Below are 144,179 nucleotides of genomic sequence, written 5' to 3'. Positions count from 1 at the left end.
TAGTTTGAGGACAGGATCTTCAGCAACTCAAGCACCCCCCTCACGGTGTCCAAAGCCTGCCTGAGGGTGGTGGTGGTTTCACCTGACCTCAGCACATCCCAGGGTGGAGCAGGCAGCTTTTCCTCATCCTGTTAAACCATTAGTATGTAGGGCTTCTGTATTATTTTTTAAAGAAAATGATGTTTTTACTTGAACGTGGTTGATCTCTGCGGCGCTTTTTGGAGCAGCCATCCCACCTTCCCCCCATTCCCACCACATTTATCTCATCTCCCTCTCACAGGATCCTGTTCTATCTGCTCTCCTCTTCCGGTTTATGCTCTGCTCCTGTGAATAAAGCTCTCCTTGTGTCCTGCTCCCACACGCTCATATGCCCACAGCAGCTCTGTCCTGTTGGGCTGCTCCCCCATCACCACACCGTCCTTGGGACAATGGCAGCTTCCTCTGGGACAGGGTTATGCCCAAGGCAGAGATTTCTCTACCCCTCCACCATTTTTGTAAGGAAGCTACAGGTCCTTGTGCCTATTCCCATCTAATGAAAAAATCACATTGTCCTCAGTTACTTTTCAAGAAAACCTTCCCAGTTATCCATGGACACCCCCAGCCTGTAATAGAAAAACCTGGTAGGTAGTAGAAAAACCTGATGGCATTTTCCAGTGGAAATGAAAGCCTTTTGTAAGCCCAGCTATGGGGTCAGATCCTGATGGGAACCTGTCCAAGCCTCTAGAGGAACAGATAGGTTCATTTCACCTTCTGGCAACACTGGTAAGTGGCATCCAGAACATCACCCTGGGGCCACACTGCTGTTGGTGCTCCAGCTAATGCAGCTGGAGGCTGCTGGGGTGCCTCAACCTCCCACTCTGTCTGCTGGAGAGAGATCTGCATTTCTTGGGAGGAGGAGGGATGGGAAGGAGAAAAAGGGAGACAAACAGGCACTGGGTTTGTGGTGAGCAGCGGGGAGGGGGATTTGGCAGCTCTTTGGAGCAGAGCAGGAAGTCTTAATCCTTGGAGCCGGCGGAGTAACCTCAGTGGTGACCTTCCATCGTAGGCGCCAGTGCTCTCACACAGGGGAAAAACAGTGGGAGAGAAGAAACAGAAGCTGAGAGAAGTTAGCACAAACAACCCCTGCAACGTAGGGATGATGGGACAGCATCCTAGGAGGGGACAGACTCACTGCCCTGAACATCTCCTATTCTTCCCTTTCTGCTCTTAGGGGTTGTGTTTCTATTTATGCACCAAAAAGAGAAGTTGGACTTTCTCAAGAGCTTGGCACGTTGAGAAGATGTGGCTTTGAGTGTCCCAGGAGCTCCATGCAGATCACAGGGTAGGTGTGCTGTGCTGTCTCAGTCATGAATCATCCCACTGGTGACACGGCCAGGACGTGCTATGGCTCTCTGACTCACATGCCCAGGATTCCTTCCTATGAAAGCAGAGCGTGGGAGGGGGGGACACAGAAGGGGTGCACAGCCACATCTCACAGCTGGGAAGAGAGGAGACGGTCCTTGACACGAGAATTGGGAAATTCTGAGTATCCCACAGTTCAGCTAAAGCCTCAGGGAGCTGCTGGGTAAGAATTTCCCTAAGAATTCAAATTCTTATAGATTTTATCCTGACATCCCAGGCAACTACAGGACAGGGATTCCCCATTTCACCATGGCCACGAATGAGGCAGTCTCTGTGCATACACTTTCTACGTTCTGTTGCTAGAACTCAAACAACTCAAAATATAACTTATCACTGAAATGTTTTAGTTATCTCTTGTTCCTACTTTGTCCTGTGCACAGATTAATACTTATTGTTAAATTTATACAAAGACTTTAGCGAGGCTTAGCAAATAATTTCCTTCCATCACAGAAACTTCCTCTGAGGAGAAATAAAGTAACCACTTAGCAACACAACTTCTTCAGGAAATATATAGGTGCTGGTGATGCCCGTTAATGTTCTGAGACCATCTGTGCAAGCAGATGAGAAAGACAGCCCAACTTCTCCTCTCACTGCCCCCAATACCCCTGTACCTCACAGCAGGGTGAGCAGAGCAGGACGTGCCTCCACACACACCCCAGAGCCTGGGAACGAGGGGGAGAGTGGGCAGCACAGTGGTTTATGGGTAGGAATTCCATGTTTAGGACAATGCTTGGAGTCAGCTGAAAATCATTAAGTTCGGTCACTTGTGTGCTTTTGAAATCCATGCCCCAGCCAGGAGTGACTCATGTGGGGAACACACAAGGATCCAACATGCACAGGGACCCACACAACACAGCTGAGAGAGGTGTGAAAATAAGGAGAATTCCTCCTTAAGGACACCCTGAAATATGTCACGCATAGCCCTGGCACTGTTATGTCCCACATCATGTCTCCTTGCACGATAGCCAGGATGGCAAAACATACCCTCCAAAGTCAACACAGGCTTTTTGGACAATGCCCAGAATCCGTGTGCTGGGCTGCCTCCAGCAAAGCAAGGCAGGCAGGACCACATCACAGCCAGAGGCTGGATTGCCACAGGAGTGGATAAGCTTGGAGCCAGCCTGGGCAAGCTGGAGTGGAAGCACTGATCCACCCCTGCCAATACAGGTGCTGGGAGACCCGCTGGATTTCCTCTGCCTGGTGGATTAGACTGTATAGGGAAAGAAGAGCCAAAATGGGAGCAGGGATAAGAGAATGAGGAGGAAATCACACCCCATAATTTTAAGCCTCTTAAAGGTAGGGATTTAGTCCAAACTAATTGTTTAAGTTCACTTTATATTCAATGAGAAAGTCCTTGCCAGAATGGGATTTCTCTCAAATTAGGTGGGATACGGGTTCCTCCTTCTTATTATCCATTAACAGGAAGGGAAACTTGACAATTAGTTTAGTCTGGATACTTTGTTTAAGAAGATGAAAAATAGGTGAGATGAATCCTACCCTAAATGTCGTATCCAGCTGAGTGTGGCTCATGTCTGACAAAGTCCAGCTTCACTCCCTCATGCCCTGACACAGCATCTGCTGTTTTCACCCCCTTTTCTTCCACTGATCACCACCCAGCCCCTGGAGAAATCCAGGCAGCTCCTGCCACCAGGACGCTAGAAAGTGGCAAATTCTAGCTGGCAGGAATAAAAGCAGGAATTTGGGGAACACATTGATGAGAGGTGATTGGCATCACACATAGTTCAAACTTCTTGTGCCAGTTGCATGGGGGGACAACTTCTCTGGAAGCTGCCTATTTGTCCTATTTCTAAGCTGGATGAATTAGGGGGCCCTGGATTTCTCCCAGAGCAGCTGAGCTCTCTTCCAGCTTCCTTTCACTAACAGCCACAAGAGCTGAAGCCGGTGAACTCTTTGTCTCCTTCACCTCCCTTTGCTCTCTCCTCCCCCAGCACACAGAGCCCCAGCTGAGCCGAGCTCAGCCATCCTGGGATGGAAAACGAAGGCAGCTGCCAACACACAGAGCTGCCATCAGTCCCTGAGTGCAAAGGAGGTGCAATCCACCTCCTCCGTGCCAGGTTACACCAACTCCATGATCCATGACATCCCTGGCCTCACTCAACAGCTCCAAGCAAACTGCACAGGCTTGAGCTGATACAATTAGTCTGCCTCAGCCCTGGAAAAGGAGAACCCATGAAAAACTACTCTGAATCCTGCCTCTTCCAAATCCTCACAGCTTCCTTCCTTCTTCATTTTTATTTCTGTAGTTATTTCTCCCCTTCCTTTTTTTCTCCTTCTTCCCCCATTAACAGTGGAAAAAACCCAAGAGAGAAAACACAGGCAGCCAAAAGCTCATTAACATACTTGACCTTTCTGAAGAAAATTAATTCCAAATTCGCACATACCGGCTGTGTTGCTTGGTTTTGTCAAAACGGTGGCATCATTAGAGAGGAGACGAGATGGCTTAAGGGGACGGGGTGTCTGCCACCTCAATGGAACTTGCGCCGAGTTACTGAGTGCTGGCACAAATAAAGCAATGACATGGGCCATTCTGTCAGCTTTTCACATGAAATTAATCTTCGTTTCGTTGGCTGTGTAAATTTTTATCACCATGGAGTGGGGCGTGATGAATATACCAAAGCATCCTGACAGCTATGGCCTGAAAACTCGAGATTGTCTCAGCATCTTAACCGCAGTGGTGCTGGAACAATCCCCCTTCCCTGGCGCTGTCTCCGTACGTGTGCGCGCGCGTGCGTGCGCTCCTGTCGGGATGTGTGAGCCATTCCCTGACGCTCCCCCTCCACTCCAGTGTGCTGTGGCCTGGGAAATGCTTGAGGTTTGGATTTCCTGGCTTGAGGGCAATGGCAAACAAATTACTGCTTCTCTCTCACTCTCCGAGTCCCAGTCCAAAAGCCAGTTCGGGTCCCGGCATGCTTTGCTGGGCCTGGCAGGGTTTCCTAATGGATGAGCAAAAAGAGCAGCTCTGCCTTCTCCTGTGGCTCCAGAGCTTGCTGTTGCTGCTGTTTTTAAGGTGAATGTCACGTTGTAGTCCAGATAAGGACATGACATTATTTGCAGCCAGCAGGGATGCGAGAATAACACACACCTCGGCAGTGCCACACTCACCTTCCTGCCCCAGACAGCTTCGACACAAACAAAAGCGCTCCCCAACAGCTGCACCCACACAGACGTGTGAGCAGCCTCAGCTCTCCCAGATTTTCCCCCTGCCAACAACAGCATAACCCATCCTCACCCTACACCAGGATCCACAGCACAAACAGCAACCTGGGAACCTGAAGACGTCCCCAGGGTCACGGTTTATTTTGTGCTCTGTATCTGAGACAGATGAGGGGCTTAAAACTTAAATTCCTATAAAGCAGCAACACAAATTTCCTATGGATGCTTGTCTCCAAAGCAGTCTGGCTTCTGCTGGCCAGACCCAAGCCCACAGGGGCTGGCTGAGAGGAGTGACCAGGCCTCTGGCTGTTATCACTCATGTGGCACTTGCTAGTCAAGGGCAGGGACTGCTCTTTTCAGAGCAGCAGAGAGCTCAGCCAAACCCAGTCACTCGCCTGCACTCAAACTGTCACTCAGAGGAAACATGCTCAGTGGGAATTGCGTTGCTTACATTTTTGGCTTCAGCAGGAAAATCCAGATTTTCCCCCTGAAAGTAATGCATGCATCACTTCCCAAATTAGTGAGTGCTCATTCCAAAATACACTTGTGTGGCAGTTTGGACAAACTGGACAACAACAGAGGCACATCCTGGCACAGCCTGCAACCCTATCCATGAACTTGGACAGTATTTCCAGCTTGGAGAACAGAAGGCTCTGGGAAGGCCTTATAGCCCCTTCCAGTACCAGAAAGGTCTCCAAGAGAGCTGGAGAGGGATTTGGGACAATGGATGGAGTGACAGCACAAGGAGGATTGGCTTTTCACTGCCAGAGAGCAGGGATAGATGGGATATTGGGAAGGAATTGTTCCCTGGGGGGTGGGGAGGCCCTGGCACAGGGTGTCCAGAGAAGCTGTGGCTGTCCCTGGATCCCTGGAAGTGTCCAAGGCCAGGCTGGATGGGGCTTGGAACACCCTGGGATAGTGGAATGTGTTCCTGCTCATGAAGTTGGAAGAAATGAGCTTTAAGGTCTCTTCCAACAAAAACTATTCCATGATTCTTAAAAAATATACCCTTTCCCTTTGGTTCCTGGCTTGCAAAGCAATAGGTAGGTAGGAGTCTCTACAGATTTGAAGTTCTTTCCCAAATTAAGTACTGCAATATCTGCAAGTTATGGATGTGGCTAGTGTGGACACTGGCCACTGGAAGAGAAGGAAATTTCAAATGGCAGAATCCCTCCAAATAAAGGAAAGGTAAAATGTTCATTGGATCTTCAAGGCCAAAAAGAGAGCAAAGATGAAACACATGTAGGAAGTCTGGTAGCTCATCTGATCCATCCAGTTCTGCCAAAGCTGGATCAACTACTGTGATCCCCTGAAGAGAGTCATGGAATTGCTTGAGATCTCAGATGCATTAAATCTGAGCTCAGGCTGGTAAGAAGCAACGCTCAGTGATTAGTTTTCTTATTTACTATTTTGTTATCAGTCCAGTTCCAGCCAAGAACATCTGACAGGCACCTGGCAGCAAGGAAAGCTCACAGCAAACTCACCTGTACCAGCAGGTCAAGGGACACAATTATCCCTCTGTGAGTCGTTAGATGCCAGCTGGTCCATACCCAGGTGAGCTCACAAATACAAGGAAAATGCTGATAAACCTGAACAAATCCAGCAGAGAGCCACCAAGAGGCCTGGAGTACAGACCTGTGGAGGTACCCTGAGGGAAGGGAGTTTGTCCACCCTGTGCAAGTTTTAGGGACAGCCACAGCAGCTTTCTTGATACCATGGCAGGTGTAGGGAAACACACCCGGGCTCTTTGCTCAGGTGTTGTGGCAGGGGAGTAAAAGACAAATTAAAGGTCAAAAGGGAGGACAAACCCTGAAGGAGTGAAGGTTCTGTCTGAACATAAGGAAAAAAACTGGACTATCACACCTCTGCCTCAGGAGGTTTTAAACATCTGACTGCACACAGCTCTGAGCAACCTTTTCTGAACTCAGGGTGAGCCTGCCTGGGACAGTGCTTGGACTAAACCTCCAGAGGTCCCTACAGGCTCCATCTACTCAACTCTCCCACCAGCCTCTGCAACACCTTGGCAGGGTGTGTCAATGTACCTGTACCATACATCCCAGGAGAGAAGCCCCACTCTGGGACACTGCTGCAGCTGTGTGCCAGAGCAGGCTGGAGTCCGCAGGGAGCGATGATCGTGTGCAACCAGGGAATTCCTGTCTCTACACTTGTGCAGGAGGACAACAAAGGGAAGGCATTTGTGCATCAGTGAAATGCTGCATGAGGGAACGTGTGCCTGTGCACACACGGGATTCAGGAGCAGCAGGGTCTGTTTCCAGCTGCATGGAGTCAGTAGAAGAGATCCCAGGGGAAAGCCGCACTAACACGAGCGTCCTTTTCCCTCATGCCAGCCCTTTGTGGCTTGTTGAAGTAATGTAGTTTCTGAGGGGGAAATCTTATATCTTGAGACAAACCACATACCTCCAGGGTGTGCATCCAGCCTGGAAGAGAGTGGAAGTGAGACAAGAGAACAGTCCAAGTCTCTCTGAGGTGTCATTGTGCGCACACGGAGTGCAATGACTCGGCCCCATCGGAAGCGATGGGGTGAGAAGAGAGAGCGAGCTTCCTTGAGAGGGCTTCAGAAATAGAAATAGGACAATCCAAACATGCTTCCACTTGAAGTCATTCCCCATGTACATTCCCAAAGCGTCAGGGATCCTCTAACGTGACTGTAGTTGGAAAAGGTGTCCAAACCCACGCATACAGAGGAATGGGAGGTACAGTAGTGAAGTCTGGTGTCAGAATGCACACGTAAAATAACATTTGGCATAAATGTTCTTAGCCTAAATAGTCACCAGAAGAGGTTCTGGTTAAGCTCTGATGTTTTAATAACCCTTTTGCCAGTCTGAGTAGGAGCAGAGAAGCAGCACTCCCAAATTCCACAGAGATGAATCACTGGGTAACCTGGGGGAACCTGGCCATGCTGGAGTGAAGGGGAATTGAAACAGATTGTCAAGGAGCAGCAAGGCACACCGTGGGAGGAGGGATGGCAGTGTGTCCTGACTGCAGCCTGCAACCTGAGAGGGAAAAAAATCTCATCCAAAATCTTCAGCTCCAGACACCGTTTGTCAGAGGAATTTGAATTTCTGCCTTGACTGAGGCTGCTCTCAAGTGAGGAGCTTTGCCAGGTGCTCTGGGGGCCCAGCTGAAGTTCACCTGCTGGAGCTCCAGGAGCTGTATGCCCAGCTCATTCTATCCCACAGGATCAGTGAGGAGGAATTTGTAAGCAGGTGATCAGAATAAATGATTTACCAGGGCACTAAAAGATCAAGGCAGTTGTTTCTAAAATATATCAGAGCATCTAAAGCCTAACATGTTACAGTGCTTTCAGGTCTGCCCCCAGGCTGTCAGCCTGGCTCCAGCTTCTTGGAATAAGTAATTGCCCCACTCCCCATTAGCCAAAAAGCAGAAAACTATTCCAAAAGCTCCTTGCACACTCCCCCAAGGACACAGGCATGTGATAAGTATCTGCTTCTCCAGAATATGAGCCATAAGAAGTATAAAGTTTCTCATTCATATTTTAAATGAGATTCCCTTTTGTGGTTCCAGTAGTATGAAAAGAATAAGAAAAAGAAAGGCTTTGAAAAATTCCTTTTAAGTACCAATTCCAAGAGTCACTCCAGGTTTCACTGTAACTCAGTAGAAAGTCATAAATCCCAGACCATGGAGGAGCAGCTGAGGGAGCTGGGAAAGGGGCTCAGCCTGGAGAAAAGGAGGCTCAGGAGGGACCTTGTGGCTCTGCACAGCTCCCTGACAGGAGGGGACAGCCAGGGGGTCAGGCTCTGCTCCCAGGGAACGGGGACAAGAGGAGAGGGAATGGCCTCGAGTTGTTCCAGAGGAGGTTTGGGTTAAATACTGAGAAAAGTTTCTTCCTTGAAAGGGTGGTCAGAGGCTGAGTGGGCTGATGAGAGCAGTGGTCAAATCACCATCCCTGGAAGTGTTCAAAAAACACATGGATGTGGCACCTGGGGACACGGGTTAGTGGTGGGCCTGCAGTGGTTGGACTCGATGATCTCAGTGGGTTTTTCCAGCCTGGATGATTCTGTGATCCAACCCATGGGCTGTTCCTTAGGTCATGCAGCTGTAACACCAAAACCCTCCTGTTTCCCCAAAGAAGGTGAACCTTTGGGCTGTGGGAGTATAACCATGGCCACGCCACCACATCAACAGCTGTGTGGCTTGACTCTCCTTCAACCACTGTGAACACTTTCCAACACTGCAAGAGCCCCACCAAGCTGGAAATGGGATGTTCCTGAGAATGTTGTCGGCAAAGGGGAACAAAATTGGTACATCAGGATCTAAAATGCCACTTCTAAAACTGAAGCCATTTACAGTTGGGGTAGAAATGGCTGTTTCTGATCACAGAAGGGTTGGATCCCACTCATAAATCCATGTAGGCAGTCTCTAGAGAGGGCCAAAAAACCACCTCAACGACAGGGGCAGGAAAACCAAAGTTGAGACCAAGGACTTGACTTTTACTCTCTGAGTAGTCCAGTTAGAGCAGTAAACCAGGCCCTAGAGCCTCTGCTTACAATGGGTGCCATTTACTCTGGGTGTAGTTCCATTGAAGTGAATGGACATCTTCAGGAGGAAGAGCCACCACTCCCGGGAGTAAATGTGACACAATTTGATCTTTAAATAGCACTACCCTTTTGATGACCTTCCACAACCATAAAATTAAGCCTAGAAAGACCTCAAGGGCAAAATCAAACTGAATTTGTCAAAATGTGTCAGAAAGGACGCAGTGTGTAGCCAACCTACGTTGAAAATGTTTCCATACAGGAGAAAGTTGGAGGTCATGGAGGAAACACAAGGATGACAGAAGCCATTTGAAGCCCATGGTGATGTGGGATTTATACTATGCAGGTTTCTCATCGCTCCCTCAGTCTCCAAGAAACGTCCTGGGTTTGTTTCAGGAGCACTGCAAAGCTCCAGCCTGGCACAGGATCTCGGCACACCCAGAGCACGGCAGGTCAAAGCACACAAAGGTGGGGGAGTTAACAAGTGCCCCAGTGAAGAGTGGCCATGCCAGGAAAAGGGATGAGCTTTCAGAAAGCCACATTAGTGCTGATGGGAAGTGGCCACGAAGATGCACTGCAGGATCCTGCCAGTATCCAATTACACAGAGAGCATCTCCCTATTAACTCTGCCGGGCACCACCTCAGCAGCCCTGGCAGTGCCTCCTCCTGCCCCCGCTCAGGGGATCAGCACTAAACTCCTGCTTTGTGATTCCTGAGTGCACAGCCACGGGCTCTGCTGAAGGACGATGACCCTTGAAATCAGCTCTCTTGGCAAGATGATGCCAAACCAGCGATTTCCTCAGAGAATTTTCTTTTCTGACCAATAGCACAGAATCCAAAGCAAACAGGATCATAAAATAGAAAAGAATCACAGAATAACTTGAGTGGGAAGGGGCTCACAGGGATCACCCAGTCCAAACCCTGGCCCTGCAAAGATACCCCAACAACCCCACCCTGTGCCCACTGTCCAAATGCTCCAGGAGCTCTGGCAGCCTTGGGGCTGTTCCTGGGGACCCCCAGGCCCCTGACTGATCACACAGAGGTGTCACCAGGCTCACTGCAGGGAAGCAGTGACTTTCTGGCTACATTCAAGTCCATGAGGGCTTTTGCCATCAACTTTTTCACCCTTTTGTTCAGGGATTTCCCTAGAGAATGCCTAAGGGCCTTCTGACAGGTGACCAAGAAAATCAAGTCTCCTACCAGGAAACACAAGTTTCCTTATGGATGCTCCACAGACAATGTTTAGGAATCCACAAGGTGAAAAATTGCTCACTAATTACAGAGAGCTCTGAAACTGCTGTTTTAAGGCCTGTCTTGTGCTAGGCAGGAAAAGGCTCTGTGCTCTCCTTCTGGGCAGCCCTTGGGTCCAGCCCTTCCTTTGCATCTTACCCTCACTGCACGGCTGTGCCATAAAAAAGTCTGATCTGGTATGAGAAGCTGTCGGTGATGAGAAAGGTAAGATTTGCTTTTCAATTCTTTTCTCCTCAACTGTCATTAAAAATGATTCACGATAAAGCCAAAGTCTACACAACTACATGATTAGAACTGAGAGCTACCATAAATTAAAAGGCTTTTCTTTCTGTTCTTCCCTAGCTGGGCTGTATCAGGTTACCAGAACAGAATAAATGCAGGAATCAAGAGACAGCCCAGCCTGGTGACCAAAACTCAACTGCTACTAAAGGTAAGTGATATCTCAAGAAACACATGTTGGTTCCATAGCTTAAAACAATGAATCCTTGTAGAAAATCATAAGGTTTGAGGTAAAAAAAAAAAAAAAAAAAAAAAGTTACATTGTAAAATGACATTTCCCATAAGCAGCAGACTGTCAGGGCACTGATACCACGTGCTGGGGTACTTCTCTAGGGCTCCTCAGCTGAGGAAATGAGAAAAAAAGAGCTGAGCACTGCAAGCATTGCCAAGGTGTTGAAAGAGGATGGACAGAGAAGGCTTTTACTTATTTTTTTTCCCATGGAGAGAAATGAATGAATTAAGGAAGTGGGGAGGAATAAAGGAGAGGAAAGAAATTCAAGCGTCTTGCCTTTTTATTAAAATCAGAAAACAGAGACATTTTAGTTAAAGCTTTGATTTTACTTTTTGGGGGGAGAAAGAAAGAAAGAAATCCAGAAAACCTGGGGCTTGAATAGAAACTTAAGATATAGAAAGCAAAACCATCTCATAAATATCCCTTCACTAAGAAACAATAAATAATAATAATGTTGTAATAAGGTTTCATTATGATACAACATCCCAGCTCTACATTTATTCCAATGCCAACTGCATATCCACAACCATCAAGCATCAAATATGTTGGCAAACGTATTTTGCCAAAAAGAAGGAACTTTATGTACTATCAAGGAACATTATGCCCCACCACCACTAAAGTCCAGGATCTTACCAGTCATTTTAAGGTGAGAGATACAAGGTCATAAGGCAAAAAGAATTAAGATAATGCAGATAAGTCTCCTCTTCCTGTTGTCTACACTGAAACCGAACACAAACCTTAATTATAGGAAGTTCTGAACCATTTGGTCCAAGTATCCTCAGTCCTTTTTTTTTCTACCAGAACTGGAAAGGGATAAAAAACAAACAGACAAACAAGCTTAAATAAAACAAAACTATTTAGGAAAGATAGTTTTTCTTTCCATCTCTACAGGGTAGTTGGGAGATTTTCCTAAAAACCTCTCTGCATGAAATCTGTGCCACAGGTCTGTCAAGGCTGGCAAAGTCAAGATCTGCATCCCAGTTTTCCAGATGTGATATCCAGTAGCAATGAATGGATTTTTCCCATGGGGGTGTGTCTGGCCCTGTCCCCCAGGTTCCCCTCTCTGAGGCTGGAGCTCACTCCTGTCCCCCTGGGCGCTCCTGGTTCCCTCGCTGATGGAATGGCTGTTGCCATGGAAACCACTACAGTAACATCACAATTTCCACCAAGATGCTTCAGCAATTTACTCTGGTGATTAAACTGCAGCCATTTGTTGCACAGAATAAATAACAGGGCAATGGTGAATAATGGGGCTACGACTCCATCGATGGGTCCCGGTGACATCATAAACCACAAGAACCAAGCTCGAGTCATCACAACTCCCGAGATGGAATTATAAACTCCATCATTCAAACTGTGCTCTTTAAAGACATTTGATCTAACTTATGGAGCCAAGAAAGCCAAAAGGAGAGAGGCAGAGACAGACTGTGAGGATCTCAGGCCAACCACAGACTGTCCTGGCCAAGAGTGGGGACAGGCATCAGCACAGCCAGGGACACACCAAGAGTGGGACAGACAGACTGCCAGCATCACCACAGCCAGGGACACACCAGGAGTGGGACAGACAGACTGCCAGCATCACCACAGCCAGGGACACACCAGGAGTGGGACAGACAGACTGCCAGCATCACCACAGCCAGGGACACACCAGGAGTGGGACAGACAGACTGCCAGCACCACCACAGCCAGGGACACACCAGGAGTGGGACAGACAGACTGCCAGCATCAACACAGGTACCAGTCTGGCTCTGGGTGCCATTCAGGATCGATGCTGCCCGTGGGATCTCAGCCAGCCAGCCAGGCTCAGAAGTTCCTGCCAGGAGGAGCTGTGTTCCCACCAACGAGCCCTGGGAGTACTGCCACTGCAAACTGTGCAGGCATGAAGAACAGGCTTCATTTCCCCTGCTAGCTCCTTTTTGCTCTCGTGGAGTGTGATCACCTCTCTCCTGAGCTCTGAGCAGGCTCAGGTTTAGGAGCAGTCTCTCCTCCAAACACTGAAGCAGCACAGTGGCTCTGAGTCCCAATGGGATCAACCAAGGAGCTTTGATTTTAGTGCAGACCAAGATAATTTGCTGGCCAAGGCTTTTCTCTGGGGCCAGGTCCTGAGCAAGCTGTAAAGTGCTGACAGAAATTGAAAGGAGCTGAGGCTCTGGCTTCAAGCCCCCAGTGCTGGGACAGCCCACACCTGCAGCAAGGGCTGTAGAGCTTGAATAACATCGATTGCTTTGGACATCCTGGCCCATTAGATGTCATTTAAAATACTGAAGGATCATGGAACAGGAAGATCTATAAGATCAGTGACAGCAGATGGATCCTCTCGCTCATAAAAGTTGTTTGTTTGACTCCAGTGCTTACTCAAAGTTGTATTTAGCAACTAGCAAATGGGAGGCTTTTTTTAAATCCTGTTCTTCTGAGAGCTTCACACAGCCAGATCTTTGTCTCTTGATGCATTTGATAACACAGAAGATGCAAACAAATCATTCCAGGCTCGCTTTCTTCCCTGAGCTCTTCAGATTGCAAAAAATAAACCCCCGGTGGGAAATCTCAATGGAAATGCTAAACCAGTATTAGACTGGGAAGACCCAAACAGGGAGCTCTGCCCAGCCAGAGCTCCCTCTCATCACCATTTCTCAAACAGAACTTCAGGATCAGGGAAGTCAGACTCACTCTCTTCCTCTGGTGATTTCTCTTTAAATATATATACTTAATGGTAGCATTTTAGAAATCACTCATCACTGCCCTAAAATGTTATGCTGTTTGAGGTCAGTGTTGTATTTTCCATTGGGGACAGTTTGACCAACATTGAGTACTTTAAAATTTCCACCCCTATGCACATATATGGAGAGGAAAAGAGACTGTAGGATGATACATGTGTCTTAATGCACCATACTAGACAGAGACAAAACCCACATTTTTAATAGCTTTCTCTATTGATTTCAGAACTATTTATCATGTGACTGCAATAACACACATTTGCAGACTTTAAAAACTCAAGCGCTGCTTCAAGAATGCTGGGCTTGACTCTAATCTCACTGTAAAATGGGAACATCTCCAATGAGGATAATTACCCCCATGTCAATGGGATCAGAAATGGGAAATTTTGCCTCATTGTGCTTCATTTTTAACCCTCATTCAGACAGGAAAGAGGAGATTCAGTTTAGAACTATTCATGCCTTTTGAAAGTTGGTCAGAAAAGCACTTTGGAGCTGATTGTGCCCATCTCAGGTCTGAATTTACTCCTCTTTCTGTACCTTCACCTTCACTATTGCTATCATACATCCTCACTCAGGTTTTGTCTCTCCTGCTTAGCCTTCACCCTGTATTTTGTATTGTTACAAAAGGAACGATTCAGCTCAGATGAACTCAAGATTATCATGAGCAAACTCCCCTTTTGCTGCAGAACCCACCTGAGGGTGGTGGAAGCCTTCTCTCAGTCACCCTCTCCAGGAGCAGAAATGTCCCACTCAGGTGCTCAGGCTGATCTGGAGCAAAGGCTGCTGGCTCCTATTCCCTGGAAGTTTATTTTCCAAAGGATGGGCCCTTTACCTATATTGTCTTAGAGAACAGACTTGGTTACATAAAAAACTGCACAGCAGCAGGATGATGAATTGCTATGGTTAATTAGTAATTGACTAATTGCATATTCTAGCAACCAACCAGGATCTACACTCTACCAAAGCAAACAATTACAGGAAAAAGAGAAAAGTGTAAAGAGAATGAATGGAGCAAAATATTCCAAACTCCAAGACCCTGGGCTTGTGCAAGATCCTACAAACACCATGGAAAGTATAATTTTCTAATGCTATAAATGACGGGGTGATGATGACAAGATTTCCAGCAGATACTTCTCTTTATGTAAGGAAAAAAATGGCCACATGTGTTAGGTGAGACTGTTTTCTCATGCCATCACAGAGCACAGGCTCTGGGACCACTTCCAAAGGGACCAAAACTGATAGCAGAAAACAAAGCAAAAAGCAGAACCACAACCCTGGAGTTAGGACAGCAGACTTTGGCTTTTTCAAGGATCTACTCAGAGGAATTGCATGGGGTACAGAGCTGGAGAAAAGAGAGGCCCAGAAATGCTGGTTGATTTGCACCCTTTTGAAAGCACTGTGTGTTCTATTGCTGGGGAGGAAATCAGGCCTGAAAAAAGGAGGTGCCTCCACAGAGAAAGGTGCAGGGTTTGGGAGATGTGAATCTCCTTTTCCTTAGTTCACACAGAAGCAGACAAAAGCCAAGAACGGCTCTGATTAGACACTCCCAAGGTAGTCTCATCTCCCGGTGTGTGGATGTTGTGTTTGTGGAATGCCAAGGGAAGCTGGAGGAACTGAAACACAAAAAGCCCTTTAAAACACAGGGTCCATTGTCTCCCCTGGCCAAATTTGCTTTAATCAGGTGCTGGCTCCATTTCACCTCTCAAACATGAGCTCCCAGATCCGCAAGGCACGCTGAGCCAGTGAGCAGGCACAGCAGGAGGGGAAAACAACCAAAGCTAAACTTCACCTGGCCTGGGATCACTCTTTCCCTTTAGTCTATTTGCCCAGGTGATGAGACGCTCTCACCTGGCCAGAAAGTAAAAGAACAGAAATAGAAAAATCAAAAGCTACCAGGAGGAAGAGGGAGCAATGTAAACTGCCTGTTGTTCTGTGCATGATTTCTCCCCGCTTCTTTAATTTCAATTTGCAAAGACAGTGAAATGGAAAATGTGCCTCTAATTATTACCCCTCTGTTCTTCCTAAAAGCCTCTCTCTGAACTTTTAAGTCTCCTCAAGTTTCAGGTCCTCTTTTTCTCCCTCTCTCTTTCTCTCTCCCCCTTTTTTATTTAAACTAATCTAAAAAAGCTATAAAAAGCCTCTGACACTATAAATTCCCTTGTAAACCCTGGTTTTATAGGTTTAATTGCCTCATTTTACTGCCTTGCATGCTTTGTTCCTTCAGTATTTTAGAGAGCTGCCCCAGTATTTAGTACAAGCTGGCAACCTGGGGAAAGAGAGACCAGCTCGGAGCCCTGGACTAGAACTGGGCTGTGGTCAGAGCTCTGGCATGGTCGGCACCCTACAGAGACTGAGCCTGGAAGTGGCTCCACTCAGGCTCTCACGTGTGGGACGCTGACCCAGACAAAACCAGAGAAAAACCTCAGCACTGGGGAGTTCAACTCCCCTTGATGGGATAAAGTCAGGCTCAAGAGGCCCGGAGGGAATGAGAAAACCCACACAAGGAACCTCTCAGAGGGGAAGGGGTGCTGGGGAGGATTCTTTCCTTTTCTGTTACAGGAGTAGATTCTTCCCTGAGCATCAGCAAAGCACAGTGCAAGAATCCCAAAGATTCCCAAGCAAGCAGCAAGGGCTCTCCTGTTTACAAACAGGGACAAACAAGTGAGATCCCAGTCCTGGGAGCACCCAAAAAACAAAACAGAACAAAAACAAAAAACAAAACAAACAAAAACCCAAAAACAAACAAACAAACACAAGACAAAAACACAACAAAAAAAAATTTATCCTCTTCAGATAAAGGCAGGGGGATGAGTGTGAAAATCTACCAAGATTCCTCCTGGATCCTTCACAATCTCTCAGTCACACTTTTGATCCCAAAGCCTTAATGCTCAAGCAATCAGCAAAATCCTCCTTTGCTTCAGACACACACATCTCCTAATTATGCCACTATCTGCTGAATGGCCTCCAGAGACCTTAACCAGAGACTGCAGCTGTACCTCACCCTGAGGGGTGCAGGAGGAGAAAAGATACACAGGGACTTCAAATGGGGAGCTAAAAGGAGCCTCTGTTTTCATTTCAGGGTTAGAACTGCCAAATGGACTTGGAGAAACGACCCACTTTCACAACACGAGAATTTTTTTCTCATTAAAGAACGTACACAACGTGTTTCTGTGCAGGTATTGCCTCCACTGCCATCCTCACCAATGGCATGGAAGTCTCACTCCCTGTCTTGAGCGTTGGATCCAAGAGCCTGATGTCCAGCAAAGGGCACAGCACAGACACTGCAGACCTTTCACCAAAAGGCTGGGGAGCTTTTCCCCTCAGTGTTTCCAGAATCCATTTCCTGGCTCCCAGAGAACGTGAACTGACACCCTCGGTTCTGTCTGAGCCTAGAGATGTTTTTGCCTATCACATCCAGGTGATGTATTAAGAGGAACAGACTGCAGGATTTTATTCTTGAACTCCTTCTTTTACCAGTTCTGATTCAAGCATGGGAAATAAAAAATACTAGAAAGAAGGGAGAAATAAATGAAAGCCTAAAAGCTTTCAAACAGTTTGGTTTTGGCTTAACTGAGGAAATGATAAAGGCATCCGAATGTGGGCTTTGTTGGCAAATTAAGGGGTTTATTTTTTTCTCTGTTCTCCTAAAGAGGCAAGGCTCCTGAATCCTGATGTGTGTGCAGCTTGCACTAAATTCTGGGTTATGGCAACTTCAGAAAATGTTGAGCATTCTTCACCACGTATGTCAGAGAGAAAGAAGTTTCAAGATTATTAAGTGTCTGTAAGTTTTATAAATACAAGTCAGCCAGTAAGGGAACAAGATACAAATTTGTTTCCCCATCCTTAATCTAAACCATACATTAGATTTCTTTATGCTCTTCATCAAGTTGCCATTCTCTGGAATGCTTCCCCCAGCTCAGGGAAAGGGACATTCATGTTATGTGAGGAACTGAATCTGCTTTCTGTACTAACCAAGGTAAAAGAGTAACAATCTCTTCATTTTTCCAGACCACTTATGATTTTATAGACCTGTATTGTATCTCTCCTCAGCTACCTCACAGATCCCTCCTCTATTTAACTGCTCTTCATAATTACTGTTTTCCCTCTCTTGCCTCTGCATTTCTTTTCTTAGCTGGGTCCTGTGAAGAAGAAAGAAGAAACATTCCCTATTTGTGAAAAGGGAATTTAAAAGTATGTGTTCGCACACAGGTTACTCCCTGTGAACAACCAGATCCTGAAAGAAATACCCTGCTTGTTTTAGCCATTAAACTGTTGGCAGCAGGGCAGGCAAGAGGGATGGCCATGGAAGGGGAGAGGCACTCAGAGGATCAAAATCTACAAGAAAAGGAGGTTTGAAACAAATGAACTGAAGAAAGAACTTGTTGTTGGTGAAGTTGATCCTTCATGCTGCTCTGCTATCTTGTAAAAGGAGTTTTATTTGCCTTTTTGTGGGAGTCCTGGGAGGAAACTATTAAAGCCCCAGGCTTTAGGCAGTTTGTGGGATGTGGATGCAGGCACAGGGGTGGGTGGGTGTGTTTGGGCGTGCATGGCTGGGTTTTCTCCCTCCCTTTTACAAGGGCCAGTCAGGTCACAAGGTTAAAGCCAGGGGGGACTTATTTTGTGTCGTAAGAATTTTTACAAAGTGTAAAGGATCAAAGTAATTAGCTGAGGGTGAGAGCCCAGGACTGTCAGAGAAGCAATGCAGCCCCTGCCCGGGAGTCCTGATGGCAGCAGCCGGCCGGCCTCACTCTCCAGATCCTGGGAATAACCTTCCCCAACAGGTCTGCACAGCACAGGGGGTGCTGCTCCATACAAAACTTGTAAGGAAGAAGAAAGGGAAAATTTTGGATGGAGCAACTGGAAAATGTTCCAGCAATGTGTCTGAATGAAACCCAGGAGCTTTTAGGTGTGAACATTTTAAAGCCAGCTGTCTGTGCTGCTGTGAGAGCTGCCAAACCTCGCTGGCACTCTTTGGAGAGCAGGTCATTGCTTCCTGCTCCCAGCTGGCTAGCCAAGATCATCCCAAAGCGAGTCAGGACTCTCAGTCCCTCAGTTTGGTCCTTCAAAGCAAACAAACAAGAAGGGAAGAGGCACACGGAGTGATAAAGCATCAGCATCACAACAGTGGATCCCAGGGGTGGATCAAAGCCACCTCCAAGTATTAGCCAAGAACTTCCTACTGGAGATAACTGTTCTCTGTGCTGGCTCTCCTGCTGTTCTTGGGATGCTCCTGATGCAATTCAAGCCCATCCAGAATCACTCTCACTAAAACAAGACAGGCCACAGCACATCTGCAGTGTCTGGGCAAGGAAACCCCCATTGCACCACTGGCCTGGGCTTCCAAAGTGGCTAGGCTGAGAAGCATCCGAGTCACTCCCTTCCAGATGTTTTGCCTCTAAGCCCACATTGCTCATCTTGGGAAAGAACGGTTGATGACATCAATCTCCTGTGTCCCTTGAAGTAACTCAGGGTTTTATTCCTAGAATGACAGGGGTACACAAGCCCAGCATCCACAGCACAGCAAGAAAATCAATTGCTCCTGACATTGCACAATCCATCCAGGGCTCCAGGATCCCTTTTTTCCTGTTGTACAGACAAATATCCAATATTGGGAAACGTATGCTTTTTTAGAAGTTTTTAGGATAAGGACTGGGCTGAGATGTCTAGCCAAAGAGACTGCCGTACTTCTGCATGACTGCCATAGCTCCAGAGGTGGCTCACGTGTGTAAAATGCCAAACATGTACATGAACACGGAGTGCAGCCCTGGAGAGCCTCCAAGGCTCTGGAGTCACCCATGGTTTGGACTGGCACTGGTAACTGAGAAGAATTAGTTATTTTTTAAATACAGACCAAGCTCTTCCAGATGGCCACTGAAGAACTTTCTGGGCACTGGCCAAGGCCACCAGATCCATCCTCTCTCCCAGACTCATTCAGCAAGAAGCCAGTTAGCTGCCACTCTTAGAAATCAAGGGGATAGGAAGGAATTACAGAGAGAGACTAGAAATCCCAGTTATCCTGTATCCCATCTGGAAATAAACAGTGCATCCTCCTTCCCTGGAGCGCTGGGATGACAGAAGGAGGCGGCACTTCTACACCCTACCTGCAGCTGCTGTGTGGAAGGAGGATATTGACTTACACAAAAGCTTCTTTTTTAAACTACTGCATTAGTTTTATTAAATGTTTGCAATCTATGTTTCACCTTTCCTGCCCAAATTACACTCATCTTTGTGAAAGGATAAAAATTAGCTGCCTAACCACAGCTTTGGCTGTGAGCCGCCTTCAGCCCCAGTGAGGATGAGTTAGTGCTCGCGGTGTTATTGATCTCCAGGCACAGATTGTCTGGCTCGTGAGCCTCATGTCTCCTATCCCACACTGAGACCTGCCTCCCCTTGGCATCCCCCTGCTCTGAGTCTACTTGAGATGCAAAATGCAGAGCTGGCAGGTGTGGCTGCACCATGGCCCACAGCCATTTATCACACACTTCTCAATAAGCTAATAGCCCTAATGTGTGAAAATTGATTTCTGGGGTGAATGCAAAAGTCCCAGTGATTTACACTCTATTTCCAATTGATGAGGCTCAATAGATTTCAACGAGTACTAAAATATTTACCACAGTGGGAGGCAGAGGGAGGGAGTATGGGGAAGGCTGGGAACACTCATGGAAAGCATCCCAGCAGTGCTGGTGAACAGCACCGTCAGCCTCTGGAGGGGCCCAGCAGAACATGAAGCATTTGACGGAGCAGGAAACCTACTTGGTCAACCAGAAGGAAAGCAATGATGAAAGAAGGAAAAACTGATGTTTCATAAACACAGCATTGAAGCATTGGGGTGAGCCTAAGACTCATAAAACTCCCCTTGGAGTTTTGGTTTCTTGGAGGAATAACTCTGGGAAAGCACCTTTGATGCTGTGTCCTGCCGAGGGCAGTTTGAACTCAGCTGCCTTTGCTCTCTGACTCTCAGGGGCTCTGTGGACTGCAGGACAGCACAGCTACACTCAAGGTTAACCAGAAAAGGTCCAGTAACTTTCCCACAGCCACTATCTGCCCTGGCAGCAAAACCTCTCCAGCCACAGCTGCCCATGACACACGCTTTGTACTCCACAGTTTAATGGCTGGGACAGCCCAGGCTGAGTGGGACAAGTCCAGCACTGACCTCAAGTGCCAGCGTCCTCCCCAGTCACTCTGGCAACACAAACCAGTACTTCCAGGGGAAGGCAGGCAAAGGCATGGGGGAAGAATGGAAGTTGAAGTATTCTCACAGTCTACAGTATTTTCCTGAGCCCCCTCATCATCTCCTTTCACCTGACCTTGATGCAACAAACTCAGCTCTCAGGTCTCACTGACCTTTCCTAAGTCATCCTCCCTCTCCCCTATTTATTAATCCTCCCTTCTCCTCCCCTCCATAGGGTAAAGATCTCATTTACCAGATCAGAGGTCAGCACTTGTCGGACCAAAAGCTTTGAAATACATCTCAGCAATGAATAGTTTCCAAGTTCAGAGCTGCCCCCATCTCTCTCTTTGTCACTCAAGAGCAGTTCAGGGTAGAGGCTTGCAAGCATTTCACACAGAATGGCAAACCCCACTCTTAGCAGTGGGATCAAGAAACAACATTCAGATCCAGGTCTAGGTGTAAAACCACCAACAGGTGGTAACTCCTCTGTGAGGTAAGAGAACTTGCACTCATCACACGCTTCCCCCCAAACCTTACCACGGCAAAGGGGAGGTGCTGCCCCATCACAGTTCTCATAGTCCTGCCTGTGCCTGGAAAGCCAACAGCATTTCAGTCCATTTCCCCAGGTCTGGGCCAGCACATGGAACCAGTATCTCCACAGCCCTTGAGTTTATCTGGCATGTTCTATTTTCTTAGCAAATGCTGGTGAATTTCCCATATAGATCTGACTCCTCTGAACTCCTGAATGTGCTGCCACATCAGAATTTCTCTATTTCTTATCTCTCAACTCATGCTGCTATGCAGTCATGATGACAAAATGCCCCAGGGACTATGAAACAGCAATAAATAAACAAACACATTCAGCTAAAATTAAAAACGCCTATGTTTACCAATTTCCCAATAGGACAATGGCAGATGAGGAGTGCGACTCAAACTTCATGTACAGAAGTCTGGTCCCTCAGAGCCCACTTGCAGGTGCAGTGCCAGGAGCTCAAGACAACTTTGTTCAACCCCCCCAAACAAGAATCAGCTTTCAAAACAGTTGTTAAAGCATCAGAGGGAAAAGCCAGATGATGCCTGAGCCTGAGGACAACATTCAGCTGATGAACAGCACGGGAAGCCAATGGAGCCAAATCAGTTTAGAGCAGGCAACTCACTGAAGCTTTAAACTCCCTTTCAAACACTCTTAGCAACCCCTCAATCTGCCAGCTGCAAAGGAATTCGCTGACCACTATTTACATGATTCATGTCCGTTTTCTTGGAAACTGCAAATGAAAAGCCCAGCTCTGCTCTTCAGCAGTTTTGGTTTCCTGCCTCAAAGCACTGCCCAACCTGACAGCTAAGGAATGCTCAGAGTGTCCAGCTGCACACAGGTCTGTGCTAACACCGAAACCCAGCCCTTCATTCATCAACAGACCGAGTGCAAACAGATTCTCCCGTGGCTGTTTTCTTCTCATCCTGGCACACTAAGGCAGATCCTTCAGCAAGAAGAAGTTATTTACCCAAATGAAAATACTTCTTGCTGCTAGAAAAGGCGTCCTGCTGGCAGGTTTGCTCTGCTCATTTCACTGCACTTGAAACAGCAGAGAAGGAGGAAAGGAGAGAGAAGCTGTCACCAAGAGCTTTTTGTTAGTGATGAACTGAGTGCAGCAGCTCATTCCACTCATCCTCTGATTTTCCAGTTCTCTGTTTTAGATAATTCCTTACTCTTCCTCTTAGCTTACACGATTCAGATCAGTCCTTCCAGAGAAACTGGGATGTGTAAAAAAGGAAGAAAACAAGTCCACAGTTAAACCACATGCCAAGTGGGCAAACCCAAAGCAATTCTGCTTCCACAGTTCCTTTTTCTCTGCCACTGTCCTACTCCATCAGCCTCTGCTTTTTCTCACCTCGCTGAGAAGCTTAAAAGGTGTTGCACTTGGAAAACCTGGTGCAGGAAGCTCTCACAGCATAAAGCAGCATTAATTGTTATTCACCTTCACAAGAAGATGATGCAGTGTTTAATCAGCAAATGACCCCATCTGAGCTCTGCAGGTGAAAAATGATATGCAAGTGCAAAGTATTTCTTAAAAATATTGGAAATAGATTTTATAAATAATAAAAGAGGAGAAACTTCCATTTTAGCCTGTGTCTGTTCCTCTGGCCATCCCCATTCCCCTCTCTCCTGCTCACTCTGCAGAGCTGTATAGAAAATCAGAATCCAATCTCAGCAAATCCTATTGACTGTCTCCTGTCACTCACCTGATTAAAGGTTCCACTTACATCCAAATGCTTCAAGCTCACTCTGAGCCATTCATAAAACTCCTATTGAAGGATTAGCTTTCACAAACTTTGCCTTAATGATTATGCATTCTATTGATCAGTGGGGGAAACTATAAAAATTGACACCAGAATAAACTTTGAAGGACTGCTCTCGCTCAGCAGAACTCAGATCAATTGGAATCGACCAGGATGATAGGGAAGGGGGGAAAGCAGCCTCTCTCCATTAGCTGGGTGTAATCCTGATTAGCTAAATGGTGAAGTTTTTCTTCTGTCTCTATTTGACTGCTGAAATCCAACAGCATCTCAGTGTGGTGCAGATTATCAGACCTTGAGGATAACAACAAATGCATTGGTGTGCGTTCATTCCACCTTTGCTCCACAGATAAGCCCTCCTTCAGCACTGCTTTGATGTTCAGATTTCCTTATCCCTGCTCCCCCGTTTAAAACGATCCAACATACTACAGAGATTATTTTGTTCATGGAGGGAATAGGTATTAGTCACTGATAACAAAAGGAAACAGAGCGTTAATGTGACATTCCTAAGGTCAGTCAGGAATTCTTTGGGTTTTACCCTCGAAATTCTCTTCCAAACCTTTTTGGGCTAACACATGCATACATGCAGGTATCCAGCTGTGGTGAGTCTGCCCGAAGTAGGAAACAACTCAAGAGAGATGAGACCAGAACTTCGATTGCTTTTCTAAATATTCCACTGGGTTTAATAACAGGAAAAAAAAAAATCATCTTCTGCCCATAAAATCTGCCCCTCACATCCTTAGGCCATCATGGCTCCAGAGCAATGATTCCTTGTGTTCACTCTGCTGAGCAGCATTATCCAGCTTCCAGCTGGGATGCACAGATATGGATATGAACACTGCTCAAAAGGCAACTGCAAGTTACCTGAGGATAGCCAGTTCCTCATGTTCTCTGTATTTTACTGCCTAATCCCAACCACTGAGGTGTCATTTTAACACAGTCCTCCTCAGTTCCTCCCACCTGAGCATTCAGCATTGCCAGACACCAGCAGGAGCTTCCTGAGAGGGTTTACAAGCAGAACTTGGCTAACATCTCCCATGAGTAGCTGTCCTATTCCAAGAGGTATGGACAACATCCAGCCCAGGAAAGCAGATGTTTTTAGTCCCAGAACTGACCTTATCTAGAGCCCAGCCTTAAAATCACTGGAGTCCATCTTAAGTTCACATTATGCTGAGATATTTTCCCAGATGCAGTTCCAGGTGGTCACTAAAATCCAGGTTTCCTTTTTAATGTGAGATTACTCACAGGATGAGCTGTCCACTTTCTGTTTGACAACCATGTACCCTTTCTTATATGGAATCCCAGAAAGCTGGCACCATCTTAGAAGGGGTAATTGAAAAAGAGAATTGACAATAGTGGCCAATTTGAAGAAGATTCTTTCAATAAAATCATATAGCCAAGATATACTTTTCCATTAAAACACAGAGCTATAGAAACTTGAAACTATGAGCAGCATACACCTCAGTTAATTTTAGCAGTCAGGAAATGAGGTCTAGCCTAGATAATCCTCCAGGCTCTTGGCTGAGTCAATGGCACAGGCACGTCCCAAGGTAATATATCCCACCTGTCCCAGAGAACTTTTGGGGATGAAATGGCTCACCCTGGCAGGCCAAACACCACCTCAGAGTGCCAGGTACAGCCACCTGCAAGGGCCCAGACAGGAGCAAAAGTGTGGCCAAGGCAAGCTGCCAAAGCCCCTGCAATGAACTCAGACAATATTCCAAACTGACTCTTGGATATGCTCAAGGACACAGGAACAGAAACCCAAGATGATTTACTCAGTTAAAAAATGTGATCTGCTCCAAAGATAAAGTCAGAAGCAAAGCTGATCCTTAAAGGAAAACCCTGAGTGGATTAACTTTGTCAGAAGCCACGCCCAGACAAACTCAAATTAGCAGTTAATTGCTCCAAAGCCATGGTAATTAACTGCCACCACTTTTCTGGAAGTCATAAAGAAACAGATTCAAAGGGCTTGGCTTCCTTTGCAGAAGAATTCAGGCTACACAGCACATCCCACTGACCTCACGTTTTTTTAATCTACGAGAAGAGGGCTATTTCCATGATTGGAAGAGAATGGCCAAGTAAGAAATGGTATCCTCTAATAAATGCAATTTCAATAAAGACATAAAAAAAAGGAACTAAGAGCAAGAGCTACCATAAATAACAGTATTAACTGCATTGAGTTGTTAGTAAAGATCCAGTCAGTGTTTTTTAATACACCCTCTGAATGTTATTTACTTAAAAGTGCTGTCCAGCATTTGTTCTACTCCAGAGTTTTCTAAGAGTTTCTGATTTTTGAGTGGATGACATTCTCATTTAGATTGGAGGCCTGAAAGAATATATGGGAAATCATTAAGTTTTGCAGCAGACCAAAGAAAGAAATCTGTTTGAACTTCAAAAAATAATAATAAACAATACTCCTAACAGAAGTGATCCATAATGGATGTGAGTTGGGAAAAAATTACATAATTGCTGACCTAGGGAAAACAGAAACAATATTTGAAATGTTTACTCCACACAGCAAAGCAGAGAGAAAGAGATATATAGGGATAATGAACTGATTTGGCAAAATTCATTCCAAATCTATACATGATCAATAAGTGCTTGTGGAAATTGTTGAAATATGAGGTTGCTGGCATCCAGCAAAAAGACATTAATAGACATCTAAGTGGCTAAAATCATTTATTAACAAGGTTGTTTCAGAATCTCATGACATGACTAAGGCTTCTGTTGGAAGCTCCACTCCATGCTGGCACAAAGCTTTCATCTGACTTTAAAGGAATTTCCAAAAATGCCTCTTGTCTGAGCTTAACACACCCTGGGGCTGGCACAAAGGTGCTGACAGGGCACCTTCCCTGCTTTGTCAGGAGGAGGCAGGAAGGGCTCCAAGGGATGAGTTTCACAGAACGCCAACAGGACAACACAGATGCTAAAGTCCTAAAACCAACCAGCTGTTCTGCTTCCAGCTCTTTGGGAACCTCGAGACTTCTCCAGCTGGGAACCCCAAACAAATTTTCTGTTCCCAGCTGTTCCTTGGCTATCCCCTGCTCACCTCAAATTACTGGAAAAGGAGCCATTCAGTAAAGAGCTGAGAATGCTGAACCAAGTGGCAGCCCGACCCCTCCAGACTCTTATCAACACCCTTGGATCATTTGGGCCAAGAATGGAAGTTGTTGGGGAATGATCACAAGGAGAGGCTTCACGTGAGCTTTTGGGACATCAGTGGATAGCGGGGTGAATATTTATCTTTCTAAAGAGCAACAAGGAAAAAAGTACATTCCCTTTGCAGTTGCCAGTGATAATGGATGCTGTGTGAGCTAAAACCCCAGCAGTTAAAAGCTACATTTATTATCACTCTATCTCACACCAGCAAATTTATGATCCCTTCCAGACCTAAAACATCAAAGCAGACCAGGAGTCAGAGCCTTTTCAGACTGTTAGAGGGTTTTTTTTTTTTTCCCTTCTTCTTCTTTTCACATGGATTGCTTTATTTATTTTTTAAAAGGAGGTGGGCATTAAAACCAAAATCTGACCTTTGATCCCCTGAGGCAACTCATTACTTACAAGGGCAAATAGGGAGCTGAAAGTTTTTCCTGCATGAAACCGTAAATAATTCTTCCATACGCCCACAAATCACTCTAGGTTGGTAAAGTAAATAGTAATTGGTGGGTTTCTCCCTAGAGGCCGGTCTGAAGGGGGTTATACATTAGAGTTAGGGATTTTTTATTTAAAAAAAAACTTTAGAAACCATGTTTCCCTCAGCTCAGTGCTCCAGACGCTCAGGTAATACACCAAGTTTTGGAGGGGTGGGTACGGGCAGGGGTGTGGGGAGGGGAAAGGTTTGCTGGTTTTCTTGTGTTTAGTAACTTCTCATGCTGGAGTTTAAGAGATTCACAACTTTAGGGCAAAGGGGAGTGTAAAAAAAAAAAAAAAAAAAAAAACACCAGGTATTTACAACAGCTTTTTCTGTGTATTTTCAACAAGAAAAAGAACCTTTAAAGAAAGAACCTTCTTCCCAGCTCCTACTGCAGCTCCACTGGGAAGGAGTAGCAGACTTGTCTTCCTGCCTTTTTAATGTGTTACTACATCACACATTATCAGCTTTCTCTGTTAGATAGATTTTTCCCAAAACACCTGAACTCTCCCCCACTTCAAACATCTTTTCAGCCATCCCTGTTTCAACTGTTATCAAAATGGTTTATTTCAATAACAGTCATACAGGAATATCGACATAAAAGGAAACTTTCCATGCTTGGTACTGCAGTTGTTACAGCAGCCCAGGGAATGGAGTGGGAAGCACATTGTTATTGTCAACACCAGTGGAAAAGTCCCCATGCTGGAGCCACCAGACCTGGCTGTCATCAAGCCAGGACTGCTCAGGGCTGTCACAGTGCAGGGACTTTCTCTGCTGGGAAGTTCTGCAAGAGCTTGCTGAGAGTGTGCCAAAGAAAAGCCATCAAATGCAGATTAGTCCTGTGTAAAATACAAAAATCCCAGAAAAAGGGACTTGGGGCTGTTACACTTTGATGAGAGAGGCTAGAGCCACAAGGATAGAGAGAAAAACAGTAGGAAACTGGGAATTTATAAACACAGCTGACATGTTTCTACCTGCATGAACTGACTGCAGCCACAGTTATTTGCAAGGAGAAAACTGGTCCCAAGCCTAGTTCTATTTCCAACAAAAAACAACAGGTCATAAATCTGTATTTAATAATTGAAACAAACGGCCTGACTCCCAGCCCGGCTGAACACAACAGGGAAGAAACTTAAAAATATTGATTAAGACATGGGATTTTTCTACCTGGCCTCTGACTTCTTTGAGACCTTCAAAGTTCAGTGCTAAAGCCACAAGGAGTTTCATTTTAGACAAGATTATGTTGGAAATTTTTCATGTTTGCCTTCAAGGTTCCTCGGTACCTAGGGAACACTGAGGGCTCAGCAGACACAGCACCAGGGGTAGGAGCTGCTACCAGGGGTAGGAGGCTGCCTTCAGTGCAGCCTCCCTTTAACATCCCCTACATCAGACCCAGCTGGGAAAGGAAAAGGCAGGAACTCACCCTACTGAAGCTCAGAGAAGTGGGAACACTTGTTGTTCCACCTCTCTGAGCTCCAGCTTTCCACAAAGGATCCGTGTCCCTGTGGCGGGGATGGCAAAGCCGTGCAGGAGTCTCAGAGTCACTGAGGTTGGAAAAGCTCTCTAAGAACATCAACGGTTCCCCAGCACTGGCAAAGCCACCACCATGTCCCCACGTGGGACTTGGTGGGCTCCAGGGCTGGGATTTCCCCTCCCTGGGCAGCCCCAATGCTTTCCATGCAGAAATTCCTCCTGGTGTCCAACCTGAGCCTCCCCTGGCCCAGCCTGGGGCCGTTCCCTCTCCTCCTGTCCCTGTTCCCTTGGAGCAGAGCCTGACCCCCCCAGCTGTCTCCTCCTATCAGGGACTTGTGTAGAGCCAGAAAGTCCCCCCTGAGCCTCCTTTTCTCCAGGCTGAGCCCCTTTCCCAGCTGCTGGTGCTCCAGACCTCTCCCTGGACCTCTGAAGCTGGTCCTGGGTGGCTGCAGTTCACACAGAATTAGTCAGGTAAAACAAGCCAAAAATTGGTTTTAATAAACTGGGTTGAAAAACACCATCCATTCCAAGTATGCTTCACAAGGAGTTCAGTCACCCCTCCTGAAATAATGGCTATGCAGGCCTTTATTTTTTAACTATTTAACAATAAAGTGATTTATTTTCAATCTCCCAGTTGAATCAGGAAATTGTTGCTATTCCCAGACAGGGAACAGAGACAAAGGAAGATTAAACACCCAAATATCACACTAGAAGCCTTTGGCAGAGTAGGAAACTGAACTCACCCCTCCTTTCTGAAACGTAGCTCAGCTTCTTAACCATCAGCCCATCATTCCAGCCTCACGTGATGGGGAGACACAAACCCTTCTGCGGGGCTCCAAAGCACAAAGGCAGCAGCCAGTAAAAGATTCCTGCTGGCCCAGGCTCAGATCCTGTCTGGTCTGAGGGAACAGGTTTCTGGTTTCAAAAGGAACAGAGTTGAAGTTGCTTTCCTTCAGTTGCAACCTTTTTAACAAAACAGAGACTTTACTCAAGCAAGTAAAGCCATAAATCAGGACATCTCCTGAGGTTCTTTTTTTCTTTTTTTCCTTTTTTTTTTTTTTTTTTTTTTTTTACTAGTTAGTGTGCCCTGCCTCCCCTTTCCATCCCTCCAGACTTACTTCATAAACATTAGCTTTCAAGCATCTCTTCCCCCAGAGGACATATCATAAACATCATGTTAAATATTTAGAACAGGAAACCACCTCACTTTTCTAGCTACATAAAAGCTATCTTGGGAGGGTGCATTTTCTGGTCTTATGGCTTTTATTTATTTATTTCCTGGTGCAGGTCAGTCCAATAATCACTACATTTACCAGGGATGTTTGACAACAGTGTTAAGAAGTTTCCCTGTACTTGGGCGAAGGAAAATACTACTGTAGACTTCAGGGATATGCATTTCCAAAGCATCCTGATCCTTGAAAGGACTTGGAGAGTCACTGGTGCAACCACAGAGCTGGGAAGAGGGACTCAGCCATAACAAACCTTGCAGCACTCCCATCACCCACTTTAATTTCCAGCTTGTTTTCCTTAACTCCTCTGAGTGTCCCCAGAAACCACTAAGTTAACACACAGCAAAGATATTTAATAACAGCCAAGCATTAAACACCACCGAGCACCATAAACACTGGCAGCTCCAGGTTTGGTTCAAAGCCAGGCAAGTCAAAGGTATATGGCACAAAAGCCTTTTTGACAACTCTCCTGTGAAATGCCTCGTGCCCTCGCCCTGGCTGGATTTATTTATTCAGATCCAAGGAAAAGGGTCCAGTCCCAGTTTCAGGCTGTCTCATCTGCACCACCCCTGTCATTCCTCACACACAGCAGCGCCTCGGGACTTTGGGCGACTCCAACACCCTCTGAAATACAACAGTCCTCAGGACAAGGGGGAATGGCTTCAAATGGAAAAATGGAAAATTTAGGTCTGATATATGGAAAAAATTCTCCCTTGGAAGGGTGAGGAGGTCCTGGCACAGGTTCACAGAGAAGCTGTGGCTGCCCCATTCCTGGAAGTATCCAAGGCCAGGTTTGACTGTAGCCATGCTTTCCACACCACCCAGGATTTCATTCAGTCTCCCTTTGAAAACTCCCACCAGTACAGAGACCCCTCCAGCAGACAAATCCATGCCAGAAAAACCTCCCCTTTCCACATCAAGTCACCATTCTCAGCTTAGTCTGTCCACATTGTTCATCTAAACTAAATCTCCTAAACTCAAAACCCTTCCCCAGAAGTTGGGCTCTGTAGACCTTTAACTTGAATTGACTTTCTCCTAGTTCCAGTTTTTGGTTGCCCCAAATGGGATGCAATTGTCCAAGCAGAATCTAAAGCACCAAAACCACAGAGGAAAGAAAGTAATAATCAGCACTGCAGCCCCAAAACACTTTTTTCTTTCACAGCACGTTGCAAGGTCGCAGTAATTCATTCTCCACCCTCACCCCCTTCATTCTGCCTGGCTGAAACTCAGTCCAGCTTCAGGGGAAAGCAGTGCAACGGTCTGGCAAACCATAATGTCCTGCTTCAGTCCTATTTTGAAGATTTAAAAGGTGCAAAGGGCTTGATGTTGCCTTTTCAGACATGGACAAATCTCACCCATTGTACGTAGGTGAATCAAATTTTCAATGATGCAAACGGGAAATGCTTGCCAAGTATGCATGCAAGAGAAAGAAAAACAAAGATCATAAAGATTTATAGATTGCTTTAAAATGCATTCACCCTAAACCATGAGCTGCTCTGAAAAGCACTACCAACCTGGCTGAGAAGTTGTACTTACACGAAGGACTCACTCTGCTGGAACGGGCGCTTTTGTGAAGATCGACAGAATTAACGAGCTAAAAACTTCAGGGTATTAGTTCAGTACCTCATGACAACAATAAAATTAAAAGTTTTATGCCTTTGATTTATATGTTTAAAATTAAGAGGGATATTTCAGGCTCTAAGGGCATGTGGGAACACAGCGCTCCAGCTCTTTATGCTCATGCATGACACTTCTCACAGAATTATACTGCCTGGTTTCCGTGAGGTTCCACCTCTGCCACTTCAAAAACAGAAATCCAGCACAGCAAAACTTCAGTTGTGCAAGGCTCTAGATCTGCTTTAACCAAACTCCAGGCTGGAACAGAGCTAAAAACCCTCTTTCCAGGAACAAATCCCCTTGCCACAGCCCTACTGCTCCTGGCTTTTTGTTAGGCTAAAAATGAGGAGAAACTGCACTCTCTGCAGCATTACAGGCACGCCCACTTCCACAGAAGTGGGATCATGAGTAGAAGTGTGCGAAAATACAACAAGCAGACATCAAAAAACAACAACAGATCATATTTTGCGATCGGTTTGTCTCGCGCAGGAGGGCCGAGCCTGGTTCTAATTTGAATCGAACCAGTTGGCCAGGCCCTACCTTGTATATTATCTTTGGAATGTGAGTCATTTTGTTGGCTTAGTTATTTCTTCTTCTGTAACATGGCACTCCTGACTGCAGCGGTATGTGGGAGCTATTTTTATTGGGTAGTAGTGAAAGGAAGTGATGGATAGAGCTGGTTGGGAACATTTCACCATTTTTTCATTAGAATTTCCTAGCTGCTCCAGTGTGAAGTTGTTCACTCTGAAGCAGCTGGTTCCAGATAATCTTTTAATTTGAAAATAATAGCATAAAAATGTTTCAAAATAGCCCATTTTGGTATTTTGAAACAGAAACGTTCAACTCCTTTGGCCAAAATAATTTAATTTTGATGTTAAAAGAGGAAAATGAAGCTGAAATGTTACTGGAGCCAGGCCTGATGAAGGAGCCATCCCAAGCATGCAAAGCCAACTCTGTTCCCTGCACAAGTATGCACTTGATTTTTTTTTTCTTCCTTTAAAATTTTAACCACTCTAAAGTTTTCAAGGCTTTAGCTTTTCATCTCAATTCAGAACAGTAGCTCCTTTTTCATAGCGTCTTTAAGAATTTCAGGAACACCAAAACCTTCCACCTTTTTTTTTCTTTTTTCTCTTTTTTTTGGCAGAACAAGCAGCACACTGTATGATCAAGGGCTTGGAAAGGCGGAATCCTTGGAATTGCTCCTGATCAAGGTCCTCCTGGGCTGCAGTCCCTACGTGATGTGGTCAAATGGAGATGGTAAACCACATGCTGGAAACTTCCCAGTCCCAGGTGCCCACAAAAGCCAAAAATTAAAAGTGTGTATCCTCAATGGATGACCAGCCACTCCTGAGACTCTGCCTTTCCCTCTGGGGTTTTCCTAACAGCTTTCACAGGCACGGCCAGCTACAACTTAAGCAAAGCTGGCCAGTGATCTAGGAAACTCTTCAATTATAGATGAGCACCAATAAACAGCCAGTGATTTGCTGGAAATTATGAAGTATAAATAATTGAGAAGCAGGGAGTTGGCCCAGAGGTCCCTTTCTCTCTTGCTGATTCGTCTTAATGCATTTCCTTGATGCAGCTCCCTGCTGTGTTCCTGAGGCTGTGGGAGCAGCAGGATAATGGCCCTGGCAGAAAATGCTGACCTGCTTGTGCAGAGTTAGAGATCTGTGAACATCCACCAGCCTCACAGGTGCAGCTGAGGAAAGGGGGTTTACCCACCCCACCCCCAGTATGGAAATCAGGGATTTTACCTGGGGACCTGGGGATTATCCAGACACAGTAGGTGATGGTCTGGCAGCAGCTCATGTGGAAGAACCTCACTCTGTGTTTCCTGCTGCTTCTTCCTGGTGCCATTAAAGAGGAGATTCCACCAGTGCAGAGCAGGAGCTGCTGGAGGATGCTCTGGGCTGTGCTGGGAGAGGAGAGACTTAACTTGAGATCCTGATCTTCCAGCCTGGATAGCTCTGCTCTGCAGTGGCTTTCCAAACAGTGAGTCCCAAATGAGTCTCAGCTCTTGGGGAGGGCATGAAACCAACCCCAAACACAGCCCTGAAGCTCAGTAGGACCCAAAGACAACAGAACTGCAGTGATATTCCTCCCTAGGTGAACACAGCTTTGCTCAGAGCTTCACCCTTAAGGCAAAGGGAAAAAAATTCTTTGGGAAAATGGACCATGAGAGAGGATGTAATAGAGAGGATAACTTCCTTCTGTGCTGCTGGGCCAGAGATAATGAAAAAAGCCAAGGGGATGCACAGCAAGGCCCACAAAGGACACCTCCCCAAGCTAATCATGGCTGACACTAAGGGAATTTCACTGTTAACATCCATCAGTTAACAGCTGTCTCACATCTTAATGCTGATGCACTTTTAGTCTGTTTAATCAAACTGCAGATGCTGCCACAAACCATATAAAACCTTCCATGCTACAAAAATTGAAGTCTCACTGGAGACTGGTAGCAATGGTTCCCACTCAGTAACCAAGCACTAGGCCATAAGCACATTTATCTTCATGAGCTTCAAATGTGTCACCGTTTACTTTAGTGAAAATCTTTGCGCTTTTGCACTGAAAATGAAATGCCTGATCTATCTGAGGTGTAAAAGATGGGAACCAAGAAAGGAAGATGCTGGAAGATAGAAAAGAAGGTGCTTTGTCAGAAGACTTTCAGAGCTGCTAAGGACACTGGCAATAAAAGCATGGGATGAGTCAGGTCTAACTCAGATGTCTCACCCAAGGTTCAGAGCTAATTCCCCTCTATTTTCCTCATAACCTTGGTAAATGAGCAATTTACCTTCTTGTAAAACAAATATTTAAGACTGGATACACAAAATGCCCTCTGGACATGTTGTCCCCACTGACCCCAAAGAAGTACCATAAAAAACACTTATTCTGACTTTGAATTTTATCAGGTAAAGGAGGACAGTAAAGAGATTATCCAAATACTCTTAAGACACTTCTTCAGTTTTAACATGAGAGACAGGTGAATGATGTGCTGCTCACTGGCCGTCCACAAAACACCATCCACTGGAGAAAGGAAGAAAAATGGAAAGAGAGAAGAAAAGAGAGAAAAAATCCCCACATATAAAAAAAGAGAACCAGAAGATGAGTGGGAGAGAGGCTGAGGATGGTGTCTGCTTGTGACACTCAGGTCCACCTGACATCAACCCTTTTTTACCAAGGAAAGCTCAACAAAAGAATGGGAATTCCAAGACACATACAAAAGAGGTTGGCATGTAAAGAAACAGGACTTCAGAGAAGGCATCTCCCTTCATTTGTGGTATAACATTTTTTAAATAAAAAGGATGCCAATAATTTTAAAACACTCCTCACCCTATCTGCACTACGCGCCCCACGCCTTCCTGAGCAAAGCCAGTGGGGTGAATTTAGCTCTTTACCAGCATTTATGACTAGAGCAAAGAGAATCCATCCTGCCCCCACAAAGGCAGAAGTGGCTCCTGGCTCCCTCCTGCTCCTGGGAGGAGCCTGGGAAGCACAGAGCGCTCCCGGTGCGAGGAGGTGGCTGAGGAGCAGGCGGGAGCTGGCAGTGACTCCCAGGCCAGCGTCAGGGCAGGATGGGCTGATGAAGTCTGAGTAGATGCCACAGCTCGTAGCTTTTAAGATCTCAGTAAACAGTGTAAAGGGACATGGAATCAGGGCTCAGTATGCAGATTTTGCTCCATTATGTTTTTGAGCTGTTTTTTCTCTTTTCACTCCCAGCTATGGAAGACGCCAAAGCTGTTAAATATCAAGCGTGTATAATGGGAATCCCATAAGCTGGGGGAATGGCCAGGATTCAAGGATATGTCCAGAGCAGAAAAAAAGCATATCAGTAAGAAAGGAAAAATAAGAAAGAGAGAAATAAGCACAGAGACGTGGGTGGAGAGGAAAGGGAGGAGGGGGAGAGATCGAGCCCACGACTTCTCATCGGCCATTCTGATTTTTTAGGTCACAGCTTAACGGCATAGCAACGACTTCTATTATTGTTGCTTTTATTGCTATTAATTATTACTGTTATTAATTATAGTCCTTACCCCTGGTCCTAAGAATCTTTAAATAACACAGGTCACTTTATGGCAGACGTTGCGTGTGAGCACACACACTGGGGGCTCAACACTCTCCCAGCCCAGCACCGAGGGAAGGGTCCCTCAGCACCTCACTCTCCTCAGCCCCTCCTACACATGAATCTCACCCTAAACACTGGAAGTGCTCAAGGCCAGGTTGAACAGGGCTTGGAGCAACCTGGTCCAGTGGAAGCTGTCCTTTGCCCACAGCAGGGAGGCTGGAATTAGATGAGCTTCAAGGTCCCTTCCAACCCAAGCTTTTCTGACTCTATAATAACAGAATACTTCCAGAAGCTGCACCTTGCACTTGCACGCGTTTTGGAACCCTGCAACAGAACTGGCACCACTCTGGATGGATAAAACAACCAGAAGAAAAAAAAGAGAAAAGGCTCTTCCCTTCTCATTCCAGCTTTGTGAGGCAAAAATATCACCACAGGATGAGGGCAGGGGGAGGAAAAGCCAGTTTTATTTCCTCAGCCACTTAAGCAGGCAACATCAGCAAATACAGCTTTGCTCAAGATTATCAATAGTCAGAAGGAGATCTCTCTTTCTACAGCATTTCAGGTCCTGCTGGTTTGATCCCTTTGCACAGGTAAATCTGAGGTGAGATTGTTGCTGAGCCCAACAGAACCCTTATTAAACAAACCACTGTTTCCCCTCCCAGCAGTCAGTGTGAAATCCCACCGGCTAAGGCCCGAGGGGCAACACAAAGTCATGGTTCTGGAAGTGCTTTAAATCTTGCAGAACAGTAGAAAGATGAGAATAAATCACAAAAAAAAGCTGCATCACCCCTTACAGCCTCAAATTCATAATTAAATTTTAGGAGGTAAAAAACCCCCACTTTAATGGGAACACAAGGTGCAAATAAATAAACTGAAAAATGATGGACAACTGTATTTAGCAAGTCAGCGAGAACCATTCCCTGTTCAAAAATCATCTCTTTCTTTACCTTCTTGAAACTACTCCCCCTGTGTCAGGCAAAAGTCTGCAAGAAGAAAGATTGTATTTTCCCGCCTTGTTTTTCATAAAATAATCCATTTTGCTGCTTCAGACAAGCTGTTATTCATCTTGAACCTGTCCATCCCTCCCACTGGGAGCTCCAGATGGATTTACCAGCTAATCCAGTTAGTAGCTCCTGCCAGCCATGGCATTCCAACATCCCCTGATACAAAGCTGGGGAAAATTGCCTGTGTCCGTGTGTCTCTGTGCATGTGTGTGCTCAGGCTAGGAAGGGAGAGAGTGACCAAGGAATTACATTAACCCAAAAGCCCCTTCCTACTCTCCCAGCTGAGCTAAATTTCCAAGCTCAATGGAGAACCTCTGTCAGAAGCAGCTAAATAAAGGAAAATGATACTAACAGGGAAGTAATATCAACCCAGCACCTTTTCTCTGTGCCCTTGAAATTTCTGGTACTGGTGTGATGACAAATGTCTGCTATCATCAGTATTCTCACAAGACAGAAAATGTGGGCAGCCACTGCAGAGGTTCATAGACTTTGACCGCCAAGTCTGACTCTGGTGCTGTTCAGTGACGCCCTGGTCCTTCACCCCCTGCCCACCAGCAGTTCCCTTTCCTTCCTTTCAGCTCAGGCAGTTGGTTGCATTTAAAAAAAAATAAAAGTAATAATGTGGGCAAAGATCAGAACTGCTGTTGCCACAACAATTCAAAGGGAATAAAGTTACAACCAAGGGAAGAACAACAGGCTGATGCTGCCTGTGCAGCGCTGCTGTACCGGCGCGTTGGCCCACAGTGCAACTGAACGTAAAGCTGCTGCTTTAATAGCGACAGTGCAACGCTGGGCCCATACCTCCAAAAATGCATCTCTTCTCTACGACTATTTGGATAGTTCTGCCTCCAAATTCTTCCACCTCGACAGCAGGACAAGACTGAGGGAGAGGCTAGGGGAGCAAAGGAAGTTTTGGAAGACCACCTAAGGAGCCCAGGTACAGACATAGAGAGGCTGCGTGGGCACATCAGTGAGAAAAGCACCTGAAGTGTCTCCTTGGCGACTGTGGACAGGTGCTGGAGCGTTTGTGCTGCTCCAAGCACACAGGATTTCTTCCAAGATGGCTCCAAATCCGTGGATGAGCCCAACAGCAGCTCAGCCCCTGCCACTCCAGGTCACTCCTCCTCCTCCTCGGAGAGCCGGTGCAGCCGGAGCGGGAAGGTAGCGCAGCGAGAAGCACTAAGTGGGAAATGAGCAAGTGTCACGGAACAAAATCAATAGCCTGGAGCCAAAGCTGTTTCTCTGCCTTTCCTGTCTCTGATTTGTGCGTGCTTGTGACTCCAGGGCTTCTTTACCTCCTGCATCCCTCCTTCCCTCGCCGCGAAGGCGGAGCGCGATAACGAGCGCGGGTGTCCGAGCCACCAGACAGGCCCATCAGTGCGATCAGCGCCAGCCGAGAGATGGGGGCCCGCGGGCTCATCGGGCTGCACGGCGCTGGCCAGCCCCTGCGCACGAAGATGCCAATCTCGCCTCTCCTGCAGCCCTCCTCCTCCGCTTTGGCAGCCCGGTCTCCTCACTCTCCTCCCCCTTCCCTCCATCCCTGCTCAGCACCAGAGGAACGCCAGCCCGGGCCACATCCCAGCCCTTCTCCCTTAACGATTCTGATGGGAAATGCCCAGCAGGCTGAAGCTTTCCTAGAAAAGCAAGGGCAGGTCGGAAGGCATATGGTTGCTGTCCTCTAAGCTCCGGGTGACAAGGTCTGTGATGCTGCATCCTTCCCAAGCGGAAAGGGGAAAAAAAGAGAGAGAGAAAGAGAAAAAATCGCCTGCTTGGGCTTTGGGAAATCACAAGCTACCTCCTGCGGGGAGTGAACCTCTCCGACCCTGTGCCACACTGCTGGGCACGGATCACACCACACTGGCGTGGCAGAGGCTGGCCTTGTCTTAAAATGAGAACTGAAACATGGAGAGTTGGAAATAGCTCGGTGGTTTTTAACACACTCCTGGTCCATAACAAATCTCTGGCTGATTCTCCTCCCTGACCCAGAATCGCAGGGTTTTAGGCACATTTGCCATTAAAGCTGAAGAGCAAAGAGATGACCGAAAAATACATCGGTATTTTTCCAGCTTGTACTGCTGCCATCGGCAAATGTTTTGCTATGTTCCACTCCCGAGGTTACCTAAAGCCTGCTGGAACCAGGAGTACCCCTTGGTTCACTCAGGGAGCTGTGCTGGATGCTCAGGCTGCTCCTCCTGGCAAGGGCAGTGTGGTCCCTGGAAAACAAGACTGCCCTACCCAGGAGGGTGAAAACTCCTCTTGGAGACTCACTCTGGACAGCCAAATCCAATGGCTGGAAAGCAGCATTTCCTCCACTTGCTTTATGGAGTCCATTCCACACCCTCAGCCCTGGCCATCTCTGCTATTGGTAGGAAGGGAAATCTGCAATTCCAGGCTGTGTTTTGCCCTGAGGTACAGGATCAGTTTAGAATATTACAGTGCAGGACTTTTACAGGGTTGTCTTTCAACAGCAGCGTGTTCCCATAAAACACAGAATGGAACAACACATATTTCCTCCTTAAATGAGCACGAGGGCTCTTCTTTCATACAAATTACTTCCCTCAACATATGAATTCACTGATCTCTCTTACTACACCAACATAAGGTTTCTTTCCAAACCATAGGCCTCACCTTTAATAATCAATATTTCCTTTCCATTTGCTCAGCTTTCAAGGTCATACATTGAACAGATTAATCACACTTTCAGAACTCTCTTCCTCTTAGGCTGATGCTAGCACTGGCATTATGTGGAATTTGAAGGAAAAACATTCTGAACAGGGCTCGGGTTTTTCTTCCCCATGGAATGTTAGGCCAAGAAAAAGAAACTGCTGTTTGTCCAGAGTAAAAGGGCAAATAAAATCATTTCCAGGCTCTTAAAGAAGCTATTACATACAGTGAATTAGATGAAAAATTACTTGATGACAGTGGCCTTTTAAAATGCTACTGAGAGCAGGAACAATGAGCAGTTAGCCAAGGGCTATCTATATCCTGCTACTCCTCCATGTGCTCGTAGCTCCTGCTTTAGACAAGTCCATTCTCAATCATGACACTGTATTCATAACACAGAACAATTACCTGTAATCCTACATGCCATCATCTCCACTGATTCCACACGGGAGCTTTTAAAAATATTCCCCTAAATGGGATCCTAGCATGCCCTAACACTGCACTGGAATGCAGGGTGAGCTACAAGCAAAGTGAAGGAAAGTTTGGAAACTCTTTTTGTCATCTTTTAAAGAAAAAAATGTTTCTGTTTTCATGATGATTCATGTCCTAGAAAAGAAATGGAAAGAAACACCACCATCCTGGGAAAGCTGTGGTCATAGCGCTGCACAAGATTATCTGCTACTGATGGGCTTGAGCCAGAGCCCTCATACCTGAGCTGGGAATGGTTGGTTTGGACAGCACTGGTTCTAGTGGAAAAACTCAGGAGCTTGCCAACCAAAACACCCCCAGTCTGTTCAGCCTCAGTCTAAGGTGGCGTTCAGAACAGAATCTTCCAGCTCTGACACAAAACTGAAAGGGGTTTGTACCTGAAAATGATCTGAATAGAGCTTACCCCACTGGAAATCCTCAGTGAGATTTTCCTTGTGAGATCTGACATTTTAACAGGCTGACATATCTCAAGACCTCACTGGCTGCCCAACATGGTTTGGCCTTAAGCCTGGAGTTTAAACCTCCAGCCTCACCACTGACTGCTCAGCTGTTAACCACTGCTTTCCCTTCACCAGCCCTTCCACCCAAGCATCCCAGAGGCAATCATTCCAATCATCTTCAGTCTTGGAGGAGTACAGCCTATTGCCCTGCTGTGGCAGAGGTACATTACTCAGGGAGTTGACATGAGCTGGAGAAGGTCAGGCAGTAATGAAGTGGCCGTGATTTGGAGCGGAACCCAGTAGTCCGATAGCCCAGATCCCTATTTAATCTACTCAGCTTGGCTCTAACCAGCTTTTGTTTCAGAAGGAAAAGCAGAAGAGGAACGACTGTGACTTCCCAAATGCCTAAACACAGGTGGGGGCTGGAAAGAAGCATGTGAGGCTGCCTGACTATTCCAAAGTGGGGAGCACTTCTGCGCTCATTTCTCCTGCTGTGTCGCTAAGAATTACAGCCTGCCTAAATGCCTAAGCACATTGAGAACATATAACAATAATTAGAGTGTCAGAATTCCCTTCGAGAGCTGAGCGAGATTTTGTTTCCTGGAGCAGCTCAGGGAGAAGAGATTCCAACTACAATTTGCCCATTCTTTGCTAAGCAAAAAATTTGGGATGTATTTTCAATTCCAGCTGAAGGGGCAGACAGGAGCCACCTGTACAGTGCTCCTGACAGTCATGACCTGTTTGCGATACCACAGAAAGGGCAAGTGACGATAGGTTCTGACAGTGCTCCATAATGGAAACTCTGATTTGTGTCCAGAGCATGCACAGAAGATGCACAAAACTCAAAAGCTTGAATATCTGAATGTTTTTGAGCAATGCAGGTCACTGCACCTTCCCTCAGCCTGGCAAGCCTGTGGCTCATTGCATGAGTCTCCTGTTCTGATGATTTCTCCCTTTCATGCTCTGCTGGAGAGTGAGGCCATCCCTTGCCAAGGAATTTCAGCTCCCCTTATCTTCAGCAGGAAGCAAGCCCTCTCTCCTTCCCCACACACTCCCTGGAGAAGTGCTCCCCAAAAGGCCATCAAAAGAAGCCTTCCAGCCACGAGCAGTGTCTTATCTCTGCGTGTTTCCTGCCCAGGAATGGGTTAAAGCCATCAGGGCAACAACAAAAGCAAAGATCTTGAACATCATTTCATGCAAATGACCTTTCAGTGGCTTCCTGTGCTTCACTGTGCTCTTGTCTGCCAGGGCCCCGGGGCCTTCAAAACCTGGGGCTAGATTTTGACTCATCTTCCCTTATCTGCTTGACTGACTGTCAGCCTCGCACATCTCCCTGCTTGTGATGAAGGCCTTAATTAGTGCTTGTCTGTTTACCCTTTTCCTATTGCCACCTCTCTTTTCCTCTCCCTCTCGCTATTCCTCTCCTTTCTCTCTCCCTCTCCCATCACCCTGGGGCTTGTTTGCTTAGCTGGGCATCTCTTGTTTACTCAGCAGGGAGGCTATAATATATGTAAATAAAGTAAGTCCAAAACTCTATAAAAATATATCACATACACGATACAAAAATACCAACACAGAAACATATTTTTGCATTCAGAGACATTGCTAAAGCTGGCCTTGCTTTTCTTCAACAAAGGAAACCCTTTTGTTTTCTTCTGAATTCAGTGGCAATAAGGAAACAGAGCTGGGTTTTTTTTCCTTCTCCTTTCTTCAGAGTCTTTATTCCCACAAAGCACACGGGCAGTGTTTAGGGATCATCCAGCACCTGCTGATTTGGTGTTTTGGAGCAAACACCACTGAGGTTCAATCACCTGCCTCACCAGAGCTTCTACCCAGAGAAGGGATTAAAAATACAAAATTTGTTCAGGTTTCATGAGAAGTAGAAATAAAGGAAGAACCATCTCTTACATCCACTGAAAACAGGACACAGTGTGCATTTCTACTGAGACATCTTCACTGCAAGGTTTTCCCTGGCACATCCCTCCCTAATAAAAGCTGATTCATACCCATAATATGGCTCATAAAATCCATTTTGTAGCTGGATGTTCAGTGAAAGCTCTGCAGGGCTCTGAGGACTGAACTGTGACAACGTGTAGGTGTGATGATTCAAGAGGAGCTATGAGTATCCACTCAAACACATGGAGCAGGCCAGTCCTGTGCTACTCCAGAGCTTGCCAAAGGAGTTTCCAGACTTATCAAACACCACAGGAAATAGCAAAGTTCAGGGGCTGCCAAAGAGCAAAGGACAGCAGAGAACAGCTCTCCCATTAGGATGTAAAAGCCATTGGTTTTAACGGGAGTAATATGCTCAGATCAGGAGAGACAGGGAAAAGGAGCAGAGGAATGATAAAGGAAGGCAGAAAAGGAAGCATGAGAAAAAGTAGGAAGAGAAAAAAACAGAAAAAAAAAGTTTCTCTCTCTGGCAGGGAATATCAGAATAAGATAATTCCTATATGGGAATAATGCACACACTGCAATGATGTCTGAGGGAAGACACAGGCACAGAAGGATGTCCTCATAACAAGAGGAAGGAATGTGGAAATGCAGGGATACACGGAGACGGGGCTGGGGTGTGTCTGGCAGATAGTCACAGGCCTGGCCAAACGTGTCCTGAGCCCTCCAGCAGCCAGGTCCAGTGCAGAGCCAGCTGTGCCAGATGCCAGGGTGGGACAGGCCAGCGAGGCCAGCGGTCCTCAGGCCATGCAAGTGCTCGCTCCACTCACTGCCAGCTCCCTCCAGCACTGCTGCCTCTCCCTTGCTGAGACTTACTGGGGATTAGGATTCCCAAAACGGATTCAGATATTCATGGAAAAAAATAAAGAGTAGAAAGTCAAGGGAAAGAAACAAAGAGCTGATAGTGTCTCCTGTGACAGCTGTAGATATTTCTGGGTTAGTTCCTGGAGATGTGACATTTTTACACCTGCATTTCCAGGTGGATCCACTCCCAGCTCCAAACAGTTCATGAGCCAGAGACTCAAGGTCATTTTGAACTGGTTCAGAGCCATTTCAGGGCCAATTTGCAAGGAAGATGTAAAATTCAGAGCGTGCACTCGTTAAGAGGGTGTGTGCAGGCACAGCATTCCCTGCCCTTCAGGTGATCAGGTTCACCAGCTGCCTGTTGGGGCCTGAGCTCCAAGATCTCCGTTTGTCCTGATCGTATCTGCCAAGCCTGTGCACTGCAGGGCTGCGTCACTGCAGGGCCATAAACCCCAGTGACACACCAGGAGAAACACCACACCTCGATCTCAGCAGGAACAGGGCACGAGCCCTGGCACCAGGGAGCTCCCTCTGCCTTCCAAGGTAAAAGGGATGGGGTCTCCACAGACCCCACGTGGGTCAGGACCAACATCCTGCAACCACCAAGGAGAAAACAGCACAGGATGATCCTTCTGCAGGTGCTCCCTCTTGAGCAGGGGGCTTAGGGCACACCTGACCCTAAGCAAAAGCCCAGCAGGAATGAAACCCCAGGAACTGTTTCACAAACATCTGGGTGGCCTGAGGACAGAGCAGAGAGCAAAAGGAATAGAAAAGGCCTGTGGGTTCCTCCTCTCTGTTCAGCTCCCCTGGGAACAAAGGAAGCCACTGTGGGATGTTGGAGTGATCAGCTGGTCAAAGAAGCCACTGTGGGATGTTGGAGTGATCAGCTGGTCAAAGAAGCCACTGTGGGATGTTGGAGTGATCAGCTGGTCCACACGGGGCTTCTTGTGACACACTAATTATTGCCTGGGCACAACCTCTCGATGTGGGTCACCAGGAACTACACTGGCAGTCAATAGAGACTGACTCCAAGGGTTGCTCTTATATCTTTCACTTTCCAAAAAAATAAAAGTAAATAGGCAATTGCCGATAAAACACAGCATCAAACAAAAGCAGTAAACCCAGACTGATACAGGTAATTAAGAATAGAATTAACAGATGTGGGCATCTACATCATAAAACAAGGCAGCAGTCCTAAAACCCACCATCCTGTCTCCTTGACGGATAATATAATTGTTCTGCCTTTTATTGGGCATCTGCCAATACCTACTACCTCTGAAGCAAACATCAATGGCTTTCTGACCACAAAGACATTTTTAGTTACCAGGTACTGAAATATAGCCCAGGAGTCAATGATTTCAAAGACAACAGAGCACTCAACTGTACAGCTCAGTACAATCCTGTCTGGCCCAATCCTGCCTTCTCTTGTCTGCAAGAATTTGCCAAAAATGAACACCACCCCCCCCCCCCAAAAAAAGAACAAAACAAAAACAAACAAACCCACACAAACACCCCCCCCCAAAAAAAAAGAAACAACAACCAAGAAACCCAAACAAAAACTTTTAGAAATTACAATTTTGATTATTACTTGAAGAGCAAGAAAAAAACCTGTCTCCAGTAAACCACTAGTAAACCTCAGAGAGTGCTTGCTTAAGTCATACCTTGGACCTCTTATTTCTCCCTGGCTCTTGGATGTGATCCATTTAATTCATTCATACTCCCACTTCTTGGCACCCAAGTGCCTCACCTTTATTACCTGAAAAAGTTGCAGCAGGAACCGCTGCAAGCCTTTACTGCAAGAGAAGAAAGATGGAGCAAAGGAATATTGAGGTGCTCTGGAATTTTCCTCTTCCCTTTGACTGCCTCCCTTCCTTCTCCAGTAATTCAAAAGATACCTTTAACTCCTTGATGTACCGCCTGCTCCTGAGAACCTTAAGGAATTCTGGGACATGTTTCATGCTTCCTATGCATTCCAAATAAGTATTCCAAACAAAATGGGAGCATTTCCCTCCCACAAAGTTGTTTTCTTCCACAGAGGGTGGATGGGGCTGTATCCCCAGTAATGTGACCCTCACACTATAACCAAGTGTTTTATATGTATTTTATTTGGGTCCTCTTCTTGATCTAAAATACATAGAAGGCTAAAATTGTCTCTCCCCAGTTAAAATGCTTCCAAAGCAGACTTTGGTTAAACTGGTCTGGAAGCAGTTTCCATAGGAATCTTCATAATCAAAGAAATAAACTCCTTAACTGCACTGAACCAGAACCTTAAACTGAAAATTGAGAATTACCCAAATCCAGCAACCCCAAAGGAATGACAGCTTGTCCAGTAGATATCAAAGGCTTTGTTTTGATATCAACAGTTATGTTTTTACTGGATTTAATATTGATATAATAATAAATATAATACAAACAAATTGAATATTTCCATCTTAGAATTAGAAACTTATCATCCCGTAAAAAAAAACTGAAGGAGAATTATTATCAATATGTTTCAACACTGCCAACATCTACCATTCTGCTACCTGTAAAAATTAAGGATTTAGACATTTCCTGCTGAAATCTCTCACTGAGACTGACTACTCTGCAGAGTCTTGGATTTCCACAGAACCCCACATTTTGTCAACAACTTGCTTCACTGGCCTTTTCTTTTTCAACAGTTTTTACTTGGGAAAATATTTTTTTCACCCACCTCCTCATCTGCCATGCGCTCCCTCACGTGGGAGCTGTTCCAAAGGGAGCCTGCAGCCAAGACACCGAGACGCTTTTGTTTGCACGCCCATGCCAGCCTGGCTGATGCCATGGCCTTGGCTTTGGGAATGGAGGTTGGGATCAGAGCCAGCTGGCCCTGCCTCAGCAGCATTTTCCTTCCTGGAGCCTGGCATATACCGCACCAAAAAGACACTCTCCTCTCTTCAGAAGGTTGCAACACTTTGTGGGAAAATCAAATTACTTGACGACATCCCTTTCAAGTTCACAATGGCTCACACTGGAAACTCAACTCAATATTTTCTTCCTGCCACATGCAATCAAGGATCACAAACTGCCTGCTTTGTTTCTGGCTTCTGGGTTTGGTTGGGGATGAAGAGAAGGTTTATTTTTTTATTATTACTTTTTTTTTTTTGGTAAAATAACAAAACCAAAACAACAACAGTAAAGCCCAAAATCAGTGAGCCAACAACAGCATAACGCAGGGAAAAAACAGGAGAGGAACAATACTGGGGACAGGAGAGCCTCTGCACACGGACTGACCCTTCAGATCCTGAAAGGTGCTGTGAGATTTCCACACAACCTTCTCCAAGCTGAACAGTACCAACTGTCTCAAACTTCTCTAGATAGCAGCAAGTAGATAAGTTAGATCTGTTTCACACCAGCTTCTAAAAAGTATTAGGGAATTAATTTAAATATATTTGAATCATCAAAGGTAGAGTTCAAGAAGTGACAGTGATTAAACTTTCTGTGACTGTGCAGTCTCAGCTGCTTTCTGAATTAAGATTTTTTAGTCTGGCACTAGCAGCTGAGACAGATCTTAAACGGGTGGGGAAAATGTAGAAAAGACTACAATGTTTAAATTCAATGCCCAGTCTAGTGGAAGGTGTCCCAGCACCTGGACAACAACCCTCGTGTAGCGCAAAGATGAGGATGCTTCCGTGCAGGAGCTGCACTCCACTGGTGGGAATTTGTTTGGTGTTGGACTCTTACAGGGTTATTTTCCTGCTGCCCCTGAGCCCCAGCACCGCCGTGTCACCGGCTGCAGGCAGAGGAGAGGGAGGAGGAGGGAAAGCTGTGGCTGTATGGGTGGAAGCAGCAGTCCCAGGAGCTCTGGTGGCTGGGTGTGATGCTCTGAGTGCGGCTGGCAGTGTGGGCGCAGGAGGCCGGGCTCCTCACGCCCAGCTCTGTCACGCCCTAGAGCAGCGAGTGCCCTATATCTGCACAGAGCCACGAGCCAGGGCTCTCGGAGCTCAGTGCCAGCCTGAGTCAGGAGGAGAGGCCACACACGGTCTGACAATGAAAGCAGCTCAGGGAGGGCATTGCAAAAACCCAACACACGCAGCCATTTCCTGAGCGCACGGAACAGCTCTGCCAACCTAAAAAACCAAACCAGTGAAAGCAGGTGGGAGAAGCGTGGGATCTCCACCTATCACACCCAGCCTGCGTGCAGGGGTGTTGATTAAAAGCTGTGGCTGTGACTAAAATCGCTGCTGGCTGCAGTGAGATCTCTGCTGCCTCTCATTCCCAGGGCATAACTGGCCTGTGCAGAATAAAAGCGTGCCTTGCAATCCTGACCCCCTGCCTCAAGTGAAGGTCAAATGGAGAGTGGAGCAAGGACTGTCTGTCCTCCCCACAGCAATGCTATGACAGAAAGAAAAAGACTAGTAAAGACAAAAAGAAAAAATGCCCAAGGAAAAAGCAGGAAGAGATCCCAGGTAGGAAGGCACAGCTGTGAACAGAGGGCTGGAACTGTCAGATGTGCCTAAACCTACAGTAACTGGCTTTTAATTCCCACTAAAAGGAGTTTTACAAATCCCAAGTGATTCTCTAAGCCTCAGAATTACTGGAGAAATATTTAATTGACTAGCAGCTACTAGAATAAGGGAATCAGAAAACATAAACTGTGTTTAGGAACTCCATCAATAATAAAATCCATATAAATGTTTTTCACTTCATCCTGTCAGGATGTAGCCAGTTGCTGTATTTAGGAATAAGTAAATAACTTCCTTGGTAATTTTGCTGCAACAGAATAAAATTAAATGAAAATAATTCCAGGTTAACTGAATTGCCTTAAATATAGAGGCTGTGAAACACAGCAGTAGAGCCAGGTCAGGGTAGACGCTCAGCACTTAGCAGGTTCTGAACTCACCTACTCCTGTTAAAGGTGATACCATGGTCATTTTAGGTTATATCCCTTTAAAGCTTCAATTAAATAAGCAGCTGCCAGATTTAATCCTCTTGGCCTTTCTTCTCTTCAGTTGTATATGGATATCTTTGTCTTTTAACTCTATACAATAATATAATTCTCCTAACTCCTAGTCTAGAGTTTTCCCTAAGGAACTACAGTAGATGTTAAATATCCCAAAGGATATATATCCTACACAGAACATTCACAATCTGATAAAAAAAATCATTCAAGTACTGATATCAGGAACTGCTAATTCAGCATTCATCTCCTTTAATGCTGCAACATTCTGCAATTAGATTTTGCTGCCTCCATGCTTGTTGTCTAGAATAATGATGGAAGGTAGCAATGAAAAAATGAATAAAGAAAACTGAAATTAAGCAAATTTAGAGTAAATACAGAGAAAAGTTCTGTGTATTAATGTGGTGCAAGACTCTTTAATTACCTGCTTCAAGTGTGTCAATGCAGACTAACCCACCTGAATCCATACTCCAATGACACAGGTGGCCTAATGCCATGCTCATCTCCAAATGCCTGAAGCTCTTAATGACACTGGTTTTTGGGAGAGCTGCCTGTCCAAACCCCAAGAGAATGTCCTTATTGTCCTCATTTTCTATCAAACAGAGCACCCCAAGAGCCCAGTCCACCAGTCATTGTTACCTTCAACCTCCAGTGCAAGGCCATCTCCTCCCTAGAGCAGAGCATCTGCAGCAAGATGCTCCTCTGACTCCATGGGGGCTGCACTTCTCTGTGCCTAAAACTGGCCACATCAAGGCTCCTGGGCCATTTACACTGGGCTGGGCTTGTGCAGACTGACTGTGCTGCCTTTCCTGAGGGGGTCTGGACTCCCTCCCGTGACCCGAACCCCAAGAGCAGGGAGAAGCAGGACTAAATTCATCCCAAGACCGAGGCATTTGCTCAGCACTGGAAGTCTAGGTCAAACGCAGAGCAGAACTGCCCTGCTGTCTCATTTAAATATTCAGTGAACACTGCAAAGATTAACATTTCCTCTCTTGAATATCTAAATATTTGCCCACAATCCCCCTGCTAATGAGCAAAGACAAGTGCTGGTAAGTGGCAAGCAGCATCAAGCCTCGAGTCAATCAAACGCTCCAACGGGCCCTTCAGCAGCACCACAAGGCCCAGCAAGTGACATTCGGAGCTGGTGGCTTGCAAATGGCCCTTCTCTCCTGATAACTCTCCCCCCACCACACATCCACACACATTCCTCCCTCTCCTTCCCTCTCCACCCCCTTTTCTGCTCCATGACCCACTCGGGGGCATAAAAAACTGGTACTGAGAAACCTGCCAACTGCTTTAGACTTTGGAACACGAGCTTGGCTCTTGTCAGCTCTAAGCCTGCCACACAATGGAAAACATTACATATTTCTCTCGCTAACAACCGCGCTGCTCATTTACATGTCTTAGGCAAACACCAACAAGGTCGCAGCCAGAAAAGTGCGGTCAGGAGCGCTACTGCTCCTGGCAAGAGGTTGGTGCCTGGAAAAGGGCTGCACTGGAAGCTCTTTAAACACCTTGGAACATGTGCTAAGCTCCTGAAGTATGAGGTGTGGTGACAGCAAGGTGTTGAAACCAGGCTTTTAAAAGCTGCCAGTCATAATTAACACGTCTCCGCAGAGCACTGGCAGCCAAACAAAGCCAACACCCAGAGCATCTTCTTGCAGGGTGGGTGGGGAGAGCGGAAGAGAAGAGGGAGCAGGTGTGGGGAAGACAAAGGAGGAGTACAGAGTCATACACAGGGGGTTTTTCCTCTTGGCCTCACGCTCAGAAGTTGCCACCCTTGCTCCTCAAAGATGTGATGAAGTTACAGCCCTTCAGGAGCCCCTCTGCCATAAGCCTGGACACTGCAAGGTGAGGTGTCCCCACCGACCTCCTCTGGGAGATCCTGGCTGTCCTTGTCCTTGCTTCTGTGGGGATCAGGTATTCCTGCCACCAGAGGGGTTTGGGAAGCCACAAGGCCAAGGCATGCAGGGAGAACCCACCTTGAGCCCCTTGCTGGAGAGCCAGAACAAGAGCCACGTTCAGATTTCCTGATCTCCTGTTACTCCTGAGCCCCCTACAAAGAGGCACAATCCAAATTCTGCAATAATATAATCTTGTCCGAAAATTTTTATTAGTAATTTTTTCAGTGCATGTCCATTCTAATATTAGTCCAAACTTAAAAAAAAAATATTTATGACTTTCCATGTCCAGCTACTTTATAGAAAACTCAAACCAACTCCACAGACAAAATGTTAAGCAAAAGAGCACCAGCCCTGATCTTTTCCCCAAAATGAAGTTCTTTTTAAATAGTATCCAGCATTATAAAGCAGCTGGATAGGAAAGTTTGTGTGAATTAGATGAAAACAGCCCTGTCCAAATATAATTCAATCTCATTAGAGTCTAAAAACTGTATCAGGCATCAAAATCTTAAATATTTATTTGAAATTATGCACCCTAGTTATTCCATATTCTAAATCTGTGCAGCAGAGAGGCTGCAATTGTAATGGATTTAATAAAAGCTATCATATTCCATAATTCAGAAGGAAAGATTATGCAGAGCCCTGAGATGTAACTAAGAATAGCCAAGTTTCTTCTTGTTGGTGATTGTTCTAAGAACTAAAAGAAAAAATTTATACATTTCTCTCCTGCTCCTTTTTCTATCTGAAGTACTCAAGAACCACCATGTCCCACCAAGCTGCAGAATACTCTGTTCCCCTCTTTCATGAGCTTCATTATTTCATTAGCCCATAACAAACACAACATTCCTCAATATCTTGCATTTTTTATCCCCAGGTTTCCAGGAGAAGTGAATCCCTATGCAAACCCAACTCCCCCTAAAAATCCCACCTTCTGTGTGATGCTCATCTCACAGCTTTGGGGCCCACAGTCCAGTCTTGGACAAAGCTTACTGAGGGGTTCCAAATGAGTTTCCAAATGAAGGAGAGGCATTGAAAACTCAGCAGTTTCCCTGGCAGGAGCAGCAGCAGGACCCAAAAGCTCCAAATAACACACTCCATGCCCTGTCCTGGGTGGTGGGGACACAGCAAGGACAGGAATGTCATGAGCTAGCTGGGTTGTAAGACAAAAGATACAAGTCCATGGGGACACCAGGCTTCATGCTCATGCAAGAACTTTCTTTACTCCTTTGCTTTCCTATGCACACAGACAAAGCAAAACTGAAGCACTAAGAGATAAAAAAAGCACTATATCTTTAAAGAGTGATTTTGGGATCTAGGTACTAAATTACCTTTCAGAAAAGTCGAAGTAGAAGTGACTTGCGTGAAGATAGCGAATAGATTATTTAATCACATCTCTCAGCATCCAGATTTTTAGCAAAACCACCAAAAATGCTCTGTTAATTCTTATCTTACCTGTGGACAATCATTACCGGAGAAGAAAGGTGAGAATAAAAATAGCTAATACAAAAAAAGTGAAGCCCCATCTTCACTTTAGGAGAGCCAGGGAGATGAAAACTGACATCCAACTTTCTCCTTCTCCTGCTGTTTCTCCTACACTTGCCCACACTTACACACACCCTGTAAACAGCTTCATCAGGTTGATGGATATGTGCCACACCTGTTCCCAGCCCCCTTTAGGGAGGTTTTCCTCACTCACCTTCAAGGCAGGGGCTGTGCCTTCATTTTGTGTCTGCAGAGTCCTCAGCACAACGAGGCTGGGCCTTTAGGCACTATAATGACAATAAATAATCATAATTCAGGAGTGGGATGCTTTCACGTCCCAGACTCACATTCTTCCAAGCTTTCCGGCACACATAAACACCCCCCCCACACCCTTCTCCCTTTGTGAACGTGACCTCTGCTCCTCTTTAGAGCTGAAACCCTCTGTTCCTGCAGGCTCCAGTTCAGAGGGGGATTCCCCAGAAAGCCCAGTAGGCCAGGTGGGATGGGATGGCCATTAATCTGTTCACACCTTGTCAACAAAGGGCTTGATCTGAACACATCCTCCTTTAGCTTTAGGAAATTCCCACAAAGGATGGCACTGGAAAACAAGGAGAAGCTGTGCAGAGCTGAGGAGACAGCAAGGAACACCTGAGATTGGAGGACACAGCTCATTAAAATCCCAGGACATGGTGTGACCAAGAGGAGTCTTTCCCTGCCCTTGGATTTGGGGCCACCCTAAGCATTTGGAAGGTGTTGATAGTGAGTCCCAGAAGAACCACAATCTCCTATATATCTGCAGAGGGAGATGACAAACCCCAATGACTTTGATAAGACCATACCCTGTAAATGCACAACTGGAGCTGCTTCAGCAATGCCTCCACTGCACCCTGCAAGTCCTCTCCTCTCTCCCCATAATTCCAGCACTATTCTTGGCCCCTCTCTGCTCTTTTCTCTCTGTTAAAACTAATGGTTTTACCACATGTTGGAAGGCAGCAAAAGGAAGCGGTGAAGTGACAAATGGGAATGTTCATGCTTTAATTTATTATGACAATCGTGCCCGGGTCCACAAAGTAAACTGAGTCAACAGAGAAGGACTTTGTGCCAAGTTATTTATCCACTTCACTAACTGGGGGATCTTTTTTCCCTAGCCAGCCATGAGACTGGTTAAACTCATCAACTTTATTGATGAGCAGAAGCAGCAGGGAATTTTCTCACAAAATATGTTGCTGTTGAAAAACTTAGATTTGTCCAAACCAAAACCTTTTTTCTAGGAATGGTTTGGTGTCACTAAATTTCCAGACACAAGGGGAAAAATAAAAATAAAGATTTGTGGAAAAAAATCCCAAATAAGCAAAACATGTTGCTTGAACAGTCACTGAACATTTGCTTTCTGTTCAAATGAGCTTTCTGTGCAGTTTAATTAACTTTTCAAATGTTTCATTTTGATTTTTCCCTTTTTCTCAGCTTTACATAGACATGACAAAACAAAACATGTCAACCAAGCAAAACTTAACATTTTTTCCTTTTAGCCTGTCAGCACAGATCTAATTTTTCAGGATTTTTCACTCCAGCTTGGCACAAGGCAGTTTTCCAGCATCTCCAAATTTTCCATAGTACCACACTGAGGAATGCATCCCATTATCCCCAGTGAATTTTACCCAGCTACACAGGGCTGGCCAGGGTGACTGGTGGACAAATTGGTCCAAATCCTCGACTGTTTGTCTTTGCAGAAAGGCCATGAGACCAAATCCTGCCCAACCCACCAGAGCAGAACACAGCAGTCATTCCTCAGTGTCCCTGTCTCCATATGGAGTCATTTTGGGGGAGGCCAAGGTTCAGCTCATGTTCTGTACCCAACTGTGACAATGTCTAGGAAAGACCTGGTAACAGCACAAGCAAGAATTGTCATTTCAGTTTTCAGAGGCAGAAGTGGTTCCTTTGGATTTAAGTGCTTGCAAAGACATTTTTACAAGGAAACTATTTTTTTCCTGCTTTACCCTTGGTTTTTTTTCTGATTATTACAGTCAGACCAAGCTCAGGGGGTATTCCCAGGACCATCATACTCAATGGAGGCCATGGAACGACTTTTTCTGGCACAGGTAACTTCTCAGCTAACTACAGATCTAAATTTCAGCCAGTGCATGTCAAAGGGTGAGGTAGAGAAGACTGGATAAACCCCACCAGAGATTAAAAAATGCCAAAGACCTTTAGAAAACAAACTCTCCATGCAGAGAGAGGCTGAGAGAAGAGTGTTCCTGCACATGGAATACATGCCCTGCAGCCTTCCCCTCCCATCCCTGAGCAGGGCCCTGCACGACACCCCTGTAAAATAGGGCCGAGTCTTTCACACCGAATCGCATTCCAACACCATGACACAGCCTCCAAAGCAGCGTTTTAACCTGCTGGGCAAAACAAGCAGGCATTGTTTGCTCTGGAGCTGGAACGTGCCCACATCCGGGTGGACACAGGACTTCCCCACACACATCACACACCCCAGAGAGGACAGCAGGCCCTGATCCCTGTCCCTCACCAGAACCAGAGGAGCCAATGCAGACTCACAGCCCCCAGATGATTCCTGTGCTCTCCCAGGGTATTTTTCAGATGTTACAAACATTTCTGTTGTGGAGCCCTTCCTTGCTACACTGCATCAGCTGCTGAGCCCACCTGCAGTGCCTCTGAGAGCACTGAGTGGGACATCTGAAGGGCTGATCCATAGATATCTGGGTCATCAGTGGGTTTTGGTTCTTCACTAAATAAATCATGGTTAGTGGGCCTCAAATCGTAATTCCTTAACACCCGGGACAGTAAAAATGAGCTCCTACTCATTTTTACTCCAGTGACGTTCCCCAGGGTTTTATGTGGACAATCCATTACTGGGATTAAGGACATGATGTGTGACCAATGTGTGTGGAGATCCTCTCACTGCCCCTGGGCTGAAGCAAAGCCAGGTTCCAGGGAGAGCCTCCATGGTCCTGCCATACATGCGTCTCTGTTACCTTATCTCCAGTGAGAGGGCCATGGTTTGCATTTGTTGAAGTTTGTATTTCCGACAGGCTGCACAACCAGGCAAACATCACTGAGGCCATATTTTCAAACTTTACATCTCTGACAGCTGGTAATCTTGGGGTGTCTGTGAGAAGGGAAGGACAATGAGGTTGACCTTCTAGATCAGAGATTCCATTGCTGTTGGATCACTACAGGTGGGACCATAAACTCCACTCCATTTTATCATAAATGAAAAGAAGTGGCATTTCCAGACCATCTGACCTGTTTTGGATGGCTCTTTTAAGATAAATTGCCTCAGCAATGTCTTTTCACTGTTGCCAGTTAGGTTGGTCCAGATGACACACCACAGGCTGTTGAACAAAATCGGGCAGCTGAAACCCAGGCAGGTGTGAGGGCCTTGGAGTGATGATGCTCCAGCTGGGGCTACAGCTCCTCTTCAGCATCCTCACACAAACCCCAGAGCTACATCTTCAGAAACAGTCCAGGGCTGCTGTTTAGTACAGCCATAAAACCTTTTGGGTTTTGCTCCATCTCTGCAAATCATATGTACCATTGCCCCTTCCCAGATTTGTTTTGGGGATATTGTGGTACTGTAACAGGTTTGATCTATGAGGGATTAAGATGAGGTGTAACAGGGAGGCAGATTATCCAAGTAGTAAGGGCCATAGTAGGGAACCAGGCAGACCCCAGTGACAACTCCTTTACTCCAAAATAAGGCCCTTTCTCAGTCACCTTTTATTACTTCTGTAACTTGCTGTCCCCTCTGGAGGAGATGCTGGACTTCATCCAGTCAGTTCACCTGCAGTCCAACCTATGGATGCTTCTCTGGCACATGCACCAAGTGGCAAAGTTTACCTTTGCAGCAACATCCCTCAAGTTGCCGCTCATATGGTGAAAAAGCAAACCACTGCAATAAGATTTTCCTTTCTCCAATAACACTAAGGAGTTATAGTTCATAACTTCCAACTGACTTCACTGTACAGCCAAGCGTTCCTAATGAATTCCCCTAATGATCATGCCCTAATGTTTGACTTCATTATGTCACTTTTGCAATAGCTAAAGTACAGAGGAATGTGTCTTTCTTTCAGTAAGGATCACTCAGCACTCTCTCTCCTCTTAAAGTGTATGAAAGTGTTGGCCCTGGGGAAGCTCCCTCCTTCCCATCCCCTGCCAGAAGGAAGTGACCTAGAGAACAATATCCCAGAGGAGGGGCTGCCAACTGGTCTTGCCCAAGCCTTTTCCCGAAAGGCTTTTTTCCTTCATATATCCTAAACAATACCCTTCAGATATCCCACACAATACCCCAGGAAACTTGGCTACTCACGTCCTCGCCTTTCCATCAGGGATGGTGCAGAAATGCATTCCTAGCCATTTCCAGCTTGGAAGTGCTGAGGTAGAAAAGCTTGAGGCACTTAAAGAGTTTATTTTTTTTAAAAAAAAAGAAAGGGAAAAAAAAAAGAAAAAAAGAAAAAAAAAAAACATTGTAGGGTTGAGAGACTCAGAATTAAAGATGCTCCTGACATTTTTTCCTGTGCATTACTCAGCCCAATCTGTTTAATGGGTCCTCATCAGAGATTGTGATTGCTGATTTGGGCTGGCGACATCATTCAATTGGACATGGCTTTGAAGCAGAAGAATAATTATTTCCCATCTTCCAAAAGACCATTTAATTCATGCTTCCCAATCTCTGGGAACAGATAACCCGCAGCCCTTTTAGTTCATTAACTCTCTGGGGCTGTCATCAAAGGATTGTCAGCTGCTCAGGAATTTGCAGAGAAGTGGCTGAAAGCTGCAGTGCCCCTTTTACCCATGGATTCAGCATCTCCTGCCATGGATTCTGCAACATCCAAACAGCTTCCCAGAACGGAGAAGGGAAAAAGGGGAGAGACACATGGCTTTTACTGCCTCTCCTTCTTCTCTCAGACCAGGATTAAAGCATTGTAACCCAGCAGCTGCTGTGCTGAGGAGAACTCAATGCCACCAGAGAGAGAAACCAAAACCAGTCACCAACAAGGCCCTGGGGAGGGCAGGGGCAATCGCTGAGCTGGTGTTTGGGATTCAGCAGGACTGGCTCAGCGGAAGGATGACACCATGGCTCACAGGGAAATCCAGAATCCAGGCCATGGAATCACAGCAGGGGAGCTATCAGAGCTGGGCCATCTGCACCAAATCCAGAGGTCAAATAAGTGAAATTTAGCAGAAGATTATTTTCTTATTTCCTTCCCCCTCATCACAAATATCTGGATGCTTTGAAAAAAGGAAGACTATGAATTAGTGAAAGTCCTGCTTGAAGACAAGAGCAGAGGTTTGTTCTGGGGAGAGCCAACAGATATGAACCCAGCTCTTATTATGTGTTTTTCAAGACTAAATTTAAAAAGACTATGCAAAGGAGGGTAGTGCCATCCTTCCACCTTTGTGAAACAGGGGACTAAAACTTCAAATGGTGGGGTAAAACCCAATCAAGGCTGAATGGCAGGGTAGGGACACACCTCGTGTGTCCTCCATCCTCATCAACATCTGTCTCTGACCTCAGACACCTCCATCCCAGAAACTCCAAGCTCTAAGTGCACTTGGAGCTTTTTGTGTAAGATGGGAAATGAACAGGCATTGCAGAGCAAAAGCTCCACCTCTAGCAGAGTCTGAGTGGAAAGAATTTAGCTAAGAGGCTTCAGTAAATCAGCCCGAAGCCTCCTTTCCTCGGTTTGTATTATTTATCTCCCTATCCCCTTGACCACACTAAATTCTGAAAGGCATCTTGGCAGTATGCAAACACAGAGGGGGAATTTATTGAAAGTACTAAACATGTTCTAATTGTTTTCTTCTGTACTACTCTGCTAAAACTCACTCCGCCATGAGCGGAAGCCGAGTTGGACAATTACTGGGGCACTTGAAGCAATCATGCCCTTGATATATGGGAAGTGGGGAAGTTTAGCAGAGTGAGGACCTCTTCAATTCCTATCTTCGCTTTGCAACCGTTTTGCCAGTCAAAAAAGACAGTCTCACTCCTCCAGCAGCAGCAGAACACAATAACCTTGTGTCCCTAACCACAGGATACCGTGAGGTTCGCCTGAACAATACTCACTACAAAGCTTTGAAAGTGATAAAGTGCTATATAAATATTCAGTTGGACTGCAATTAAATTTTTGGCATGTGGTTTACATGTAAGTGCAGAAATACCATCAATAAAAGTCAATACACTCCTTTCCCCCTTTCTCTCCCTCTGCCTTTCTTTTGCTATTCCCCAGATCTCTGTCAGTGTTCGCTGAATTTTCATAAGGGAAAAAATCACTTCCTAAAATGTTCAAAAGCTTTCCCTTGGTTTGTTATTAGAGCAATTATCTAGCATAACACAGTGAAATAGCACAAAGTATTCTAATGGGAAACAAATGTGCCAAAGAAGTGACCAAACTTGGAATCTTTATTGAAAAATGAGGGGAAAGCGATTAGTTGAAGAGGCAGCAACGGAAAGATTTTCCACCTGGCCTTGGGCAACACATCAAACAGAGCTCAAAAGGGTGCTATTTATAATTGTTGTCTGGCTGTCTATGGAGCCCTGTCTGTCTGTCAGTCTAGTCCCTTTCTCTCCTCTCCTCTGCCACGTGTCCCATCCCTGATGGGTTTATGCAGTGCAGGAAGGACGCTGCTCTCAGCCCTCTGCACTCAGAACAGCTCCATGGGGTTCAGGGGAGGTAGAGGGGTGTGAGCAAGCACAGAACTCTGCCCCACACACGGTGGTTTCTTTTTCCCCACATGTGCTCAGCTTCTCCTGGAATACAGAGGCTTGGGCTGTTCGTGTTACTGCAGAAGGAGACATGGGCAGAGAGAGGGCTCACTGAATCCCAGATAATGGACAACACCTTGTCTGGTCATTTCCTCACAACAAAATCAGTTCAAAATGAAGACAAAAGTGTTGCCAGATCAAGAAGGTCCTATTTCACCTCCACTTCACTGTGACATAAACACCTATGCAACTTGCAGGTCAAAGGCCCATCAATCTCAGCGATCTTGCTTTAGTGTAATTCAAGAAGCAAAGACATTTTGCAAGTACTGTGATGATTTATAAGCACATTCAGAAAAATTTTAGGACCTCTAATGTAACTCACAAAGGATGAGCAAAACTCATAACAGTGATTTCTCACTACTCACTAATGCTCATTTAACACTCTCCTTTAACTGTTTCACTTAATTTAAATTGAGGGATTAAAAAAACCCACTGAGAATCTAAATCCTCAGCTAGAAATCAGAAATCCTCCTGATTTCTCATAGCTTCGTTGAGGCCTTTGGAATGATAATATTTTACAGCAGCTGAGGAACTGCTTTTCTTGTGAGAGATAACAAACCTTACAACACAAACACAAATGGACCAGCAGCTGAAAAGAGTATTTGAATCAGGGGTTAGCAAACACCACCATGGGCTAAGACTCACTCCTATAAGATAGCCAGGAAATAAAAGCAAGGAGAACATTTCTATCTGAATAGAAAACAGAGTTATTTAGTGATAGAGCTGTGAAAAACAGTGGGCTGCACATTGGCAAGGAGCACCACTCTCAGCAAGAGATTTGGCCCTGCTCAGAGACCCCAGAGGCACACAGCCCCCACGGGCATGCCACAGCTTCATTAACCAAAACAGGCACTTTTGAAGTTCAGGCATGAAAAATAAAGCCTGATTTTATCTCTGCTAGATTCCATTTGCCCAAAGATGCCCAAACCTCAAAAGGGGTCAGATGTTCAGTACAGATAATCACATAAAGTTTGGGTGTGTAGTTGAAGTCTATCCAAATTCTCCCAGGCTCTTGAGGATGAAGGATGGGAAACCTTGTGAGAAGAGTTAAGAGACACCAACAGCAGCAATCTGGTACATTCTACTTTCACTCTGATCATAAATACTGCAAGAGCAACCTTCGTTGTGGTATTTTAATGTTTCCAATCTCTAAGTTCCCTCAGCTCTACTCAGGACAATGTATTTCTAAGTGCCCATGCTCTGCAGGTGAAATTCCATGCCTCTATTGGAGGGCACTGTACAGTAGGAAGCATCTCTCCCCTCCCTCGCTCCATTTCCCACACAATCCCAGTAAGTCAGGGATCACAGGGTATCTCAAGTTGGAAGAGACCCATAATCATCACCAAGTCCAGCTCCTTGCAGGACCACCTAAAGCTAAACCAGCCTGAGAGCATTGTCCAGATGCTCCTTGAGGCTTGGTGCTGTGGCCACTTCCCTCAGGAGCCTGTTCCAGTGTCTGATCAGCCCCTGGGTGAAGGAACTTTCCCTGCTGCCCAATCTGAGCTTCCCTTGATGTAGCTTCACTCCATTTCCTCGTGTCCTATCACAGGGGAAACATTGTGCCTATGCCACTGTGAGGAGCAGGACAACAAGACCAAAGCCCACCTTGATATTCTGTGATCATGAGGGTAAACACAGTCCTCTGCCCATTTTGGTGCCCATTGAAGTATTCAAAGAAAGACAAAAACCTGGAATCAATCTCTGACCTCACAGAATCACTCTCTGAGTAACACGGCTGCAGAAGAGAATCCAGGGGTCAAGAAATCTGGAAAAGAACCATCTGTTCACAATCTTCTTTCAGCTACAGGCCAAAACATGTTTTTGTGAGTAACCTCCAACTCCTTTATCTCCTTCCCTTCTCCCTAGGCCTTCTCCATTCCCCAAAACCAACCTCAACAGCCCCTAGCTACGTCTCACACTCTGGAACATTCACATATTCCTTCCTGGCATTGAAGGGTGGCTGCACAGGCAGAGTTTGCCAGGAGACAATGGCTTCATTTTCTCTTCTCCTGACAGAGTTCATTATGGGATGGAATACGTTGTGTGAAGCAAAACAAATGTCAGCAGCACAAAGCCCAGTGGAAACCATAAATCTTGAACACATCGTCTGGATTCTTAATTCCAGTTGCAGGAAAGCAGCTCCGGCTGTGTGACTGGCTGAGATGTTCACACTGTCTTAATCAGCCTTCTGACCACCGTGTGTGCTCAGAGAAATGGATCTACACCAAAAAAAAGGACGTTTCTAGCTTTCAGAGTTATTTTGGAACCAAAGAGGATGGTCACAAAGGACCTATAGGTCTCCAGAGCAGGCGAGATGCTGTTAGAACAGCCCAGCTAATGCTATGACCAGTCCGGAGTTGTTCTGTAATGCGGAACAGCTATTCCCTGCTTTCCTGGTCATCTACTGCTCAGGGCAAAGCTCTTTCTCCTGACAGATCCACCTTTTATAAGGCCACTTATCACTTGTGTGACCTTCCAGCAGAGCTGCCCGGGGGTCCCCCCAGGTGTGCCCCAGTGAAGGAACACGTTCTAAGACTGACCCTGGGCCTGTACACGAGCACACCTCACTGGAGGCCAGTAACTGCACTGGGCTCCAAGCTCCACCACAGGTTTGGTGAGTACGCTTGGCTGAGCAACTGCAGCTCCTGTTTCTCTTCTGACTCCCCTTTGCTTCTGGTCTATTGGGATTGCAAGCTGTGTAGGACAAGAAAAATGCTTCCCTGAGTGTTTACTCAGCAGCCAAGCTCCATTGAGACAGGGCCTGGAGTCCCCAGGAACGCAGAGAACTGTTATCTCACCAAGCTGTCCTCAACCTGCTGGGGACAGTGATTTACTGTCTGCAAGGGGGGTTCTGCTAGAGCGCACCAGCTCTGAACTGACTTCACACAGAGCCATTACCTCATGTGCTGGGCCCTGACTAGATCAGGAGTGCAGGCAGCAAACCCTAAGTAGCTCACTAACTAAATAAATAGAGGACCAGAATTTCAACCACCTTGAATGCTTGTCTTTAGGGGAAACCTCCAGATTCCTCTCCTGTTTAGGGCCATGAGAAGGAATAGCAAATATCTATATTTTAAAGTTATTCATTGTGGGATTTTTGGCATGTTGAATGTACTTGGTAACTTTTATGCCTGGCTCTCAAAGCATACTCCAAGCATTCACAAACATGTTCCCAACACTTCCACAAATGAAAGTTTCATCTTTGTTCCCAGCACGTGTGCTTAAATGGAAGCGTCACTGCACGCACATGTGAACAGAGACGAAAATCAGGAGTTACCTCAGTGCTCTTTGCCAAATCAGAAGCAGGTAGTAACTACTTAGTTAGTACCAGGTCTTAACTTAGGAAATCAGGGGAACAATTAACTCAGCTTATCAACTCTTTAGGAGTAACTCCTATAGGGGGTCTCTTCCTAAAAGGCACAGAAAAGGCCAGAAAGTTCCAACAATACCACAACAACATAAGGGAACTGTCACAATGGTGCCTCCAGCAAATCCACTCTAGCCACACTTTCCCAGGGGACAGTGCTGTGGGCAGAACAGAGACTGAGGAAAACTAACCAGGGAGTGAGGATAAGAAAAGGACAATTTTTTTCTCAACTGGACACAAAGACTGAGGTCCCTGTGCCATGAGTATCCATCAGCTGCCAAGTCTGGGGAGGAGAGCAGAAACAGGCTCCTAAAATTTTTCCACATTCAGAGAATGCACAGCAGTTCTGTCGGTTTTCCAGCATGTACCCAAAATATTCTCACTGCTTTTCCTCCTTTCCCTCCATGGCTGCAAACACTGAAGAGCTCACAAAGAGTGGCTCACTGGGAAGTGTCTCCCTTTGGGATGCTACAGGCTCCCTCTCCTCCTTTCCCCACATTTATTTCACAGATAAACTTCTATCAGCAATACATGAAGAGGATGGGCCCTCCCAGGAAACCAGTGAGACCAGTAAGGAATGAGATCTGCAGGCAGAGCAGAGAGCTGCCCCCACACAGCCCTTCCCAGCCACGCTCCCACCCTCACTCCCAGCAGCAGCGATCCTGCTCTTTCCATCCTGATGGAAATGAACCCTGCTGGGTTACACAAACACACGGAGCTCAGAAGATGTCACAAGTCTGACCTCTGCCTTCCTTTGCTGGATTTCTCAGCATTTGACGCTGGCTGTCGAACAGAATAAATGACGGGATGCACAAAGAGCAACATCAATGAGCCCAAAGGAATTCTGGCCAGACACAGAAGACAACAAAAGCCTGTGGAAATGATCTAAGGATGTCACTTGGCAACCTTACGATTATTGTCTTGTTTTGTATGTATTGGGTTTGAAAAGTTGATAATTGTTCTCGTGTGCCAGTGGAGTTTAGAAGACCATTTTGTTGGTATCAAAGGAGACAAAATCTTTTTCCATCCTCTCCAAGAAGAGCGGCAACACCATCTCTCTACCAGGCAATGTCTCTTCTTGCGAGACTCCAGTAAAACAATGGCGTTTTATCAGTGATGAATTTGGTCCATTGTTTTCACGGGATTAATGCCAAAATGGGGATAACTGTGCTGCTGTTGTTTGCATCTCTGGTGTGAGCTGGAAGGTAAATAATGCTCCAGTATGATCTCCCTTCAGACAAGCATCTGGATTTCTACTGATTGCAATTATCTGCATAGACAATGAAGGCATTATTGTTGCAAAAAGCATTAGAGGCTTCTATAGCACTGGCCATGTTCAACTGACCTTGGGCAGAACCAACTTTAAAAGGTGGTTTTAGTGCACACAGAAAAGAATTTAAGAGGCACCTCATCAGTGATACTTTTTATGCCACTTACTGGAGGGAAGTTCTGCTACATCAGCTACCAGACGGTTCTATAGGATTTTGTGGTGAACACAGCCAGTCCCTGGAGGGGTTTAGAGCTCTGATACAGGGAAAAGAACAAAGTCTTACAAGTCTTGATGCCAGCAAACACACACAGAGCTGATGTGCTGTACAGCTGCTTTGCTTGTGTGATAGCAACAGCCTCGTGCTGGAAGCTGAGCCCCCCTGGCCCAACATCAGGAGCAGTTCTGTGTCAGGGGAGTTCATTCCCTAGCAGTTGTTCCAGCTCCAGCCACAGCAGTAGCAAGGTCACTGCTGGTTTTCCATGCTGTGAGCTCTGATTTAATTAGAATTGGACTGAGACCACCAACTCCTCTCACTCGAGTTACAGATCAACAGTTATTCATTTTTATCAGTTCTTAATACTTTTCTATTAGCTCTGTGCTGAGAATCCCACCCAGAAACCAGCCAGATACTGCATTTTCAACCTTCTGACAGAGTTACTTTTGATTTTTTTCTCTATGGAATAACACTGAACCAAGAATTCTCTTGAACACACCATGTCTGACCCATGCTCAGACTGTAAACTTTACGAGAGAAATATTTTTTCTTTCTTTTCCTTCCCTATTTTTGAGTTTTTTTCATAGAGGTCAAAGACTGAGGGCCTCCCACATGCTGGAGAACAGTGCTGCAGTGACAGTGCTACTGCTGGCAGCTCTGCTCCCCAGGAACCCCTCCGCCATCCACGCCTGGGATTTATCCATGACTCCAAGCAATCTCCAGTGTTTTCAAGTTCAGCCTCCTCATTTTTCTCCCAGGACACTGAGTAGCAGTGTCCATCTTCGCAACAGGCAGGATATCAGCACTATCCCCACACTCCTCCAGTTCAGTGCCTTGCAGATGTTTCTGACCAGAAAAGGACCTTTGGGGACTGGTGTCTAAACTTCCTGTTGGGGTGAGAATGAGATAAAAGAACTGGCCTGATCTGGACTGCTCTAATTTGATTCCCAAGGAGGGAAATCCCTTTTTATTTAATGCATCCTTATCGCCCCAAGCAGTGCAGCTGTGCAGGGGAATTAACCTTGGAGGACAGTGGGAGTTACACAGAGGAGCATCCTGCATGGGACTGCCCACGGCTGGACTTTCCCACTGCTTCTCTCCCACCAGCCACGGGAAGATGCTGCTTCTCCCCTTGACACTGCTCTGAGGTCAGCACTGCTTCCAGCATGGAGAGGAAGCGAGTTGTCAGCATTAAAACATAAACCATCTTAACTTATCAGAATAACAGCACGCTGTTAAGTCTTCAGCAAGTGTTTTTTGACTTCACACTGAAATTGTGAAAGATATCGTCAGACTTCTGAAGTACTTTACAGGGACTATGAAAGGGACTCACCAGACCTTGTCTGCTTAGCTAAATATTTCAGGTTCTGCTTTCAAACACAGATTTCTGTAAGACCTAAACTGCTGGTAAAACACTCAAGATCATCTTGTTGACTTCCATTCTCAAATACCATGTAGGTCCATCTGGTGTGTTAGCAGCACACAGAACCAGGGACTTTAAAACCAGTCTGTCACTGATGTATTTAGGAATAAAAACAACAACAACAACAACAAAAAAGAGAGGCTAGTCAGAAGCACATTGCTCTACGGGTTTTCACAAATATTACTCTTACCCATGGAGTGCTTTGCCTCACCACTGTGCTTCTTCCTTCCCAGTTCAGTGGCAGTCCTGCTTTCCAGGAAGCAGCCCTCTTCCCAAAATAGAGCCACATCACACCACGGCTCGAGTAGGAGAGACGTTTCCCTCTCTCTGACAGAGCCAGGGACGGTCACAGCTCCCAGACACCGGCCATGCACAAGTGATGGAAGAAGCATGTGGCTGTTCCAACTTGGAAATGGTGGCTTAGCAGGATCAGGGGTGTCATGGAACCGCATGACTTTGAGCCCCACAAACAAGGCGTGCAAGACATTCAGCCAGTAGAAAGCAAAGTGAATTAACTGGCAGCGCTTGGCTTAAATTATACTAATGCCACAATGTCAGGCTGACATTTTAAAATATCTCTAGTCATCTGTTCTGTCCTGTCTCTGAGGGAAGCAGAACATGTAGGAACAATAACTGCACCAGGGTCAAGAGTTGAGATTGCTGTTCTTTATGGGACTGGGCCAGAGACCCCTGCGAGTCCCCGTTCAGAGAGAGCACATCCCAAAGGGAAGGTGGGGAAAGAGAGGAGAGAACAAGGGCAGCACAGCAGGGGGTCTCAGGACCACTAACTCACAACCTGGCTGTTGGACAGGTGAATGAGAGGAGGACACACCTTGCTCCCTTCCCAGATGAACATGCTTCATTCTTTTTTTTCTCTCATTCAAAATACAAACAGGTAGCCTTTGTGCTTTAATTGTGTTTTTGGGGAAGGAAAAAACACTCCAAATATTTTGTTTCCCATACACTGCTGTGCTCTCCACAGTTGGGAAAAAAAAATCCACCTTGAGAAAATAACACCTTGTTCCTGCACATATTGGCACTTGTGCTGCTTCCGTGTCATGTTTGCTCTGTCAAAACAAGTTTTCCTCGCCCCTCAGGGTCAACCCAGCTTTTGAAAACCAAGCTGTCGTCTCCAGGCATCATCACTAGCAGTAGCCAGATAACAGACTACGAGTTCACATTCCAGAATGGTTATGACTAGTGATGAATGATCCAGCTCAGAGACAGCAGGAATTTCCTACAGGTTACACTGACCTTCCAAGGAAGACGTTTGTCTGACTTGGGGAAGGCGGCACAGAGGACACGTTAGGCCAGGGGGTTGAAGGAGGAAGGGAGAAAACCCTAATTACAAAGGAGGGGATAGTACAGCACAAATCACTATCTGCTGCCAGAACGCTGCAGGTGCCTTATCCAAGGGTAAATGAAATAATTATGTATTAAAACAAGCTGAAGAGACTAAAAAGGCTTGGCCATTGTTGACAGAGAAGAACTGAGGTAAACGTAGGTTACAGGAAGATAGAGAAAACCCACGCTAAATGTATAAAGGTTTATGGATAAATGCTTGGTCTAAAGACCACCAGCAGCAGGATGACAAAACATCACTCCAATCAAAGCATCTAAAGCAAGTGTTCGCACTACACTGTCACAATCCTGATTGTACAGCTCCACAGACCCTTCCTACCTGAGGCAGCAACTGGACTTCGGGGCATGGAAAAAGCCAGAACCCATTGCTTCGGCCATGTTTGGTACCTTTGGTGTGTCTGAACACACAACGGGCCAGACAAGCAATGAAATCCACCCCAAATGTTGCATTTCAAACAGTCCAGTCCTACAGTGCTTGTATGAGATTATGACTAATCCATCAATTGACAGGATCTGCATTCCCAGGATTTCAGCTGCAGCTCTAAACCATTCAGCATAGCTAATAAGCATTAATTCACCATTTTTCACTTGCACTTGTAAGTATGAAAGCCCAGCCTTCCTCCATCAGTCAGCCTGAAGTAAATTCTGTCAGTCTCATCTCTACCCTACTCCAGGTACAGCCAGTGCCTGGAGGTTCTGGGGTGCAAAGAGAACCCCGAAAGGCATTTTGCCATCCTCTGCAGAGCCATGATGAGGGAACCGCAGGAGGGAGAAGATATCACATATCTCTAAGAGATACTACATTAAGCTACAGATGCTGCAGTAAACCCAGGACAAGATATTTTGAGGGTGTCAATCTGCAGAGTTTTCCTAATCCTGTATCAGCCATCAGCATGAGTCTTCTCATTCATCAGCCCATTTATTAGAGATAATGTGGATGGAGCAGGCACTGAGGAAGGAAAAAATTATCTTTAGGGCTGGTGAGTTTATAATTTTGGTACAGGCTGAGTTTTTGCCAAATTAAATTTGCCTATTTAACCAGGGACAGAAATGGAGACTTCAGAGAACAGTACCTGCTTCAGTCAGCTGCCAGAGCTGTATGTAAGATTAGAAATTGCAAATATCTTTAAAACTTTGGAGAAATTAGGAAGAAAAATTAGGAAAATATTTTCTCTTAAAAATTGCACTTTCCCACCCTTTATGACTCAATAATTCTAATTCCTTGCTGAACCAGAAGCATGCTGAGAAAAAAGTTCTGACTGTGCTATTTTAGGATTTCCTTCCACAGCAAGAAAGAGGGAGTGAGAAAAACCCCTTGAACTTCAATAAACATCTCTGAGGGAAAGTTCAGATCTGTTCCCATTGTCTGCTGACCTGATACCTATAATGCCTGGTTTTAGTTTCATATTTAGGAACAAAACAAAAAACAACAACTTGTTTTCAACCAAAAAAAGACAACATTAGAAATAAACAGATTTGTTGCCATGACCAAAGTTTGTCCTGAGATGCAACACAACACCTAGAACTCTTGAACTCCCTCCTGGAATGAAAGCACTTTTTAAACTATTGATGTGCTTTTAATGGATATATATTCAGGCAGTTCGTTAATGACAGGGTGACATCTATTTGTCACCATTCCTGCTGAAGTCCAGGCATTGCCCAGGTACCCCTTACTGGGAATTTTGTGCGTTTGCCTGGCACCAGGACAGCTCCTGTGCTGCTCCTGCTCCCAAGACACATGGAAAACTCCCCAGAGCTGCCACCCCAGAACCATTCCTTAGGCTCTCACTGAGCGAGAGGAGTGAATGTGGGGCTGTGGATGAGCATTCTCTTCCTTGTTGTCTCTCAGGTTTGCGCTTCATCACTTGCCACGGTCAACAAAGTCCCTTTGAAGTTCTTCTGCACGCAAGTGAGAAGTTCATTTGGAGTCTTGCTGCGTGAGGGACACACAGTTTGAGAAGCCCCTGCTACATTTAGGAGGGAGCATCAATTTGTGAAGGACAGATGTTTTGGAGCAGCAACAGCCCTGCAGAGACCCCTGACTGGAGTCCCTGTGTGCTACAAACACTAAATATAACCAGCTCTCAGGGACACTGAATAAGCTGTAAAGAATGAAACTATAAAACCCCATCCCAAAGTGAGAAATGGGAGAGGATGAAAGGCCAGGATGTTGTCCTTACCCCCAGAAGTCACTGCAGCACAGCACTCAGGTCAGCTGTGGTAACATCCATTTTTCCAGTGCTGTAACTATTTCCACTCCTCTTAACCCTCCAAGCATCTCCCCCTCCCCACACTCTACATCCCATCATATGACAAATGAGTTTGACCCTTCTCCAACCCCTCTCTGCAGTCTCTCATGGCTCCGGCACCGTTTGCTTCCTGCCTTTATTAAATCAGATGGGCTGTGTGTGCTTCAAGGCCCAGAGCCAGAGGAACACAGAGAGACAGGGAATTAAGGGCCATCCTCTCTCAGCCTCCAGGGCTGTGTGTCCTCCATTTCCTCACTCTGTTGCTTCATGAATGTGCCTTTCCATATTTTTTTTTTCTCACTTTCATGATAAAACAATTCCTTCCACACACTAGAAGGAGGGAAATGCAGGGCTCTTTTCAGTGTCACTCTACACTCCAGCACTGCACTGTGGGCTTTCCAAGGTATTAATTATTGCACTGCCTTACTTTGACAAGGGTGAGTCCTTTTGTCCCTTTCCCTACTGCTTCTCTCCTTCTCTCTTTCATTTTCCTGCACTTCTGACCTTTTTATTCCTCCTCTCTGCCAAACCCACTCTGACAATTTGCCCCTCTCCAAACACCAGTTACCCATCTCTCAACAAGAGACCATTACCAAATCTCCAGTCACCAGAGATTTCTTAAATTTTAACTCTGACTTTTGAGGACCTTATTTGTTTCTTATCTCACTGTGTTGGGACAGTTCCTCTGCTTTCTCACTTGTGTTTGGATGAGATGAAGAAAGATTGAGGACCAATTCAAATTAAACATTTCTTTTGGAAATTAATAAAGATTCAGTGGGTATGGATCTGCCTGATTTCTCATTTCTCTTTGAAAGCCCTGGCTGGGACTTCTACAGCCATGAGGACCTGAACACTCCCACTGTGGTCTCTTATCACTCTTATCACAGCCCTCATCACTGGGGCTGTCCCTGCTGATGGCCTCAATACTTCTTAGTGATGATTTTCCAAATGTGGGTATTTCATTTCTAGTCTGAACAAAACCAAATGCAAAAATATCAACATCCTTCATGAAAGCTGAGTTACTTCTTTCTCCAAGTCAGGCAGCCCTGTGCTCACGCTGCTCTGGTAGAACAGCACCAGAGCCTCGTGCACCTGAGGACAGCACTGACCTCTTACCAGCCCTGACAATTCCTGACAGTTCAACATTCTGAAGTGAGAGATTTGTGTCCCCCATTAGAGTAAGTGGGACTTGGAAGCAGATCCAGGAATTGAATTCCACACTTTCTAGGGTGGCGGATGTATAAATACTGCATGGAAGATCAATAAATGATTACTAGCTCTGTTAACAAGTGGCTAATGTCTTGTTACAGACTTTTACAGAGTCCAGTTGGTCAATAGGTTGCATTTAACCATGACTTATGATCACCTATATCACATAATAACCATGCCTGTAATATGCTTACACAGTCTATTCATCATGCATTAATCCTTTTAAATTTATTTATGAATATACTCTAATGTTTCACCAAATGGAGTAATAACAACTGGCCAAAGAAGAAGAAGAGCTGTGCATTTTGCAGCCATGTTTCACCTGGCCCAAGGAACCTGTGATTTTGAATCACAGGTTCAGTTCAAACCTCCTCCTGGAGATTACATCTGATGCATTAGTTCAGCCTAAAGGTATTTTGAGACTCCATGAATTCTGTGGGAGGGAACACCATCAGCCATCTCAGAGGTGGACAAGAAGGGAAGAAAAACACCAAGATACCCAGAGAAGCTGTGGCTGCTGTGGCCCATCCCTGGCAGTGCCCAAGGCCAGGCTGGATGGGGCTTGGAGCACCCTGGGATAGTGGAAGGTGTCCCTTTTCCATGGCATGGGGTGGAATGAGATGGGCTATAAGGTTCCTCCCAACCCTTTCTAGGATTCTCTAACTCAATGATTCCTGAGGGAAAAACATCAACCATGAATGAATAAATGGAGGCATAGACTCAGTAATGGAACAAATTATTGCAAATTCTCTGTTTAATGTCTTTGGACTAGAAACTCTAAGTGTCTGTGTGGCAACTCCAGCTCTGCCCAGGAAGTCCTTTACTGATGTACTCAGCCCCTTAAAGTCAACCTTGTGACTCAATGGAAGGGTGTCCCTTACTCCCTTTCTATCTTCACTCTCTCCCATCCTTCCCCTTTTTCCATCCCAAGCTTCCATGTAGATCATTCTGGGTTTATTTTAGTTTTAGGTTAATTGATTTAAATTTTAGTCTGATTTTTCTCTGTGTGCTTTCACCACCTAGTTAAGTAGGAGAGTGAACCCAGCCAACAAACTCTGCTGCACTTTCACTTCGCTGTTAAACTTGGTTTTGCTGATACCTTTGCTCTGAGTGACCTAAACCACTCATTTGTGATGAACTGGTGAAACAGCTGTGGCAGTGTAGAGGAACAGGGAACCCCCTGGACTATCATCTCTAGTAACGGAGCCTTTTCCACACAAAACAGATCTTTGTTTTAAGAGCTCCAGCTGACACCTCTTGATTCACTCTTCCACCTGTAAGGGATCCTGGACTGACTCATCCCAGTGTATTTTAACAGAACAGGTTCAAAGTTTCAGTAATTTATATTAAAATCAGGGCCCTCCACACCTCCACTCAGCAAAGCCGTTAAAGCACAAGACTCAGTTTCTACTTTTTTCCCCTTCACATCTCCAAACTGGTGAGTGCACCAGCTATTGTACATGTAATTGTGAGGAGTGTTAAGTTTTGCCTATCATCTTAAAAATCAAGTAGTTAAAGGGTATTTCTGAAATGCTTAATGGGATTTTCCCACCAGTAAACCCTGTGCTCAGTGGTAGATTTTAATAACAGCAGAATCAAAATCTCATTTATGGACTAAGAAGGTTGTACTGAGGGTAACATTAGGGGAGGCTTTGCCAGAGAAAACAGAAGACTTAATAAGAGAAGGGCTCAAGAGTATTAGTAAGAAAAGTTGTGAGCTGCCTACAGGCGTTTTCTCTTCTGGTATCAGAGGGGAAGAAAAGCCCCTGTGGTTGATTCATTATGCCATTTCATTTCTTCATATATAATTTACATGCAATGTAAATACGGTAAATTATTATTTCTGGATTGCATTCTTGGGCCCTGATCCAAAGCCCACTGAAGCTGAGAGAAAGACTTCTAGGTTGCAAAAAAAAAAATAAATTCAAATATTATTGAGAAAGAGGCATGTTCTATGCCAACACTCATTAGAAAGGGGTCCCAGCAAGGGTTAAAGACTCAGGGCCCTGCTCAGCAAAATGTTAAGTACATGCTTAACTCTAAGGTTATGCTCAAATCCCAAGTGGATCTAAAGCACATGGTTAATTGCTTTGCTGAATCAAAGCAAGTACAGATTTTTATCTGAATTTAACTGCTGCGTAATCTGGAATACAGCGTGGCTGACACCACAAGGAACTTTCTTGAAAAGTTTTGGAACATTCTTGTTCTGGATCCGTCCAGCCACAAAAAAAACCCCATAAGGAATAATCACAATGACTAGAACTGTTTTCCAAATCAGGGGAAGGGAAAAAAATTAGTTCTGTATCAACACAGTTCTTAGAGGAAGATTTGCATGTTTTTCTTTTGCATTAACTTCTTTGCTGTTTGGCTTTTCCCATCATGCTGCTCCAGGAGCTCGGTGGGTAAATCCTCCTGCCTCAGGAGCAGCAAAAATTCTTTATTTGGGTGGCAAAGCAAAGCCAAGTGTCTGAAATCTCCATGCCTTCTGATCCCAATACTCCCATGTTGGAGCAGGATGACCTCAAAGATCTTTTCAATTAAAATCTCACAGATGTAACAATTCTGCATAAAAGCAGTAATTCAGATGCTGCTCATGGCCTGTTCCCCTCCACCTTTGGTTTATCTTCAGTGTTTCACAGCAAGGTGGAAAATATCCTCATGGATGGATGAAGGAGTTCCCTTCACCTCCGTAATTCCGTGTGATATATCCAGTTTCTCTATCACTTCATTCTCCCCACACCTGAATTTAAAGGCAACTTCACAACCTTTCATCCTCTCAATGCTTGTTGTGAGGCGACAAAAACAATTAGTCCTGTTCCTGAGGTGAGGAACTCACAAGTTTAACTACAGCCAAACCAGCTACTGCTCAAGTTACTGTGCAAGTACCAACAGGCTGGCCGGCTCCAAAACAGTGGCCTTGGTTTCTAATGATCTTTTTTTAAAAATACATTTCAAAACCCGCAATCCTAACCACAAGAACTTTTAGCATTTTGCATGAGATCACGCAGAAGGTTTGTGGCAAAGCAGTGACAATGACTCAATCATAAATCCACCAATTCCCAGGTTTGCATCTCGCATTGAATCATCCACCGCATCCCTTGGGCTCAAACTAGTGCCACCAGGGCTTCCTCAGAAGGACAGGAGCATGTCCTGCAGCCCAAGAGCTCCCAGATTCCTTGGTTTTTCTCCCTACAGTGCTCTCAGAGCAATTTCAAGGTTTTCTCCCTATCACTTTGTAAGTAAACAGCAAGTTTGAAAAGCACAAAGGGCTGCAAATAAACGTTAAATACACTTTCCATTTCCCCTGTGAGCCCCAGGATTTCACTGCAGGCTCCCTGCTCGGGCTCTCCTGTCCCCTGGGAACACACAGGGCCCTGATCCTTCAGTTCTCCTCAGATGGCCACAGCTGCTGCTGCTTCGAGGAATCTCTGGAGAAATCCTCCAGAGCTGCACAGGGATTTGGTAATGTCACCAGGAAAGAGGAAAGATTGCAGGGGAGAATTCACACATATTAAAACCAGAGAGACAACTCTGATATGGGTGCTGGAGGTCTTTCAAGGTTACCATATGCCACTGGATTAATCCCAACAGTCTTAAGGTAGAGGTGAGAAATGTTCAAATTATTTGATTAACTTCAAAAGGAAAGATTTTTACAGCTCTACCTCTTGGCAGCCCACCTCTGCTCCCAAGCCAAGAAGAACTAGAAACCTCACGAGAAAGCCAGCTCCATACCTCTGACCAACAGATTCCAAGATTGTTGCAATCTTGGCTCACTTAAATCAGCCAGTTTTGAGAAGGAAAAACCTGTGCTGGTGTTGCAATAATTGCCTGTCAGGAACCCCTTTATTGAAAAGCCTATTTTTTTTTTTCCCTTTTAAGTAGAAATCTGGACAGCCATGGAGAAATATCAAAGTTCTATTCTGCACCACTGAGAGCTCCTGACAAGCAGACAACAACCAATTCCCTCTCAGTTTCACATTTGCTGTAACAGCCTGTCAGACACACACTGGGGCACCCACAGAGAGTGATTTGTACTGACCCACTGCAGCTGACCTGGAGTCAGCATCTGCCATGAGACTGCAGGATTGTATTCCAAGTATTCCCTGTGAATTTCCTTTCTCCCTTCTGGCCCAAGTGAAAGTGAAGCAGAGGCTGTCTCAGCTGCTGGACACTCCTTCCTGCTGGAACTTATCCTGGACTACCGCAGGGCAGGGCAAGTCCTCTGAATGTGGTAGAACATCCAACCTCAGGAAGCCACAGTGTGAATAATTCTCCCTCCAAGTGTTCCAGCAGAAATGGGAGCCTGGAAGCGCCAGCCACTGGATTAAAACTCCTCTTGGATTTTTCTCTCTGTTGTGGGGCAATCAGGGACCATAACAGCTCTAAATCCCCACTGTATCCCATGGCACCTTTTAGCAGTTTGAAAGGAGCAGCAATCCCACTGCAATTCAATCTGTTCCCAAAGCTCTGCTCTGCCACCTTCCATAGCCACGGGTTTTCCTCTGGCTGCCAACGGAGAAGGGAGCAAGAGCATTCCCCTTTTACAGGAACAGCAGATAATACTCCATCCCTGAAGGTGCAAGAAGCTCAGACCAATAAATCAGGGAAATTAAACGTGGGGGTTTGCGTAGGTGCGTGGTTTTTATCCCATAATCCCACTCCAAAGGGAGCTTTCCTGCTGCCACTCCCTAGCAACCCAACAAGCAGCTGGTTTTATGAGTCCCTGAGTGCCTTCAGGTGTGCAGGGCTGAGCAAGGTGCTGTGTGGGCCATGGCATGATGAACACTTGGGCTCCGAGGGGCTGCAGGTGAAGTCAGGGCACAGACACACCCCGAGGAATGTTCTCCATGGGCAGGAATCCCACGGCACAGGGCACAATCCAAGCAGTTTCCAACCTGAATGGCTGCCTCATGCTCCCAGGGAATGATGCAATGTAACACACTGGTTTCCAATTTCAAAAACCTGGAAAAGAACCTTCACTGGTGTATTTTGAATTCAGCTGTCTATAGTGTAAATAACATTCCACCTAAATGTGCATTTTAATTCTCATGGCAGCTGAACAGTCTGTTCAGATGGTGTAATTCTCAAGTGTTCCATGAAGCAATATATGGTATAAATTTGTTATTTTTATGTAGCAGAGTATTTTTTCCTATTGAACAAACAAACAAAAATCAAAAAAACCAACACCAACCAAAAACCACACAAGCTAAATCAAGAGCTGTACAGAGAGCTAAGCCAGAAATTATTATTTAATTATTGGTGCACAACCTGCAGGTCCTTGGAAATAAATTCTTTCTTCACAGGAAAATATGAAGACCATGAAAATGAAGGGATTACTGAACAGAACAAAGATTTCAAAACAAGGAGAAATGCAGACAACCTAGAAATTTAGTTTGGCAAAGCTCCTTCCAAACCCACCCTCCCCAGCTGCTCCTCCCAGGCCAGTTTTCCAACACAAGTCACAAGAAACTGCTGTTCAAGAAACTGCTCAGAGGCGAAAATACTGAGCTGATGCCATGTTCTGGTGCTATTTTGGCCACCAAAAGAGGCTGTTGTAAGCAGCAATTCCAGGCTAATGCTCACACCTGCTGCTCCCTGGTCTCACCAAGAAGAGCTTTTAAACTCCTCCAGGAAACCTTTCTACCTATTTGCAGACACATTGTCACACAGTGTGGTGTGTCAGACAATAAACCAGGTGCTTATTTGTAGGTGTTTTATGGATTCTAAGTTCTTCCTACAGAAGCACAGGAACCATCCACCTCTGGCAGGATGCTGTGTGCAAACCCTGCACTGGAACAAGCAGGCTCAAACTCACAATTTCTCTCCATTCCACGCTTGGCTCACATCGAGCTGCTGGCCCCAGATCCATGCCAGCTGGGGAGCAAATCACATTGTACTTCTCTCGTGCCAGCTTTTAGGTGTTGCAGACTTACTCATCCTCATACCATCATGCTGACATGTTCCTGATTTGCCCAGACTAGAGCTGGCATGGCTTGGGGAAAGACTTTACTGGTCAGCCCTCGTCGACTCATTCCCAGTAGCTGTGAAGTCAACAGAACTGACACACAGACATCCTGCACTGAGCTTCAGCTTTGCTTTACCTCTGCTGGAACAGGAGTGTTTTCTCATACCTGTAATTGTGCACACTCCAGTTGCCCATTCACACTGCTGGGAGACCTGGTTTCTTATATTACGTATTTTAGCAGATTTCCTGTTATGGGAGACTCATTTTCCTGCAGTGTCCTGGCCCCTTAACAAGGCCTTCATACAGAATATTTCCTGACTCCGCTCTATTATGGAGGTGGTGGAGCCACCATCCCTGGAAGTGTTTAGACACTGGATGTGACACTCAGTGCTTTGGTCTGGTTGACAGGGTGGTGTTGGTCACAGGTTGGACTTGAATCTCAGAGGTCTTTTCCAGCCTAATTGATTCTGGGATTCTCTCTAGACTGTCCTCATCCTCATCAAGCACAGATCTCACAAGCTTCCCCCTCCACTTCATTCCCCACAAAAATGTGATGTCCCTTCAAAATCCCCATGGGTACACTAGCCAAGGACATTCCCATTAACTATCCAAGCTCCAGAAGACACTTAAAAATCCATTTGGACCTTTTGGCAATACCAGTCTCAAGCTAATTGTGCCTTCCATACAGTACTGGAAATACAGAGACTGAGACTGCCCCCCACTGAGCTCAAAGAGAGAGGGGACAGATGCCCGCAGTCCTTTCAACTATGCAGGGAGCACCCTTGATGCAAATTTTTCTGGATGTGATTGCTAACACCCAGCTAGTGAACAAGGAAGCATATGCACATAAGCCCCCTCACCATGCCCAAAATGGAGACAAATGTCCCTCATGCATCCATCCCTCTGCCAACTGAGACGGCAGAAAAGCCTCACTGCTGACAAGGAGAAGCTGTACAGTGCTGACCCAGCAAGATCCATTCAATCACTGAAGATTCAAATCCTTTTTCAAACATTAGTGCTCAGGATACCAACTAAAATTAATGAAAGGAAGACAGGCTTTTTGTGTACGGCTTGCAGACCTCCATTATGGTGAATTTACATGCAATGCACATCTGCTTGGAGTGAACTACCACTGTCTCCTAGGACAGGATCAAGCCCAGTGTAAAAGCTGGACTCAGCCCCACTCCCCAGCTCTGCAGGACAATGGATCACAGGGAGAAATAAATCCTCATCTGCACCACAAGTTAATAACAAAGCAAAAGCCAGGATCAATATCTCCAACACCCAACGCTGCATGAACCAAGACACCAAAAAGCAATTCAAGGTTAACATCTCTCACTCTGAACTCCGTCCAAAACTGAAACATGGAGTCAGACTATTGAATGAGCTAAGAGTCAGGTTCTTAAAGGACTCAAACCCATCAAATCAGCACCAGACTTCCAATAACTAAACATCTACTGAATCCCTTAAAGGGCAGATTTCCAGAAGAGGGCTGGACACATAACAGTCTGCTCATTTATTCAGATGCCTAAACAGGAATCAGGACTTCTAAAAGATCCCACTCCCATGTCTGGCAGTCATGAAGAGATGCCACAGAGACAACCTAATGAGTGACAAGAATGAGTCAGTGATGCAGTGATGGGATTTATAAATCAATCACTAAACTACATCCAATGGAAACGAGTAAAAAGTGACCCCTAACACCAGTACTGAATCCTTCTTTATCTGATACTCCTGAAAACAGCGAGACACTTCATGGCCTCAGTTTTACATGCCCGCCAATACCATGTTCCTGGGGTTTTAAGCCCAGTCCTAGCCTTCAGGTGACTGAAGAATTCATATTCCAACTACTTGTTTGCCAGCCCAGCCTGACAGCAGCTGTGAAGACCTAGGGAGATGACATAGTGACACTGCCAGCGGTGCTGAGCACGGTGAAAGGAAGCATCCCAAGAGGTGTAACTTCTGAGGAGCAGAAATTAATAAAGGCAAGTGGAATTTTTTCAGTTCCCCATACATGATTAAATCCAGTGATGCCAATGGCTACATGAAAGCAACTGAACTGCACATTTATAGCACATTTCTCTGCAGGATGTACTTCTCTGAGACATGAGATGTGCATGGGAAGAGCCCTTAAACACCTATTTACCAGTCAGGAATTCTGTGATGCAGGGGTGGATCTTCCCACTGCTCTCTCCAGATTCCACTGGCCGCAGAGAAGGTCAGAGGGCCAAGGACCCCATTCGTTCCAGAGGTCTGAGCTGAAGGTGTAAAGTTAAAACCAATGTATCTGCCCGCAGCAGAGCTTTCAGACGGGTTCAAATGCAGCAGGTGAGGAACTCTCTGTACTCAATCATCCTTAGGTGTGTAAATGCTTTTGGCTTTGCTATTACTCACCTCACTCAAGTGCTTTGTGCTCTCCCCAATACATCAATATATAAACAGAGGTCATGGACAGATGGGTGTTACACTGCTTCCCCAAATATTAGTGATTTATTCCCAGTCACTCGGATATTATTTTAATGCATCTTACTTTGTCAATATAATGGTGATGGAATGCCCCTCCAGGTGAAAAGCAAAACACCTCTGTTCAAAGCAGCAGAGAAATGAGGGAAAGCAAATGAGCAAGATGTGTTAGATGCTGTCGCAGGAACACCTGTGCTGCAACAGGAGTTAAATGGCTGTAGGTACAAGGTGTCTCAGGGTTGTATCTCACAGGGCTCTCCCACCACACCACAACACACTGCACAGCCATGGCAGGTCACGCACAGACACCGAGCTGTGCTTCTGTGAGGAATAAAATCTACACTCACTAAACTATTTGCCTTATACATTTGAGACCAATACCTGGAGAAAGCCTCTGGAAAGCGAAGGCTTTCTGCATGCTTTAGTTCTAAGGTGACACATATTAACCTAGATGTTATTACATACATTTTATAAATGTGAATAAGAATGCTAGGTAAAAAATCCCAACCACTCAAAAAACCCAACAGATATAGTGATACAATTTCACCATTGTAAAAGATCCCAATGGAAGGAAATGCAAACACCACTAATAGCTACAACATTCATTCTTTCCTACAGCATAAGTTGTCTTGTACATTCCTGCATTTTCTGCTAAGTACAGGACTTAATATAGTATTCTCTCCATGAAAAGATGTTTATCAGAAGACAGACATGACACACAGTCAGCCTGAGTAAACATGAGGGTTCATAATTTGTATTTTTTGACATTTTGTGCAGCCTTAATGTTAAATTAATCTTGTTTTATTGCACTAAACTGAGCAGTAGTTGGAGCTGACAGCTAAGTTGCTACCACCATCAGAGCTCTGGGAACTGAATTTCTTTTCTCTTCATTTAAGCCAACCCTCTGCAAGCTTCACTGATTTTGGTAGAGGAACTACCAGATCATACCTTCACGGTGACAGAAAATGAGGCTCAAAGTCTTTCTGAGAGACTTTCACCAAGTGACAGCTCACTCATTTCATAGAGAGAAGCAGAGTAAATACCTTAAAATCTCTGGGTTTCCCTTGGGGCTTCTCCCAGCTCCAAACCCTAAGGACTTCCCGAGCATCTCCGGATCCAAGTAATGGTCATCGAAGTCAACAGCATCTTCCAGGAAAACAACCCCGACTGCTTTGATCTGCAAATTGGGCCCCAAAGTTCACCTGCCCCAAGCACCAGGCTGCGTGGCCCTGGGCAGAGCAACACTGACCCTCTCACAGAGCCTCCTTTTGTTTTGATTCCTCCTTCAGTGGATTGTTAACAGAAAAGGATATGCAGGAAGGGATAAGAAGAAGAGTATAAAATGTAAATGCACATATAGAGTTTTATCTTTAGCTTCCCCCACCTCTCCATTTCACCCTTTATAAACACAGCCTCCCCCTATATAAATATATAACCATGCATCTTTGTGTACTGGAGCCCACGGCTAATGTTGAGCTGACAATAGTGGCACTAATGCTAATGAATTCTGATTATTCGGATCGGTCATTAAACTAATAAGCCCATCTCCAAATTAGCGTGGCTGCTTCAGCCAGTGAAAATTTAATCAAATCTGCTTCATTATTTCAGACGTGGTGCACTTGGCGAAAGTGACTGCAGGAAAGGCGAATGGGACCCTCATCTGATAATTTTATCACTTGACTGCCAGACCATGAAAAAATCGGTGTGATGAATTTTTTTTCTCTGGGGGGTGAGGGTGTGGAGCAGAGGGCGTGTGCATGCGTGTCTGTGCATGTGCTCTTGGAGCTTTCACTCACGTTCCCTCCTAATTAAAAGGAACCATCCTCCCTTCCTCTGCCCTGGAACTGTTTTGGTTTTTTTTCCACATCTTACCCTACCCCCTTCAAAATCTTTGCTCTCTTCTCTTCCTTCCCCCAGGTCCTCCTCTGCCTCCATCTCATCCCCTTTGCACGCATGACCAAGGAGCAGCTTTCAGAATGAGACAGAGGCTGATAAGACTTCCCTGAGCTGCACAGCAGTGCAGTCTTTTTCTTGCCCAGCTTCAGCCTCCTCAGGCACAGATTTGCCCCCCCTTTTCCTCCTCACCTTTATTTTTCCCTTCCTTTCTGAGGAAAACAAAAGCAGCAAACATGTATCCTGGGAGAACCCCCCAACTTTCCATCTTACTTCCCTCCCTTGTTTTCACTTGGACTGTGAGCACTTTAAATTCAAATTCACCATCACTCCAAAAACAAAAACAAGCCCACCTTATCAAAGAATCCCTGATTGGTTTGGACTGGAAGGACCTCAAAGCCCAGTTCCACCCCGTGCTATGGGCAGGGACACTTTCCATTATCCCAGGTTGCTCCAAGCACTGTCCAACCTGATCTTGGACACTTCCAGGGGTGGGGCAGCCACAGCTTCTCTGGGCACCCTGTGTCAGGGTCTCACCACCTTGGCAAGAAAGACTCACCCTCTACAGAAATCTTTTCCTTCATATGTCCATAAGGCAGAAGTCCATTATCCTGCAGTTACTAAAGCTAAACAAAACAAAGTATTGCCCAAACCAAATATGGGTATAAAAACAACATTCCAAAGCCAGAATGTAAATAAATTATATTAAAAAAAAAGGATCAGGCCTCACAAATGCATGAGCTTCATCAATGTGCAGCCACGTTCAGTGCTCTTTTCTCAGCAACTCTGTTTAGAAAGATAAATCTCACACCTTTAGTACTTGATGGCCCTGCTGGCAATGAAATAGAGTAAGACATCTTGTCAATACAAACATAATAAAGCAGTGGCCATCCCAATAGCCAGGAATAGCAAAGGAGACAAGGCAAAATGCTCTTCTCCAACAATGAGCCAACATCCAAAATCTGGGAGTACATGTGAAGAAAAGCAATTTTAAACAGCAGCAACTATTTCTGCTACAGCACATGGTGAATGTCTCAGGACTTTACCGGCAGTGGTCTGAAGGTACCTGGAGGTCTTGCATTATTCTCAGAGGTACTCAGTCTTCAACTTCTGGCACAGATTTCCCCTCAAAAGTTGGGATTAATTTCCCATGACTAACAGCATCCCAGATCTAAATTAGTCACCTAGGTTCCCTTTATCTGCAAAAGACAGAACAGTTTCCAAAGGGCTACTCCTTGATTTCAGTCATGACCTTCCATTTCAAGACAGAAGGAATACTCCCTGCAGAACAGCCTGGTTTCTCCCATGGCTCTATCAGAAACACAGACTTTGATTTGACAAAAGTCATGTCTAAAATTACATATGATGAGTTCTGGACCAAGGAAACATTATCTGTAACATACCCTGGCCTGCCAAGGTTTCTGAAGGTCTGAAGCATCTAGGTGCACATCTGATCTGCAACAGAAATCCTTACAAGTGGAATCACGCACTGAAGATAAAGTTGACTGGCAGCCAACCAGGCTGTCAACAGCATCAAACACAACTGTGCAGATGCCTTCTAAGAAAGGTAACAGAGTGATATCCTGCCATCAAGCAAATGAGCTCAAAATGCTCACAGGAAAGCAGAAAGGAAGACTTTGGATCTAATGCCATCAGTTCAATGAGGCAAAAAAATCCATATGGTCTTTTAGCAGAATCTCCAGTAATCTCTTAGTTGACATCCAGCTCTGTTTACTGCTCACTGGATGCGAAGCTTCAGCCTGTGACTTGTTCCACTGTGCTAAAGTGATCCTCCTCTCCCCTTCCATCACCTCCTGCTTCCATGTCCTACCCACTCCTCGCTCCTTAGGCAGAACACAACATATGGACCTCCTCTGGACAGGTATCTCATCCAAAGGCTCTTTGATTTACAGAGAGTTCCAGATAGACTGAGCTTATCCCAAACAACAGTCAGAGCTCTCAAACAGGACCTGACTGCAGTCCCCTCTCCCCAGCCTTGTTTAGATTGTTTCAGTGTCTCAGAGCAATTTTGCTCCTCCTCCTCATCCCCTCCAGAACTCACTTATCTGGTAAAACACTCCATCTAATTTCAGAGCTGAAAAACTGCAAAGCTAAAAGACAATTAATCCACCTGAGGCCATAGAGGGTAGTAGCTCAGAATTGAACTGGGATCTTGTGACTGATAGTTTCAGCAATTAGACAGCTCTTCCTTCCAAAATTCAGGTTGATTTAGTTGATTACACCCAGAGAAGGTTCTTTCTGACTGGCCCACTAGTGACAAGTACACACATCTAGGTGAGTTAAGAGCAGAAGTGAAAATACTCAGCAGGGTGCAAAATACAGATGTAACACAGGCTTTTGGACATCAGAGGAATCAAAGAACAGAGAATTTGAAGCTAAATTCAAGCACTGCAAAAGCAGCACCTCAGCCATCACCTCCCACTGCACCCCTCTGTGAGAGCCGCGTCACAGAAAAGGAGCCAGAAACACTCCAAAAGCCACGGCCATGGAAAGGCATTTCAAAAAATATTTTAAAAACCATTGCTCTGAGCTAGGCTAGTGACCCCACTATCCTTTCAAACCAACACTGCAGAAACAATTCATTTTCCTTTCTGCCCAGGAATTAGTGACAGTCAGGATATAGGTGCACACGCAGAGAGACACAGAGCAGGTTTGCTATGAGAAAGGTTCAAGCTCTCGTGTCCTACATCGCCTGGAGGAGCATGGGACATTTAGATCGTCCTCTGAGAGGGCCAGCGAGACCTTTAAAAATGACACACAGTTTGGGAGCCCTGAGATTCAAAGAGACAGGTACTCTGGTGGCCTTCTCAACTCTCCTTTCAGTCGTCAGGACAAAAGTTGGCTGCAGCCATGAACTATCCCCTCCTGGAAAAGGCCTGCCCATGGATCTGTGTCAGCACTGATTAGCTGTTGCCTGGCACGTCATCCATTTGCCATTTGTTAGGCCAAACATGCCAACATTGGTAATCTAATCTTTGGCCGGCGACGGCCTCTTCCAGGTTAAATGTATTAAAGGAGTCGAGGAAATGGGGCTGATTTCACAGGCTGTGGCCTGCAGCTCTCCACCATGGCCTGACCCCCCTTCCCACCCCCTTCCCTGGAGATTGCTGGGGTCAGGACCTCCCCAGCATGGAGCTGAGTAAAACACTAACAGAGAGAGATGAGAGGATATTGGAAACATATTCTCAAGGCCTCAGTGCTTTGGAAATCTGAGAAGAACATGAGGCGTTAACTTAGAGCTTTCACTGCTGGGTTGTGTCTGTGTGTGTTAAAAAAAAACCCAAAACCCATGTTTCCACAAGAATTTGATAAAGATATCAGTAAGACAAGGTTGAAGGGTTTTAATGCAGCAGCAGCAAAAAGAACAGGGCTCTGTTCATGGGAGAATCCATGTTATAAGATACCTTAACACACAGCTCATGAGCTGGGAAGAGGGGATCTTTGTTTTTTAGGAAATATGTCAAGCATATCAAATACATCTTCTCAAAAAAAAAAAATCACTTTTATCTGCCATAAGTTGCAAGGTATTCAGAACGAACAGCACTTCTTGGTGCTCTGGCAGGGAGGGATGTTCCTGGGAATCTTTAAAATTGAAAATTAGGGATCTGAAACCGATGAAAACAACCATCAGGAATCCCAGAGTCATTTTTTTCCCCCTGAAGGTAAAGGAATTCCCCTACAGAGGTGCCACATAGCTGGGTGTGTGAGACCCCTTGAAGCTCTGTCAAGCAGATTGAGGTCCCTCATGTGATCATTTCACTAAAACTAGGGGTTAGAAATGAACTTTAACTCAGATGAAGGTGCAGAAGACCAACACTAAATCCCAGAGACAGGTCCTGCTGCAGTTCAACATCGGATTACAGAGGAAAACATTTAGAAAATATTTCCTAGAAAGTTCTCTTGCTTTGAAAACGAAACTCAGGATGTTTCACAAATGACCCAAAAAAGGAGAATTTTCTCTGGCTTTAGTCCATCATGGCAGCCAGGGTTGTGTTGGTTCCCAAAAAGCTAATGGACACAAACTGCCCATTCTCATTATTATCACTGCTTAATTTGCATGTTTCTCTCCAAAGATTAGCTTGAGACACACATTTCCTCTGTCCTGTCAACATCCATGTACTTGGAGAAAATTTCATACTTACATAGGAAAAAAGATAAGTTTGCAACGACCATTCTGACTGAAAGACAATTTACTGATGGAAAACTTCTGAGTGCCTCACCACTCAAAATAATATTTGTGTGCCAGAATTGGTTCTTTCCTTCAGGAAAAAATTTAATGAAGCCCAAGCATTTGTGGCAAAATGTAGCCTGTTCCTGGACACTGAGAGCTCCCAGATGGTACTGAATGCTCACATCAGGAAACCAATTCCTTCTTTGTAGTTTGCTTGGTGCTAATGTGTATTTTTTATCAGTTATTTCTTCGGTGCTAATTCATTCAACTTCAAATAGGCTGCTGACACCAGCCAGTGGGGTGGGAAATGGATATAAAGGTGGAACCAATCAGGGCACTGGGCTCTACTGGCAACTCAGTGCTAGGCACAGACAGAACCTGACACCCAAAAGAAGGCATTTAATCCCCCTGATGCTGAGTGGAACGGACAGCACAGAGCAGCTGCAAGCAAACTTCACTTTCTTTAATCCTGTGTTCCTGCTTAACATCCCCTTTAAGAGAAGGATGGGCTGGGGGAGACGTCTATGATCTGTCTGAAGAGATGACAGGCGAGAGGAGGCTTCACGGGGTTGCTGAAGGACAGACACCGTGGGCAGGGAAACACAAGTGCCAGCCCATTCACCAGTTGTCCTCAGCATAACAGCTCAGGCATCCAAAAATCACCACAGTGATTTAATTCCCACTGTTCTGACCTACCCTCCCAAATACCAGTGCTGGGAGAACAAGGCATTCAAATGAGATCATCCGGTGATGCTCAAATGCAGCAAAACCCCTGTTCTCTGAGTTTTGCACTTTCTGGTTCAGGCTTAGAAGTAGAAAAGTGTCAAAAAGCTGTGTCAAAGAGCACTTTACCTCACTTTTCCTAGTTGTTTGCCTCAAATTCATGAAAACCCTTCATGGCTGAAGGGCCTGTTTTACTGTTTTAGCCACTAAGGTCCAACCCACACACAGAGGCCACAGGGTCCCCTGAGAAAGGTCACATTTGGGTGATACAGAGCCCTGGGAAGCATCTCAGTTACAGGAGAGCTTGGGAGAGACTGCTGCAGAGTCCAGCTGAACTTTCCAACCAGAAACCCCTCAGGACAGGTCCTTCCTCAGGTCTGGAATCTGGAAAACACTTGCCTTATTCGCATTCCCTTCAAATGACCTGCAAGATCTGGCTCCAAGACTTACCTCTCCCCTAGATTTTATTTCTCCCCCAGAAAGAGAAGTTAAGTGAGTTCAGGAAATGTTTTTTTATTTTGAACATGGTTCTATTTCTCCATTTACTACATGAATTCTCTATGCAAAGCCAATGCTGTATCTGTAAATATGTTTTCTTTACTGAATTTGATGGGATAACTCAACATTTCCTGATCTGGCACAAGTCCATGCTTCAAAATATAATTTTCCTTGCAGCTTTCTGGGTTTGAGGGTTTTTGCTTTGTTTCTGTTTTCTAAGGAGCAAGGGTGAAACACACTGAAACCTGAACCAGACACAATTCTGAGACCTGCTGATGTCAAAGAGGTTTGGCACCAGATTTGTACAAAGATTGCTGCCATCAGTGTTTACTGACTGCTGTGCATTTTGGATCAGGCCCTTGAACTCGGGATGCTTTTTTGCAAAGGAAGCCGTTTAGGGTTCTTTACTGCTGGTAGGAAACAGAAAGGGAGCTGCAGTGGTGAATTATTGGCATGACATTACTCCTGGGACCCCAAAAAAGAAATCCTATTAAAGAGAGTCCTTGTGACCTCATCGCTGTGTATTTCATGACTGTTCAAGAGGCTCTGCTAAAGTCATTCCCAGAAAATTTCCCCTGGAAGGGCTCAGGGGAGAAAGGGGCTGGATCACCCTCTGGTCTGTTTACCATTTACTGCTTCTGGAAGCAAAGGAGGTTTTTTTTTCTACAAGCAGCTCCAGTGTGTAAAGAAACCTGGAGATTCCAGGAGGAGAAAGCCAAGGCAGCCAGGATGCAATATGTCACAGCTCGGCCCTTCACGGGAGCGCTCAGGTCACAGCGCACCTTCAGGTGTTCCATGGACACGGCTGACACTGCCCACTGCAACACTTCTGTTAAATAGGCACAGTCCAAAGGCACAGTGTGAATGAGGACACACCCCACTAAATGCCTGAAATCTTAAATAATCATGAGAATCCCTAAGCTGAGGGTCAGAGAGAGCCATCTCTGAGGTAAGGCCAATATTAATTTTATGGAGGAATCCCAAACCAATGCACTCCCTAACAATTAACAAAGAAGTTTTAATGAAGTTCTCCTACACAAAGAGTTCCTTGGGTGAGAGCCCTGCTCAGTACTGCTTTAATCCCTCTGGATGTTTCCTGTCCATTACAGACCCTGGTTACTGATCACATTAATTCAGCAATTGTAGGAAATTAATTCCTACCTAGAGATGATCTGGACTCACTCATCCTTTCTTACTTTATTACCTTTTCTCACTCTTTTAAAGCATATCAGGCAGGATAAAGTCAGGATTTAAAAACCACTCTCACTACTTGCGCAGCCAAATTCAAGCCTGGGGCAGTCGCAGGCACTAGAAATAGTGGGGGAAAGAAAGAACAACAACTTCACCTTAGCCTGCCCCAGTGCTCCTTTGAAGGGTCCATTTCAAATCAACAAACCCAATCCATGTGATAAGGGACAGGTTGGTTGATTGGAACACAAAAATTTAAACAAGCAGCCAAGTTAAAGCACTGTAAGACAGAGCAGGATGAAAAAGTGAAAAAAGTGTTTTCCAAAACAGTGAGTTCATTTCATTGCCAACTGCTCTTGGTACCTTGATGAGAATTCAGCAGAGAAATCCCAAAAAATTTATCAAGCTTTATATTCTTTATATATATTTTTATATATCAAGCTTTATATTTAGATGAAGAAAATACACTGAAAAAAACCTGTACCTACAAAGAAAAATGCTTAAAGTTAAGATTGTTATTAAATTATATTCCATATATATAATCAGCACTATGCTTAAGAGCTACACAAATGCTGCAGCTTTACAGACTGCTATCAGCACAAGGGCTTTATTTCACTTTCAGAAGGGTACAAAGGTGAAAGCCAAGAGAAGCATTTTCAGCTGCTCAGAACTGTTGGATCAGAGCACTGCTCCATACAGCTGTAGATGAAGTCCCCATTAGAAATAGCATTTCTTCTACACTTTTAAAAGGTACCTGCAATGTTCTGTACAGAACCCTTGACAAATAGAGAAACCCAATTTATTTCTGCCCAAGTTTCCTCTCCCCATAGTCCCAGGCTGAGGCTAGGCTGGGATGATCCCTCAGAACAGGTATTAGCAAAGAGCTCCTCCCCTTTGACCTCTCCTGTGGGGCTTCCCCTCCTGTCACAAGCAGAATTCCCTGACTGGCACTGAAATGATGACATCAAGTCAAGAAGAACTTGAATAGTAAAGGAATTTAGCAACCAAACATTAGTGTTTCCTGCTTTGGGGGTTGTTTTTTGTCAATACTTAACACTATTAATGTCAACATAGCAGACATAAATAACTTTCCTTAAAAACTCCCTTGTTTCTCCAGTTAAGATTCCAGAGCACTGAGTATCTCTGGCAAACACAACCACGCTTCCAGGAAAAGAGAAGTAAATTTGTATTTATGGTATTTTCAAGATACAAGCAATATTTTTTTAAAAAAAGTGCAAAACAAATACAGAAAACTCTTAGAAGCTTTTATAATAAAGAAGCAACTTTGGTCAACCTCAAAAAATAAGCAAACAAACAAAATTAAGGGGCAGTTTTCACAGGTCATTTCAACCACAGGTCTGCTCCATGCTGTCTGCACAAAGTCACCACAGTAAAACTCCTCTTCTCATGGAATGAGCATCAATTTTAGGGAAATTGACTCAAATTGTGCTGGATTCCAGCTCCATCACCATCCTCTGAAGAGGGTTAGTACAGGGACGTGAGAGAAGTTCTCTTAATTTGAAAATCATCCTTTTACTGCAATTTATATTAAAAGAAAGGGCAAAAAAGTGTTTCATGCTGGGAAATGCAAAGCAAGATATAAAATATACTTAAACTGATAAAATCAGATCCATCTCTAGCTGTGAAGTTGGTAGTTTCTCAGCTGGACCCAGTTCATACTGGATTTGGCCTTGTGGCTGCCATACAGAGCCCTCCAAGTGCACCTCCCATAGCGTGATTTGTGTGAGGCATCAGGGTCAGGAAAACTGGGCTTTATCCCTTCCTTGGGATTTTTTTCTTCTCTTCTTCTCTTCCTCTTTTTCTAAGGGGAGACAGATTTCTCAGTGCCGCCAGTCTCAGGGGCAGATGTGGGGAGAGGGAAAAGCAGGAAAGAAAGGATAAGGATATAGTTCACTGGGGTTAGAAAGTCCCAATAGGACAGAATATTCTTGGGCTGTTCCATAGGCATTGTCTAAAGGGTTTTTCCCTCTGGTAATCTGTTCCTTCCGGTGAGAGCGCTCCATACGTGAGCTTTGCCTGCAGCTCCCTTCCCATCCCATCAGGAAAGATGATATATCCTAAATACCTCCTTGATATATGGCAAAGAGCCGCTTTCAATTTCCAATCACCATCCTCACTCCTGCCCAGATGCTGACTGGAACCTCCTCTGAAGATGTGCATTTTTATTTCCCGGGCTGGGTACAAAGGAGGGAAGTTCCCAGAAGTGAACTTTCAGGAGGATTTAAGCAATGGCTCTAAATTACAGTGGAATGGAAGGACCTTCCGATAGAAACCCGGCACTAAATCACCTCTCCCTGACGTCTCTGAGGCCGCTGTGAGAGCGGAGGGAGGTGGGATTTCATACCAGGAGCAACAGTTACAAAATATTAAGCTGAGAAGTGAAGCAAGGAGGATGACTAAGGAAATAATTGGAAAAATTCATCTGTACAGAACAAACTATTTATGAAAATGTCAGTATTTGGGGATTGTCTGTATTTAGGAGAGGAAAAAGAGTGAGGAATCCCTCTACTTTTTTAAAGACAGAATTGTTAGCAAGGCTGCCTTATTGTGCAGGATTTTGTCTTGCCCTGCTACCCCACCTCTCAGGAAAATACAACCAGTTGTAGCCATCACTCTGTTCCCAGCTTGTGAAAGGTACAGAGGAATTTTTCCTTTCAACTGTTGTAGTGTGAGGAGTGTGATGCTCTCAGGATTACTTCAGCACAGTTCAGACTTTTGTTACTCCTGTAACTTTTTTTTACAGGGTGGCAGGGATTTTCCCAGACTCCCAGTGCTCAGATTGATACCACGATCCTCTATCCAAAGAGAGGAGCTGCTGAGACATTTATTCCAGCCAGGACTTCACAACACCTCAAATCTCAGCCTAACACTACCAAGGTGCAGAGAGTCTCTGACTTTCTGTAAGAAAACTCCCCTAGCAGCTCCCAGTGCCCAGATTCCCTGCTGGAATGAGCCTGAAGTGAAGAACAAGGTCATCCCTGGGAAAGAGAGCAAGGCAGGCACAAACTGAAACACCAGATCCGAACGCGCGGATGTGACGAATGTGATCCCAAACACTGTTTCATTTCAGCTTCACATCCTTTCTTCTTCCACTGACTCCTGCTCACAGCTGCTCTTATTAGAAACAGTCAAGAAAAGTTATTTAAAAAATATATACCTTGGAAAAGGCACTGGTTTTCTTTCCCCTTTTTTCTTTCACATAATGTGCATGCCGTAAAAGATTACCATCAGAATTCTCAGTCACTTCTATCCAATTCCAACTAAACCATCATTAAAAAATGTTCATTTTGTCATTCATTGTTTTGTTGAGAAGCAAGAGCAATAGAGTTTAACTTACAACACACATCCAAAATCCATATCTGTACGAGAAGCACAATCCATTCTTCCTGAGCTGTAATAATTTTGCAATATTGCACATATTGGAACTCCTTAAAATTTGGGAACACATCCATTTGTTAATTTATTATTTAAAATTAGCCAAGCAATTTTTATAACGCTTTTCATGACCTCTAGCTAACAAATGACTTGTTATTAACCCTTCAAACTTTCCACACAATTAAAAAATGATTAACAACTGATGAATGGGCTACAATTGAAAAAATTAGGTTGCAATTAAGAAGACATTTAAATGAATGTTTAAAACTACTTGGATTATAATTAGAACCAGATCAACTACGAAGGTGACTTTTGAGTGGTGTTCTCGTGGCATCAGAGATAATTCAGCCAATAAAGCCAAATTTAGTGGTCACTATTGGCACTGTTGGTGTGTGGCTAAAACCCTCCCAAAGGATTAACCTCTACCAATGCCAGAGGCTAAGCCTAAAACTGACCCCTTAACCTGAGCCTTGTCAGTGTGGACCTTCCAGAAATAAAATTGTTACATTTCTCTCGAGACCATCTCAGTGTTTCACTGAGAAAGGATCTAAGGAATATGATGATACGGGAATAGAAGAGACACCAGAATCCATGGATTTCTCTAGGACACAGCACTAAAACTCTGCTCAGACAATGCCACCAAAGTGGGGTTTTAGTCATGGTGACAGAGCCTTTCAATGTGGGGTTAAAAACAAGGGAATATATTATTATTATTGTTATTATCTGTTCTGCCAATCTCAGCCCTATCTCAAGGCACTCAAAGGAAAGGATTTTTGATCATTTGAGGGGTTGGACACCAACTCCAAATGCCTTCAGGCAGTTTTGAAAAATCTCAGACAGGAGTTTAAACTGACTATGCACATAAGAAGCTATCCCTCACTCTTAAAAAAATTACCATCAGTGTTTATTCAGTTTATCATCCATGCACACAAAGCCAGTAATTACTAAATTCAAGGCAAGCAAATGTTAAGATTCATGACCTTTGGGCTCAAACAGGAAACTACACAACACAACAACTAAGAAACACAAAGAAAACCAACAATTTTGATAATGTTCTTCAAAAAAGGAACCAGCTGCTGCTGGCAGACAAGAATAAGGTCTGTGTTTGGCTTTGTGGTCATTCCTTGTGGATGTTCCACCTGGTCTATTACCACTGACCAAACATCACCTTCTCCTACACTCACATTTCCATCATGATTGCTTCTCCCTCCTTCATCTTCAAAAGGAAATTACATCCCATTTTTAATGAAATTATTACTCCCCAAGTCTTCTCCTGTGACTCCTCTCCCTTTTTTTGCCTCTGGAGGTGCCTTTCCACAGCCTCTGGGAAAGAACTGATCCATGGAATTCCTTGTATCTCACTAGCTTCTTGGTTTGGTTTTGATTTCCTCAGGAGAAAGGATAAAGGTTCTTTCTTACATTCCAAACCTATAATACTGAAACACTAATTAGCTCATCGCAGTGCCTGGTAAGAAAGGAGACAAGCGTTGTGGTGATTTCCAGGCACTTGGAGCCTGCGCTGGAATTGCACACCCAACACAGGTCTCAGAGAATTCTGCCTTCATTCTTTGAAAACTGAGCCCTGAATAAGCACACAATGTATCCAGGGAACTCCACAGCCTCACATGCACTGAGCTGAATTCAGATCTTGCTGCAAGTACCACCTCCCATCCTCAGGCTTGCACCACAAAACTGGAAGAGCAGCTGAGGGCATTTGTCCCCAACAGGAAGAGCTGCAGATTTAAAACAACAGAGAAGGCTCTACAAAGGGGCTGCAGACCAGACTGAGGTTTGATTTTGGAAAGCTGAATGTTAAAATGGAATAAAGCAGGGGGTGATCTATAAACTAGCACAAATAAGCATTTCCAGAGAAATGGGAAACCAGTCAGGACAGGAATAATTAGAGATTAATTAAATCATACATTGGAGGAAGAAAACTATTACTTTTCTAGACAGAAAGAGATTAGAAACTCAAACTCTCTGTTGTCCCAAACCTCACAGAAATAGCATCAGCAGCCCTTCTCTTCCCAGAGATTTCAATATTCATCAAAATTCATTATTAAACTGGACACGGTAGGTAGGAAAACAAAACAGTGTGACCCTTTGAGACAAAATCCATCAGAGCTGATGCAAAGCCTGTGGAGTGGTTCCAGTTTGCACCAGGCCTGAGCTGAGCTCCCACCATGCACTGTCCCTTCTGATGTCAAGTTGATGGATTACAACTTCCTAATGCAGGACTGATGCATTATGACATCCTAATGTTGGGACGATTGATTGTGACTCTTTTTTAAGTATGGCTTACTAGGCAATTATTGACACCATCCATGCATTAGAGCCCTAATTCAGCACAAACGGGCTGACAGGCCAGTGCTGGGGGAAAAGATTAACCTATTCCAAATTTTATAGATCAGGGTGAGACAGGGCTTGTTCTGGGACAGGGCCACCCTCTCATTACAGGCCTTCGGAGACAGCAAAACCTAAACAGTTTATGCCACATCTCGAAGAAAATTGCTTTATCCCTTCACCTCTAAGTGGATTCAGACGCTGCCAGTTGACTTGGGAGAGCTTTGGGGTCAGTGCACACACGCCGGAACACAGAGAGGGGGAAAAATCCAAGGAAAGGGAAGAGAGGTAAAAGCCAACTCTGTCAGCTCCTACCCTCCAACATCTGTGAATAATGGAAGTGCAGAACCCAGGCTGGGAGTGGGGAGGTGAAGGGAGAAAAGGATGGTTGTAACAGTGACAAACAAGTCTAAGGGGACTTTTCTGCTCTCAAATGTCACTGGGGGAAGCAGACAGGAGACGGGGGAGGTAAGGAAGAGAGAAGGTCACGGCTGTAATACCCAGAGCGAGTGGACAATCAAATGTTTGCAGCTGGGCTAGGAAATGGCAATCCAGTTGTAGAGCACATCTGGCTCCCTTGCTGCACCATGGGGCCACCTGGTTTTAATCATACTGGGATCACCTTTGAAAAACAGAACTTAATCATAGGCATAGTCCTAGCAATAGTGTTACATCCAGACTTCTCTCCAGGGGAGTAGAGGGCGGGAAGGGAGGAGAAGATGAGTTTAAAAAAAAATTTGCTCAACCAAGCCTGAAACTTTGTCAACAATTTCCTCTTTTTCAGGTTAAATGGAGTCACTTTTGATTTTCTACCTCTTTGCATTTTCTTCCTGCTTAGCTTATACTTTCCTTATTGTTATTTGGACAGGTCACATGTGTGAGTGCTAATGAGCACAGCAAGCAGAGAAGCAGCTATTTAAGGAGTCTCTGCCTTTCCCCCACCTCCCACCACAGAATTGGATTTTGGATTACAAGGCCCTACACCTTTTCTGGATGGTCTTCAAGAACCCAGCTGGAGGTGCCATGAAGACAAGCTTTGCCTCAGGAAAGGCCCAGCCAGCCTCATCCTTCACCATAACCGGGGAAACAAAAGCCTGCCCAATCCACACTCAGATGGAGGTAGCAGATATCAGGCTCAGAGCAGCAAAAGCAGCATCTCTTAATCCAGACCCTTGATAAATGGTGGAACTCATTGCCATGAGTTTGATAGACACTGAAAGTTTACACAGATACAGATGAGATCAGAAAAGAGGGAGAGGAGGAAGGGATCAGTCTTGATACCAGAGCATCCAAGAGGCAGAGACAAGGTACTGGAACCATGAAGTCCATTAACAAAAATCAAACTTTGAATTCCTGCTGATGAGTTGCTGGAGGTGAAAAGCACCTTCATGAACAGCAGGTTCATAGAGCCAAAGTTTCAGCCTGATTTCCTTCCCTTCGTACAGAGGGAAAACTGAAGTTATTTCTAGGTAGTTCTTGCTTGAGGAAGGAAATGATCTTGAAGATCCCTTCAAACCCAATCCAAACTATTCTATGATTGTAATTAAAAAAAAAAAAAAAAAAAAAAAAAAAAAGAGAGAGAGAGAGAGAGAGAGAGAGAGGTGCAAATAAAGATTCTTCAGGTTTGCAGACACCCTCACAAATTCTCAGTCCAGTTCCTCAGAGCTCAGTCTGGACTGCAGATCCAAGTGTGCAGGGACACTTTACATGTTCTGCTAAGGCAAAGGAAACCCCAAACCTTCAGCTCCACTCACCAAATATTTCAAATAAGTAACCTTTCTGTTAGGGATAAGATCAGATCATGGGTAGTCTTCAGTGCATGTAGTTCATTTTGTCACAAATACTGGGGTTAGATTCCCTGCAAGGCTTCAGCTACTTCACACTGTTGTCATGCTGCAAACGAGCTTTAAACTTGGCTTAACCACACCAACCACAAGTTGTTTTATATCTTATTAGAAAAATGACTTAATTTCCGGTGTAATCTTGTACAGGAGCTCAAATCTGCAACAGCAACAGCGTCAGTATTGTAATATAATCTGGAAGTATTATAATAAAAATAAACATAGTCAAAGAACATTTTACAAATGTTAATTATTACTAGGGGAGAAAATCCTGTCAGACAGGTATGTGATAGTAATAGTTATCTTATTTTACAGGCAGAGAAACTGAGCCAGAGATTAAGAAGTTAAGTGACTTGCCCAAGGCCATGAAGGGAAGCAAAGTGAGAATAAGGACTAACAAGAAGGAATTCCCAGCAGCCCTCCAGGCTACAAGGCCCTTTTCTATCCACTTTTCCACAATTCCCAAATCAGTTCCACTTGATTCCAATGGCTTCAGAAGAGATTTTCTGATAAGGAGACCTGCCTGACAGAGAATACATTCGGAGTGTACAACCAAGATTTCAAGAGTTATCTTGATTTTAGGAGCTTATTGCACTCTCTTTTTCAACTTCAGCTTGGAAGTAGCATACAGGCATACAAAACGTCTTGATGCAGTAAAAAGAAAACTATTTGGTTTCTCTGTCCCTGTCTGAAGCAAAGGCCTGGAAACAGGCCGGGAACAGACAGGATGTTTCAGCAGCCAGCGCATCACACCAGTCTCTCTCTGTACCGAAGGTCTCCCCCATCCCAGCTGCTGCTGCACTGCGAACCGATGGGAAGGGAAGCCAAGGACTGCTCCCGTGGCTTGGAAAGACAAGGCTCGCTGTGCCACCTGCAGGGCTGGCTGGAAAAGATGCCTCTCGTAGGGATTAGCACCGGCTCCAAGGCGGGGGCCACTGTTTCCATCCAGGATGGAGCAGCCTCACAGCAGCTAATCAGTGTAGGGAGCAAGAACAGAACATGGACTAGAGAACGATCCTGTCTCGTTCCATTGGGTGGTTTCACTCCACTCCTGCCTGCGCTCACCCATCCGGAAAATTTATGTTCTGTTGAATGAGGGAAACTGAGAAAACAAACACAAATGAGAATCAAATCCACGTTATGCAGTTTACGTACAAGTTCTGTGGAACCTCTCCTACCTGTACCCAGCCTTTTCCCCCTGCACTGAGCTGCAGCTCTTCACCAGAACTCTCTCATTTTCTTTTACTTCTGATTTAATGCAATTAACTCCCCATAATTAATTACTAATGCATCTCCATACACAGACCTTTACCCTGTGTTTTGCTGGAGCAAATGACCTGAACAAAGGAGTTCAGGAATTGGCCTAAACATACCTAAAAGTAATCCAGGAAAGGATCAAAGTTTGGTGGGAAGGTTAAAAATATGTGTTCCATTTTGGCCGAAGCCTTCTTTGCCTTCTTTATGGGTTGTGAGCATCTGCAGTGGTGGAGAGCAGCAGTCAGAAGTTGAGAGAGATCTGTTAAGTCATTGTGCCTTCACTCATGGTGATCTCTGCTGGACAGGCACTCCTAAATAACGAAGTCCTCTTTATTTGATCCTCCTGCCAACCTGCGCTTATTCCCCACCACACTGATTGCTCCTGCTTTCTGCAGCGTGCTTTAAATGTCCCAAGAGATGGAGGTTCTACCACTTTCACTAAAAAATCGTTTACACAGCCTAGTGGATTCGGCCCCTGGGGAGGCTTTTTTATTGTGTTTGGTTTCAGTGAGAGCCTCGGAGGTGTCGGTCGGTGATTGATTATTGTTTGTATTGTGGTAGCACCTACAGGCACCCGCTGAAACTGCAGACCTGCTTGGAGGTGCTGCCGAGCCCAAATTCCTGCAGGAAGGCCAGTTCAGCCAAGCAGAGGCACAGGGAGACAAATGGATTTTCCAAGCCCAAGCAGTGGAGTGTAAATGCAGCGAGGAGCGGAGACAAGCTGCTCTAAACCTGAGTCAGTTCCTACATTCCCACCCAGGCACAACATCCAGAACAGCACCTCGAGCATCCAGGTGATGCGTGCATGCCCACAGGAGTTGTTCTGATGAAAGGAGCACAAAAAAAAATTATGCTATAGAGTAAAACATTAATCCCATAACAACCAAACCCCATTAGGGCTGAGCGTGGTTTTACAGGGCTCCAGTGCTGCAGCAGAAGCCACGTGCACACAGGCTAAAGCTCCACTGCAGGGTTTTCTCTCAAGCCATGGGGAAAACAGGGGGAATTCTGAGGACAGCAGCAGAAATGAAGAAAAATAAAGCAGGCATCAAAGGTTAAGCCACCAGATGAGGTTGCAGGAGTGGCAGATTATGTGATCTTCTTGTATTTTAATTCAGTTCTTCCCTTCCCATGTTAAACAAATCCTCTTTTTTGGACACCAATGGCCTCTTCCCATTTATCCTCAGACAAAGTTTGCTTTGTGAGAAGCAGCACCTGGACTAAACCATCATTCCAGAGCTAAAACAAATCATTTGCTGACTCCTCAAATGGAGAGGGGAACATTGGTATTAAGATCAAGGTTAACACCTTCATTCAACCAGGCTCTCCATTCAGTTGGGGAATCGCTCAACAGCCCAGAAAACAGAACCCAACATCCCACTGATTTCAGGACTTTCTTCCTTCCCTGTGCAACTCTTATAAGCACAAAAATACAGCTCTGGGTCTGAAGAGTAAAAAAAAAAAAAAAAAAGTTACCATACTGTGGTATCTGTTAATCTGATGGATGGTTAAAACAGAAGCTAAAACTCAAGATGCATAAATAACTGATTTTGTATTTTGTTTGCATTATAGAAAAAATAAAGGAAGAGAGATTTGTTGGGCAGCAGCCCAAAGTAAACACTATTTTTTTCAGATTTTTTTTCAGTGAACTGAAAACCAGAACATTGTAACGTTTTGGCCTCAAACAAAACATTTAATTTGACCCAAGGAAAAACACTTAAAAATAGCACAGAAGGTAATTCCTAAGCTTCTCATTTGAAACAAAAATACCAAACTGCTTTTTCCCCTCAGTGTTCTGACTAACTTCAGTAACTGGCAGTAGGGCACATGGTGTCTGCTTTAACCAATGGATTTCAGCACCGCTTTTTGAGATATTTAATTTGATCAAAATCTGTTTTTCCTGAGTGGGAAAAAAACTGAAGAGATTTGGGCCAACAAGTGACTGTGCTCAGGTCAGTACAAACTGCACCAGAAGTTTTCTATTCATGAGATCCTCTGTTTCCCAAGAGCATTCACAGTATCCCTTGGAGCATGGACAACCAGAGAACACGAGAATCTCATCAAAAGATTAAAGCTCCATTTCTTGTGTCAATATTGGATCACACTGGACAGGACACAGACTTAGAAGACACACACTGCAATTTAGCCTGAAAGTTTGAGCAGGGCAGAATGTGAGAAAAGGGATGCTTTTACCCCAGAAGCACCTTGGGAGAATGTCCGCAGTCCCAGCATATGCCACCATCCTTGGATTCTCCCATCTCATTCCTGAGCAGTGTTTATGGGGCTGAGAAAAGCCCACCATAATCCACGGGCTGTCTAAAATATCCACAAGAGCCCTCCTGAGTCACGAAGATGACAAATGTGTGTCCAGCCAAGACTGCTCCCCACTGCTTCAGTTTCAGCAACTCCGAATGAACTTTCCGAGCGTTGTGACCCGGTGAAGCCAAATCGCGTGTCCCTTGAGACCTTCTCATTCCTTTCTCGCTCCCCCTCGGCCCCCTCATCAAATAAAGCCCAGAGTACGTGCGTCATTCTGACACATTCCCTTCAGGAAGTGATGGGAAGAGGATAGATTTTCTTCCTCCTAATGCCCCGGCTGTGTCCCTGCAGCACGAGGTCCCTCATTCCCACACTAACAGGCCTCCTGTGCGACGGGGCCGCGGGTAACCCGAGGAGCCATGACCAATGTGATGTCGGATTAGCATCGCCCGGGGACACTGTCAGCAGCCTTCTGCTGGGCTCTTTAAGAGAATATCCTGCTGCGATTCACAACAAGTCCTGTGTTCCAGAGACCAGAGATCTCATCCAGCAAATTAAAAGCGCTACAGTGAATTGCAGTATTCCTGCTTGGAGCTCTCCCGGGGGCTGACCTAAATGGTGTGTGCTCTATCAAGGGTAAAAGCCACCTGCTACACAAAGCCTGGGCTGCAGAGCACCAAGACCCACCTGTGACCACGAGGGACAGGGACTGCAGGGCTGCTGCTGCTCAGCTTCGTGGTTTGGCAAAGTTTGGTTCAGCACAGCAATTTGTCTTGAGTGTGTTGAGTCACGTATTGGTAACTCTTCAATACGTTCTGCAGTATCCACTGACACATATTTGTTATCCTAATTACTAATTCCAAAAAGCAGGGTGACTGACTCACAACATGGGCTGAGGAGACCACTGGTTTGACCAGCCTTGCTGGCTGTGTTCTGGGCTGTGAGTTGTGTGCATGGCTGGCTGGGAAGGAACTGCAGCAAAAGCCTGCTCTGCAACTGCCTCCTTCAGCTGTGACAGCACCAGGGACCCGGCCAGGGACAGAGCAGTGACCTGAAACCCATGGAAATATTCAGAGTTGCAGAATGAGTCAAGTTGGAAGGGACAATAGTGGGTCATCTGGTGCCACCTCCCTGCTCCAGCAGGGCCATCCCAGAGCACAGGATTGCGTCCAGAGGGCTCTGGAATATCCCCAGGCCACTCCACAGTCTCTGAAGAATCTGTTCAGGGCTCTGTCACTGCGCAGGGAAGAAGTTCAGCCTGCTGGGCAGGGGGAATTCCTGGGCTCAGTCCCTGCCTATTCCTCTGGTGCCATTTCTGGGCCCACAGAGCAGAGCCTGGGCCCTGCTCTGCCCATCCCTGCAGGCACCCAGGGATAGACAGGGACACTCAGGGCTGAGGGCCCCTCTCAGCTGGGGCTCCTATCTGGCTGAACAGCCCCAGCTCCCCGGGCCCTCCCTCATAAGAGAAATGCTCCAACAACATTCCATGTGTAAAACCATTCAGCAAAGTATATGAAAGAGTGCAGGAGTGATTTGCATTTCTGCTTGATGAATACCATAATGCCAGGAAAAAAAGCTGCCTAACAAGCAACAGCACAAGGAAAAGGGTCGGGGGAAACAAGGAAGAGGTAATTGCTTTCACAGGAATACACCAAGAATTCAGAGGTTAACTCCTTTTCTTGTAAAATGGGGTTTGTATGTCCTCAAATATCAGAACTGTGGGTTGGCATCTCCTTGGGAAGTGAATGCTGAATGCAACACTGGCAATTCCTTCCCTTTTAGCTGAAAGCACGGAATGCCGTCAACTGCAACACTGCATGTTTGCTGTAACTGCAGCAAACCCACCAAGGAACTTGCCACTAAAGCAGGCCCTGCTCAGTCTGAGGGAGCCAACAATATCCAGCCCAGGGTAATGTGCCTCCAAACACGTTTTGATTACACCAAAAGAACAGGAACACTCAGCTGTGCCGCGGCTCCTCCTTTTTTCTCCCTCTGGCCTCCCACGTTACAGATTAAAACAAGAACAACAAGAGCGCATCTGGCATTTACGGAGCGTCAAAAACTTCTCCGAGACCTCCTGGAACAAACAGCCCCTCGGAGCTGCTGATAGGTCTCCAGCTCTGTGCAAGGGGTCAGACTTAGGAACTGTCAACAGCTTCCTAATGTATGCTCTTTCTCCAGGAAAGGGGGTCCCAGGTTTTATAGCCTAATAGATTCGTTAATCGGAACACACACAGGCTGGGACAGCCACTGTTTGTTTTCTCTGACAAGTTTGGCATTTTCCTCCTGGGAGCCAGGAAGCTTTAAAGACATAAGACTCTCCCACTTTAACTGGACAAGAAAATCAGTCTGAGACATGTCATCGTGGCTACTTAATTCTGAGCCAGAAGGTGCCATTTTAGAAAGTTTACAATAACATCAATGTCAGGGCAGAGGAAATTAAATTCCCCTCCCTCTCCTCCCCTAATATCTCCATTTTCTCCAGGCTTTCACCCCAGTACCTCAGGACAGTCTGGCCCATCAGAGGCCCAATACATGTGGCCATGCTGATAACGATGCTCCCATCAGGAAGCTGTTCCAGAGGGAGTGCTCCAAGCAAAGCAAGCCTGCCCTGTGTGTGGTGGCAATGTGCCACAAACTGCTTCTGTTCACTCATGACAGCAGCTTAAAAACCAGAAACATGAAACGGCAAACAACGAGCAAAACTTCTAAATGAAACTACACCCCCTTCAAATCAGCAGTTCCGTGATGTAGACTCTGCCATCAGAGTAAGGACTTACTATAAATAACTCCCAGGCAATCACAAAGGGGAATTCCAAGTGTTTCCAAGGCGGTGTAGCCCAGCCACTTAAAAAAAGTATCTTAAATCCTAGAAGCTGCCATAATTTATTACGCTTTAATAGCCTGGACGAGACAAGAAAATTGTACTCTTAAGATTTTATGCCATCAAGGAGGAATCAACGGGAAGACTTCAGCAAAAATCATTTCAGCCTCTTTTCTTTATGTCTTGCTCAAAAGTGAAACTCTCTCCTATGAAATCATTTCCAGCACCAGGAGGGCTGCAGGGATCGTCGCTGTATTCCTGGCAGAAAATAACCATCAGAATCCAGATGTAGTGTCCAGCTCAGTGTGTCTCCCGGCCACTGACTCTCACCAAGGAAGGGACTATTCAGCACTTCTCCTGTTTCTTAAAACAATTCCTAAGCACCTGCTGTAAGGCACTGCCAGAGACAGTTTCTGGGGACAGATGAATCTTCTGGCAGTTACAGCAGTCAGAGGCCCTGCTCACTGGGCACATTCCCATTCTTCCTTCACAGTATTCCTCTGTCCTTCCTCCCTTTGACTGGAATTCTTGGTTTCCACAACCTCCTCTGGCTCTAGCACTGACTCTGGCTCTAGCACAGCTATTAAAACACTCCACAATGGGAATAGACAGGATTAAGGAAGGCAAAAGGGTGCTTAGTCCAACAGGGATACCTTGCAGGAAGAAGGCTCCATTATCCTTCTTTAGAATGGGAACTCATTTTACCTTAGAGTTTTAAGCACAGCACACACATCCACGCCAAGTCACACAGGCATTTCTCCTGTCACTGGCTGGAGCAGTGCTTGTATCTTGCTGAAGTCAAAGCATGTCCCATTGAAGTTAGAAAGAAACACTGTGCTTAAGTGCTTTGCTGAATCAGAGCCATCATAACTATCCATTAGGCTTTGATCTGGTTAATGTTTGTCCAAATATGGCCCCACAACGGGAAAGCAATGAACCATTATTAAAAGAAGGAAGAACAGCTGGAATTATTTTAGTGTACAACTACATGCACAAACACACAGCAAGTAACAGATTGAAAGCTGTTCTTGTTATTCCTCGAATTATTCTCCTCTCATTCCCTTAGTTACAAAACTATTAATTAGGGTCTTATTTTTGTTCCACCCCCTCCCCCTTAATGTACTCAGTACTCATCCAATTTACGCACAGAGTTTATCTTGGCAAAAAAAGAAAGGAAAGGAGAAGAATCTCTGCACAGGGGTGGAGGGGGGAGAGGTGTTTGCTTGAGGGGAGTCACCACAGTCATCACTCAGTCAGAGTACAAGAGAAGAAGGAGAAATACTAAGGAGGGCTTAACTCTTCATGCTATTTATACACCAGAGACATGTGTTATGTATAACTGAAAGGTAATTGAGGACTTGCCTCTTCTTCACTCACACAATCTATACTGTCTATTTCTTGGGAAAAAAAAAAAAAAAAAAAAAAAAAAAAAAGGCCTGTTCCAGTCTAGTTTCTTGAAAAGCAGGTTCGTTGCCAGAATATGTAGAAAGAAGACAAAATTAGAAAGAACTGACTCCAGCCATGACAACAAGCCCGCACTAACTCAGGGCCTGTGCTCAGTGAAGTCAGTGACTATTTCTCTTTCTGATCTAAACATTCCCTGCTGTACCCAAGGTTACACAAGTCTCACAGGGCATCATTTGCCTCTGGGCTGTTCAGGATGAGTTGGGGTCACCAGCACTGCACACCCCATCTCCTGAAGGCCAGCGCTGGCCAGGAGAGGAGCCAGATCCACCTTCAGCAAAGGCAGCCCCAGCACTTCCAACAGATGGACTGCAGCGGAATAACACATTTATTTTCTAAATCTTCCTGAGACCTCCGTCTGATGACAAGGCTTGAGGACTTCACCTTTGCCATTGCAAAGATACCCTGTGTTCTGTTTGGACAGCAGGGTTCAAGAGATAAGCAAACAGACTTGGTGGCATGTTCTGATTAGAAAACACAGGTAAAAAGGCTCTCCTGATCTGCCTGATTAGGCCATTATAAATAAGACAGACAATCTGTTTCCAAACCAGTCTTCCATTCATCCACAGATGATAAAGAACAGTTCTGCAGAGGAGCAAGGCCTAGCCATTTCTCCCAATATCAGTGAGGGCTGGGTGTCCATGAGTGAAGCTGTGTGCACCAGTGTATGGGGATGTGTACTCGGCCCCCCAACAAACTCCTTTTCCAAATGGAGCCTCCCAGCACTCCTCCAGCTCAAGGAAACATAAATATCAAAGGCAAGGTTAGAGTCAGTGTGAATAAAGGAGCTGTTTGCCCTAAGTCTGGCATGGACAGGAGGCACCACCCTGCAGGTTTCCTGTTTTCCACTGGAAGTAGAGCAAGGAACTGCTGTGCCCTTGCCCAAATCCCATCCCAGCAGCCATGTTTCACACGCACTGCCCTGGGATCGGAACCTTAGCACACGCAAGCTGGGGCCATCCCGCTCAGAACAAAGCCAGGAGGGACCCAGGGACTTCCCAAAGCTCAGGACCTGTGGCCAGGCCTCCTGAGCAGGGCTGATGGGGCTGGGGTGATCTCCAGCTACTCTGGTGACCCACAGTGGGATGCTGGGCCCTGGCAGCACAGCACCTCCTGTTTGCCAGACTCTGTGTCCCACTCCCACACTGGGGGAGCAGCACCTTGTGTAGCACCTCTGGAAAGGCTTCCAAAGCCAGAGGCACAAAGGGCTGATCATCCACATTATGTCACCCTGAGCCTGAATCCTGTCTCACCCTTTCAGGCACAAACACCCAAGCAATGCTGGCAGAGCAGACTCCAAACCCTTCCATGATCCATCATCTCCTGCCTGAACTGGAGGGAAAAGAACCCTTGGGACTGCTGGGTTTGACACAGCTCTGGCTAAAGATGGAAAGACCAACAGTCATTTCAGATACAAAGATCAGCAGTCATTTCCAGAGGAACACAATGCATTTCCTTACAGATCAATTCCACAGTCTTAGTTTTACTTAATCTGGATCATTTTCTGTCACAGGTTTTGCAAAAGAAATATCTTCCCATTCAGATTACAAATTCTCATTTGCAAAACAGAACAATAAAACAAATTGGAAAGTCCTCTTCCTCTTTTCTAACACTATGGTTTATTCTAGTAACGTGTTTTTAGACCTCTGACATGTATATAAAAATATATATTCCCAGAGGAATTTCATACCCCTATGCAATGGGAACTTGTTGGAGCATTTACTACTGACACACCCAGATTTATTGTTTCCCATGCTTGTCTATAGTTTATTTTTTGATGTAAAAAGAAAACAACCAAAACAAACCCATAAAAATAAAAAGGCAGGTATTTATATGTTTGGCTAAAAATAATGACTTTTTTTAAGCTGTGCACTGATATAAGATTTATCTTCTCTGTATTCAGTTTTTAGGCCAAACCCTCTTCTTTTTATGGAGACGTGATAAAAATCTAGATATGCCAGTATTTTTAAAACAATACATTTCTAGCTTATTTTTGTGCTGCTGAAAACCTAGTGTGCATAGAAAATGAAGAATTTTCCCACAGAAATAGTCAGGATTCTCAAAACCGCAATATCTGATTACATCTGGACAGCTCTGAAGACCTTGATAAAAGATTTATACATGAAAGTCCAAAGTTTTGTGACATCTGTTCTGCCTTCTTACAAGTATTTTCAAACTTTCCCTCCTGATTTAGAGGGCTGAGCACATCTGAAGGGCAAAGTGCAGTTCTAACTGAAAACTTGGTAACAAATATGATTTCAATGGAAAAAATGGACAAACATTTTGGAGGACTCATGTACCAAGATATTGTCTCAGATCTTGATCAGATTCAGCAAGAGGGAATGGAGTGAGGATGAAAGAAGGCAGGGAAGAGAGCGGGGAAGGCAGGAACTGAGCATGGACACGAGGCTAAAACAAAGCTGTGCTGCAAATTGTGCAGCTTCTCTATCTGTAAAAATACAGGTTTGGAGCTCTGCTGCAAACCACACCCTTCATTCATTTGAACCCTCTTCCACAGAGGGAGAATATTCTCTATAACTAATTACCCCCTAAGGCCTTCAGAACAGAGAACTGGAGGTGCCCAGCTCCCCATCCAGTCTACCTTAGTACCAGTATTGCCCTGACCATATCTGTGAGCAGGAAGAATATCTATCTAGGAAGCACAAATTCCATATGCAAGATCTTAATTCAAAGGGAATCTGGCACCCTATTGAATGTCTCCTCCTGGCCAGAGCACCAGGTCAAGTACTGCAAGCTGTGATAATGAGGCTTGATTCTGACAATTCTGACCAGTAGCTGTTGTCATCCTGACTGCTTCTAAACCATCAAGCAGACACTGAATGGCTTAGGCAGGGTTTATTTTTGGTACACAAATGTAAAGGAAAATGAAATTCAATGTCACAATTTCTGCCCCAGTCTCTAAGGAAATGTGATTTTAGGAGCACATGAAGAATCTCCCCAGCCCAGAGCCTGCCTTCTCTAACCAGATTTCCATTTCTCAGTCACTCAGGTAGGAATTCTTTGGCTTTTCTTTCTTTCCTTTTCTTTTTTTCATTTAGAAGCACATGAAGAATCTCCCCAGCCCAGAGCCTGCCTTCTCTAACCAGATTTCCATTTCTCAGTCACTCAGGTAGGAATTCTTTGGTTTTTCTTTCTTTCCTTTTCTTTTTTTCAGTCCAGAACCCTTTAAATTCTGCCTTTCCTACTAAAGGCTTTCTGCCCTGAGGGAAAACCCTGTCCTGAGCTGACATGTATATCACATCTCAGTAAGTGACTACCGGCAACAAGAAGCTGCCTCTGATGTCCCAACAGAGGGGACAGAAGGAAAGCGGGGAGTAAGAGACACAAGGAGTGGGAATACTGACTGCAGTCCTTTTCCTCTGGTCCCCAGCATGTAAATCACGTGAGCATGCCCTGGCTTCAGATCACTTACACCCTATTTCCATCCCTTTGCAACACTCCCAAGCAATGCCAGTAGGAACCAGCAGAGCTGTCACTGCCAGTCTCTGGGAGGGATGAGCTTCCAAAGGCTCCAAGCCCAGGAGGCTTTTAAAAGTAGCACACAGTATTCTGTCAGAAAGAGTCAAATGAGAGAGCCTGGGCTAAGCTGGAGTGGTGTGTAAGACACCAGCAGTTCCAAGAAGGAAAAAAACAGGAAGAGGAGAAATCCACGGCATAAAGGCCTTAGCTAGATGTGCAGATCAATTTCAGCTCTGTCACACAACCCCTGTGACATCAAGCACACAACTGACTGTTCTTCAGGCTTCCTATCTGTGAAAGGGCAGCAAGAATCTTACTCTTCTCTTTTTAAAATGTGATTTTTCCATTTTTGAGGCCGTCACTCATTCTAGGTGCATAAAACAGTACCCTGATCTTAGTTATGGCTTTCAGTTGCTATTGTAATAACTTTATATTGTGGTGTGGTTTAAGCCAATGAAGACACATTTGCCCACACTTACTCAAGTTTGTATGGGCAGCTGAGGGCTGCAATTCAGAGAGCTTTCCACAGGTTAGAATAGACACTGACTGTATGAATTTCTCTATCATCTCAGCACTAAGAGCTGCACCTTAAAACATTGAAAATAATGTCCACTGTGCTACTCAAAGTGGCATTGTTCAGTACAGCTGCAGCAAGGATATAAGAAAAAGAGGGTAAAGCATGAACTTGCAAACTACAGTATGGATTCATGTTCTTGTCATTTATCTCTTATTTATGTTCTCACTAAATTATTCGACAGAGGGATTTTTAAAAGTCTTGGAGAAAGAACACTGCCCATTTATTTATCTAGATTATCTATGTATTTTTCTATTAGCCTTGAACTGAAAAGCTTGCTCATTGCATTCCTGTTAAATCTACAGAAAGACTTCAGAACATTGTAGAATCCCAGGAGTATGACCACTGAATGTCTGATTTACTCTTCAGTGAAGTTAAGCTGTAATGGCTTTAGACCAGCAGAAGATGATGCTCAGGTAAGTCAGACCTCTCCTATTGCTCTGCCACAGTACATCACTTATCTGTGGCAGTGTGACAAAGCCATGCTCTCCCCAAGGCCACCATCAACACAATCATGGCTGCAGGTCCATCCTACCCCACCAACTGCACCCCTAGAGAGGCTGCATCATCTGAAAACAGCTTGGGCAATGAATGTGAATCCAAAAATTACAGGTGAAGTCCAGCAAGACATTCAGCATGGCTGTTTCAACTGAATTGAGGGGCTGAAACTTAGGTTTTGCAGCAAAGGCGGCAGCAGAATGGGAGCCCCATGCTGCACTGATTCTACCCCAAAATCAATCAAGTGTAAGGCTCCATAAGCTGTGACTAAAACATTGGGCCATCTCTGGGGCAAGGCAGGTGAACTTCCTCGGGGCAATGCAGTAACATTTATTTTCACTTCTCTCAGCAGCATTGGAAAGCCAGGCAGCAACACAAGATCCCAGAACCATACATCCAAACAAATACAGGGACAGAGATTCAAGTGTTCTTCACCTAAAATCTGAGTTGATGTTAGAGTTCTGATCCTTTGGAGCAGTGAAGACACTACATTATCCATGTGAAAATAACTCAGTGACACTGAGAACATTACCAGACTGCTCTCAAGTGCAATGCTAAAATATTTACCAGCTGCATTACTTGTCTTGTCACATCTCTTCAGGCTCCAAGTAAGATATAATGGATTTGAAGAATACATCAAAGGAACAAGAACTGCAAGAACAGCCCATACAACCCCCGGTAGATGTGTTTTACTACCAGAACTATTTATGATTCAGAACAGTGGAACAAATGAGACATAGGAAGTAAAAGAGAAAGAACCCAGGGGAATAAAAGGGCAAAGAGATAGAGAATATAATTTCTCTGCACTGAAGTCCACAGAAATGTTGCCAGAAGGAAAAGGCTCTGGAGTGGCAGAACAGTTGCAAGCTTTTTTTTGACCAGTCATCAGGATTATTATTCCTAACTTCAGAGAGAACAGCACCAGGCTCATATCCTGGAGCCTGTGCTGCCCTTGGTTACACCATTATATATCTCACCAAAAATCAACTGTCACCAAATTCAAAACAACTCCAAGGGCTGAGTGTGGAGCAACACTGCGCAACTGTGTAAGGAAACACAGGCACAGCCAATCCATTGAGGCAACCTCTGCTCCATGCAAATGCCTGACACAAGACAAATCCAAAAACATGGAAAAGAGCCCTAATATGATCCACATTGCTTCTCTTGTCACTGGGATGACATCTACTCCCAACCAGCTTTTAAGATGGCACCAACAGCTTACTTTGCCATAGGGTGAGAAGGAAACATCTAATTAAGCAGTCTTAGAAGTCTGGTTGTCAGGACTTCAAGCATGATTTACTCTGGGCAAACAAAACTGCTCTTTGCAGGAATTTGAACAAGACAAGTGGAAGATGTCAAAAGAGAAACAACATGAAAATTGCACCATTAAATTGTCCTATTTCTTTCCTCACCAAAATCTCTGCTGAGCTGCTCTTTTCTCTACTCTAAGTTCAATCTTATTCAATGCTTGCTGAAGCTAAATTTGCATCTAGTTTTGCAACCTGCATCCTTAATTCTTCCTTGGGATTTGTCACCTGAGAGTGGATGCTCTGGGGCTCATGTAGCAAACAGGACACCACAACCTGTGTGGTAACGAGCACAGTGTGAGACCAGAAACAGAGAGAACTTTTTTTCTTCTATGGGTGTCAGATTAATTTTTCTCCTGCCTCCACTGAAACCTCCATAGATCCAAAAGCAAAGCCCACAGCCAGAATCAATCCTCTGCACATACCCAGGATTATTAAGGGCTTTTCCAACACAGCCACTTGTAACTCAGTCTCTCCCTATGAAAGACAGATCCTTGAAGATCCAAGACAAGATAGCCACAAACCTCTCAGTAGTATCCAAGACTATCATAAAAGTTTATGGGCCACACCCACATAAACCATAGCTGTGATCTCCATCCAGATTAGAGGCATATTTAATTGTTATCTCCAGATCAGAGGCAAAGGGATAAGGCACTAAATGGTGTTCAAACTCTCACCCACAACTGATGGGTTAAATCATGACTCCACAACACGGTCCCATATCTTTAACTAGGCTACAGGAGGGGAGGTTATCAAACCTTGGAGATGTTATCCCACAGTTGTCTTAAGTAGAGTCCCAAGCACAGCAAAAATAAAAATAGTAAGAAAATAAAAATAAAGCAGATGTTTATTTGAGATGCTGTTAAAAGGGAAACACAATGATTTAAAGAGGAAGGAAAACACTTCAAAGACCTGAAGCATCAACTACCCTCACAACCAAGGCCTAGTTTGATTAAATTAATTTTCCACTACTTAGGCCATTGCTATGTGCATTTAAGCACAGGACGCTGAACTCTTATGCCTTGGGTACCGACATGGGGGAGGAAGGATGGACCTGTTATAATTGTTCTGTCTATTGTCTACCAAAAGATCCATGATTAGATATTAGGCTAGTATCTCCCAGCATGGGAAACTCTTATCACTCCAGATCACAGACGCACGAAGGGTAAGGATGGGAGTCAGACCCTGGAGAGGTCAGCACTGCCTGCCCACCGAAACCTCCTGTGACTTGGACCTCCTTGTACCAGAGGAGCAGCACAGTTCACACACTGCTAGGCACTTCTGTTCTCTTGCCTTAGGCCACCCTGCTCCTGACACAACACCAAGCCAGCAAAAGCAACACAGCTCTGGCCAAGACCAGTTAGTCCATCCCATATTTCCTCTTCTGCTCATCACTCTTTGATCTCATATCTACACACAGGACAAGCTCCTCCATTGCCACGTCATGGGTAGGGTGTTTAGGAACACCACCGCTGGAACAGTGATCCATGAGGTGTTGATTGGGTTCCCCAAAGAAATTCCTCGGGTATTTCCTGTAAAGAAGGCTGACCTTCCCTGTGGACTCCAAACAAGCAAAGCCTGTCTCCTGGACCAGCCCTGACACTCAAAGTCACGTGAATCCAAAGGCGCTATTAGCTGAGGAATAAAGCTATACAGCAAATGGTTTATAAAGTTAATCAGGAAGCAGTAGGGTGGCATTTATGTGGTTGTCATGTGGACTTACCCAGAAAGGTCACTGTCACTGAGCAATTAGCTAATGGAGCATTGCTAGTTACCGAAGATTGTCAGAACCCAGTATCTCAGATCTATTCAGAATTCCTGAGAACAAAGATTATCTAGAGTCCACACAGAAATCAGAAAGTATATTTAGAAACCCCATTTAGTAAAGCACTTCCTATGACAAGGGGAAGGGCAATTGGTGTCCTAGTTAAGCACTGCTTTTCCTTTTGAATCATCAGTCATTTCTGTCTCCTACAGTATTGTCACTTAGTAACACCCCTGGGATGAAGAAATGCACTGATAACTGCACAGAACTAGAGTCAAGCTTTCCCAGATTGCACAAGAAGGTTTTGCATTTCCAGGGGCTTGGATCATACCCCCATGGCCCTTCTGCCTGAGCATCTCTCACTTCATTACTGCTAGGAGATTCTTAATTCCTTTCTGAGGACAATTCCTTCTTTATTTCAAACTCGTAAACTTAACTCTGAACATATACCACTTGAAAGTATTAAAAGATGGCTCCTGATACTGTAAAAAGTGCTGTCTTTAATTAGCATTAAAAATCTAAAGTGTGGTGTTTTAATTGAAAAGAGATGACTTTCAAGAAAAGGTTGTCAAAAAACCTGCTAATTCAGTCATCTAATGATGATCTTTAGATATATTGCCACAAGATCAGACAACCCAATTCTGCCTCCAGACCTGCCACTAATTCTCTGTACCTCTTGATATCACAATACATGAAAAAAATGGAACACGACAACTTGATATATTACAGCCTCTTGTTTCTCATGTCCCCATGATTACTGTGCTGCAAGATACTTGACTTAGAACCACAGTTTGAACAGCTGGATTGGCAAAGACAACCTCAGACCTGAAGCTGAATTGTCTCCCTTGACAAATCTGGTAACACAGGTTCTGGTTTTCAGAGGAGTGTTGATCTGTGAGCAGGACATGAATTTCTGCATAAAGCTTTGAAAAGCCAGCACACAGACAGATGCTCCTGAACTGCTTGGCAAATTAGTGGGAAATATTTTGGGGAAGATGCGCAGGCTGTGAGGAGGAACACTACTGAACAACCCTTCCCTTGCTTTGGTTTTGACAGGGCAAATACAAAAGGGAGACCTGGCAAACAGAGGCAAGGTAAAAGTTCACCTTCCGCCATAAAGGAGGATAGGTGACAGCAAGGGCTGGCACTGGATGTCACGTTGGGTGTTGTTTACTCATCGCTCTGTGGGTGAGGAGCCATCTGAGCATGGCCCTCCCTCGCAGGCCACCGAGCTACCCACGCCAGCCCCGCCGGCGCCAGCAGAGCTGCAATAACCTGCTCATTGCCACAGTGCCCAGCCCAGCCCCTATCTCCGTTCACACTCCTCCTCATTGCTCACCTGATAACCACAGCCCCGCCAGAATTGCCGGGCCATGCACTGGCGGGGAAGCGGATAAGAAGTATCTATCCTGTCTCTTAGCACAAACGTGTAAAAGTTTGTTCAGGGCTTTATGAGGCGTGGAGCAAAGCAGCTGCTTCCACTGTGAACTGGAGTAACTGCTGACGTATTGTGGGGCAGCTCCTGCCAGCCCACCGCATCTCCCTGGACAGGCCAACACATAGACTTCTGCATCAGCCTCAAACAGGTGTTAGGAAGGAAACTATTTCATGGTGGAAGGTGGGATAGAGGGACAGATTTCTTCAAGTTTTAAAAGGCTGGAAAAACTTGCTTTCATTTCAGGCTTCAAACACAACGTACATGCCTGGAAAGGGAAAGCTTTCCCTGCCAAGTCTCTGGTTCTCCACCTCTGCCGGGCGTTGCAGGCCTGTTTCCAAAACTCCAAGAAGAATTAATCTAACTCCACATCTACAGTATGTCGTTCCAGGCTGTCAAGCTGTGAGAGTGATTCTGTGATGCACTTGCAAGTCCTGGAATGATCAAATTGAGATTTCGGACTCATTTTGTATATAGGCCACAGAGTAGCTGTCAAGCAGTGAAGTGTCTCGGGTGTAGGAGCCAGGCCTTAAACAGATGAGAAAGCTGGGATTTGGAGCACAGGCTTGTAGTAGTGGGCTTTTAATAGTGCCTGAATGTATACACAGAAGGATATTTCTCATGTTTACTGGACACTTAATCCTGTCACCTGGGGAAGGCAAATGTTGCAAACTCTATTAAGAAAAGCCAGATGGAGGATTTTCACCTCGTTTTGTCTGTACTTCAAGCTTATGCAAAGCTAATCCTTGGTGTCTGCTGAGGCTGGCCACAGAGCTGAAGGGGTGGTGTGTTCCTGATGGCAAGGCCAAGCCCTGGTGTGAGATCTGAGAGGCACCTCACCAAAGCTACCAAACACATCAGGCAGTAGGACATTATAAATGGAGGAATCATGCTGGCTACAGCAGGTTTCCAGCTGTGCAAACAGAATCCTAGAAGCTTGCACTAAAAATCCTAAACCAGTTGGAGAAATACAGCAAAGAACTACTATCCCAGCAGTTCATCAGGCTCTTTGCCTTACACTTCGTATCCGACTACTGCGGGACTAAGCGTCGACATGAGATGGTACAACCCAACATCTCAGTGTCTCGGTAAAAAGGATTTGGGGATCTTCTTCCCCTGATTTAAAGAAGTTATGTATCATGTAAGATACTGTGGCCTTAAATCATAGCCAGCTAGTGACTCAGATTGTTTTCTTGCTAGCTCCCAGAATATTACCAGATATAAATTTTCTGCGCAGGAGACAAATGGTGTTACAAAAACTTGGGACTATAAGGAAAGTGAGAAGAGAGAGAGGCTGTGAAAGGAGTTGACTCCTTCCACAGGGGCAGAAAAGGTGAAGAAAAGCTGGAATTTCTGAGCACTCCAAGGGTAGGAGATCAGCTGGGAAAGATGGTGCAAAAGGGACTCTTGAAAGTTTGTGAGAGAAAGTGTCAGGTGCGAGAAAATCAAAAAAGTAAAGGGAAAAAGAAGAGGAGAAGCAGCACCAGAACTACCTCATAGTGGGAGCATGTAACACCCTAAGACAGGTGCCTCAAACTTCAAACAAGCACCAAGACTGTGAGCCTCTGAAAACTCTGTCCCTACCCTGTCGTAAATGAGACCTGTTCTGGACCAAGGCTGGAAAATACCACCTCAGGGCAATAAATCTCCCATTGATAGGGTCTGGCAAACACAGGCCTTGAGAAAGGTTGAAGTCAGCTCTGAAGTCTATAATGACTCACTGAGGATTGAAGGAATTAGAGGGAAAGGTGACACTCAATATAACAGCAGCATTAATAAGTAATCATTGCCTGCAAACGTCTGGGCAGTTATAAAACTTTGGCAAGACAAGCCTCAATCTTACAAGTTTGGCTCAACTACATACGGCAAAACGTTCTTTATCGAGTAACCCTGGGGAAAGTCCTTCCAAGGATCTATGCTGATAGAGGATCACAGGTATCTGTAACACCTCAGCACACACCTCCATAAAATCCTGTCACCCAGTGAAGTCAGGACCTTCCCAGGGTCTCCCTCGGAGTCTTTCCGGAGATGTTTTGTCAGTTCTCCCCCACTCGCACGTTTGGTCTCATAAGGGAAAATTATTTCTGGCCAACTCCTGCATTTTGCACCGTGTTTAAACAAACCAAGGTGCTGGGAAGTAACACACAGCATTGGTGTAATCTGAGAAATGAACTTTTTGGTCATTAGAAACGCAGCTAAAACAAACAATAAATACAGTGCAGTGACATTTATGGTGAAAGCCGCCAGAGCTTTGGAGATTTCCCCGCCTGGTGCTGTAAAGGCCTACCCAGCACCAAAGGTATTTAAAGCTAAATTAAAATCCTCATTAGCTGCTCTTGAGTGTATTTGCATTGATGAGGTCCCTGGTGGATGTGGTTTTATGGGCACGGAGGTAAACCTGTGTGGCATAACTACAGAGAGAGCTTTCAGCTGCACTGATGTAACCTGTGTGTGATATGCCAGTGATTGAGATATTCCACCAGGAGCCAAGCTCGTACGAGTGTTCCACACCACAAAAATCAAAATAAACAAAAAAATCCCCCACACAATTGTCACTCCACTATCTGATTGAGAGAGGAAGATAGACGTTTAAATACAAGTGAGGATGTTTATCTTTACACCCAATACATGACGACCTCAACGTTTATGTTTACGGTGAAAAGACTGCCCAGGACATTTTGTCCAGTTCCAAAATGACACAGATACAACCTGTTTGGATGAAGCAAAAATGACCACAGTCACTTGACCTCCTCAAAGTTTCTCCCACCATATGTTTTCAACCATCAACTGCATTTGAAATCTAATTATAATACCATCACATGATAGTGATAAGTAACACAAAATCCTCAAAAAGACAGACTTGGCATATCAAACAGAGCCAACCAGCTATGATTAAAAGAAAAAGGAAGTTCAAGAGGAGCTCCTGGAGCACCTTTCCAACTAAAGAACTGTACGTGTGAGTTGGGATGAAAGGAGAAAAACACTGAGAGACATTGCAGGAACTGTGGGAAAACAAGCCCTTTGGGGACTCCTAGATGTGTGGTTTGATACAAAACCCCAAGATACCTGTTTAACTGGGGGTGTCTAATTTCATAGGAGAAAAGCACTGTATCTTGTACATTTATCTCCATTACCATGATGAAATAACCCTCCCAACATCCTGGAGGTACTGGAGATGGAACTCCCTCAAGGGGGAATATCCACTTGAGGTTGTGCTACTTTGTGCAGCAATGAGACTGAGTCAAACTACAACAAGCAGCTTGCAAGAGAAGCTGATGTTTAAATACAATTCAGAATAATTACATTCCAGTTGTCCTTCTCCAGCTCTTGGGATGCAGGGCTCTGCCTTCTGGCTAAATAGTTTTTGTACCTCTTGCCAGTTTCCATCCCAAAGGTGGCTGCCTCTGTGCACAGGGCAAGCACCTGTGCGTGTGCAAGTTTTACATCCACACTGCTTTATGCTGCCCTAAATGGGCTCACAGTTCGCAAAATGGGCTCCATAAATCATTAATTAATGATAATACAAATATAAATAATGTAGGAGACAGAAGGGCAAGAGTCACCACTCCATCTTCAACACCATTGTGGATGCTTGGATAAGCACTGCACCCACAAGAGCCACCCCTGCCAAGAGCACCATTACTCCAGAAATGCTGAAGAATCACAAAAGATTGTAATGTGTACCATGGGAAATGAGAGGACTTCATCAATAGTATGCTAATGCAGATGATTTTAACCCTTGAAATCTTGGTACAGTGAAACCAAGGCATTCACATTTCCCAATTCCTGTTCTCTCGGCAGTGGCTCTTTCTGGCTCATGGAATTACGAGATACTGCTGCATCCTGCTGTTACAAACTGAACTGCAACTTGTGAGCTATTCACAAGTTCACAAAGGGAGTTTTCCAGCCTTATCTTTATTAACTGTGAATTTATCTCCCTTCCCAGATACAATGTTGAGAGAGAAGGTGAGCTGGAAGGGGTCATTCCTGCTGTACAAGGATCAAATGCCATAAACGGCCTGGAGTGTGACTGTGTTCACTTGTGCCCTTTTAATTGCCCCCGTTAAAGCTCACATTAAACACGCAATCTCTGTGACCAAAGGTAACAGGGAGTTTGGCTATAAGCAAGCAGTCACTCGATAAGACAACAGCATTTCAAAACACCATAAATTAATTCCCTGGGCTAATTTCCCCAAGAGCAATGGAGATAATAAATCTCATTGTTGGCGTTAAGGGTGACTGGAGAATCTGCTTCATGTGCCTGCCAACACGCTACCGGAGTGGTGCCACGGATCTGCAGCTCCCCAGCTTCTCCCAGGCAGGGAGAGAACAGCAGACATGTAAAAACGTGCTGCTGCCTGTGCTACTGGGGCAGGTCACTTTTGCCAGTGAGAGAGGATGGAACAGGAAAAGGAATGTTCCACCAAATGAAATCAAGCTGGAACATTTCACATGGCAGACAGCAAGAGATGCCCGAAGAACGGGGGCTGAAAATCATTTTTGAAGGTACAGGACATAAATTTAAATTACCGTGGATTAACGAGTCAGGAGGAACAGGTCAGAAGGGAAATTTAGAGACACAGACTGTCCTTGATCAGTGTCTGGAACTCCCCTTGAAGTTTAACAGAAGACCCTTTGCCCATCAAAGTTACAAGAGGTCCATCTGCGTGGCCACACTCACTCACACTCACCAGTTCCTTTCCACAAGTGTAAAATGTCTCCCAGGTCTCCCTTCTTCCCTCCTATCCTTCCAGTCTGCACTCACAGACATTCAAGGTGAAGCAAGAGTGGGTATTACAACTTGGCATTTTCTTATAGAATTGTGGAATATCCTGAGCTGGGAGGGACCCAGAATGATCATCCTGTCCAACCCTCGGCCCTGCAAACAGACATCCAACAATCCTGCGCCGTCCCTGAGAGCACTGTCCAATATATGGAGCTCTGGCAGCCTTGGAGCCATGACCATTCCCTGGGGAGCATGTTCAGTGCCCAACTGCTTCTTCTGGGGTTACACAGAAACCATTTTTTCCCCACAGTGGTCCAGCAAAACTCAAAAATGCTTTGCCCAACAAATACAAGGGGTGCTACATAAATTCCCAGTGTGAAAAATCTACACTCACCAGGTTAAAGGTTAATTCTAATCTCCCTTCTAACACCTTAGATAAAAAATAATTTAGTTCTCAAAAGCCCTTATGTTGTCAGGATGGGATCAGCCTGTCAGTTCCTCCTTCTGAGTTATCCCAGTCCATGTTTTGGAGAAGAAAGTCTCTCCCTTTATCCCAGCACCACCTTGGTTGTATCTTCGCTATTCAGAGGGAGAGATCTGACCAGTTTCCTGTTGTTGGAGTTGCTCAGAAATCCACTGGAGTCTCCTCAGAACATGAGGGCTGGCAGGAGGGGCAGAGGCACAAAAGGAAAACAGAATTTGGAGGCACAACATAAACACTTTTTTTTCACAGATGGGTCTCCAAAAGCCTGAAACTTCCTAAACCTCCAGAATTCATATTGAAAAATCTAGGAAGTGAAAAGCCTGCATGGCCCAGGACATGCACAAGCAGACCTCTGCAGCTTCCAACCATATCAACAATGACATTTGATTTTAAAATTCAGGAGGTTTATTACTTACATTATTAACATCATCATTTAGGGCCAAACAGCTCTGGATTTCTGGCATGCATCTGGAGGGTGAGTTGTGCGTTAAGAGAATAAATAAAGGAACTCATAAGGAAAAACAATATATGTTCCATTTATATACACACATATATAATAGATACATACATTTAGGGGTATGTATTTCCCTAACCATATTGCATATATATATATTTATTAGACATACTATGGTATGTATATATCAAAATGCACTGAAGATTTTAGAAATAATTCAGAAAATTGACCAGTTTCCTTACAATTTAGTTTATATGGCACAACATAATATATTTTAAATACCATGGAAAATGGCCAATTTTCCAATATTTATATATTTGTGTTATATCATTACAAACATTTTACAAAAGAAACATATGGCAAATTTTGAGTTCTTTCCAGATGAGTGATGTCCAAACCCTCTGATATATGAATGACCTCCAGAGCCTCCTGCATTTTCCCTGCTTTGAATGCTTTGCTTCTGGTTTGGAGTTTGCCATTGAAACTTTGCCAATTAGAATGAAATGTTGGGTCTCTAAAATGAAAAAGCTGTAGGAGTGACAAGTGAGTGGTTCAGAGGGGCGTTTAGGCAACACATTCATTCAGTCCAGCCCAAAATACAGTAGTAATTACCCTCAGCACAGGCAAGGGACTCTATTCCTGCCTCTAACACCAGTTCCCAAACCACTGTGCCCATTCGATGCCTGTTTGTAGACGGAAATACAGGACCTCCAAAACACTCAGTTCCTCTTCTTTCATGAAAACAAGTAGCAAGGGAAAAAAGGGGATTGTACTGTTGCCTCACTTGGAAGGACCAGAGCACAACTCACCCTTATCAAAGGAGCTGTGAAGTAGAGTTGTTCATCCAGGGGCTCAGGAAATGACCTATGCAGGCCCAGCAGAGCCATGTGTGCTGCTCCAGGGGCACAGGGACACTGGGAATGCACAGGGTGGGGCAGCACCGGGGACAGATGTCACAGGAAAATAGTTATCTGAACACAGACACTGCAGCAGAACAGCTGGGCAAACTACTCCAGAAAACCTCACATGCTACAGGTACAACGGAGTGCAAAGTCACCATCATAAGAAGAGATGCACGTTGTTGAGGAGAGAGTTGCAAAAATAACACACATCATCACAAAAGCTACCCAGTATGTTCAGCTGGGGAGTGGGAAACTCCAAACCGAAAGCCTGAAGCTTTTACTCCATGCTTTAAAAGTTGCTTTCCAACAGACACAACGATTTTTGAAGGAAGGAAATACCTTCTAGAAAAGTGTTCATTTTGAATGAGATTAATTTTTCTTCGAGGGTGATTTTGATAGAATTCTCTTTTTTTTTTTCTCAATGGGTCTGGTACTTTCAATACCCTAATGGCAGGCCCTGACTGCAGTCTGCAATATCCAGGTAACAACATTAACTCAAGAACAGGGACATAAATGAAGGCAGGATTTTGTTCTTTATTTATACTCCCACCTCTTTGCCATGTCCACCTGGCAATTTCCTCTAAAGAAAGAGAGCACTTACGCACAAAAGACAGTGGAAAAGATGCTCATCCAAAGAGCTCTCTCTGTTGACACACACACACACACAAACACTGACAGGTGCACAGACTGGGTTTTTCACATCACCCCTGTTTGAGGAGCTTTTGAATCCTTTACCTTCCCTACAGACCTGAATCCAGGCTAACCCAACACTGGGAGAAGTGAGACTGGCCAAAATCATGATCTGACAAGGTGTGAATCAAGTAGTGGATGTGACAGAAGGTAGGTGTGAGAGAGGTCAGCAATTTAAAGATATTGGGGAACTAAGGCAGGAAAATAGTCCTGGAAAAGGAATTCTGTGTCATTTTGGAATTTCCACGAAGACCAAGACGCCAGCGAGACAGGAGGAGCCACACACTTGGCCCCAGTAGTTTCTCCTGAGCACAGGAAGGAAGGACGTATTAGAAGATGTAAACCAGTGTCAGACAATAGACAGGCGAGTCCAACACTGGAACCTCACCAAGGTCACTCGGAGGGCACCGGTGCAATAGAATGTTAATTATACCCACGTGCAGGATGAACAACACAGAGATGCCAATCTCCCTCACAGAGATAGGCAAGCTTTTCCCTGATACGGGCAGAACCAGGCATCCAGTTACAGAAGTCCACAGGATTTGTATCTGTCTCCTCCACATCTTTTGTTTAGAATTTTCACTCATCTAGATGGCAACTACAATGAAACTGTTTCATAACAAGGTTAGGGTTCCAAACCAAGTTCTGGGTTTCCACAAGCCCACAGAGAGGTGCAAATGACACCAACAGAAACAGAGGAACAATAGTGGGACATTTGTTGAAGATCACCAGTGGAAATAGATTTGGATAGCCTGTTCCCCACATTCATCCCAGATTAAATACCCCAGTGGGATCATACTGTGCACTAGTACTGTGTTGATGACAGATCAACCTCTAACAGGTTTGAGTGGCAGCAGGCAGAAGGTAGCACTGCGTAAGTTGTAGAAATATCTTTATCTATTAAGTCCTCCAGAACTGATTCAAAATAAATGAAATTTAAAATATATAATGATGTCAAAACACAAATTATCATGTCCTGGCTCTGCCAACTCAGACTGAGCACACATACACACAAATAAAGAGATGTGGAGAAAAAACCCTGGCACAGGCTTCTCCATCCCTGAAGGTGCTCAAAGCCAGGTTGGACAGGGTTTGGAGCAACCTGGGATACTGGAAGGTGTTTCTGCCATGGCAGAGGGGTGAAATGGGAAAAGCTTTAAGGTCCCTTTAAGGTCAGGAGTTTCACTTTTCAAAAATTTCATAAATATCAGACCTCAGAGACCATAAGTCATGTTGGCTCTCTCACTGCATGTAGCACCGGTATCTCTATTTTCATTAATATGCCAAACAGCTGCACAGAAGCATCTGCACAAATAGAAATCTCCCTTATAAATGCTGTATTTCCAAGTTTCTTTCAGACATAAAATAATAATGGAATGGTCAACCCCATCCTGTAATGTTAAACAGCAATTACCCTTTTGCACTATTTAAGCCTTACACACATTGTAACTTTCCAATTCTTTCCAATGGGTCGGTTTGATTTCCTGAAGTGCCTCGGTATCGCAGGCCAGCTTCACCAACTGCTCAAGAAATTAGGCAAGTTTCAATGTTTTTGTTGTTTTCCCAGGGAGGTATTTTCTGACCAAGCGGCCCCTCCACCCCACTCCCACCCACTCCACCCCAAATCCTTTGGGATCCTGGGAATCCGACTGTAAATGACACTACCAGCTGAGATGTAATGGGTGTTGGAGCAGCAGCGGTTTCCTGTCCAGCAGGAACCCGAAGGTACGGGAATGTGGGAAGACTCCAGTGAGCCTCCTTAAGCAGCCAGAGCGGGCTGGGAACTAGAGAAGAGATAAGGGATGCCCTTTCCTCCTCCACCCACTGCAGCAGATAAGCATCATATGCCTCAGACATCTTGTCCACTGATCTGGGCTTTTCTCCCGTGTGTCAGTATCTGTGACTCTACCTTCCTTCCTCTGCGGAACGGAACGGGCCAGCCCACCCCACGCTGATAACGGGGCCTGGTGCCTGCCCAGGGATGCAGCGGGGCTGTAAAGGCTCTGCAGCCAGGAGACACCTGGCTCTTCCAGGGAAGGGACATGGATAAGGCACCAGGGCTCCACAGAGAGCAAACCCCTGTGTTTGAGGAGACAGGTGTGCTCCAGCAGACGGAGTCAGAGCCTATTTGCTCAGGCAACATCCACGGGCCTGGCTCCAAAAGCAATTCGTTTATAGTTTGTTTGGACACCAACACAATCACGAAATTGCAACACCTTGCTCTGCAAACTGCAACAAAGCACCATGGCCCTGTCAGGGGAGTGACACACAGACAGCAAAGGAACTGAGAGGCAAAAGCTGGGGTTTAAGAGCCGTGTACAGGGGGAGAGATACCGGTGCTGTGTGCTCGGACAACACCGGAACAGGCCATGGGGCAAACAAGAAAGCACCACATTAAGAGGATCCAAAGCACCAGAAATCACAGATTCTAGCTCTCCTGTCTCTGGAAGGAAGGCACTAAATAACTAACTGTTCTGCCTCAGAAGTTTGCAGGCTTCAGGCCAAGATAATGACAGTAACACAGGCTGCATGTCATTCTAGAGCATCCCTCAGTGCTGAGACAGAAGGCAGTAGGGGAATTTAGGACCTGGAGAAACTCAAGATAAAGAAGGAAAATCCCTAGAAAATGGATCTGAGGAATTTAGATCCTGTGACAAACAGAAATGACCTTTCCACCCAGTCCACCTCCCCATGCAGCCTCCCTGAGTAATACAATTCCAAAATTAGCCCAGCTAAAACAAAACTGAATTTATCTCTCTGAAGATTCAGAGGATCAGAAAGCATGAGCCTTTTACACTCTTTCAGGTTTTCTTGTTGCTCATCTAAGTGTTTGTAAGGAAGATTGTCCAAAGAAAGAATTCTGAGTCCTGGCTTATCATTGACCCTGCTGCAGGAGCCAGAAGATAAGAGCAGACAGGACCGGTCCCAAGGAAAAAGCCCTCAGCTCTGGCACAGAATTTTTCTTTTTGGGTGAAGAATTGCTTGAAACTAAGAAATGATGCATTGATTTTGAAGGGGAAAAAACAAAACAACACTCACACAAAAGCAAAACCAATAAGATTAAGCAAAATTGTAAGGTTTTCCATTGGAAAATGGGAGAATATAAATTTAAAATCATCTTTCCACATTATCCCTTGCTATAAGCCTTCCCAGAAGAGAAGGAATGCCTAAACCTTGGGCTACCTTATCTTCAAAGTTTCATTACTACTGAAAAATTCCAGCAATCCTCCAGACCTTGCTGCCCTCTCACTAAGCCTTGGCCTGCTTAAATGTCCCTTGCCTGAACTGACTGCTCACTTCAGGAATTCTTCCTCTTCTGTGTTTCACCTGACATAAAACTGGAAGAGCTAAGATATTGTGAAAGAGGTGGGGCCCAAGAGCTTTCAATTTCAGTTTTGTGCAGCCAGCTTCGAAGACAGGCAGTAAAAGACAATCCTTATCTGAGCAAGTTTTTCCATGCACTGTAGAAGCTCATGCTAAGCTCTTCTCTGATAATAAAGCAAATTATTCAGCCCTGCACAAGCACAAGTGTGTCACCGAACACACAGTGCCCAGCCCCTGCATTGAACTGGGACCCACAGGCAGCACCTGAACCCTTCCAGGAGCAGCCTGCACTTACCATGAATTCAAGAATGTATTTTAATTCCCACAGGGGGGGTCACTTGCTCTTGCCTGTCCCTTTCCAGTGATATCCTGAGAATCAGGACTGGCAGCAGTCTAGAGTACAGTGGTATTTGCTGTCTCTGCTGCCCCCAGCCCTCTCACACAGCTTCACACATCCTCCTCTCCTTTGGCTCTGATTGACAGACTCCTGAATTATGAAAAGGTAGAAAGAGCTTTGGTGAAGCTCAGAGGTATTTTTATCGCAGTCTGTGGCCCCCTACCCCCATCATATATATCAGAATAAGAATGCTTTTACACAGGGAAAAAAAAATAAAATCTATAGAGTCCTCAAAGGAACAGTTTTTCTACTCCTCTCAGCAGCCTGTCCTCAGTCTGGTTCCCTTTTCAATGGGCTGCTGGCTCCTAGCTGTCTGCTGATAGGAAGGATTAGCTACAGAAATGGCACACGGAAAGAGTCAAAACTTCAGGGGGGCACAGCCCTCCAGCCCACGGAGCCATCTGTGTGCATTCAGCCACAGTTTGATAAAAGAACAAACTGCAGGTGCTGCAATATTTCCTTTCCTTCTGGCTGGACCATCCCTATAAAAGGCAGGAGTCAATCAAGTGTGCTTAAAAACGCTGAAAAAGGTTCAATTTAAACAGGAAAATTTAAAGTTATTAATGTAGTCACGCTTTCTCCCTTTCCCATTATTTTTTTGGTTTAGGGACTAATATTTCACGTTGTTCTTTACAAACATGGACAGATAGTCTACTCTGTTTTCACACTGACTGCTGAGAGGCAGTTTCCAAACCCAGATGCCAGACATTACACAGCCAGGCTTTGCAATCTGAGTTAGTCATTATTCCTGAAGTGTTGAGCATTCCCCTTCTCTGCCTTCCACAGGAATCTTGGGAATCTTAGAAGCCAGGTTTCCTTCTCTGAGATGCACAAACATAATTTAGGAGGTTACATTTTAGGCACCGGCCTTTCCAATGAGACCCTGCACAAGGCTTTGGAAGAGTTTTTCCCCAAATGCAAGCCCTGGCAACCAACTCCCCTGCACCAATGGCTCCCTCCATTACATCCTGACAGCCAACACTGCTGGTTCTGCTCCCCTCCACACCACACAGAACAAGACTTTTTTCACGAGCCAGAATTGTTTTGCAGACAGACTTTCCAAAAAGGCGCTATGTACCTAACTCCTGTTCAAGAACATGAGGCCGAAAGAGTTTCAACCTTTGAAATTGTCTCTTGGCTCCAGCAGGACAGTGGTTGTATATACAGAGTGCAGTTTTATATTTGTTTCCCAGCAGTGTAAAAAGTCGTCTTCTCACCCTTTTTAAGTACATGAGCACAAGTAGGCCAAGGCCTGCCTTCCTGTTTCAAGAAGTGAAAGCGCTGGGGCAGACTGCCAGAGGACTTAATATAGTCTCAGATCTAAATTTAACAACAATAACATGGCTCCAGTCTGACCCTGCAAAGAAAAGTTTGGAGAGACAAAAAAAAAAAAAAAAAAAAAAAGGTAATTCTTCACAAATTAAGAAAACAATAAAGGTCCCTTTCAAGTGTCAAGGAATATTCTTAGCCAGCCTGCAACACCTAAATCAAGAGAGAGGTTGTTAAAATGGCATAATACCAGGAAATTCGCCTACAGGGTCTACTTCCTCCTTGGAGACTCCGGCCTGGAGTGCCGGAGTCAGTGTGCTCGCCATGGGGGAGGTGGGTGGGAGGAACACGGAGCTGACTAAAGCGACTCTATAAAAAAAGCCCAGGCTGGGTATCAACACCACCGTCTCTAGATCTAAGATGATACAAGCAGCCTTCCTGGCCCGAGATTCCGAGTCACATCAATAGGCTCTTTAATCCTTTCCCACCCAACATTTCCTGACAGCGACCGCAGAAGTCAACAAGTTCAAGCCCAGCACAGAAATTAGCGCTCGTACACAATACAGCCGGGTGATAACGCGCCTGTATTTATAGCTCAGAGCCAGCCCCCTCGGAGCAGTCATTAAAGACCCTGGTGGGAAGAAAACACAACTAGAAGAAAGTTATTCAAGTGAGTTAAAGATACACCTGAACCCTCCCTTCCTCTCCCACCCCTCTCTGAGGTCATAACATCACAATATAGTCTCCTGAGCAAGGACATTCCTCCGGGACACTCTGATAGGGAAAGTGTGAACAACAAAAGGCCATTGTTAGCAGGGAACCGTGGTGCCACTTAGACCCTCGTTAAGCTCCCCAGGGGCTGTGGTTTGCGTTATGCAGGCTTAAAAATAAAAGGCACTAGGACAAGGGACAAACAAATAATGAAGTCATTTCCATTTACCTAGACCAGCACGGGGGTTGCCAAGCAGGGTAACCGGTTATTGCTGGGTGTTAGCAGCATCTCCGCCCTGGGACTCCCACTCCTCTACTCCACGCATCTCCCAGCAAGTTTGACACACTGAGTTTAACTCCATCCCACAATTAGATGCAGATGACACCCACAGACCACTAGCACATCTCACAAACCTCATGTATTGGGAGATTCTTCCTGGTACAACATCTAATCATCATCCAAAGAACACGCATTTTAAAGGAGCAGCAAGCTTTTCACTGTGCATCACTCCTGAGTTGAAGGAAGATTTTTCAAGGAGTACCTCAGCTGCATGGCACAGTTAATGAGCTCATCCTCAGATTACTACCCCTGAGCCATAAGTTTGAGCAGTTACATAACCTAATAACATCCCAGCTACTGAATCTGAAATTCACTTGCATGACAAACATGAACTCTGGGCATTGCTGAGCTGCTCCACTGATTCCTTTCCAGGCACCCACTGGAGAATTTTCCATCACACTGAAAGAGGAACGGCTCAAATGGCCCTTGAGTCAAGATTACAGAGGAGGTGTTGGTAGCTTGGAGGTGCATTAACCAAACACCAGCAGCTCCTTCTGGATCCAACCCTTTGGATAACAGCACTGTGTGGAGTCCTCTTGTGTGAGTGGAACTTCTGCCGGAGGCAACACACAAAGTGTGAGCTAATACTGCAGTGAAGAGAAACCTTTAGGGTATCATGGTGCCAGTACCATTCCCATCCCTTCTCTGTGGTGCACAAGAACTGTTCCAAGAATCCCAACAGCCTGTTGGAGAGTCCTCCCAAAGGGGTAAACCTTGGGTAGTACTGAATCTTTGCACTCACCTCCACATTGCATAAAACTCTTGCAGCCTAGAAAGAAGCTCTTCTGCATTTCCGAGGATTAGTAAACGCTTGGAAATCAAGACGGTACAGAAAGCCTCTACCACCCGCTGGAGCTGCTCTGAGAGCTGCTCCAAGCCACAGCATGAGCCGCCTCCTGCTCCTGTGCACCTGGGAGCTCTAATAACTAACGCTCTGCACCTGGGGAAAAGAGGTGCTACAGGCACCAGGAGAGTGCTCTTTATTCCCTTCACCTTTACCAGCTGCAATCCTTCCTCAAGCCTTGCTTCTCCAACAGCCTTTTTAGCTAAATGCAAAAAAACAGGAAAAAAATAAATATAGAGTAAGGATACAGTGGGTCTCTTTGAAGCCTGTAAACTGAATACTTGTGAAGTTAACATTTGAGTTCATTCCAATCAAGCCACTGAAGAACTCCACTTCCCATTTCTGTCATTTGATCTAGGATATTTTAACATGTGGGTAGTTATAGCCATAATTATTATCAGTAATCAGGAGAAAGTTGCCCACTTTAATCCTGAAAGAAGATCAGTAGAAAATAGCTGTTCTACCCAAAGCTAGTCCCCTTTTTTTCTTCCCAGCAGCATGGATCCTCCACGTGAAATAACAATACTTTGACTTACAGTGCCTTGGTAGGAAGGATTGCCAAAAAGCCAGAGAGCAACCTCTAGCCTCAGCTCTAAAATCGTTTGTGACAGTGATTCACTTTTTTTCCTTTCTTTCAGATTCCCTGTATTTGTTTTCACCTTGGGTGGGCTGGAAAATACAGTTTTAAGATGCTCCAGCAGGCAAATAAAATATTTATCCATGCTAAGTATTATTTTATTTACTCTTGCAATATTACAAGCAGCTGTGGCCAGATTAAGACTCACAACAATTTGCAGTTACAGTGGAGATCTCCTCATATGAAAACACCACACAGGGTAACTAAACCTTTACATAAGGCAGGAATATAACCAAGAATGAAAGTTTGTTTCACATTTACACTAAAGATCCATTATAGTGTTGTAGCAGGAAAATAAATGAGATTTCAAGTGTATATGTTATTTCAAGTCTGTCTGGTACTACTTGTAGCAGGGATTTAGTAGTAAGGCACATTGGACTGAATATTTGAGTAGTTCACAGTAAATCTGCTGAGGACGTGCAAAAATTGAAGAGTTTTAAATTAAATGGGACTTGAGCTTGCCCTCTAAGCCTCCTTTAGGTACCAAGTGGCTCTACCCACAAGAGACAGACCCTAAACATAATCACATAATACAAAATCTCAGACAGGAGCCGTTCTTTTAATAAAACTGTCATAGCCAAGTTCTTCTACACGATCAACATTTTCTGCCCAGGTTTAGCATTGCTGACCTCCACAGCCAGGCTGATGAAAACTCCCAGCCTGGCACCTAGATGTGTTTCCAAAGCTCAACTCCCAGCCTGGCACCTAGATGTGTTTCCAAAGCTCAAACTTTGAGTGCAGAAGCCTCAAATTTTCTGATCATAATAGTCAAATCACTGCCAAGCTTCCTCTGAACCCTGAGTAAAAGGAAAGGTTGTTCTCTACAGACAACTGCCAAAAACCTGAGAGGGGAACTTCATGAAAACCTCTGCATAGACCCATTGAGGGTGACAGACAGAGTCACGGGAGCAGCTCCATGGGGGAAATCACACATGGACCTGAGGGAGCTGCATTGTTTTATCTTTATTTATATTCTCATTTATTTAGAAGTAGGCCTCTGAATTCTAAGGTCACTTTCTAAGTCAGTGGAGCCTTGTGCAGTCTGTACCATGGCAGCTGGAAAGGCAGCTCAGGGGTGGTTCAGGATTCACACACAGTTCCGGATATGAGGATCAAATGCACCACACAATGAAATACATTTGTTAAGGAAATTGGCACTGCTAAAAAAGAAACACTCTGTGGAGAGCCAAGGAACATCTAAGGCTCCTTAACTGAATTAGCTAAACACTCTTCTGCCACTGAAAAAAAAGAAAACAAAAACCGCCTCGTGAAATTGAGCTGAGTTTGGGGTAGAAAGTGAGTATCTTGATAAACAGTTGGTATCTTTGCCTGCCAGAGCTATTAGCCAAGAGTCTGCTGAGTCTAGACAAAGGTTTGATTTTGAATTGAAAGGGGAATCATTTGCAGAGAGTAAAGCAATTTAGGTTTTGAAAAACAACCATGAATTTTTAACTATTAACCCAAAAGAGAGACAAGGAGCCTCTGCAGGCACATAAGGCTTTTAAATATTATCTGCTGCCACAGGAGGTCATGGAGAGTGGAGTGATTTTAAGATCAGAGAGCTTCATTAGGCCAAACCATTTAATGTACCCAAGGGCTGGAAGGAAAAGATGAGACTGGTGGAGCTAGAGATGCTGAGGGAGAATTTCGTATTTGTCTCATTTACTGAAATCACTGGTTCTGCTCCATGTGATGCCAGCAACAAGCACTGCTGACAGCCAGAAACTGCAGAGATGACAAGCACAAGGAGATTGTCCCTGTCCATTGCATGACTGCACAGGAGACATGGACCTAAAGCTTGTTTCTTTATTTGAGTCTCAGAGTGGACTCTAGGCATGGAATTATTTCCCTCTTCATGAACACAGACAACACTCGGGCTGCAGCTGGGTGGACAGATTGCTGGGGAGTCACACATTACTCCTGCAAAGCAGAGTATTCCAGTAGGAACTGGGACTCTTCTCAAATCATTTCTTTAGATGATTCTATGAACAGTAGAGAAAACCACTTTCTACCACACAGAGCTTTGCAAACAAAGCAAATGGAAGGGAAAGGCCTGTCTGAGGAGATGCTTATGAGACCAAGCCCATCTCAGCATCAGCACACTAAGGAGGAAGCCTGATTGCTGTTAGATCCCTGTCCTGATCAATCAGCAGATTGTTTAATCAGTGCTGCAAAAGAGCTCTCTGGCTGGTATCAGACTGCTGGCTGGGGCTGGCAATGAGGTTGCTGTGCCAGGCTGTGTCTGAGGAAGGCAAGGCCCTGCCCTGACCACACGTGCTGTTTGCTGCAGCCATGGCAGCTTGTAAAATTAACACAGGAGCGTTTGTTTTCCTTCAGGCCCCATGGCAAAATGTTCCAGGAGACTGGAGATGAGAGCAGGGCGCAGAACAATGGGAAACCAATGAAATAATGAAGGAACAGTTTCTTCACCTTCTGTGGCTCGGTGTCACACAGAGGAGCCTGAAGGCATCTGGTTTGATCTTGGTTTCCTAAAGCACGGATGTGGTTTGACCAACTCCTTTGGTAACTTAATAAGACCCAGTTGCTCTGTGTCACATTGGTCACTATTTCTCAGAACACTGTGAAACGGGGAAACTGAGGCACTGGGCGGGGACTCAGGTGATGTCACCCCGGTGCATGTGGCACCCCCGGGCCGTGCCCTGTCCAACAGCGCCTTCTGGTGGAGAGAGAACGTCTGTGCTTGGCCGAGGGTGCGGGCACCAAACCCCGCAAGAAAACTTCCTGAGGGCCAGACTACAGGTATCCAGAGGAGTGACTCCACTCCTGTCCTCTAGGAATTGCTCCTCACTTGGCAACTTCACTTTACATATTCCAGCCAGGCTGTTTGAAACAGCAAGGGGTCACTTTGGCCTTTGAGGATCCCTGGTAATCAAGCGTCAGGAAGTCTTTGCTTTAGTAGCCACCAGCACATGGCACCCTGAAGGTCACAACAGTGCAGGGGGACAAATATATTCTTTGGAAGGCACAGGGCATTCAGTCTCTGCTTTGTGTTCTCGTGACAATGATTGTAATGACGCAGCTGGAGTGGGAAATGGCCCAGCATAAATCCGTCCTGGCAACAATACCGTGCAACAAAACCTGTAAAAGGAGGCAGGCATGTTTAGGATAAGTTAGAGATAGTAATCTGGTTATTTTTCCAAGGCCCCAGTCAAACACTACACTGAGGAGATCCTGATTGTGTCACCTGGGCCCCATAACACACATATACTTTGCAGAAGAACAATGTAGGCAGGAGTCTCTTGGCCCATCTGAAAATCCCTGAGGTAATTCTGCAAGCAGGAAATGGCACGAGGCAGCACATCTGCCACAGTCCCTTCAGCCAGGAGGCACAATCCCATCTCCTCTGCCACGGTGAACACAGGCAGCGGTGCCAGAGTCAACTGAGACACTGAGATTTGTATCCATGGAAGAGAAGAGCAAAAGAAACTGCCATGAACAAGGCCGGGACTGAGAAGTACAGCTTGAAATGGTTTAACTACAAAGGAGGATGTATCTCATCCAAAGGGAGCTCTCTGGGCTGCTGTATAAGCAGCTTATGTTCACATCTAAGAAAACTGAGAAAGTGGATAAAGGCAAAACATCTGGTCAGTGGGGAGCTGGTGAGGAATTTATTGATGAGATCTTCTGTTGCAAAATTCAATTATCCAAACCAGAAACTTTCCCCTTCCCAAGAATGAAGCCTCATCGGAAAAAACGTAATGAGAGCAGCATTCTCAGGTTCATGAGTAAACTTCCACCCAGGAAAAAAACCCAAACTCAGAATAGCTGTAAAGCTGCTGCCCAGAAGAGGTTCTTGAGCTCCAGAAGACTGGTTTACAGCTTATCTTCTCTCCCTCAGGAAAGTCCTAGGCTGTCACCTATTTTCGGGGACAGTTGTGCCAGTTTGCTCCCAAGGAGGCTTTTGTTTGTCTGCTCCAGTCTCACCCAGTACCTGGCAGCAAAGGCTTTGATTTCACACCTTCCAGGTGACCACCAGATTGGGCTGTTCCACACCTCAGAAATTCTTTCCCTTGGGCAAAGTTCCCTTTGGTGTTTGGAAAGAGCCTAAGTCACTTCCTTTTACAATAAATATTTCCTACCAAAAATAAAAACACCAGTACAAAGCCTCATGCACATTTAACGATGCCTTATACCAGAGCAATTTATTTCCCATCCCATACAGGATCAAAGAGGTGAAAATCCCCACATAAAGACCACAGTAGCCACCACAGAAAGACTTTATCCATTCGATGTGACAAATACAGGCACTGAACCTTACGAGATCATCTCACACAACCTGGCAGGACAGCTCACACATATCTCTTCAGGGCTTCCTTTGCAAGCACTAATTCCTACAGTTTTCATTCCAGCTTATCCATGAGCCACTGGATGTGGTGCAACAGGGATGGTGTTTCAACACAGACACAGATACCCTGAGATACTTCTGCTGGTGAAATTAATTTTTAATAACCCCTTTTTTATAGTGCTGTCGCTGCAGCCACGATGAAAAAAATTATCTCTGTTGAACTGTGAAGTCAAATTAAGGAAAGATGCGTATTTGCCTACCATGAAGGGGGGGAAAAAGATTCCGTTCCTGCCGAACTCCTCCAAAAGGCAATAATTTAGCACGTTTCTCTGGCAACAGGTTGAACTCACAATGGAGAGGATTTCTCTGTTCTTAACTTTGGGATTTGTCTCTTGCCCCTGGAGTAATTCTTCTGGATTTGCATTTTGTGCTGAGTGTTGTCACCTCCTGCTCCTTGGCTGAGTGCATTGTGACACAGAGGAGGTGCTAATCCTCTAGTAATTAGCACCTCATTGGGAGGTCAAGAAGAGGTCATGGAAGTGGGCTTGTTTATTTTTCAGGAGAATTCTGGTTTGCTCCTTGTTTTCATTAGGGTCGTTGAGGTGTTCCAGCTCTCAGCAGGCTGATGCTGTTCAGAACACAAGGGCACCACTCGGAGCAGCGCATCTCCAGGATACAAGGGATCTTGGAAGTGTAAAACAACCACGATTCTCATTTTGACATTTCTAAGCCTCCTCAGTAACCTCATGACAGGACCCCTGATGTACCTGACTTTCAGTTCTGTCTTGAGCTGATCTCTCTCCAACTTTCTGCATGCAAATAAATGTTTGCACAAACTTTGTGTAGCTGGTAGAAGTAGATTCACCTGGTCAACAGGACCGTAGGAGGATTCATGACTGCTGCTTGAGGCATTGATTCATTCACACAGTGAGCCAGATTTAGGACTCCAGATTGGCTTAAATACTTTTTCCTATCAGAGGAATTGGACAATTTTAAGAATCAAAGAAAACTCCACCTCCAAATCAGGCAGGAAGGTCATCTCAGGGGATAGTGGTCTTCCTTTAAAAGCTGCTCTCTGGGTGAGATTCCTCCCTCAGCTGCTGACTGGGTCTAACCTTGGATGAGGAAGCCAGGCCCTTGCTGGCCCCTTGCTTCTACCAGCTCTCAAACAGAACCATTTCTCATCACAGGTCTTCAAATGGCGTTTTAACCATCTCTAAAACACTCATCTCTAACTTAGTGAGGTCACTAATTCACCTTCAATTGCCGTCACCAGAAATATATTCCCTGGCAACACATAAACAGGTCCATCAGCAAAGCAGACAATCACAACCCCAACCAGAAGCACATGCAAAGTCTTCCATCTCCACTGGGGATCTCACTGCACTGGTGGGTGCTACAGCGTGCAGGGAGAGAAAGCCCTGGATCTTCCATGGCAAAACACCAGGGTCTCCTGCCCCACACCTTGCAGAGGTATAACAATATATACAGAAAGACTCAAAAGGCAACTCTGTGTCATGTGCAAAAGGGCTCTTCCCAGAGGATCCAGGGTATCCAGACATCTCTGGACTTACCTAGAGAATGCTTAGGAATGCAATGAATAGAGATCCTTGTTTTCATGCAAAGGACAGAACAATTGCATTGACTATGAAGGCATATCACTGTTTGAATCCTCAGCCTCCAGAAATTTCTCATTTCTCTAGAAATTGCAAGCTTCTCCATTTAAGAGCTGTCACAACAGCTCTCACTCCCACTCTCCTGTCCATTCCCAGGCTAATCCAAAGAGACTGCAGAGGAAGAAATGCTCGGACTTACATCAGCACCAGCAATGCCAAGGGAGCCGTTACTGTTGGAATTCCCCGTTCCTGAGTGGTCTCTATTAAGATCAATGGACCCCTGTGCTGGGCCCAGCACACAAATTATGAGCCAGCAGCCAGGTTAACTCTTACCACAGTGTCTGTAATGACACAGCATCCATGATCACTGGTTCCCATCAGGAAAAAATAAAGCCTGGTTAGTATTTCCCACATCTTTGTAGCAAGGTTCCTCGCTATCTATTTGTGAAAATGATTTTTAAATATATAATGTATAAAACACAGACTTAAATTTTTTACAGATTTGGCCAGTTTTCAATATTTCTTTCTATGTGGAATGATCCAAATATGTTTTCAATATATTTCAACACATACAGTTGTCATATTCAGACCTGTATATTTTACTTATTAGCAAAACTGGCCAAGTATGTGCTATTTTTCAATATAGTTGCTCTATCGCCTCATATATTTTAGAGACATGATTGTACAGCACATTTTAGGAAAGATATTACAAATGAAGAAAGATCATTTTTCTCTTACAGAAAGGATGTGGTTTGCTAAAACATTTGGAAGACAGAACTGGATTGCTTTGTCACTGGGAATGGACTCCGGACAAGGGGGTAGAACCTTGTGGCAGGACAGAGGTTTCTGTGGAGCCCACACCAACCTGTGCATGTGCTGCCCAAGAGGTTTGGATGCAAGACTAAGGAGAAAAATAACCTGGAGTATCTTCCCAAAGCAAACTTTGGGTTCAAGAAACAGGGAAAAGTCTGTTAAAGATGACATAACCCAACACTAAAGTTAAGCTGGCATTGCAGTGTGACTGATCCCACATGGACACCTGACCCCAGCATTGCTCACCACCCGCAGACCCCACAGTCACCATACAAGAAGAAAACCACTGACTTGCTCACTAGAGGAGACCTACAAGGAAAGCTGGAAGAAGGTGGCCTCCAGACCTCCCAGCAAACAGCTATGAATCCTAAACTGAGTCCAAAGAAAGCTTCAAAGTCTGTGAAACTCTTAAGTCTTTTCACTAAATTTCAAGGGCTCAGCTACATTTTTTTTTGTAAGACTTGTACAGGAGATAGATAATTAGATTTGTCCACATCTGTAGATGTGAAATGAGTACAGCCAACCTGTTCTGCATGGGATTAATGATGCTGCAGCAGAGGGTCTCCAGATGGCCCGGAGCTGAATTCTGGACACCAGCAATCTTGAAATCATCAAAAGGAAGGGCAACAGAGGAAAGTTAAAAGCAGTGGCCTCCAGGGAAAGAAAAAAGAAATAAAAAAATCCTAAGAAATGTAAAATTTTCCCAAACAAATCAAACAAAACAACCCAAAGAATTTTGTATGTTGCTGATTCTTGTGTGACCCTGAGGAACTTGGCAAGAGTTGTATTCTGAGAGACAGAATCCCTTCGTTCTCTTCACCCAGCAGCACTTCACAGCACACATCAGACAAGCTCAAGATGTATGCTCTGCCATGGAAAAGCTGCCATCCCAAGAGCTTTGCCCAGCTTTTGCCTTTCTCTTTCTTGTTACTTGTCTTGCAGTAGATTGGCGACATATTTGAAGGCTCTTGGTGCCACGTGCTCATGTTTTCTCTTATCTCCTGCACATTTGCAGGTGTTTCAGTCCCTTACCTGGATCCCTACGCTGTCCTCCAGATGACTTTTAATGCTCACTTTGAAAGAGGTCCTTATCGTCAGAGCGCAACAAGAACAAGGAGAGGTTGAACTTTGACAACACAGGAAGAGAATAACAAAACTAGAAGACATCCCTGGGTATTTAGATTTGAAATGAAGCCAGCAAAAGAGCCTAGACTTACTTAACTTGCAAATTTTATACCATACCAAGATGAAAACAAAACAACATTAAAATGAGGCAAAAAGCATTTTGCTTAACACAAAATATCTTTCCTTGATTTATTTTCTTTTAACATGAATTGAAGAAGCATACATTGGTTTTCCTTAGCCAGTGTTTCACCTCATATGATTATAAGGCTTATGCAGATCTTTAAGTCATTTGCCAGTCACTTCTACAAGGCTATTGATGGCTACAGTACAAACAAGGGTTTTTTTCTACCCTTGCAAGTTCCTCCTTCAGTTACTCCCCTGTTTTAGTCCCAGAAGGTAGAGGTGAGGTCCTGATGCCTACACCTACGTCCAGCCTAACAGATGACAAACCTCCATCTCCCTGCAATGAGCCCTTGCTGCCCAAATCTCAGGGGAGGGGGTTGTTCCCAGCAGCACCTTGGCAGCATCCTGTGTTTGCTGGTGGCTCTCCCATGTTCTGGGTTGCCATCAGCACATTTCTGCTGATCTCAGCTGCTGGGATTATCCTGCAGCTGCCAGCCTGAGTGCTCACTAAGCTGAAATCAGGTGGCAGATACAGGGGCTGCAGCCAGTATTTGCAGTGTGCCAGGCTTCCAGACTCTCTCTGCTGCATCTTCTGAGCCTTGTTTTCTTCTCAAATATTCTCCCCACAGAGCTCATTGAAATGATGTTTCACATTTCAAGTACTGCTCTCTGGGTTATGGCTCTCAAGGACCCCATCCTTGTAAACTCCAACTGGGTCTTTAGAATGAAAAGTATTTGCAGAAATCCTGTTTTAAGCAAAGCACTGAATTCTCAATTCAGAATGAGCCTTTGACCTTATTTTGACATAAGCTCACGTCCACAAAGTAAATTTTAATAGCTGCCTAAGCATAAGAAAAGCAAAGATTCTCGGGAACTATGGAAGTTTCTTTGTTAAAACAAATGAAGAATAAATGAAGAGTTACAACTCAGAGACATGTCCTGAAGGCATGCTACTCTATTCTGGAGTGACTTGGTTTTTTAGGCACAACTTAGAAAGGTACTAGGGCAGTCATTAATTCTGTGAGTTGAAAGATAATTTTTAAAATGAGAGCTCATTTCCTGAGAACACTTAGCTGGATAAAGCCTGGGAAAAACTAGTTAAGGAGAAGTTATGTTGGCTACATACAGATAAGTGTTGCTTGATTTTCCACTGTTGATGAATTTCACCAAAGATCTACAAACTCAAAAGCCCACAAAATCATCCTTGAGCCTACTCAAGAGGGCAAACAGAGAGATAAAGGCATGAACAGGGAACAGGCTGTAGGGGAAGAGAGATGTCCTATTTCTATTCTGTCTTTTAGCAGCAGTCACCTTCAGGACCTGAACCAACTGAGTAAAACTGAGAAAATAAACATTAGCCACAAAACCTCAACCCTCACAGAGACCATTTAGAAGGAGAAACTCACAGGGCTTCTCCATTCCACCTCACCCTACTCATCAAATATTGATAAGGAACAGCAGTGGCAGTTGTTAGCAGGAGCTGGTAACGGAAGCATGAAAAGTAAAAATCAATGGGATTTTTTGTTTTGATGAAGAAAGGCAAAACTGTGTGTGCTGTGACGGGGTGTGCTGCATGTGGCCATCAGCATTTCTGTGGGAAACACAGAGACAGATACACTGGGACAGGATTTGTTGCACACAGACATGGGGTTATTTTTGTGAAGTCACATTTCTACAACCAGTGCTAAAACTGAGGAATGTAAGTGCCACCTTTGAATCTTTGTGTCTGTGCGTTCAGAAGGGCGAATGTTCTGCATGGTCACGAGGGACTGTCCATCAGTCAGCTGGGTTGAGTGGCCTTGCATGTAGGGTTGCGTTTGTTGTGCTGTTTCTTGCTCCGAGTACAGAGATGCTTTTTTCATTTTATGGGTTTGCAGAGACACTCAGGAAACCTCAGTCATTCCATCTGTGCAAGCATAGATAATGAGCTCCTCAGTCATTAATATGCACCCACATTTAGCAAGCTAGTTAGCTACCCAGCTTTCAGGGAGAGTGTTTTTGTGCACTAACACTCCAGCAGCAGTAATTAATAGCTATTTACCATGTAAAAATGATCAGATTGCAATGCAGTGTAAACGAGCCCTCACAGCAGTGATATCACCAGAGGCACCACACACACTGAGCAGCTTGGGGAGAACTGATGTGTCCAAAAGGGAAGCCAGAGGTGACACCACAACACATTTTAAGGTCTAGGTTCAATGTCTCACCAATATCACACACAGGGTGCAAATTCTTCCACTGCCTAATGGAAGAGTGAGGTCTGGGATTCAGATACTTCCTACCCAGTCAGAGTTACAGTAATCACAGCCTTACATTAAAGCTGTTGACCTCTCCTCTTTAAGCCTGGGCTGGTTTGAAGTAGGAAGCTGAACAGAAGGTGTGAATCATCAAGCCTGTCAAACCAATCTCTTTCAGCACCAATGAGTTCACTTAAAATGTGTGCAGAGGAAAGGCATGGAATGGAGGGAGGGGCTTTAAAGGAAAACCATTCGGCAATTTAAGACTCTGGAACTGGGTTCCTCCCTTTATTCTTTGGTCACAGTTGCCTTTCAAAGCTGTACTGCAACATAAAATGCAGGAATCCTCTGAAGGAAGAAAAATAAGATCCATAGTGATAGAATGATTCCATTTGCTACACTTGGCACTGACCTACTGAAGGCAACACAAAGAAGAAACCACCTTGTCCTCTGCCTAAAGCCCTGGGTTCAGGCCCTCTGAGATGAGCAGAGACTGGAATAGTTTTGTTCTGGGGTATTAACCCACTGAAAGTGAGGAAGCAGTTGCTGGTACTTACATTCCATTAGAATGGCAGCTTTTCCCAATTCACAGAACAATCAAATGCACCATCTGTTTTCTCACACAAATAAGCCCCACATACATCCCTCGGCTGACCTAGAGGAAACTCCCAGGATATTCTCTCTTCCTAAAGCACAGATAAATGCAAAGGTCCAAGAGAGACTCAGCAGGATGCCAAAGGGGAGATCCATGCCTGAAGATGTGGATTATGATTTCTGGAAGAGAACTGCACATAGTCTCTTGTGCTGCACACTTGGAAGCTGGCAGAGGATAGAAGTGCTGCAGAGACCCTGCCCAAGGCCCCACACCTCTACAGACATTCAGCTGATGTTCATTTTTGCATGTATCAGCAGGTCCATTCCTACTCAGCCAGGCACCAGTCCATGCCCAGCTGGAAGCACTTGAGCCATCAGGCCATTGACACTCTCCTGATTCAGATCCATCAAGTAGATCCCTCCCAGCACATTGTCATGCTCTTTCAGTGACATAATCTCAGTTTTACAATAGATTATGAGAGAGAGATCTACTCCAAACTGAGCTCAGTGGACATGGCCCTCTGTGATACGATCCCCATAATTTGGTCAAAGATAGGGGCATTTGGTTAAAGAAACTCCATCTGTTGGATTAAGTTTATAGCTGGATTAAGCCAAATAAAGACCACAGAGAGACAGTCTCGGTGCTGCAAACTACACATTCCTGTTCCTTCCTTTCCATCAGCACTTGTGATCCTACCACTTCCCAAGTAACCAGCTCAGCTTTCTGACCTACAAACAAGCATAGCAAAACTAGAAGAATAAAAAAGAAAGAAAAATGTGGGTATCTGAGCTTTCAGCTGGAGCAGTGAGCTGATTTACTGCCTCTCTGTGAGATTACCACTGTTGACTCAAGGGAAAGCACAAAAACCCACAATAAAAGGAAGGAAAGAAGAGAACATGAGCACAGTCTCAGAAGAGCTCACACCAACCAGGCCACTGCATTTTTTTAGCTGCCTGTGCACTAGCCTGGCTATCTCAGCTCTGCACTGAAGAGATAGATCCAGGGGAATGAGGAGAACAATCATTTAATAAGCAGAATTGAAGCTCTGATGCTAAAGGTACTTTGTACACCCTGTAGGATCCATCAGCAGCCCTAGAGTAAGTGCCACATCATCTGAGCAAAGGATCTGATGAACCCTCACAAGCCATGAACTCCTGTGAAGAGAAAAGCTGAAGAGAGAAAGGAAAGCCATGTACAGCATCTTTTTGTACCTGGTACAAGTCTGGCCCAATATATCCCTGACCTATGATGGTTTGCTTTGCTCCCAAGCTTACAGGCTCTCTTAAGGATGCCATATTCTAGAAGCTGGTGTCTGCATGGAAGAGGTAGGCATATTTAGATTTTAAGACAGAACTGATAGTTCATGAGCTTGGGATTTGGAACTTAGGTTTTGAAACAAATCACTGCAGAGCTTTCACTCACTTTGTGCCTGCCTTAGTAAAAGTGACGTGCTGTCAAAGGAGTTTAAAGGCCTCATACATCAGTTCTGGGATTGCATTTTGAGAGAAAGAAAGAAAGAGGCTGAGAACTTTGCATGCCTAAGCCTTTCACCCAAGAATCTGCACATTGTGATAATTTATAAAAAGCTTAAAATTGCCTAGATATCAGTACATTAAAAATTAATTTTAGATTGAAACTGTTATCTGAATGCAGTGGCCTGTGAGATATGTATTTGGAACATCCTGCCCAGAGAACCTATTAAAGTACTTTCTGCAATTATTATTTAATATTGAACATTTTATAGCAGAAGTGCCTTGAGGCCAAACAAGTCATCATTGTGTTACATACCAGACAAATGTAACACAATTAAAACAGCTCAAGTTTAAAGTTATTTATGCATTGTTTGGCACAGCACTGCAAGGCCCATTATGGTCAGTTTTTAGGAGGAACTGGGGACATGAACATCTTGTGATTTCTAATAAAAATGACACCGATCATTGCTCTCTCTCTCTCTCAAGATTCTTTGGGAAGGAATTATCCATATAAAAACCTGGATCCTGTAGAAAATCAGCAGTAAACTAAGAAAGAAAATAACTGCTTTCAATGGAATGAGGAGATTTTGTTTCCAAGTGCAACTCACAATCACAGAATTATTTGAGATGAGAAGGACCCCAGGCAGGATGAGTTTGTACCTCTGGATGGTGATTCCCACGGTCACACTGTCTTAAGTCGGTCACAAAACTGAATCACAAGGTTCCAGGTCCTTCAAAATCAAGGCAAAGTGACCTAAGTCTCTTTGACTTTAGGACACTGAAAGGAAGAAAGTGTAAAACATCTGATAATCTACCACCTTCAGCTTGAGACAAATCTGTGCAGCAGCTGGATCTGAGAGACAGAATCTTAATTCAGGTGAAACTGGCTGCACCTCGATCCCCAAGTCAAGGACATGCAAGTTTCTACTACCTGGACTGTTCAGAAGAGACAACACCACACAGTCCCCACTGCTCATCCTGGCCTTGCATGTACAAAGCAGACCGTCTCCAATTTCAGGGTAATGAGCCTGATCTCTGCCTTAGCTGTCATTCTGTTCAGCCAGAATTTCCATGTGCAAAGATTGGATGGTCCTGCATTTGGAAAACTGAATCTTTGAAAAAAAGAATGACGATGCAGTGGCAGAAAGCAGAAAAGGTATGAAGAGGAATAAAGGCTCATTAGCAATTCTCCCAATTAATTAAACAAAACTAGGGAGGAAGAGGAACAGAGGCCTTCAGACAGCTCATGGCTGGGCTGGAGGCAGGGGGTTGCTATTCCCCAAGGCCTTTTGTGGGTTACCACAAAGAGAGTTCACAGATCCTCCACTCACTTACTTAAATATTTGATATGAAATTAAAGCCCTGTTCCAACTTGTATGACCACTGTCTCCCTGGCTCTCCCCTCCTCCTATTCCCAGCAGACCCGTTCATCCTTCACATGCCTGTCCTCAGCCCAAGACATGAGCACAATTAGCACCAGCCCACTGGCGCCAATTAGCAGCCAATAGTGTCTATATTGTGGCAGGGGGGGCTGAGGCAGCGGGTGCAGTGTCTCCAGCCTGCCTTCACACTCAATTACATTAAGTGGAGTCTCCTGGCTGGGCCTGGCCGGACAGTTGGTGCAGTAATTGTGTCCTCTCTGGCTGCAGGCGATCTCCTGCAGGCTCTCCCTACCCAACTACTGGCTCCCTGCGTTGTCCACTTACATCATCACAGTCTTCCTCCGAGGGAAAAGTGGCAGGGGCAGCACACAGGAGCAGAGGGGACTGAGCAGGAGAGAGACCCCAAAGTCTCTCTTTGAAAGTCTGAGAGTCTGAAACTCTCGGGCCATGTGCCTTTGACCTCTCTGGGGCTCAGCTGTGCCTGTTCCCTGTGACTGTCACAGCTCCAGGGAATGCCCTCACTGGATCCAGCCCCTTGGCCTCTCACAGGGAACTCAGTGTCTTTGTGAGGAGTGGAACACTAATAATGTGTTTTTAGCTCAGAACCAAACCTGACCAGGGAACAGGATGGTGGGTTCCCATCCCTGCTCTTGGCCAATGGCAAATGTTGGGAAATGAGCAGAATAATTGGCAGAACTCTCTGTACCACTGGAGCACTGCACAGCTCTACTGTAACGGTCTGATTTTGCAGGTATCTGATAAACACAGAAATTCCATCATTTTCAATACAAAACTAAAATTAGAAGAAGTTTTATATGTGTTCCCAGTTAATTTAAAATTCCCTCCTTAAATGTTTTAGCTTCTGTACATACTTTCATAACACACTGCTCCCAGTGCTGCAACAGGACATGCTTTGATGGAATACACTGCTTTCATTTTATTTTTAAACTCGTGAAGGACAACTGCTACTTAGCACCAACATAAATATTTGTCCTTCTTGTGTAGATTCAAGTGTCTTCCTGTTTTTAACAGACCAGTGTGACTCTGAATAGGAATAATTCCTACTTTAACACATATTTTAACATGAGTTGAATGATGCTCTGGAGCTGCTGATCTCCTCTAACTGCCTACAGCAGAGCTGTGGTGTAGGCTCATGAGAAAGCTGGATCAAAATGAAATAAATCACACCCTTGATGGGACATTGTGGGGCACAGTTATTCCAAGTACTGCTACTGAGATGCAATTTTAAAACAGACATAGAAAATATGTAAGAACTTTTAAATGTGATCTCTGATACCAAGAAAGGGAAGAAGCAATCTTCCAAAGTAAGATTTTTCATAGAATTTAAAGCAATATCAGCACATATAAAGTGGTCAATAATAAAATCAGTTCTTGGGAAAGATTAATAACACCCCCAATCTGTGAGCAGGACCTCTTGGTGCTTCAATAGTAATTCTGTTGCAGAGAAAGGATAAAAGAATAGAGGGTGGCAGTGAGAATGAATCATCTTCAAAAGATATAAACCCATAGTTTAATTGCTGCAGCTAATGAAGTGCTACATATTCCTGGACAAATCAGCTGTTGGCTTCTATCTGTGAGTCCCAGTGAGAGCTGGGCACTCAGTAGTTGATGTTCATATTTTGTGCAATACTTAAAAAGGATTCTCTTTTGCTTTATGTTAAGACTGAGGCTTTTCCTGGAGGTGCTGACACAAAGGAACACTCCAAGAGTAAGATTAAAAATATTATATGTCAGAAATACTTTCTGCCCCTCTTTTCCCTTAACTTCTCTAGACCCAAAGCTCCTCTTACAGACTGTGTCCTATTCTTCATCACTTCAGTCTTCTCAAGCTGTTCTGTGAAAAGGATGTGTTAGATTAAGCACTCTCCACCTGCTGATACTTTTTTCCGTATTCTTTTAGCTATTTTTCTTCTGGTCCATTTCCAATGTGCTCTCGGTATCTCTTATCTCAGGACACTTCCACCTATTTCTCCATTTCTTCCCTGCTCCATCCATCAGTTTCCCTCTTTTGCCATGTGGTCTACTTTCTCTTTTCCTTCTTTAGCTTTTACCCTTCTTCCATTATCTCCGTTTCCTTCCTATTCCTCCCTGCCCCATCTTCATTCCTATTCCCCAATTCCTTCACTTCTGTCTTCCACCTCTTGTACTTGCTTATTGTTCAGGAGTGGGTTGTGAAGATTCCTGGCTCTTTGGTGTGCTCGGGAAACATTACTGACATCGGAAACATCCTCATTAGCTCTGGACAGGTGGGAACCCTCTTTGTTTCCTGCAGGCACCATCTCTTGTCTGCTCCCTAAGCCTCAGTGACAGCTGCTCGGCTCTGACGTGGAGATATCTTCTCCTCTCCACCAGTTACTGGGGCCCCAGCTCAAACCCCCCAGGTGCTGAGGAGGAAGAGGTTGATGGGCAAAGATGACCCCAATTAAATTCAGTTAAAACTCTTTCCTCTCCTTTGGACTTTGCAGAGATTGGAAGGTCAGGCTCAAGGGGTAAGGACTCCCAGCTGACTCTTGCGGAACGACAGAAGTCAAGCAATTAACAGTATGAGAAACAAACAAAGGAAGAGAAACAACTAAAGATTCAAATTTCTGCCCTCAAATAAGTAGTAGAAAATGTCCATTTTTAACTTTGATCTCACTGAAATGTTGATAACAGATCAATGAAAATGATCTGCTGCAGATCAGGATCTGGTACTGTTGTTCTTTATCATATCCTAAGCAGGAAAACTGCAAGGAAGTCAGTTCATTTTAGCAATTGAAACTCATGCTGAATTAGGCAGGTAGTTGCCTCTTTGCAAGGCACTTTTTGTTCCATGATGCATGTGTTCCCTGAGAAGGCATTACACACTAAGACCCACTGAGCTGTTATTTCTTAAGACAATTCCAATTCACTACAGAAAATCTAATTCCAAGAGCAAATTCTTTCCCTTCAAGAGCTACTCACAAGTCCTTGGTATCAGATTTGCCCAATGCCATCTCCAACCTCATCTGCAACATGTTACCCTGGAGGTAACATGGGATACAATTCAACGCTGAAAGGCAGCTGATTCATCCCAGGGAAATTTTTTTCAGAAGGAATTCATATATTTGGATCAAAGGATTTACTGATCTGGAGATGCTCCTGAAACAGGGCTTGCTTCAGAATCTGTTTGGGCAAAATGTGTTTTTGCTGGTTTCACCTGATTTGGGATCACATCCAAGGATGATGGGAAGATGGCAGAATTAAAACCCCACCTTCCTTGCCTTTTCAGTCCTTACATAAGCACAGCAGCACTATCCATATTGAAAAATTAGTTCACTCCCCCTCATCAAGCTGCTGCTGTCCCTCCTCTATGAACCAGGGCAGCAACTTCCCTTGTGAAGCAAGGACCCACAGGAAAGGTTACCTTTCTCCTAAATGCATTGCAAAGATATCTCCGACACATCTTGTCAGCACTTAAACATTCATGACAGGCTTCCCGCAACATTTTCCAGGTGAGCACCCTGGCTCCTTCTCCCATGTCCCAGGCTCATCAGTCAGCACTCAGACACGGCAGGAGCAGCCTGTTGACATGGTTTCTCTCACTTTTTCTGCCCCCTGCAGCTGACCTCCCGTCTCCCCAGCTAGATCAACTGCAGGAGACTGTACTTAGGGCTGGGTCACTGCATGGTGTTAAAAGCCTTTCTCTTCTCTCAGCAACCAAAGTTAGAAGGTGGCAAGTGGGAGAGAAAACACTTCAAGTTGACTTTCCTTCAGGAGATGTTTCCTGTCAGATGGGAAAGGCTCCCAGGCACAGGCTAGGGTCTTGAAGGGTTTGCAGAATGGCATATTCACACCTTTGGAGAATTAACAACTAGACCAGATTTTCTTCCCTCTCTTGGCTGCAGCCAAAGCAAGAAGAAGTGATCATATGTGGAAAGTTCCCTAGTCATGGAACTTTTCTTTACTGCTGCTTATGAAAACTGAAGAAAACACCTTTGAAGGGAGACAAATTAAGTTCCAGGGTGTTCTCTCAAAGAGAAATTTTCTGTTTGCCTTGCCAGTAGAATACACCACTAATTTGAAGGGGTTGCAAATTTGATTTTGCCACATAAAATATTCCAAGTTTGTATTCAAGTTGAGTTTAATAATCAGCCACTGAATTCCTGACAGAGAATATGACAAAACACACAATGCAAACCAAACACTCCCATTTATGTCGATGCCAAACTGGTAAGATAGACATAAATGTAATGTTTCACTTCATGCTTTTCCTAAAGGTGTTCTCCAAAGCAGATTCAAGTCTTGTTTCCTTTATGTCAGCAAGAACACCACCTTTGTATTGTACTGTTTATGAGATAAATACAATAGTACCAGTCAGGAGTGGGTCATCTGAAGAGAACAAGCCTTGTCCCTTGCAGAGAATGAAGACTCAACTCTTCTCCTGTAGTTTCCATCTTGGTTGAATGGCACTGTGAGATGATTGATCTGCCCATCATAAAATCATAAGACTGTCCTTCAAAGAGTGAAGAATTTAGCAGAGTGAGTCAAATTTCAATCAAGAAATTAGCGTTCTGTGTTTTCTCAGAGAATCCTCCTCTTTCAAACCCAATCCAGTGAAGTGGCACATAATGCACACTGTGGAACTGATTCTCCCCTGCATCACCAGCTCCCTGGGCTCAAATTCAAGCCAGGATGTTGGAGTATTCTTCCACAAAAGATTGACTGAAAATACCTTCACAATCTGGAGCAATTTAGGATCTGGATTCTGCCAAGGTGTACATCTGTATTTTTTTTTCCTCCATCACATCATTTTTCCTCTGGCCACTGCAGGTAGAGGCATTTCCCTTCATAAAGCGGATCAGTAGCTGATCCTCATGTGAGCTGAAACTCAGAGCTTTGCCAAGCTACACCACAATTTCTGATCACATAAGCCCCCATCAGGAGTCAAGGCCAAGGAACTTCTGCACTCGCGGTGTTCTCTCAGCCGCGTCTAACCATGCTGCTTGATCTCCATGCAAAATGCTGGTTTGTAACCAGGGAAAAATCTGCACTCGCAGTGGGCTCCCCCTTCCCAGAAGGGATTTTCAAACAACACTTCTATGGAAGCCATCTCCTTACATGTGGCTTCCTTCCTGCCCAGAACGTGGTTGGGACACTTCCTCAGCCCAGGATCTCAGAGCTTTAGAGCATGAGCCATGAAGTGCATTGGCAAGTGAGCAACACTGCAAACACAGGAGTGTGTGAGCATCCAGCATGGCAGATCCTTAGTGGCTTGGCACAAACAGGGAAGGTAAGAAATCCCATCCTTTCAGCAGTCAGACAGATTTCTCAAGTGGCTTTTTTATATAGGTCATGTGCCTCATTCAGCAGCTCCAGCTGATGCTTCCAAAAGAAACCCATTAACAGACTCCCCTATGTGTTCCATATTGTTTGCACAGCTTTAATGGCCCCATCTGGCATCATCTTAAAGCCTCCTGGTCAGGAGAGAGCAGCTTCTGGTTACAGCAGCGTGAGAAGTTGTGCTTTGCAGCCCTTCTCTCTACTCACAAGATCTAACTTTGAGAATAAATAAATGTTTGGAACTAGGGAAGGGTGTGGAGGTGTGAGACCACCTGCAGCCTGAGTGACACCACAGTGGAGAACTTCAGTTCTTTTCCTCTTCCTTCACACTATGGCAGTACCTGCACACCAGGTGCCTCCTCATCCTTTGTGGTACCTAACAGTCTGCAGTACCTCTAAGATACTCATTCCATGGAAAGAGAAGAGGGAACCAAATCATATCTTCAGTGATGAGCAATT

The 144,179-nt window shown here is 45.0% G+C and overlaps 1 long non-coding RNA gene across 2 annotated transcripts; it reads right to left on the bottom strand.

The window, feature by feature from the left end:
* Positions 1-27,317: 27,317 nt before the first annotated feature.
* LOC120760641 (uncharacterized) lies at positions 27,318-124,087 on the bottom strand. 2 transcript variants are annotated; one of them, XR_005703437.2, is made up of 5 exons: positions 123,991-124,087; positions 50,920-50,992; positions 32,742-32,902; positions 28,885-29,056; positions 27,318-27,507 (listed from the first exon to the last, which is right to left on the bottom strand). It is a non-coding gene; the product is annotated as an uncharacterized LOC120760641 (long non-coding RNA). The 2 variants fall into 2 exon arrangements; XR_005703436.2 differs by lacking the exon at positions 123,991-124,087 and adding an exon at positions 51,119-51,227.
* Between the last annotated feature and the right edge of the window lie 20,092 nt (positions 124,088-144,179).

Source organism: Hirundo rustica, chromosome 17 (genome assembly GCF_015227805.2).
Source record: "Hirundo rustica isolate bHirRus1 chromosome 17, bHirRus1.pri.v3, whole genome shotgun sequence".
NCBI lineage: Eukaryota > Metazoa > Chordata > Aves > Passeriformes > Hirundinidae > Hirundo > Hirundo rustica.
Note: the sequence above shows the minus strand (reverse complement) of the source record. Positions and strands in the feature narration are given on the sequence as shown.